Below are 144,179 nucleotides of genomic sequence, written 5' to 3' on the forward strand. Positions count from 1 at the left end.
ATGTTCTCATGCCCTTTGAGCCCAGTTGTAGAGGCTCAGCCTCCCTGTTGCCCCATAGCCCCCAGATGGGAAGAATGTTCCTCTCTCACTCCAGGTCAAAGGTGGGTCATCTGGTCCCTGATCCTCCCAAAGTCTATTGAAACCATGTCAGTAGCACAAGGCTATTTTGTTCATTACTCATCCAATTTTACAAATCAAATTTGTGAGATAATATCAACCTGTGGTCAATAATTCTGGGGTTATTCTCCCTCAGGTTGAATCCTGGCACCACCACTCATTGGCTATGTGGCTTTTGGTGTCATAACTAATCTCTTTATTTCTGTTTCCCTGCATTTAAAATGCAGACAATGCCTACAGGTTTATCCTGATGCACCAATAACTGTGTATGAAAGGGCTTGGTACAAGCCTGATTTTCAGTTAGCTATCAATAAGTGTGCTATTATTCTTTCTGTTAACACTGGCAATTGTGAATAAGACACAGATTTGTCCTCAAGATGCTTCTAGTCTACTTGGATTTATTTGGGTCAGTTGAGTTTATTTTAATTCAATTATTTGTTAATAGATGAATAACACAAAGTATTTTTTTCAAAAATATAAAACTCTACAAAGAAAGAGAGGCTGTTCGGTACAAAAATAATTGTAATAAGGACAATAAAAAAGAAGTGTGCACAAGGAAAAAGGTAGCAGACACAGGGAAAGTGGCCAGGAAATCTAAATTTTATATCAATAGTAATATAATCCAGGCTACCTTGGTTGACCTACACTTCCCAAACACATACCATGGGAAGCCAGGATGAGATCAGGTTTTAGGACCTTTCCACCCATTCAACTAGAGGCATTAAGTAATGGGGACAGATATGTGAGTTTTGAGTCAAATTTCAGAGTGCTAAAATCAAATCAGTGGAAAAAAGATGAGCTGACCAGGCTGAAGGGAGAGGCAGCACTAAACTAGGGAGGCACCACTATGCTCAGCGAGTCAACAACAAAAAGATGAGGGTCTCGACTGTGGCTTCAACTGGAGTTCGGATGTCCAGAATTTTCTTCCTAGGCAGTGGTCTTCATTTTTTTGCTTGTTGCCTCTTAAAACAATATTAAACAAACAAACAAATAAAACCTATTCAACCTCACATACATTTTTAGGTTGACATTTAAATTGCTTTATCATTAGTTTACAGATACAAAGGATATATTTTCCAGGATATTGCAGACAGGATTTTAAAATTTTTTGTAAAGTTCTTGGGGTCAATTTGGCTTTTTCACTTTACGGAAAATAAACACCCTTTGACTTATTTGCCAGAACTAATCCTCATTATCAAACAAGTCAGCCAAATCCAACTCACATTCTGAAAGAAAAATTCTTATTTTATTGTTTAATTCAAATAAACATGGTGTTAGGAGTCTCTGTGACTGGAGACTTGACAAGAGCCTGTTGCTTAAATGAAATGTCACTCTCTCAGGGATGAAGCTTTCTCAAACTGTCTCCTTGTTTGGCCCTTGGAAGTATTTAAAACCAGGGTCTGTGATCAGATTTGGAATGGGTGGAGAGGCTTTAGTGAAGTGGGTGAAGGATGACTATGGAAGGGGATGTGGGAAAGAAGAATATGCAAAGCAGTGACACTTTTTGGAACACGCTATCTGTAGTAAAGAGTACCTGCCTAAGGTGAGAATCTGGAAATTAGGTATTTAAAACTATCAATGGCCATATAACCCCTGGAAAGTCTTCCCATATCACAAGGGGTACACATATCCTAGTCTGAATAAACAATAATCTAAGTTCCCTCAAGTTCAGTGTGTGTCAGGATTGAATGAATTTAAAAGTACACTATCAAAAAAAAAAAAAAAGTACACTATCAAAGTAGTCAATAACAGTACTAAGAAAAATTACTCCAAACTTGGAAATAAAGCAAGGAGATGCCATATCAATACATCATGCTAGAAGACATTGTTGAAAAAGTCCATCTAAGGGTCATCTGACTCTTTAGGGAAAAGTTTGATTATTTATTTTTAACTATTTATTATTGACTAAGCCCAGATATTTTACAGCCCTGCAAAGTTAGAAGTTATCCCATAAGAAACTGATGAGACGATTTTCTTTTTAATGGTGGGAAAATAAGATAAGCCCAAATGTTACATTTAATTACCCTATAGGACATAAAGTAGGGCTGCATCTAATTTAGCAATCTTAATTCATTATTCCTTTTTGTTCTCATTCATTGTAACAATCAGTTTTTCAAATTCTCTTTGAACTCATTTTATGGGTTCCCTTAATAATGAGATAATGAAATATTGACATGAGAATTATGTTTTAACATTTAGAGAATTACATGTTGACAGAAAAAGTATACACAAAGTACCAACAAGTTGCAAGGAAAGTGTATGTGATACAGAAGAAGACATATGAGGAAGACCTGGTAGAGATGATACCTGAGTTGAGGGAGAAAAGGAGGCTCTTCTACACAGGAAGAGCCTCAGGTTTGGGAGCACAGTGGCATGGTTGTAGAATGTACTAGATGATCAGGCTGAGAGGTGGGAAAAAGCTATCCTGGGCCATGCATATCATGCTAATGGGTTGGAGTCTTGTCTTGCATAAAAACAGGAGACCTTGAAGAATTTTTAGCAACAAAGTGACATAATAAGATGGATTTGTATTATAAAGACCAATTTTGTTTGAGGAGAGCATGCATAGGTGGAAATAAACCCAAAGATAAAGACACTAAACTACTGAGAGATGAGAAGGTTATGAACTATGGCAGTGTCAGTAGGAACGAGCAGGTGCAGAATGATTTGCGATACAGAATAAATAGGACACGATCGTTGCTTCAATGTGGGGGTGGGGAAAGAGAGATAAGAGGTGAGAAAATGCATAGGTAACATTTGATAATTGATTATGAGGGGGTGGCAAGGAGCAGGAGGAGCTGACCCATATCAGCAATAATTACTGCTAGAGGCATAGAATTGTATCAGGTGGCAGGAACACAAATATCTAGCATGTGAAACACATAGAAGTAGGGCAAGGGGAAAAGGCTTTAAATTTCTAACTTTTTGCATAGTTCACATACATTGTAGAATAAACTCTTTGTCTGCCTGGATTACTCAAAATTCCATCCTTCCTTATGGAATGTTTGCTCACTCGATCTGATTCTGAATCATCCTAGTATGCATAACAGCATAACATTTTTGTTTCAGAAGGTAAATCACATTTGCCTTTTAGCCAAATTTCCCAAATAGAATGCTTTGTTGGATGGAATGTAAGGAATTGAAAAGATTAAGTAAGGATAGTTCTCCATGAGAAAAAAAGCCAACTAAAGTGAATCCTTTCAAACAGACAAATACAAAAATATAGATTTGTGTATACATGAAATGACCTAAAAGCATTGACACCTCAGTGACAATGAGCACACCCACCACCCAAATCTTGGTTTCTAAGAATCATTCTGTAATAAAAGAAACCAGAAATGGCTGATCCTAAGGCTGGGCTGAGAAAATACTAAATGAACCTGGAGCATCCTGTAGTGTCAGAAAGTAACAAAGTTCTAAAGAAAAAAAGAAATTTCTCAAAAGGACACAGGAGAAAAACTGAAAGAGCTCCCAATGGCCAAAGATGGAACAATTTGAACAACAAAATAAATAATGATAGAATTCTAGGGTGAGGTTGACTTTTTCTCTTCTTTCAGTACTCTAAAGATGTTGCTCCACTGTCTTCTACCTTGCATTGTTCCCAGTGAAAAATATGGTCTCATGCTTAACTTTGTTCCTCTGTACATAATTGTACATAATGTGTTTTTTTACTTGGGCTGATTTTAAGATTTTCTGTTTACAATTAGTTTTAAGCAATTTGATTATGATGTACTTTGATGTTGTTTTCCTCATGTTTCTTGTGCTTATGTATTATTGAGCTTCTTGGATCTCTGGGTTTATAGTGTTCATTAAATTTATACAATTTTGGTCATTATTTTTTCAAATACTTTCTATGCCCCTCCCTATTCTCCTTTGGGGACTCAAACTATAAATTAGACCAGTGTGTGTGAAATTGTCACACAGTGAGGCACTCTTTACTTTTTTCCAATCGTTTTTTCACTCGGTATTTCATTTTGCATAGCTTCTATTGCTGTTTTCAAGTTCACTAATCTTTTCTGCCAGGTCGAAACTGTCATTAATCCCATACAGTGTACTTTTTATCTTAGATATTGTATTATATTACTAACTCCATCTGACTTCAAACTATACTACAAAGCTACAGTAATCAAAGCTATGGTACTGGCACAAAAACAGAAATATAGATCGATGGAACAGGATAGAAACCCAGAGATAAACCCACGGATCTATGGTCAACTAATCTATGACAAAGGAGGCAAGGACATACAATGGAGAAAAGACAGTCTCTTGAATAAGTGGTGCTAGGAAAACTGAACAGCTACATGTAAAAGAATGAAATTAGAACACTCTCTAACATCATACACAAAAACAAACTCAAAATGGATCAAAGACCTAAATGTAAGACCGGACACTATAAAACTCTTAGAGGAAAACATACGAAAAACATTCTTTGACATAAATCACAGCAAGATCTTTTTGACCCACCTCCTAGAGAAATGGAAATAAAAACAAAAATAAACAAATGGGACCTAATGAAACTTCAAAGCTTTTGCACAGCCAAGGAAACCATAAACAAGACAAAAAGACAACCCTCAGAATGGGAGAAAATATTTGCAAATGAATCAACAGACAAAGGATTAATCTCCACAATATATAAGCAACTCATGCAGCTCAATATCACAAAAATCAACAACCTAATCCAAAAATGGGCAGAACACCACAATAGACATTTCTCCAAAGAAGACATACAGATGGCCAAGAGGCACATGAAAAGCTGCTCAACAACACTAATTATTAGAGAAATGCAAATCAAAACTACAATGAGGTATCATCTCACACCAGTTAGAATGGGCATCATCAGAAATTCTACAAACAACAAATTCTGGAGAGGGTGTGGAGAAAAGGGAACTCTCTTGCACTGTTGGTGAGAATGTAAATTGATACAGCCACTATGGAGAACAGTATAGAAGTTCCTTAAAAAACTAAGAATTACCATATGACCCAGCAATCCCACTACTGGGCATATACCCAGAAAAAACCATAATTCAAAAAGACACATGCACCCCAATGTTCATTTGCAGCACTATTTACAATAGGCAGGTCATGGACTCAACCTAAATGTCCATTGACAGACAAATGGATAAAGAAGATGTGGTACATATATACAGTGGAATATTACTCAGCCATAAAAGGGAAGGAAATTGGATCATTTGTAGAGACATGGATGGACTTAGAGACTGTCATACAGAGTGAAGTAAGTCAGAAGGAGAAAAACAAATATCATATATTAATGAATATATGTGGAATCTAGAAAAATGGTACAGATGAACCAGTTTGCAAGGCAGAAATAGAGACACAGATGTAGAGAACAAATGTATGGACACCAAGGAGGGGAAGCGGTAGGGGGGGTTGGTGGGATGAATTGGGAGATTGGGATTGACATACATACACTAATATGTATAAAATAGATAACTAAGAACCTGCAGTATAAAAAAATAAAATAAAATTCAAATAGAAAAAGAGCTATTAAGCCACAAAAAAATAAAATGTTACTGCTACTTGCAAACCAACCAATGTTTGAAGTTTGAGGAATGTTAATTCTGTATGAGAATAGATCTATATTTAATAATAATCCTTTGCACCTGTAAAAAAAAAAAAACCAAAGCAGGATTTCTTTGTGTAACTTGGATGGCTGATTCTATAATTCTTCTTAGAAGAGATGTGGTAGGTATGACAAATTTCTTTAGCACTGGTGTTTTACCAGGATCCTTGTCTTTGAATAGCTCTTCTAGGAGCTGCCTAGAAGGAATACTGCAGGTCTGTGTATGTGGTTGAAGAAGTTCTTTTGGACAGGTTTATATTTATGTGTTTGTTAAGGGGAAGGTAATGGGGAGTGGGAAGGAATGCTGGGATATCAAAGTAAGTAAGGCTTACAGTGGTGGTGGAATCCTAGTATGTTTCACTCCTGCACTTCCAAGTACAGTCCCTTTTACTTTTTGTTTTCTTAATGTCTGCCATGGCACTTCACTCACAGAACTTCAACAATTTCTCTTTCAAGCCCCATGAATCTACCAGAAGCCCAGTGTTTTTAGTAAACAGTTCACAGACTTTAGCCTCAGTGAAAATTTCACCATTCTAGGTGTTCCACTTCTACATAGAGAGCTCAGCAATCTGACTGTTTTAAGTGCACTTTATTAACTGCTCCCACATCCAGTCCATAAGCAAGACCTTTTGGTCCTGTTTCCAATCCGTCCTTTTCTCTCCATCCCCATTGCCATCACCCTATTCAAGTCACCACCATATCTTACCTGGACTATTGAAGTAGCCCTGTACCTGGTTCTCTTCCTTCTGTTCTTGCCTACAAAGCTACCAAAAGATTTTTTATCCATTTGTTTAATTATTGCCTTTGGGCAGATTCTACAAATTGTTAAACTTGTAGAATAGGTAGGTCAAAGGAATATTTATGTAAAAATTTGCTCATATTGTCTAATTCATTACCTCCAAAAAGTTGAACTAATTTACACTTCACCAGTATTTACACCTTCACCAACTTTGAATATTATTATTATTCTGTTTAATCTTTGCTCTTCTTAAAATGGAAAGTGATGTTTCATTATTCTAATTTACATTTCTTTGGTTACTAATCAGAGTGAATATATCTTTTTATGTTTTTTAACAGTTTGTATTTCTTATTTTGAAATTGCACTGTTCATGATTCTTTGCTCATTTGGGGGGAAGAGAAGATTATGTGTCTTTTTAAAATTGATATATAGAACTCTTAGTAAAATACAGATACTAACCTTTTCACTGCCCTCTATGTTACATATTTTCTCCCCAAAATATATTTTATTGCTGCCTTTATTTATTATTTTTTTAACTAAGGATCCAATAAAGGTTGCTTATATTTGGTTATTAGGTACCTTTAGTTTCTTTTTAATATAGAAGAGTCTCTCAAAAATTTTTGTATGCATATAGTCTCTTACTTTTCACTGTTGCATAGTGTTCTATACTATGCATCTGTCACATTAAATTTATCTATCCATGGAGGCCTAGATTGTCTCCAACACCCTCGTCCCACAAATAATGGTACAATAAAAATTCCTGCCACTATCCTTTTATGTGTTGATGTGAGAATTTCTCTGAGATACATAAGTATGGTTTGTTTGGTTGCTGAGCAATGCATATTAACATCAATAAGAATTACCTAAACTTCCCTAACATGGGAGAGGAAATAGCCACCCAAGTCCAGGAAGCACAGAGAGTCCCATACAGAATAAACCCAAGGAGAAACACGCCGAGACACATAGTAATCAAAGTGGCAAAAATTAAAGACAAAGAAAAATTATTGAAAGCAGCAAGGGAAAAACGACAAATAACATACAAGGGAACTCCCATAAGGTTAACAGCTGATTTCTCAGCAGAAACTCTGCAAGCCAGAAGGGAGTGGCATGATATACTTAAAGTGATGAAAGGGAAGAACCTACAACCAAGATTACTCTACCCAGCAAGGATCTCATTTAGATTTGATGGAGAAATCAAAAGCTTTACAGACAAGCAAAAGCTAAGAGAATTCAGCACCACCAAACCAGCTCTACAACAAATGCTAAAGGAACTTCTCTAAGGGGGAAACACAAGAGAAGAAAAGGACCTACAAAAACAAACCCAAAACAATTAAGAAAATGGTCATAGGAACATACATATCGATAATTACCTTAAACGTGAATGGATTAAATGCCCCAACCAAAAGACATAGACTGGCTGAATGGATACAAAAACAAGACCCATATATATGCTGTCTACAAGAGACCCACTTTAGACCTAGGGACACATACAGACTGAAAGTGAGGGGATGGAAAAAGATATTCCATGAAAATGGAAATCAAAAGAAAGCTGGAGTAGCTATACTCATATCAGATAAAATAGACTTTAAAATAAAGAATGTTACAAGAGACAAGGAAGGACACTACATAATGATCCAGGGATCAATCCAAGAAGAAGATATAACAATTATAAATATATATGCACCCAACATAGGAGCACCTCAATACATAAGGCAACTGCTAACAGCTATAAAAGAGGAAATCGACAGTAACACAATAATAGTGGGGGACTTTAACACCTCACTTACACCAATGGACAGATCATCCAAAATGAAAATAAATAAGGAAACAGAAGCTTTAAATGACACAATAGACCAGATAGATTTAATTGATATATATAGGACATTCCATCCAAAAACAGCAGATTACACGTTCTTCTCAAGTGCACACGGAACATTCTCCAGGATAGATCACATCTTGGGTCACAAATCAAGCCTCAGTAAATTTAAGAAAATTGAAATCATATCAAGCATCTTTTCTGACCACAACACTATGAGATTAGAAATGAATTACAGGGAAAAAAACGTAAAAAAGACAAACACATGGAGGCTAAACAATACGTTACTAAATAACCAAGAGATCACTGAAGAAATCAAAGAGGAAATAAAAAAATACCTAGAGACAAATGACAATGAAAACACGACGACCCAAAACCTATGGGATGCAGCAAAAGCGGTTCTAAGAGGGAAGTTTATAGCTATACAAGCCTACCTAAAGAAACAAGAAAATTCTCAAGTAAACAATCTAACCTTACACCTAAAGAAACTAGAGAAAGAAGAACAAACAAAACCCAAAGTTAGCAGAAGGAAAGAAATCATAAAGATCAGAGCAGAAATAAATGAAATAGAAACAAAGAAAACAACAGCAAAGATCAATAAAACTAAAAGCTGGTTCTTGGAGAAGATAAACAAAATTGATAAGCCATTAGCCAGACTCATCAAGAAAGAGAGGGAGAGGACTCAAATCAATAAAATCAGAAATGAAAAAGGAGAAGTTACAACAGACACCGCAGAAATACAAAGCATCCTAAGAGACTACTACAAGCAACTTTATGCCAATAAAATGGACAACCTGGAAGAAATGGACAAATTCTTAGAAAGGTATAACCTTCCAAGACTGAACCAGGAAGAAACAGAAAATATGAACAGACCAATCACAAGTAATGAAATTGAAACTGTGATTAAAAATCTTCCAACAAACAAAAGTCCAGGACCAGATGGCTTCACAGGTGAATTCTATCAAACATTTAGAGAAGAGCTAACACCCATCCTTCTCAAACTCTTCCAAAAAATTGCAGAGGAAGGAACACTCCCAAACTCATTCTATGAGGCCACCATCACCCTGATACCAAAACCAGACAAAGACACTACAAAAAAAGAAAATTACAGACCAATATCACTGATGAATATAGATGCAAAAATCCTCAACAAAATACTAGCAAACAGAATCCAACAACACATTAAAAGGATCATACACCACGATCAAGTGGGATTTATCCCAGGGATGCAAGGATTCTTCAATATACGCAAATCAATCAATGTGATACACCATATTAACAAATTGAAGAATAAAAACCATATGATCATCTCAACAGATGCAGAAAAAGCTTTTGACAAAATTCAACACCCATTTCTGATAAAAACTCTCCAGAAAGTGGGCATAGAGGGAACCTACCTCAACATAATAAAGGCCATATATGACAAACCCACAGCAAACATCATTCTCAATGGTGAAAAACTGAAAGCATTTCCTCTAAGATCAGGAACGAGACAAGGATGTCCTCTCTCACCACTATTATTCAACATAGTTCTGGAAGTCCTAGCCACGGCAATCAGAGAAGAAAAAGAAATAAAAGGAATACAAATTGGAAAAGAAGAAGTAAAACTGTCACTGTTTGCGGATGACATGATACTATACATAGAGAATCCTAAAACTGCCACCAGAAAACTGCTAGAGCTAATTAATGAATATGGTAAAGTTGCAGGATACAGAATTGGTGCGCAGAAATCTCTTGCATTCCTATACACTAATGATGAAAAATCTGAAAGAGAAATTATGGAAACACTCCCATTTACCATTGCAACAAAAAGAATAAAATACCTAGGAATAAACCTACCTAGGGAGACAAAAGACCTGTATGCAGAAAACTATAAGACACTGATGAAAGAAATTAAAGATGATACCAACAGATGGAGAGATATACCATGTTCTTGGATTGGAAGAATCAACATTGTGAAAATGAGTATACTACCCAAAGCAATCTACAGATTCAATGCAATCCCTATCAAATTACCAATGGCATTTTTTACGGAGCTAGAACAAATTATCTTAAAATTTGTATGGAGACACAAAAGACCCCGAATAGCCAAAGCAGTCTTGAGGCAAAAAAATGGAGCTGGAGGAATCAGACTCCCTGACTTCAGACTATACTACAAAGCTACAGTAATCAAGACAATATGGTACTGGCACAAAAACAGAAACATAGATCAATGGAACAAGATAGAAAGCCCAGAGATTAACCCACGCACCTATGGTCAACTAATCTATGACAAAGGAGGCAAAGATATACAATGGAGAAAAGACAGTCTCTTCAATAAGTGGTGCTGGGAAAACTGGACAGCTACATGTAAAAGAATGAAATTAGAACACTCCCTAACACCATACACAAAAATAAACTCAAAATGGATTAGAGACCTAAATATAAGACTGGACACTATAAAACTCTTAGAGGAAAACATAGGAAGAACACTCTTTGACATAAATCACAGCAAGATCTTTTTTGATCCATCTCCTAGAGTAATGGAAATAAAAACAAAAATAAACAAGTGGGACCTAATGAAACTTCAAAGCTTTTGCACAGCAAAGGAAACCATAAACAAGACGAAAAGACAACCCTCAGAATGGGAGAAAATATTTGCAAATGAATCAACGGACAAAGGATTAATCTCCAAAATATATAAACAGCTCATTCAGCTCTATATCAAAGAAACAAACACCCCAATCCAAAAATGGGCAGAAGACTTAAATAGACATTTCTCCAAAGAAGACATACAGACGGCCACGAAGCACATGAAAAGCTGCTCAACATCACTAATTATTAGAGAAATGCAAATCAAAACTACAATGAGGTATCACCTCACTCCTGTTAGAATGGGCATCATCAGAAAATCTACAAACAACAAATGCTGGAGAGGGTGTGGAGAAAAGGGAAACCTCTTGCACTGTTGGTGGTAATGTAAATTGATACAGCCACTATGGAGAACAATATGGAGGTTCCTTAAAAAACTAAAAATAGAATTACCATATGACCCAGCAATCCCACTGCTGGGCATATACCCAGAGAAAACCGTAATTCAAAAAGACACATGCACCCGAATGTTCATTGCAGCACTATTTACAATAGCCAGGTCATGGAAGCAACCTAAATGCCCATCAACAGACGAATGGATAAAGAAGTTGTGGTACATATATACAATGGAATATTACTCAGCCATAAAAAGGAACGAAATTGAGTCATTTGTTTAGCCGTGGATGGATCTAGAGGCTGTCATACAGAGTGAAGTAAGTCAGAAAGAGAAAAACAAATATCGTATATTAATGCATGTATGTGGAACCTAGAAAAATGGTACAGATGAGCCAGTTTGCAGGGCAGAAGTTGAGACACAGATGTAGAGAATGGACATATGGACACCAAGGGGGGAAAACTGCGGTGAGGTGGGGATGGTGGTGTGCTGAATTGGGCGATTGGGATTGACATGTATACACTGATGTGTATAAAATTGATGCCTAATAAGAACCTGCAGTATAAAAAAAACAAACAAAACAACTAATACTAAACTTTCATTGGGTTATTTGTATAGAAATATGTTAATATAAATGTTTCAGACATTACATGAAATTTCTAAAAATCTTATATTTGTATTTGTATGGAAATATGTATGGAAATATGTTAATATAAATGTTTCAGACATTACATGAAATTTCTAAAAATCTTATATTTGTATTTGTATGGAGATATGTTAATATAAATGTTTCAGACATTACATGAAATTTCTAAAAATCTTATATTTGTATTTGTATGGAAATATGTATGGAAATATGTTAATATAAATGTTTCAGACATTACATGAAATTTCTAAAAATCTTATATTTGTATTTGTATGGAAATATGTTAATATAAATGTTTCAGACATTACATGAAATTTCTAAAAATCTTATATGTTCTGGTATAATGTTATAAGTCATAATCCTAGTTATTACTTTAAAATGTGTATCTCAAAAATAACTAATTTTCTTGTCAACTGCATTATTATGAACTTTCATCAAATCTTTAACCGTGGTCATTTTTAAGTCTTTTGTCATTTACAGACAGTTCTGGGTGTACTCTGATGATTTTGCAAATATGTTCCTATAAAAGGGTTTCATCTTCAAGAAATTCATGGAAAAGACTCTGACAAGTACAGGTTTCTGGTAACTGACTGTACTGCTGAACTGAATGAATAAGCATTTTCAGAACTCTAATGAAAAACTGATGAACTCATAAAAGTGCTAACAAAAGATCAAGATGAAAAAAAAATTTTAATTACATGGGACTGAGTGAACTGATGAGGATGAGTATAATTTTTGTGACTTTCTGTCTGAATTTAAAAAAAAAAAATCCCACAAGGACTCAGAGGCAAAGAATATACAAATCAATTTTCACTGCAAAGTAAAGGAGCTGTTACAGTGGAGGATTACTGGACTGAATGTCAATATTATGACATAGTATGAGTGTGTTTCATGTTTGGTAATTGCAATCATTGTTGCTGTTGTTGTGGTCATCCATGTACAATGCTTGGTGTCAGTCTATTTATCTCTTGTAAAAATAAAATACAGTGTGTGTGTGTGAAAAAAAAAAAAAAAAAAGAAGAATTACCTGATTTCTTTCCAGAAAGGCCTTACCAGCCTAAATTCCCACCAGCAGTAGACTACCAAGACTTGTATCTTGTTTAACCATTTACTGGCAGCAAAGCAAAGGTAAATTTCTAAATATACCTCACTTGGTTTTCTCCATATGTAAATGAAGATTAAAATGCCTACCTTATAAAGTTAAGATGAAGATGAAAGGTAATATATAAATCACTTATCACCAATCACTCACTAAATGGTAGCCAGTGTTATTATCACGTCTCTCCTATTAGACTGTCCGCTCTTTGATAGCATGCATAAGTCTTCACCTACTTCTGCCTGTCTCTCTTCTCCCATTCCTAATTCTTTGAGTTACAAATTATGATGGGGGTATCCTTATTAACCTGACAATTTACTTCTAGAAGTCACAAATTGAGTAGCAAGAGTCTTGGTTCTAGCACACATTATAAAACATTTTGGTTTGGAAAAATCACATTTAAGTTGTTTATTTTATTAGATTCTGTGCAGTGAAGGACTAACTCAGCAGGCCTGGCTCACCCAAAGCCTACATATTCCAAACAAATGTTTGGCCTGGAGGAGCTTCAAGATGGCAGAAGAGTAAAACGTGGAGATAACCTTCTTCCCCAAAAATACATCAGAAATACATCTACATGTGGAACAACCCCTACAAAACACCTACTGAACTGGCAGAAGAACTCAGACCTCTCAAAAGGCAAGAAGCTCCCCACATACCTGGGTAGGGCAAAAGAAAAAAGAAAAAACAGGGACAAAAGAATAGGGATGGTACCTGCACCAGTGGGAGGGAGCCGTGAAGGAGGAAAGGTTTCCACACACTAGGAAGCACCTTCGGGCAGAGACTGTGGGTGGCGGAGGGGGGAAGTTTCGGAGCCATGGAGGAGAACGCAGCAACAGGGGTGCGGAGGGCAAAGCAGAGCGATTCCTGCACAGAGGATCAGTGCCGACCAGCACTCACCAGCCCGAGAGGCTTGTCTGCTCACCCACTGGGGCAGGTGGGGGCTGGGAGTTAGGCTCCGGTTTCAGAGGTCAGATCCCAGGGAGAGAACTGGGGTTGGGTGCATGAACATGGCCTGAAGGGGGCTAGTGTGCCACAGCTAGCCGGGAGGGAGTCCGGGGAAAGGTCTGGAGCTGCCGATGAGGCAAGAGACTTTTTCTTGCCTCTGTTTCCTGGTGCGCAAGGAGAGGGGATTCAGAGCACCGCCTAAATGAGCTCCAGAAACTGGCGCAAGCCACGGCTACCAGGGCGGACTTCAGAGACGGGTATGAAACGCTAAGTCTGTGGTTGCAGCCACCAAGGAGCCTGTGTGCAAGCACAGGTCACTATCCACACATCCCCTCCCAGGAGCCTGTGCAGCCCACCACTGCCAGGGTCCCGTGATCCAGGGACAACTTCCCCGGGAGAACACAAGGCATGCCTCGGGCTGGTGAAACGTCATGTCAGCCTCTGCCGCTGCAGGCTTGCCCTGAACTCTGTACCCCTCACTCCCCCCAGCCAGAGTGAGCCAGAGCCCCCGAATCAGCTGCTCCTTTAACCTCGTCCTGTCTGAGCAAAGAACAGATGCCCTCTGGCAACCTACATGCAGAGGCGGGGCCAAATCCAAAGCTGACCCCAGGAGCTGTGCAAACAAAGAAGAGAAAGGGAAATTTCTCCCAGCAGCCTCAGGAGCAGCAGATTAAATCTCCACAGACAACTTGATGTACCCTGCATCTGTGGAATACCTGAATAGACAACGAATCATCCCAAATTGAGGAGGTGGACTTTGGGAGCAATGATATATACATATCGTTTCCCTTTTTCTCTGTTTGTCGGTGTGTATGTGTATGCTTCTGTGTTATTTTGTCTGTATAGATTTGCTTTTACCATTTGTCCTAGGGTTCTGTCTATACATTTTATTTTTTATTTTTTTAGTATAATTTTTAGCACTTGTTATCATTGGTGGATTTGTTTTTTGGTTTGGTGGCTCTCTTCTTTCTTTTTTTCTTTTTTTTTTAATTACTTAAAAATTTTCTTTTAATAATTATTTTTTATTTTAATAACTTTGTTTCATTTTATTTTACTTTATTTTATTTTATCTTCTTTCTTTCTTTCTTTCTTTCCTTCCTTTTATTGTGATCATGTGGATGACACGCTCTTGGTACTCCAGCCAGGCATCAGGGCTGTGCCTCTGAGGTGGGAGAGCCAAGTTCAAGACACTGGTCCACAAGAGACCTCCCAGCTCCACATAATATCAAATGGCAAAAATCTTCCAGAGATCTCCATCTCAACGCCAAGACCCAGCTCCATTCAACGACCAGAAAGCTACAGTACTGGACACCCTATGACAAACAACTAGCAAGACAGGAACACAACCCGATCCATTAGCAGAGAGGCTGCCTGAAATCATAATAAGGCCACAGACACCCCAAAACCCACCACAAGACGTGGACTTGTCCACTGGAAAGACAAGATCCAGCCTCATCCACCAGAACACAGGCACTAGTCCACTCCACCAGGAAGCCTACATAACCCACTGAACCAACCTTAGCGACTGGGGACAGACACCAAAAACAATGGGAACTACGAACCTGCAGCCTGTGAAAAGGAGACCCCAAACACAGTAAGTTAAGCAAAATGAGATGACAGAGAAACACATAGCAGATGAAGGAGCAAGGCAAAAACCCACCAGACCTAACAAATGAAGAGGGAATAGGCAGTCCATCTGAAAAATAATTCAGAATAATGATAGTAAAGATGATCCAAAATCTTGGAAATAGAATGGAGAAAATACAAGAAACGTTTAACAAGGACCTAGGAGAATGAAAGAGCAAACAAACAGTGATGAACAACACAATAAATGAAATTTAAAATTCTCTAGAAGGGATCAATAGCAGAATAACTGAGGCAGAAGAACGGGTAAGTGATCTGGAAGATAAAATAGTGGAAATAACTACCTCAGAGCAGAATAAAGAAAAAAGAATGAAAAGAATTGAGGACAGTCTCAGAGACCTCTGGGACAACATTAAACACACCAACATTCGCATTATAGGGGTCCCAGAAGAAGAAGAGAAAAAGAAAGGGACTGAGAAAATATTTGAAGAGATTATAGTTGAAAACTTGCCTAATATGGGAAAGGAAATAGTTAATCAAGTCCAGGAAGCACAGAGAGTCCCATACAGGATAAATCCAAGGAGAAACATGCCAAGATACATATTAATCAAACTATCAAAAATTAAGTACAAAGAAAAATATTAAAAGCAGCAAGGGAAAAAAACCAAATAACACACCAGGGAATCCCCATAAGGTTAACAGCTGATCTTTCAGCAGAAACTCTGCAAGCCAGAAGGGAATGGCAGGACATATTTAAAGTGATGAAGGAGAAAAGCCTACAACGAAGATTCTTCTACCCAGCAAGGATCTCATTCAGATTTGACGAAGAAATTAAAACCTTTACAGACAAGCAAAAGCTAAGAGAATTCAGCACCACCAAACCAACTTAACAACAAATGCTAAAGAAACTGCTCTAGCCAGGAAACACAAAAGAAGGAAAAGACCTACAATAACAAACACAAAACAATTAAGAAAATGGCAATAGGAACATACATATTGATAATTACCTTAAATGTAAATGGATTAAATGCTCCAACCAAAAGACGTAGACTGGCTGAATGGGTACAAAAATAATACCTGTATATATGCTGTCCACAGGAGACCCACTTCAGACTTAGGGACACATACAGACTAAAAGTGAGGGGGTGTAAAAAGATATTCCATGCAAATGGGAATCAAAAGAAAGCTGGAGTAGCAATTCTCATATCAGACAAAATAGACTTTAAAACAAAGAGTATTATAAGAAACAAAGAAGGACACTACACAATGATTAAGGGATCAATCCAAGAAAAAGATATAACAATTGTAAATATTTATGCACCCAACAAAGGATCACCTCAATACATAAGGCAAATACTAACACCCATAAAAGGGGAAATCGACAGTAACACAATCATAGGAGGGGACTTTAACACCCCACTTTCACCAATGGACAGATCATCCAAAATGAAAATAAATAAGGAAACACAAGCTTTAAATGATACATTAAACAGGATGGACTTAATTGATATTTACAGGACATTGCATCCAAAAACAAGAGAGTACACATTCTTCTCAAGTGCTCATGCAACATTCTCCAGGACAGATCATATCTTGGGTCACAAATCAAGAATTGGTAAATTTAACGAAATTGAAATTGTATCAAGTATCTTTTCCAACCACAATGGTATGAGACTAGATATCAATTACAGGAAAAAATCTGTAAAAAATACAAACACATGAATGCTAAAGAATACATTATTAATAACCAAGAGATCACTGAAGAAATCAAAGAGGAAATCAAAAAATACCTAGAAACAAATGACAATGAAAACACGATGACCCAAAACCTATGGGATGCAGCAAAAGCAGTTCTAAGAGGGAAGTTTATAGCAATACAATCCTACCTTAAGAAACAAGAAACATCTCAAATGAACTACCTAACCTTACACCTAAAGCAATTAGAGAAAGCAGAACAAAAAAACCCCAAAGTTAGCAGAAGGAAAGAAATCATAAAGATCAGATCAGAAATAAATGAAAAAGATATTAAGGAAACGATAGCAAAGATCAATAAAACTAAAAGCTGGTTCTTTGAGAAGATAAACAAAATTGATAAAACATTAACCAGACTCATCAAGAAAAAAAGGGAGAAGACTCAAATCAATAGAATTAGAAATGAAAAAGGAGAAGTAACAACTGACACTGCAGAAATATAAAGGATCATGAGAGATTACTACAAGCAGCTCTATGCCAATAAAATTGACAATCTGGAAGAAATGGGCAAATTCTTAGAAAAGCACAACCTCCAGTGACCCAACCAAGAAGAAATAGAAAATATGAACAGACCAATCACAAGCACTGAAATTGAAACTGTGATTAAAAATCTTCCTACAAAGAAAAGCCCAGGACCAAATGGCTTCACAGGCGAATTCTATCAAACATTTAGAGAACAGCTAACACCTATCCTTTTCAAACTCTTCCAAAATATAGCAGAGGGAGGAACACTCCCAAACTTATTCTATGAGGCCACCATCACCCTGATACCAAATCCAGACAAAGATGTCACAAAAAAAGAAAACTATAGGCCCGTATCACTGATGAACATAGATGCAAATATCGTCAACAAAATACTAGCAATCAGAATCCAACAGCACATTAAAAGGATCATACACCATGATCACGTGAGGTGTATCCCAGGAATGCAAGGATTCTTCAATATATGCAAATCAATCAATGTGATACACCCTGTTAACAAATTGAAGGAGAAAAACCATATGATCATCTCAATAGATGTAGAAAAAGCTTTCGACAAAATTCAACATGCATTTATGTTAAAAACCCTCCAGACAGTAGGCATAGAGGGAACCTCGCTCAACATAATAAAGGCCGTATATGACAAACCCACAGTCAACATCGTCCTCAGTGGTGAAAAACTGAAACGATTTCCACTAAGATCAGGAACAAGACAAGGTTGCCCACTCTCACCACTATTATTCAACATTGTTTTGGAAGTTTTAGCCACAGCAATCAGAGATGAAAAAGAAATAAAAGGAATCCAAATTGGAAAAGAAGAAGTAAAACTGTCACTCTTTGCAGATGACAAGATTCTATACATACAGAATCCTAAAGATGCTACCAGAAAACTACTAGAGCTAATCAATGAATTTGGTAAAGTAGCAGGATACAAAATTAATGCACAGAAATCTCTAGCATTGCTATACAGTAATGATGAAAAATCTGAAAGTGAAATTAAGGAAAGACTCCCATTTACCTTTGCAACAAAAAGAATACAATACCTAGGAATAAACCTACGTAAGGAGACAAAAGACTTGTATGCAGAAAACTATAAGACAGTGATGAAAGAAATTAAAGATGATACAAATAGATGGAGAGATATACAATGTTCTTGGATTGGAAGAATCAACATTGTGAAAATGACTATACTACCCAATGCAATCTGCAGATTCAATGCAATACCTATCAAACTACCACTGGCGTATTTCACAGAATTAGAACAAAAAATTTCATAATTTTTATGGAAACATAAAAGACCCCGAATAGCCAAAGCAATCTTGAGAAGGAAAAACGGAGCTGGGGGAATCAGGCTCCCTGACTTCCGACTACACTACAAAGCTACAGTAATCAAGACAGTATGGTATTGACACAAAAACAGAAATACAGATCAATGGAACAGGAATGAAAGCCCAGAGATAAACCCAGGCACACATGGTCACCTTATCATTGATAAAGGAGGCAAGAATATACAGTGGACAAAAGACAGCCTCTTCAATACGTGGTGCTGGGAAAACTGGACAGCTACATGTAAAAGAATGAAATAAGAATACTCCCTAACACCATACACAAAAAGAACCTCAAAATGGATTAAAGACCTAAATGTAAGGCCAGACAGTATAAAATTCTTAGAGAAAAACAGAGGCAGAACACTCCATGACATAAATCACAGCAAGATCCTTTTTGCCCCACCTCCTAGAGAAATGGAAATAAAAACAAAAATAAACAAATGGGACCTAATGAAACTTAAAAGCTTTGCACAGCAAAGGAAACAATAAAGAAGACAAAAAGATAACCCTCAGAATGGGAGAAAATATTTGCAAATGAAGCAACTGACAAATGATTAATTTCCCAAATTTACAAGCAGCTCATGCAGCTCAATATCAAAAAAACAAACAACTCAATCCAAAAATGGGCAGAAGACCTAAACAGACATTTCTCCAAAGAAGATATACAGATTGCCAACAAACACATGAAAGAATGCTCAACATCAATAATCATTAGAGAAATGCAAATCAAAACTACAATGAGATATCATCTCACACCAGTCAGAATGGCCATCATCAAAAATGCTGGAGAGGGTGTGGAGAAAAGGGAACCCTCTTGCACTGTTGGTGGGAATGTACATTGATATAGCCACTGTGCAGGACAGTATGGAGGTTCCTTAAAAACCTAAAAATAGAACTACCATACGACCCACCAATCCCACTACTGGGCATATACCCTGAGAAAACCATAATTCAAAAAGAGTCATGTACCACAATGTTCATTGCAGCTCTATTTACAATAGCCAGGACATGGAAGCAACCTAAGTGTCCATCAACAGATGAACGGATAAAGAAGATGTGGCACATATATACAATGGAATATTACTCAGCCATAAAAAGAAACGAAATTGAGTTATTTGTAATGATGTGGATGGACCTAGAGTTTGTCATACAGAGTGAAGTAAGTCAGAAAGAGAAAAACAAATATTGTACACTAACAGATTTGTATGGAATCTAAAAAAAAAAAAGGTCATGAAAAACCTAGGGGCAGGATGGGAATAAAGACACAGACCTACTAGAGAATGGACTTGAGGATACGGGGAGAGAGAAGGTTAAGCTGAGACAAAGTGAGAGAGTGGCATGGACATAGATACACTACCAAATGTAAAACCAATAGCTAGTGGGAAGTAGCCTCATAGTACAGGGAGTTCAGCTCAGTGCTTTGTGACCACCTAGAGGGGTGGGAGGGTAGGGGGAGGGAGACGCAAGAGGGAAGAGATATGGGGATATATGTATATGCATAGCTGATTCACTTTGTTATAAGGCAGAAACTAACACACCCTTGTAAAGCAATTATACTCCAATAAAGATGAAAAAAAAACCCAAAAAACAAAGTTTTGGCCCGTGACTGTCTTCTGGGAGATAACCTCTAAGCCCTTGGAATATCCCTATAAGCCTGATAATAATGGCTTTGTTTACCTGGGGCCTTGGGGTATGCTAGGAAGCTTATGCTAACAATGTGACTTATGATGGGGTCTTTGGGCCACTTGGTATCAATATCATCTCTGGAGGGGCTGAGGACTGAGTACCTAAGGTCAGTCACTTGGTGATCCATGCTATGTGACTGACCCCCAATAAAAACCTTGGATACCAAGGCTTAGGTAAGCTTCCTGGGTTTCATGCGTATTGTCACACATCATTGCTGGGGTAATTAAACGATGTCCATAGCCTCCACTCAGAGAATACAACTGGAAACTTGTTGCATGGTTTCTCCTGGACTCTGGCCTATGTGCCCTTTACCTTTTCTGATTTCAATCTGCATCCTTTCACTGTAATAAACCATACCATGAGTTTAACAGCTTTTCCTTTTCTGAATTAAAATGTTTATTAAATTTTTTTATTAATTATTGCTCCAGCTTTATTGAGGTATAATGAATAAAAGTTGAAAAAATTTATGGTGTTCAATTGATGTTTTGATATTCATATAGATTATGAAATAGTCACTCCAACCAAGCTATTAACATATCTACCACTTCACAGTTGCCATTTTCTTTCGTTTTTCTTTTTGTAATGAGAACACTTAGGATCAACCCTCTTAGCAAATTTCAAGAATACAATACGGTACTGATAATGACAGTCACACTGCTGTACATTAGGTCTTCAGAACTTATTTTGCATAACTGAAATTATATACTCATTGACAAACATCTCCCATTTCTCTCTCCCTCAAACCCCTGGAAACCACCATTCTACTCCACTGCTTCTAGGAGTTTGGCTATTTTAGATTCCACATGTAAGTGACATCATGCAATACTTGTCTTTCTGTGTTTGGCTTATTTCACTTAGCATAATGTCCTCCAGGCTCATCCACGTTGTCACAATGGCCATATTTACATCGTTTAAAATGATGAATGATATAATATTGCATATACATATATATATATATCACATTTTCTTTAAACAATCATCTGAAGATAAATATTTATGTTGTTTCCATGTCTCACCAACTGTGAATAATGCTGCAATAAACCTGGGAGTGCAGTTATCTCTTTGTGATTCTGATTTTATTTCTTCCGGATATATACCCAGAAGTGGGACTGCTGGATCATATGGTAATTTTGTTTTTTTACTTTTGGGGGGAAACTCTATACTGTTTTCCACACTGTACCAATTTACATTCCCACCAGCAGTGTACACATGTTCACTTTTATCAAAATTCTTGCAACACTTGTTATTTTTTGTCTTTTTTATAACAGCCATTCTAACAGATTTGAGGTGGTATCTCATTGTGGTTTTGATTTGCATTTCCTTGATGATTAGTGAAGTTGAGCATCTTTTCATATACCTGTTGGTCATTTGAATGTCTTCTTTTGAGAAATGTCTATTTAGGTCTTTTGCCCATGTTTTAATCAGGCTATTTATTTATCTATTTGCTATTAAGTTGCATGAGTTCCATATATATTTTAGATATTAACCCCTTATTGGATATATAATTTGAAAATATTTTCTCCCATTCAGTAGGTTGCTTTTTCATTTTGTTGATTATTTCCTTTGCTGTACAAAAGCTTTATATGCAATCTCACTTGTCTGATTTTGCTTTGTGGCCTGTGCTTTTGGTGTCATATCAAAAAAATATTTGTCCAGTCAGATTATTTCCCTGTTTTCTTTCAGTAGTTTTAGAGTTTCAGGTCTTATGTTTGAGAATTTCATCCACTTTGAGTGATGTCTGGTGTAAGACAAGGGTCCAGTTTCATGGTCTGCATACAGATATCCTATTTTCTAAATACCATAACACACGTATCCTTCAGTGAGTGCCATTATTTTCCTAGAGCCTAGGATGTTGAATTAAATTATGTGGAATCCCAGGTCTTTGACATTGATTAGTGCAGAATTAATTAGAAGGTAAGAATAAGGGTCTATTTAATTCCTATGGTATAACTATCAACATAATGCAATAAATAATTCATCTCCTAAAATTTACTTTTATGATAATTTACTTTTATGCAAATCAAGGGACCAGACCTCACAGTGCCATCATTAAATATTACTTCCAGTGTTGCATTTTTGGCAATGCATTTTAATTGGGATTTTCACAAACTGGTATGTATTTAGAAGATAATCAAGAAAGATGACAAGTTCATCTTGGAATTTCAAACAAATGGAATTAGACATTTTTGTACAGATATAGAAGACAGAACCAGAATCAAAGTATGGCTGAAATAGGCAGGCAGTTTTTGGCTTAATAAAAGGACATAATTCCAAAATATGGCAGCTATCCATAAATGGATTGGGCCTATTTAACATATCCTCTTCTCTGGCTATATTTAAGAACAGGATAGGGGACAACTGGTCTGAGGTATTGTTGGGGGTATTTCCTACTCACAATTCAAGGCTGGTGGCTTCTAAAATCCTGTCAGTTTCCTAGTGCTGACTAAAAAGCCTTCAGTAGAGGACAAGTAGCAGTAAAGTCCCTGATAGAAGGGGCAGTCTAGGTAGATGACCTGAGCTCAATAAAAGAATTTCTATGTCCTTTCAGGAAAAACTGATTTTGGACATCAATATGCTTTGGGAAGCAATGTCTGATCAGTGAGTGTAAATGAAGCTATAACTCAGTACACCAAGTGCTATGGACTGAAGCCCTGGAAGGGACCTAAGCCAATGGATACACTATAACAAATCAAACAAAAATCTTTAGGATTGTACAAGACCCATTTGAAACAACAACAATAATACAAGATGCAAATCAATAGTGAAATGACTGGACTTACTCCATCCTTCAATTAAGTCCACCTGGGTCTCTTTAATAAGGAGGAAGACATAAGTTCTTCAGAGTTTCAGTGTTTGTCTTCTTTCAAAGAGGCATCGAATGCTCAAACACCTAATAAAAAATATTCTCACTATATTTGTTCCCCAAATTCGTGGAGCAGGTCCTATCTGTCACATTAACTCTTTAACTAGCCAAGCCACTTTACTTTTGGAGCTTGGGTTGGCATCTGCAAAGTAGGATGTAATATCTCACAAGGTCCTTTCCAGCCAGTAATCATAACATTTATAGAGCCACAATTAGTGTTAACTGATTTCTGCACTTTAGCACATCAGCACTTTACCCAAACATGATCTGAGGCTTTGAGTAATCAGTTCATATACACCGTGTTGGTACCATCAAGTAGTTCTGGATTGGAACAGGGACCTGTATGTTTCCTAAGACTGTCCTTCCCATGAATCCCACAGCCCAGGTAAGCTCTCTGTCAGCTTCTTTATAGATTTTGAAGAGGAACAGAATATCGTAGTTATAGCATACGGCACTTCCCCAGTTCGGGATTCCAGATCCCGGGGCTCTGTATCCGTGTCAGAACGTGCCCATCCATATACTTGTTGGGGGCACCAAACCAAGACCAGAAGTGCAGTCACTAACAAAACCCCCAGCACCTGACACCCTCAGTTCGCCAGATCCGGTTCTGTCTCAGGAAAAAGAAACTACTCCTGGGGTCCTTGGGAGATGACGCATTTCCAGCGTGCCGCGGAGTCCTGACGCCAAGGAGGCCCCGGAAACGTGGAGGCGGGGCCTGAGGTGGGCGGGCACTGCTGAGGCTTTGAGCGCAGGCGCAGAGCTTGTAGCGGGAGCTGAGATCCGGGGCGGGGCCTCCTGCCCCTAGCCGGCCTGTGGGGAAGCGGAGCGGGGCTACCTCGGCCGCTGGAGACGCTGTTGGCAGCTCTCTGAGTTTGGTTCTGTTAGTGGCTGTGGCTTGTGCCCGCTTTTAGCTGCTCTCCTCGCCTCGTTTCTTTTGCGGCTCCGGCCTCGGCAGCGCTTACAGCTCTCGGCGTTGCCACTGGCGCCGCCGCCTGACCCGCAGGCCGCTTTGGGCCGCGGAGCCCATGAGAGCGCGGGCCCCGCCGCCGCATTTGCGGCGTAGCTGTAGTCCCGTAACCCCCCCAGCCGGCGCGGGCATGGCAGCGGCATGAACGCGGAATCTCCACTGGAGAGGGAGGAGAAGGCGGCGTCGGAGCCCGAGGCGGGAGCCATGCTGGAGAAGCGCGCGGGCGCGCGGGCCGCGAGCGGCAGCTCGGTGAGCGCGGGCTCGGAGTTCGGAAGCTTTTCTCAGCCCGAAGCCCCAAGCCAGGGGAGGTTGGGCGGCGTCGCGGCCTGAGTCCGGGGACGCCTGATGCGGGGCTGGGGCCTGGGTCCCTTGGGGATGAGGATACACTGACCCTTCGCCTCGGCTCGAGGGGCTCTGGCTGTCTGAAAGCCTGTCCTTTTCCGTGTCAGCCAGCCAAATTCATCACTGCTAGGCTTTCCTAGCGCTGCTCATCGCTAGACAAAAATTTAGGCGACTTGGTTATTGTTTCAAAAGACGCCCGACGTGGGACCGTGAATATAAGTAATTTGGTTCTTTCACAGCTCTCCATACACGTGACAGTGGATACTGTTTTCATGGTGCACTTTCTGGCTTGAGCCTACTTAGAAGATGTGTGGAGAACCTTTAGAACCGGCACTGGGCCCTGGACCGGGAAGTTGGCGGTGGAGGCTGGGCAGCGCCTTCCTGTTTCTTCATGGTTCTCTAGGCGGTCACAGAAGCGGTTGGTGAGCAGGATTTCAGAGGAAGCTGCCTATCCCAGGGCCCAACTGAGGAGCGTATTCAGGCTAGTCTCTTAACAGTTTCACGTGAGAGTCAGATGGCTTCCGAAGCACTGGTTTAATTTGGCCTGGATTCGGCAGAGCAGGCTGTCAGTGGCGCTTAGGTGTCTGACGTTGGAACTCTAAGCATAGAGTGTCATTTCTCAAAGATATATTTTTTTCTTTTTTCTTTTTTGCTCTATTTAGGACAGGAAATATAGACACGGTACAATGAATAGAAACTAATGCCAAGGAGACTTTTTCCAAAGAAAATAGAAATTTTAGGAAAATTAAATTATATGCAATCGGCTTCAGATTTAATTTGCTTTTAAAGAATGCTAAATGCTGTTGAGGGCCCCTTCCTGCCCAAGTGACTTCTTATTTTTGAGAAAAAAAATTAGGAGTTCCTCATTTCAAAGATAAGATTTCTGGAAAGTGGGAAAGTGTTTTTGGTAGGAGGAGGGAAATTCTGTAGAATTGGTTTTTCTCGTTTTGTTTTTGATTACATAAAAGGTAGACTTATCTTCCTGCCGACTAAGGGAAACGAAACTGCCAGCTCCTCCTCCTGTCTTTGAATTGATAGACCATAATTACTGACCAGTGGCCAAGCTAGTAACCTGAGAGGTAGACTCCATCCTTTCCCATCCCTTCATCCAATATATTAATAAGTCTAGCTAAGTTTACCAGGTAAAGATTTTAGGTTTTTTATCCTTTCTGCGTTCCTGTGGTTCAGTTCCTTAGCATTTTTGACCTAGATTTTGACTATCTCTTGAGACCCTTGCTTACTTCATCATCAGGCTGCTCTCCACAGTATTGATTAGTGTAATCTAACATGTAAATATGATCATTACTGCTGTCCTTAAATATTTTCATTAGCTCTCTTTGGCTTATAGGATAAAAAAATAACCTGGCAGGTTGAAGCATTAAAGCATAGTGATTAGGTGAGCATGCTTGGAATCCCAGTTCCCACTTTTTATTACCTGTATAACTTTGGGCAAGTTATACAACCTCTCCAAATTAATGATAGTGTTTACCTCAGAGAATTGTGAGGGTTACTACAACCTGGCACCTAGTAAGTCCTCAATAAATATTAGCTGTTATTGTTATTATTTCTCTATTTTAAGCATGAATGATTGGTCACAATGTATAGGTGATCCTTGTCTGATAAAAAACATTCAGTTCTCTCCCATTTACTAATCTGTACAGGAACTAGACCCCAACCTAAAAATTAAAGTCGCTGATTTTATGTGCTTAGAACAGGAATTTTTGAGGAATGTGTATTCAAAGAAACTGAGACAGTTTATTCCCTGATTGTTTTCCCTGTGAGTCTTGATGCTAATTTAGGCACAAATAGATTCCTGTCCAGTCTTTCCTTACCTCTTAGGGTGTGTCTAGTCAGTACTGATAAATTGCAGTGAATTCTGACAGTGAGTTTTGGTGCTTGCTCTACTTAGATGACTAGCATGGGTAGGTAGCAGGGTTCAGCCACTGGTGCTTTTTGTAATGTGTGTTGCCTGGGAAAGCAGTGAATGTCTTTAATCATATATGTTCATGTCATATGCCAGTACCCCCAAATTATGCATCTTTCCTGTTTGCAGTTTCTTTCTAGTATTGCTTCCAGGTGCTACATTCTTTGTCCTCCAAAACTTGACTTCATTTTAATGTGTTGGAATTTCCTTATAGCTTGATTCTAGTGTATTCATGGTTTCAAGTTCTTAGATGTTACTAATAATCACAAGCAAGACTGCCCACATACAGGGAATCGGCTGAAAACTTTTTTCTACCTTGTTTGGCAAAGAGATGTATTGACCTGAATAATAGAAGGGAATCACATATTTATTCTAAGAGACCATTGCAATCTAGAAAAGGGAATTGTGTGTAGTAAATAAGTTCCTGTTTTATTGTCCTTTCTTTGCTCTATTCCTCCCTAATTGTGTGTGTTCATACACCTTGAAATGTTGTGTCAGAATTATTTGCATTATCATTGAATGCATATCCTTTTGGAATCATTTACCTTTGAGCATCTGAAGAGAATTAAGGACTTTCTGCAAAGAAAACACAACTGAGTTTAGCATACTGTGTATTTCAGAATGTTCATTGACTCCAAAAAGCCAGTACTTAGATACCAGTTAAGATCTCTGATGTAGGGCCTCTCAGGATCAATGCCATTCTGGTGACATTTGATGTGTTTTTAGTTGATTTTCCTCAGACCGTTTTAGAGGGGCTCCTGTAAAGACTAATTTTGATTTATAAGGACAAGAATATTATATATTATATAGGCACAATGGAAACAGTACTGAAGAGCAGCTTGTTACCCAAAAAAAAGGCTAAAAGGACTAGATATGTTTTGTTTGTAAAAAGGTGAAAGAGGGGACTTCCCTGGCGGTCCAGTGGTTAAGACTCCACGCTTCCACTGCAGCGGGGCACGGGTTCCATCCCTGGTCAGGGAACCAAGATCCCACATCCCACGGGTGGCACGGCCAAAAAAAAAAAAAAAAAAAAAATGTGAAAGAGGACCTAGGGACATTTTAGGGGAATTTTTTTTTTTAATTAGCTTTCAATTCTTAACACTGTTAGGAATCAGTATGATCATTTTAGTAATAAAATAGTACTGGGACATTAGCACAACCAAACTCTGTTAAGTAAATTATAAGCAGATAAAAGGAGAAATGGAAAGCATTTGTGAGCAGTTGATCTATCGCAATTTATAAAAGTAAATGCATTGTGCTTTCATAGCAGAAACATTTATATTTCATATTAAGAAGTATGCAGATCTCTAGTCAACTTTCAAGCCTTTATCAGAACACAGACTTGTTGCTGCTGTTGTATTGTTCTTAGGCCTAGTATAGGCAGGATTTTGTAAAACTTCCTTCTTATGATATCTGAGCATCCTTTCCCACTGGTTTTCTTACTAGATTAAGTCTTTGAAGACAGGGACTACACCTGTGTATCTTTTAATCTAAAATAGTCCTTTAATCTAAAATAGTCTAAAATAAATGTATGTTAGAGAAGTAAATTAGTCTAGTTTAAACCAGTAATTATGCTTATCAATGAAATTAGCTTGTTACTTTTATATAAGTTTTGGTTGGCCTTATAAAACAAATTGGAGAGTTCTGTTTTCTTTTATTCTCTGAAGAGTTTGTGTTAGATGGTAATACAGTTGTAGAACTTTATGGTTCTTCAGTTTTTTGGGCTAATGTAGTTCTAGAACAATGTAGATTTTCCGTTTGATTTTCTATTTTTTTCTGTCAATTTTAGTAAGTTGTATTTTGCTAGGAATTTGTCCATTTCATCTAAAATTTCAAATTAATTGGCATAAAGTTGTTCCTAACAGCCTCTTAGGCTCTTTTTAATTACTGTAGGATCTTTAGTCTATTTTTTTTTATTGCTGACATTGGTAATTTTTACCTTATCTTTAAAAAATATTCTTTAGGGTCTTCTGGATAAATATTCACAAATTTTTCAAGTGGCAGTAATTTCATGTCTTGTTTCTGTATTATATGAACTATATCCAGGAAAATGTTCAGTAGTAATTGTAAAAGTGCACAGCCTTCTCTGCGTAACAGGAATATATATATTTTTTCCACTGTCAAGGATGATGTTAGCTATGCAGATGCGATAAACATGCTTTATTACACTATGGAAGCGTCTTTTTATTCCTCATTCTCCTTCTTGCTGGTGTTTTCTCTCTCCTTTCCCCCTTCTTTCTCTTTCCTTCCTTCCCTCTCTCCCTCCTTCTAGTTTAGTGTCTCATAGAACCTTCACAAGTGGTTTATGAAATCTGAGATGTGCCCTGGGGAAAGAGGTTGTAGCATAGCAAGGGCATTGTTATATGAAAATTGGAAGAGAAATTTGTCCTTAATATCTGTAATCAATTATAACAAATAAGAGTTTCTAACCCTGCAAAAACATATCATATTTGTGAAGTTTGGTCAATTTCCTATCTAGATGCCTGACTTTTTTATATGTAGCTTTGTATTTGCTTCTCTTTTAAAAACAGCTTTATTGAAATATAATTATAAAAACTATATATGTTTAGAGTGTACAGATTTGTGTTTTGACACTTGTGAAATCATTACTGCAATCAAGATAGTGAACATATCCATCACCCCTAAAAGTTTCCTTGTGCCCATTTGTACATCCTCTATCCACCTCCACCTTCCCAGGCAAGCATTTATCTACTTTCTGTTGCTATATATTAGTTTTAATTTTCTAAAGTTTTATATAAATGGACTTATACAGAATATATTCTTTTTGGTCTGGCTTTTTTCAACTCAGATAAATTATTTTGAGATTTATTCATGTTGTTGTATAAATCAGTAGTGCATTCCTTTTTGTTACTGAGTAGTGTTCAGTTGTATGGATGTATCAGTTTGTTTATCCATTCATCCCTCGGTGAACGTTTGGTTTATCACCAGTTTTTGGCGGTTACAAATAAAGCGGCGATGAGCATTCATGAACCAGTCTTTGTATGGAGTATACTTTATTTTCTTTTAAGTAAATACTTAGAAGTGGAATGGTTGGATCATATGGTAGGTGTATTGTTTAACTTCTTAAGAAACTGCCCAAATGTTTTTTAAATTTAAAAATTTTAATTTTACATTGGCACTAGCACTATGAGAGTTCATCTACATCCTCATCAACACTTGGTCAGTCAATTTTAGCCCTTCTAGTAGGTCTGTAGTGGTATCTTACTGTGCTTTTATTTTGCATCTCCCTATGGCTAATTATGTTTAACATCGTTCCATAAGCTTACTTGCCATTTGTATATCCTCTTGGTGAAGTGTCTGTTCACATCTTTTGCCTATTTATTTGTTGTTGTTGGGTCGTTTATTATCTTATAATTGAGTTTTAAGAGTTCTTTATATATTGGGGTTGCAAGTCTTTTATCAGATATATGTTTGCAAATATTTTCTTCTGAGCAGAAGTTTTAATGAAATTTAATTTTATCAATATGCTCCTTTAGGGATTGTGTTTTTGGTTTCATATCCAAGAAATCCTAACTCAGTATCACAATAATTTCCTTTTTTATTTTTAGAATTTTTAAAAATTTTACAATTAGGTTTATGACCCATTTTGAATTAATTTTTTATATGGTGCACAGTATCAAAGGCAGTTCTTTTTTTGCATATGGTAACGAATTGTTGTCTCATCTGTTGAAAAGACTTATTCACTGAATTGCCTTTGCACCTTTGTCAAAATTCAGTTGTCCATATATGTGTCAGTCTATTCTGGATTCTTTATTTTGTTTCATTGATCTGTTTATCTTTACATCTGTACCATTCAGTCGCTATTACTGGAGATTCATAGTAAGATTTGAAACGAATAGAGTTTGTCCTACAACTTTGTTCTTCTCTTTTAAAACTGTTTTGGCTATTCTGGGTCCTTTGCATTTTAGAATTATAGAATGGGCTTGTCAGTTTCTACAAAAAAGCCTGCTGTTATTTTCGTTGGGATTTTGTTGATCCAGAAGATCAGTTTAGGAAGAATTGAAAACAGTATAGTCTTCTGATCCATAAATGAGGTATTTCTCCATTTATTTTAGATCTTTAATTTCTTTCAACTGTGCTTTATAATTTTCAACAGGTCTTTTGTGTCATTTGTCACATTTTCCCTATATCATACGTTTTAGGTGCTATTGAACATGTAATGTAAATGTAATATAAATGTAAATTATTAAGAAATTTTAAATTCACAACTGTTTGTTGCCAATATATAGAAATAAAGTTGATTTAAGAAAAAATTTTAATTGTGATATAATATACAAAATTGTAAATTGTAACAAAATTTACAATTTAATTATTTGTATGTGTATAGTTCAGTAGTGTTAAGTATATTCACATTGTTGTGCAACCAATCTCCAGAACTTTTTCATCTTCTAAAACTGAAACTCTATATCCATTAAACAACAACTTCCCATTTACTCCAGCTCCGGGTAACCATCATTCTGCCTTCAGTTTCTGAGTATTGACTACTCTAGATACCTCATATAAGTGGAGTCATATACACAATTTGTCATTTTCTGACTGGCTTATTTCACTTAGCATAATGTCCTCAAGACATGTTGTCTTCAAGATTGTTGAAGGCACGTGTGGCATGTGTCAGGATTTCCATTTTTTTTAAAAAAAAAAAATAATAATAATTTATTTATTTTTGGCTGCGTCGGGTCCTCGTTGCTCCGCGCTTTTGGCTGCGTTGGGTCCTCATTGCTGTGCAGGGGCTTTCTTTAGTTGCGGCAAGCGGGGGCTACTCTTCTTTGTGGCGCATGGCTTCTCATTACTGTGACTTCTCTTGTTGTGGAGCACGGGCTCTAGGCACGCGGTATTCAGTAGTTGTGACGCACAGGCTCTAGAGCGCAGACTCAGTAGTTGTGGCGCACGGGCTTAGTTGCTCCGCGACATGTGGGATCTTCTTGGACCAGGGCTTGAACCCATGTCCCCTGTGTTGTTGGCAGGTGGATTCTTAACCACTGCGCCACCAGGGAAGCCCTTTCCTTCCTTTAAGGCTGAATAATATTCCATTTTCTGTATATGCCACATTTTCTCTATTTATCTTTTGATGAGCACTTGGGTTGTTTCTGTCTTTTGGCTATTGTGAATAATGCCACTGAACATGAGTGTACAAATATTGGGTTGACCAAAATGTTAACATCTTATGGAAAAACCCGAACGAACTTTTTGGCTAACCCAATATTTCTTTGAGATCCAACTTTCAGTTCTTTTGCATATCTACCCAGAAGTGGAATTGCTAGATTATTGGATAATACTATTTTTAATTTTTTAAGGAACCATTATACTGTTTCCCATAGTGGCTGCACCATTTTACATTCCCACCAACAGTGCACAAGGGTTCTAGTTTCTCCACCTCCTCATCAACACTTGTCATTTTCTTTCTTTCTTTTTTTTTTTACAATACAGAATACAGTTAACTTATTTTTTTAATAAATTTATTTATCTAATTTATTTATTTTTGACTGCGTTGGGTCTTCATTGCTGCACATGGGCCTTCTCCAGTTGTGGCGAGCAGGGGCTACTCTTCACTTCAGTGTGCAGGCCTCTCACTGTGGTGGCCTCTCCTGTTGCGGAGCACGGGCTCTAGGCACGTGGGCTTCAGTAGTTGTGGCGCACGGGCTTAGTTGCTCCGCGGCATGTGGGATCTTCCTGGACCAGCACTCGAACCCATATCCCCTGCATTGGCAGGAGGATTCTTAACCACTGCGCCACCAGGGAAGCTCAACACTTGTCATTTTTTGTTTTGTGTTGTTTTTGTTTTTGTTGTGGATAGTAGCCATCCTGATGTGTGTGAAGTGATATCTCATTTTGATTTTGCATTTTCCTAATGATTAGCACGTTGAACATCTTCTCATATGCTTGTTTGGCCATTTGTATATTTTCATTAGAGAAATGTATATTCAAGTCCTTTGCCCATTTTGAATTGGGTTATTTGGTTAACTCTTTATCAGATACATGCTTTGCAGATATTTTCTCCATAGGTTGCCTTTTCACTCTGTTGATTCTGTCCGTTGATGCACAAGTTTTAAATTTTTATAAAGTCCAGTTTATCTATTTTTACTTTTGTTGCCTGTGTGTTTTGGTGTCATAGCCAAGAAATCATTGTCAAATCTAATGTTGTGAAGCTTTTCCCCTATGTTGTCATCTAAGAGTTTTAGAGTTTTAGGTCTTACATTTAGGTCTATTTTTTTTCCCTGCTAATCCCAAACTCCTAATTTATCCCTCCCCATAGGTCTTTGGTTCATTTTAAAAGTTTGTAATTTCGTTGAAGCCCGATATCTGTTGTTTCTTTTGTTGCTCGTTTTGGAGTCGTGTCTAAGAATCCATTACTAAATCTAAGATTTACCTCTGTGTTCTCTTCTAGGAGTTTTATGGCTTTTAGCTTAGTTCATTCATCTGTTTTGAGTTAATTTTTGTGTGTGGTGTGAGGTAGGGTTCCACCTTCATTCTTTATATGTGGAAATTGAGTTGTCTTAGCACCATTTGTTGGAGAGACAGTTCTTTGCTCATTGATTAAATGGGTTTGGCACTGTTGGCAAAAATCAATTGGACATAGATATGGATCCATAGATATATGGATTTCTTTGTGGGCTTTCAATTTTATTCAGTTGGTATATATGGTAGACTCTCTCTTGCTTCTGTGTTGACAAGTCGCTGGTGTCTACTGGGTACTGTGATCCTTGAGTTGGGGGTTATGTGGGGGACAAAGGGAGTAGCTTTCAACCTTATCTTTTTCCAGTTGGCAACAGATGACCTGATTGACAAAAGCCAGATGTCCTAGTTCATCTGAACTTTTCAGGTCATGTTGAGAAAGCAGGTGAAGGGGTTGGTGAAGATTGCCCTTTGCCCAGATACACACTATCCAGGCCAGACTTCTTAGTGTGGGTAAGGGATAGGTGGGTAAGTAAAGGTCTGTGCTTTACTTTGCCTGAGACTCCTATTACCACTTAACTCAGGTTGCTGCAGTCCACGCTACCTACCATATGTATGTGCTGATTCTATTTGTGGAGAAATTCGGGCTCTCTAAGAAAGGCATTGTAAGTAATACAAGTGGCTAGGCTAGTAGCACATACTCTGGAGGTATGTGACTCCCTGGATGTAATACCAGCTTTGCCACTTACTAATCATGTGAATCGGGCAAGTACTTAAGCTCTGTGCATCTGAGTTTTGTCATCTATAAAATGGGGATAATAATAGTTCCTATGTCAAAAGATTGTAGTGAGGATAAAATGATAGTAATGTGCTTTGATCAGGGCTTGGCATGGTGTCTATTGCTGCTGCTGTAAAAGGATAATTTTTGCCTATGTGTATCTCAGAATCCTTTGTAATAGACTGTCCCTGACCTGTGTCCTTGTCCTTCAGAGTGTTTATTTCCATTTTAAATTGTACATTTCATGAGGTGGGAGCCAGGATAGTTTCTTCTATTGCTGCCATTGTTCCCAGCATCTAGCTGACATATAGTAGAGCTCAACAAATATGTGTTGAATGAATTGATCACTTGGAGTTGAATTTTTTTTTTTTTTTTGGGCTGCGCCACATAGCTTGCGGGATCTTAGTTCCCAGATCAGGGATTGAACCCCGGCCACGGCAGTGAAAGCGCCAAGTCCTAACCACAGGACCACCAGGGAATGCCCTGGAGTTGAATATTTTTATTGTTAAAGAATGTTGATAGAAATAGGAATATTTACAAAAACAGTTCTTGGGATCTTAGTTTGCTTTAAGTTGGTTGGTAGTTGATAAATTAAGTTTGAAAACTTGAGTGAGGGAAAAGCAGTTCTTTTACAAATATTTAATGAATGCTTCGTCTATACAACATGATAGCCATGTCATTTATTCAACTATTTAATGTGAGGCTGACAAATTTTTTATAATTTTTGCAGAAAAGTTATTTCATCTGGAGAAATAAGCAGTAAAATTGTTTTTCTGACTTGCATTCCAATATTATTAGGTAGGAGGAAGAAAAGCAAAGCCTTTAGGTGTAGTCATTTGTTTGTTTTTTAAAACCATTTGTGTTCTCCTTGTGTTTATACTTAAAAGCTTTCTAATAAAAAATTTATTTTTGATGGAGCATTTTACTAACCAGGTATATATGATATAAGCAGAAAGTACCATAAGTATGAATTATTAAAATATTGAGGGCTAATAGTGAAACATACTTTTCATACATGTCTTTTATAGTAATGCAGAGATGACTGACTGAACCTTGTGGCAGTACGTTCCAACTATGGAGTACCAATCTTCAATTAGAATATATTTTAAAATATTTTTTTTTTCTGTCCAGAAGTATGATGGAGCCAACAGTTTACATAGTTATAGACTTGGTTCCTTAAAATATCAAACTCAAATATTACATTTTAACATTGTGCATGACATAATAATGTATTTGATAAAGAGGTTTATTATTGTACATAAGAAGTCCAGGAATAGTGTGCTTAGCTTAGCAGTTTAATATCACCAAGGACCTGGTGGGCTCATTACATTCATAAGCTTCACTCTTCCCAATGTGTTGGCTTTTGGTCTTTAGGGTTGATCCCTTGTGGTCTCTTAAGTTCAAGTGCATTTTAACAACCCTTCATTTTTAGTCCTGCCACCCCACATTTACTGCTTTTGACATTGTATTTTACATCTTTTTGTTTTGCGTATCCCTTAACTGCTTATTGCAGATATAGATGATTTTGCTACTTCTTTCTTTAAACTTTCCCTACTAGCTTTATACATGGCTGATTTATTACCTTTACTGTATATTTGCCTTTACCAATGAGATTTTTCCTTTTATAATTTCCATGTTTCTAGTTGTGGTCCTTTTTTTTTTTCCGCTTAGAGAAGTTCCTTTTAACATTTCTTGTAAAGTTGGTTTGATGGTGCTGAACTCTTAGCTTGCTTGTCTGTGAAACTTCTGATCTCTCCATCAAATCTGAATGAAATTCTTTGTTGTAGGTTTACCCCTTTCATCACTTTAAATATCGTGTCCCTCCCTTCTGGTCTGCTGAGTTTATGCTGAAAAGTCAGCTGATAGTCATGGGAGTTCCCTTGAATGTAACTTGTTGCTTTTAATATTCTCTCTTTACCTTTTATTTTTGCCATTTTAATTACTGTTTATCTTGGTGTGGTTCTCTTTGGGTTGATCCTGTTTGGGATGTCTGTGATTCCTGGACCTGGAGGTCTGTGTTTCCTTTCCCCAGTTAAGGAAATTTTCAGCTATTATGTCTTAAAATATGTTTTCTCTCTCTTCTCCTTCTGGGACCCCTATAATGCAAATGTAGTATGCTTGATGTTGTTCTAAAGGTCTCTTAAGCTGTCCTCCTTTCTTTTTACTTTTTTTCCTTTTGTCTGTTCTGCTACAGTGATTTCTACTCTGTCTTCCAGCTTGCTGATCCATTCCCTTGTATCATTCAGTCTGTTGTTGATTCCTTCTAGTGTATTTTTCATTTCACTTATTGTATTCTTCGTCTCTGTTTGGTTCGTCTTTATATTTGCTTGTTATACGTATTATATACACACAAAAGTTTAACTCTTTGTTAAACATGAGTTTTTAACTTTAATGGAGTCCAACATAACAACTTTTTCTTGCATGGATGGTGACAATAGTGTTGTGTATACAAACTCATGAAACTATGGGACCTAATTTTGGGGTCTATGATCTATTTTGAGTTATTTTTTTTTTTAGTGTAGCAATATATGCATAACATAAAATTTATCATCTTAGACATTTTTAAGTGCATAGTTCAGTGGCATTTAAGTACATTAAAATTGTTGTGCAACCATTACCATTGTCCGTCTCCAGAACTTTTCATTATCCCAAACTGAATTCAGTGCCCATTAAACTATAACTCCTCAATTCCCTCTCCTCCCAGCCCCTGGCAACCACCATCCACAGTCTATCTCTATGAATCTGACTACTCTAGATACCTCGTATAAATAGAATTATACAGCAACTGTCCTTTTATGACTGGCTTATTTCACTTAGCATATTGTCTTCAAGGTTTATCAGTGTTGTAACATGTCAGAATGTCCTGTCTTTTTTACTGCTGAAAACTATTCCATTGCATGCATATACCATATTTTGTTCATACGTTCATCCACCAATGGACACTTGGGTGGCTTCTACCTTTTGGCTGTTGTGAATAATGCTGCTGTGAACGTGAGTGTAGATACCTCTTGGAGACCCTGCATTCAATTCTTTTGGGTATATACCCAAAAGTAGAATTGCTGGATCTCTAGGTAGTTCTATTTTTAATTTTTTTAGGAACCCCATACTGTTTTTCACAGTGGTTGTAGCATATTACATTCCCATTAACGGTGCACCAGGGTTCCAGTTTCTCTAAATCTTTGTCAACACTTGTTTTTTCTGGTTTTAATTTTTGTTTTTAGTCATGGCCATCCTAATGAGCACAGGTAGTATCTCATTTTGCTTTTGATTTTCATTTCCCTAATGATTAGTGATGTTCAGCATCTTTTCATGTATTTATTTGTTCTTTGCCCAATTTTTTTTTTTTTGTCCTTGAGTTGTAGGACTTTTTTTTTTTAATATACTCTGGATGTTAATTTCTTATCCGATATGTGATTTGCAAGTGTTTTCTCCTATAGGTTGTCTTTTCACTCTGTTGGTAATGTCCTTTGATGCACAAAAGCTTTCTATTTTGATCAAGTCCAATTTATCTATTTTTTTCTTTTGTTGCTTTTTCTTTTGGTGTTATATCCAAGAAATCGTTGCCAAGTCCAGTGTCATGAAGCTTTTCCCCTATGTTGTCATCTAAGAGTTTTATAGTTTTAGCTCTTATGTTCAGGGCTTTAATCCATTGTGAGTTAAGTTTTTGTGCATGATGTAAGGTAGAAAAGGTCTACTTCATTCTTTTGCATATGAATATCCAACTTCCCCAGCCTGTTTGTTGAAGAGACTGTCCTTTCTCCATTAAATGGTCTTAGCACCCTTGTTGCAAATGATTTGACCATTATGCAAGTGTTTATTTCTGGATTCTATTATACTCCTTAGGTCTATATGTGTGTATTTGTGGCAGTACCACACTGTTTTGATTAGCTTTGTAGTATGTTTTGAAATCAGGAAGTGTGAGAACTACAGTTTTGTTCTTCTTTTTCAAGATTGTTTTGGCTATTCAGGATTCCTTGAGATTCCATGTAAGATCATGACATGCTCAAACAAATAATTTTACTCCTTCCTTTCCAGTTTGGATGTCTTTTATTTCTTTTTTTCCCTAATTACTCTGGTTAGAACTTCCACTACTGTGTTGAATAGAAACTGTGAAAGCGGGCATCTTTTTCTTCTTCCTGGTCTTAGAGGAAAAGTTTTTTCAGCCATTGACTATTTTGATGTTAGGTGTGGATTTTTCATATGTGGCCTTTATTATATTGAGATAAGATAATTTCCTTCAATGCTAGTTTTTTGGAATTTTTTTTTTATCATAAAAGGGTGTTAATTTTCTCAAATGCTTTTTCTGCATCAGTTGAGATGGAGCATGTGGGGTTTTTTCCCCCCTTCATTTTAATGTGTATTCCACTGGTTGATTTTATATGTGAACTATTCTTAACATTCCACGAATAAATCTCACTTGGTTATGGTGTATAACCCTTTTCATATGCTGCTGCATTTGGTTTGCTGGTGTATTGTTAAGAACTGTTGCATCAACAGCATAAGGAAAAATAGTCTCTAGTTGTCTTTTCTGGTAGGGTCTTTGTCTGGCTTTATACAGGTAATGCTGTTTTCATAGAGAATGTTGATAAAATGTGGTCAGTTGTGAGAAGAGTTTGAGAGGGATTGGTGTTCTTTAAATGTTTGGTTTAAAGTGAAGCCATCAGGTTCAGGGCTTTTCTTTGTCAGGAGGTTTTTGATCACTGATTCAGTCTCTTTATTAGTTCTAGGTTTATTCATATGTTCTGCTTCTTTATGATTCAGCCTTAGTAGATTTCTAGGAATTTGTCTCTTTCATCCAATTAATCCAATTTGTTGGCTTAACATGTCCAAGTACTGCCTTATAACCTATCTTTTATTTCTGATTTTAGCAATTTAAGTCTTCCTCAATTTTTCTTGGTTTTCCAAAGATTTGTCAATTTTTTTCATATTTTCATAAATATCAACTTGGTTTTGTTGATTTTCTGTGTTGCTTTTCTGTATTGCATTTATTTCTGCTTTAATCTATTTCTTTCCTTTTTCTTGCTTTGTGTTTAGTTTGCTCTTTTCTAGTTTCTTACAGGGAAAAGTTAGATTGTTCATATCAGATCTTCTGTTATAATCAGGCATTTACAGCTGTAGGTTTCCCTCTAAGCACTGCTTTAGCTGCATTTAACAAGCTTTGATATGCTGTGTTTTCCTTTTCCTTTATCTGAAAGTTTTGTAACTTTTCGTGTGATTTCTTTTTTGACACATGGCTATTTAGGAGTATGTTGAATAATGTTCATATTTATGAATTTTCCAAATTTTCTTATGTTACTGATTCCTAGCCGCATTGTGTTCAAGAACATAGTGTGATTTTTAATTCTTTTAAGTTTATTCAGACTTGTTTTTCGGTCTTTCCATGTGCACGTGAGAAGAATGTGTGTTCTGCTGTAGTTGGATGGAGTGCTCAATGTCTGTTACATCTAGTTAGTGTACAGTGTTACTGAAATCTTCTATTTCCTTGTTGATCTTGTCTATTGGAAAAGGGTATTGAAGTCTCCAACTATTGTTGAATTGTCTGTTTGTGCCTTTTATTTTTTTTAACATCTTTATTGGAGTATAATTGTTTTACAATACTGTGTTAGTTTCTGCTGTATAACAAATAAATCAGCTACATGTATACATATATCCCCATATCCCCTCCCTTTTGCGCCTCCCTCCCATCCTCCCTATCCCACCCCTCTAGGTGGTCACAAAGCACTGAGCTGATCTCCCTGTGCTATGCATAGCGCATAGTTTTTTAAGGAACCTCCATACTGTTCTCCATAGTGTCTGTATTAATTTACATTCCCATCAACAGCGCAAGAGGGATCCCTTTTCTCCACATCCTCTCCAGCATTTATTGTTTGTACATTTTATGATGATGGCCATTCTGACCAGTGTGAGATGATACCTCATTGTGGTTTTGATTTGCATTTCTCTAATGATTAGTGATGCTGAGCATCCGTTCATGTGTTTGTTGGCAATCTGTATATCTTCTTTGGAGAAATGTCTCTTTAGGTGTTCTGCCCATTTTTGGATTGGGTTGTTTGTTTTTTAGATATTGAGCTGCTTGTACATTTTGGAGATTAATCCTTTGTCAGTTGCTTCATTTGCAAATATTTTCTCCAATTCTGAGGGTTGTCTTTTTGTCCTGTTTATGGTTTCCTTTGCTGTGCAAAGGCTTTTAAGTTTTCTTAGGTCCCATTTGTTTGTTTTTATTTCCATTACTCTAGGAGGTGGGTCAAAAAGGATCTTCTGTGATTTATGTCCTAGAGTGTTCTGCCTATGTTTTCCTTTAAGAGTTTTATAGCGTCTGGCTTTATATTTAGGTCTTTGATCCATGTTGAGTTTATTTTTGTGTATGCTGTTAGGAAGTGTTCGAATTTCATTCTTTTCCATGTAGTTGTCCACTTTTCCCAGCACCACTTATTGAAGAGACTGTCTTTTCTCCATTGCATATTCTTGCCTCCTTTGTCAAAGCTAAGGTGACCATGTGTGCATGGGTTTATCTCTGGGCTTTCTATCCTGTTCCATTGATCTATATTTCTCTGTTTGTACCAGTACCATACTGTCTTGATTACTGTAGTTCTGTAGCATAGTTTGAAGTCAGGGAGCCTGATTCCTCCAGCTCTGTTTTTCTTAAGATTGCATTAGCTCTTTGGGGTCTTTTCTGTTTCCATACAAATTGTGAAATTTTTTGTTCTAGTTCTGTAAAAATGCCATTTTTAGTTTGATAGGGATTGCACTGAATCTGTAGATTGCGTTGGGTAGTATAGTCATTTTCACAGTGTTGATTCTTCCACTCTAAAAACATGGTGTATCTCTCCATCTGTTTGTATCATCATTAATTTCTTTCATCAGTGTCTTATAGTTCTCTGCATATAGGTCTTTTGTCTGCTTAGGTAGGTATATTCCTAGGTATTTTATTCTTTTTGTTGCAGTGATAATGGGAGTGTTTCCTTAATTTCTCTTTCAGGTTTTTTGTCGTTAGTGTATAGGAATGCAAGAGATTTCTGTGCATTAATATTGTATTCTGCTACTCTACCAAATTCACTGATTAGCTCTAGTAGTTTTCTGGTAGCATCTTTAGGATTCTCTATGTATAGTGTTATGTCATCTGCAAACAGTGACAGTTTTACTTCTTCTTTTCCGATTTGGATTCCTTTTATTTCTTTTTCTTCTCTGATTGCTGTGGCTAAAACTTCCAAAACAATGTTGAATAATAGTGGTGAGAGTGGGCAACCTTGTCTTGTTCCTGATCTTAGAGGAAATGGTTTCAGTTTTTCACCTTGGAGAATGATGTTGGCTGTGGGTTTGTCATATATGGCCTTTATTATGTTGAGGTAGGTTCTCCCTACTTTCTGGAGAGTTTTTATCATAAGTGGGTATTGAATTTTGTCAAAAGCTTTTTCTGCATCTATTGAGATGATCATATGGTTTTTCTCATTACATTGATTGATTTGCGTATGTTGAAAAATCCTTGCATTCCTGGGATAAACCCCGATTGATCATGGTGTACGATCCTTTTAATGTGCTGCTGGATTCTCTTTGCTAGTATTTTGTTGAGGATTTTTGTATCTATGTTCATCAGTGATATTGGTCTGTAGTTTTCTTTCTTTGTGACATCTTTGTCTGGTTTTGGTGTCAGGGTGATGATGGCCTCGTAGAATAAGTTTGGGAGTGCTCCTCCCTCTGCAGTATTTTGGAAGAGTTTGAGAAGGTTTGGTGTTAGCTATTCTCTAAATGTTTAATAGAATTTGCCTGTGAAGCCATCTGATCCTGGGCTTTTGTTTGTTGGAAGATTTTTAATCACAGTTTCAATTTCAGTGCTTGTGATTGGTCTGTTTATACTCTCTATTTCTTCCTGGCTCAGTCTTGGAAGGTTGTGCTTTTCTAAGAAGTTGTCGATTTTTGTCCATTTCATTGGCATATAGTTGCTTGTAGTAATCTCTCATGATCCTTTGTATTTCTGCAGTGTCAGTTGTCACTTCTCCTTTTTCATTTCTAATTCTGTTGATTTGATTCTTCTCCCTTTTTTTCTTGATGAGTCTGGCTAATGGTTTAACAATTTTGCTTATCTTCTCAAAGAACAAGCGTTTAGTTTTATTGATCTTTGGTATCGTTCCTTCATTTCTTTTTCATTTATTTCTGATCTGATATTTATGATTTCTTTCCTTCTGCTAACTTTGGGTTTTGTTTGTTCTTCTTACTCTAATTGCTTTAGGTGTAAGGTTAGGTTGTTTATTTGAGATGTTTTTTGTTTCTTGAGGTAGGATTGTATTGCTATAAACTTCCCTCTTAGAACTGCTTTTGCTGCATTCCATAGGTTTTGGGTCATTGTGTTTTCATTGTCATTTGTTTCTAGGTATCTTTTGATTTCTTCTTTGATTTTTTCCAGTGATCTCTTGGTTACTTAGTACGAATTGTTTAACCTCCATGTGTTTGTATTTTTTACAGTTTTTTTTTCCTGTAATTGATATCTAGTCTCATAATTTTGTGGTCAGAAAATATACTTGATACGATTTCAATTTTCTTAAGTTTACCAAGGCTTGATTTGTGACCCAAGATATGATCTATTCTGGAGAATGTTCCATGAGCACTTGAGAAGAAAGTGTATTTTGTTGCTTTGGGATGGAATACCCTATAAATATCAATTAAGTTCATCTTGTATAACATGTCATTTAAAGTTTGTGTTTCCTTATTAATTTTTTTTGGATGATCTGTCCATTGGTGAAAGTGGGGTATTAAAGTACCCTACTATTATTGTGTTGCTGTCAGTTTCCCCTTTAATGGCTGTTAGCATTTGCCTTATATATTGTGGTGCTCCTATGTTGGGTGCATAAATATTTACAATCGTTATATCTCCCTATTTCATTGACCCCTTGATTATTATGTAGTGTCCTTCTTTGTTTCTTGAAATAGTCTTTATTTTAAAGTCTATTTTGTCTGATATGAGAATTGCTACTCCAGCTTTCTTTTGATTTCCATTTGCATGGAATATCTTTTTCCATCCCCTCACTTTTAGTCTGTATGTGTCTGTAGGTCTGAAGTGGATCTCTTGTAGACAACATATATACGGGTCTTGTTTTTTTATCCATTGAGCTAGTCTGTGTCTTTCGGTTGGAGCATTTAATCCATTTACTTTTAAGGTAATTATCGATAATGTGTGTTCCTATTACCATTTTCTTAATTGTTTTGGGTTTGTTTTTGTAGTTCTTTTCCTTCGTGTTTCCTGCCTAGAGAAGTTCCTTTAACATTTGCTGTAAAGCTGGTTTGGTGGTGCTGAATTCTCTTAGCTTTTGCTTGTCTGTAAAGGTTTTAATTTCTGTGTCGAATCTGAATGAGACCCTTGCTGGGTAGAGTAATCTTGGTTGTAGGTCTTTCCCTTTCATCACTTTAAATATGTCCTGCCACTCCCTTCTGGCTTGCAGAGTTCCTGCTGAAAGATCAGCTGTTAACCTTATGGAGATTCCCTTGTATGTAATTTGTTGCCTTTCCCTTGCTGCTTTTAATATTTTTTGTTTGTATTTAATTTTTGATAGTTTGATTAATATGTGTCTTAGTGTGTTTCCCCTTGGATTTTTCCTGTATGGGATTCTCTGTGCTTCCTGGACTTGACTATTTCCTTTCCCATGTTAGGGAAATTTTCAAGTATTATCTCTTCAAATATTTTCTCAGACCATTTATTTTTCTTTTCTTTCTCTTCTGGTACCCCTATAATTCAAATGTTGGTGTCCCCAGAGGTATCTGAGGCTGTCCTCAATTCTTTTCCTTCTTTATTCTGCTCTGTGGCAGTTATTTCCACTATTGTATCTTCCAGATCACTTATCCATTTTTCTGCCTCAGTTATTCTGCTATTGATTCCTTCTAGAGAATTTTTAATTTCATTTATTGTGTTCATCATTGGTTGTTTGCTCTTTAGTTCTTCTAGGACCTTGTTAAATGTTTCTTGTATTTTCTCCATTGTATTTCCAAGATTTTGGATCATTTTTACTGTCATTACCCTGAATTCTTATTCAGGTAGACTGCCTATTTCCTCTTAATTTGTTTGGTCTGGTGGCTTTTTACCTTGCTTCTTCATCTGCTGCATATTTCTCTGTCTTCTCATTTTGTTTAACTTACTGTGTTTGGGGTTTCCTTTTTGCAGGCTGCAGGTTCGTAGTTCCCGTTGTTATTTGTGTCTGTCCCCAGTGGGTGAGGTTGGTTCAGTGGCTTGTGTAGGCTTCCTGGTGGAGGGGACTGGTGCCTGTTGTCTGGTGGGTGGGACTGGATATTGTCTTTCTGGTGGGCAGGGCTGTGTCTGGTGGTCTGTTTTGGGGTGTCTGTGAACTTCTTACGATTTTAGGCAGCCTTTCTGCTAATGGGTGGGGTTGTGTTCCTGTCTTGCTAGTTGTTTGGCATGGGCATCAAGCACTGGGGCTTGCTGGCCATTGGGTGAAGCTGGGTCTTAGTATTGAGACAGAGATTTCTAGGAGCGCTCTCACCAATTGATATTACATGAGGCCAGGAGGTCACTGGTGGTCCAATGTCCTGGACTCGGCCTCCCGCCTTGGAGGCTCAGGCCTGACACCTGGCCGGAGCACCAGGACCTGTCAACCACACGGTACTCTTGTTTCCAACAGACCCTGCAGGCAGAGATCCAGGAGACTGACTGATGTGGTAGGAATTCTCACCTTCTTCTGGCTTCTGTCCGGTGTCCCAGCATCTCTTACTGCAACAGCTTTGGAGCATGTAGTGTCCAGCCACTAAAGTTGCATCCCATTGTCATCCCAGCTGTTTGGTAGGAAGAAATTGCCCTCTACCCTTCTAGGTTCTTCTGGCTGGTCAAAATGGCTGAAACTCTCACCTTAAATACCATCTTCTACTAAAGATAAAAGAGGGTGTATCTTTTATTTTTAAAGGGTATGGGTGCCAGTGGATGAGAGAGAATGATTTAATGTTGCACAATATAAATATCTTTGATATTGATTGTAAACAGGTCCTATAAATAAATATGAAAGAAAACACTTTTTATGAAAAAAAATGTGCAAAGAATGAACAATTCATAGAAAAATAAATATAAATTCCTAATAATTATAGGAAAGAAGCTCAACTTCACTTGTAATCAGAGAAATACAAAATAAAATGATAATCATTTTAAAAATCTAACAAAAATTTAAAAATTATTTGTAGTTTAGAATATGGGGAAACAGGTATTTTCAAACACTGTTAATGAGACAGGTTCTTTTTAAAATTCTTGGTAACTTTTAAAAAGTTTTTTGGTTTTTTTTTTTTTTTTACTTATATTCAGTTATGAATACACTCATATATTCATCACCCTACTCCACCAGTTGAAACACAGTCTTATTTCATCTGCATTTTGTGTAAACTGGTCCTTAAGTATCAGCTGAGTTGAATCCAAGCTTTTGTTTCTTTTATTTTGGCAAGAAGAATTTATAAGTGGTGTTATTTCTTGTTAGCACATAATGCAAGAAATAATCTTTGACTCTCTTAGTGATGTTATGAATGATTAGGTTTCAGGTGTTAGTCTGATTATTCCTTCATGAAGTACCTTGTTCACTTTTACCTAATGACTTTAACGGCCATTAATGGTTATTGCCTAGATTTACTGTTTAAGTGAGCTTATTACAAAGTGTGAGGATTATATGTTAATCATTCCTTCTTCATTCATTATTGAAATTCTTAAAAAGGAGAACTTTAGCTAATCAGTATTTGGTTACCCTGAGATATGGAAGAGCAGAATAAGTGCTTCTCTCTCTCTCTCTTTTTTTTTACTCCACATTTATCAGTTTTCAGAATAATGGCTTAGTTTTCTAGCATCCACCAAAGATTGATGGACTTACAAACTTGAATATATATATGTTTCAATCTGTGGCAAATATTACTCTTTTTACTCAGTCTTTGCCCAGTGCGGTTTCCTTCAGGTTGGTCCTGAATCCTTTTGATTTGACTGTAGTCTGTGATAGCATCTTTGCTTTTGGAAAGATATGTTCCAGGATCATGTACATTTTTTGCCCAAACTTGGAATCAGCTCATTGTCGAAAAAGTTCAATTTTCTTTTAGTGGGAAATGATACTTCAAGACCACAATCTGGGCTCTAGGAGATGTTCGCTCCTGTTGGGTTGCTCATCTTTTTCTAGGTCTTTTCAGTGAATAGAATTAGGAAATCCTAACTATTTTCCTTTAAGGTAATGTGTATCATAATCTATATTGATATTTTAAAACCAGATTTAGGATTTCAAGTATTTACTTCTTTGATTTTATATTTGTATCTTTTTCTCTTACAATGAAAATCTTGGTTCCTACAGACAATAGCATAGTACCTTATTTACTGTATTCTACTAGTTACATTTGAAAGTTTCAGGAAGTAAAAACAATGTTATTAATACCAACATGATTATTTTAAAACAGTTCAAGATTTTTTTGACCCTTAGAATATACCCTCTAAGGATGTGCATTCAAATTCTGTGTTTTAATGCAACTAAACAACACATTGATACACAGGTTGATTTATTTCATTTGGATTTAGTTTTGTTTTAGAATTAGGTAAAGCATTTACATGGTTCTGAAGTCAAATATATAAAACAAGGTATGAAATCTTGCTACCATCTCTGTGGCCTCCATTTCTCTCCCTCCTTCCTTCTGTATGTAACTGCTTTTCTTTGGTTGCTTATTTTTCTTTCCACCTGTGTTTTGTTTTTTAATATAAGCAAATATATGTGTGTGCATAGGTATTCATATTACTTGATCATCTCTTAGATTAAAAAGTACTGTACATTGCACAGTATTGTGTGCCTTGCTTTTTTTTACTTAACAACATATTCTGATCATTGCTCCAAAGCAATATGTAGACATCTCCTTTTTATTACTGTATAATGCTCTAGTGTGTGGATTTACTATAGTCTATTCTGTCAGTACTTTACTGAATGAACCGAGTCCCTTGTGGAGGGGGAAGCACTATCAAAGTGTTCCCAAAGCCTTGTGCATATGACACCTCATATTTTTGCCGTTTTGTCTTTGGGACAAATCCCTAAAGTGAGATTGTTGCTTTGGAGGATAAATATGTAAGTAATTTTGCTAGATGTTGCCGCATTGTACCATTTTTCATCCCATTAGCAGTGCAAGAGAATATTGTGAAACTTTGGAAGTTTTGCCATTCTGATAGTGAGAAATTATCTGAGTAAAGCTCAATTTTGCATTTTTCTTATTATGAATGAAGTTGTTGAAGGGCTATTTGATACCTTATTCTGTGAACTGTTTGTGCTTACCTTTTGCCCATCTTACTATTGCATTGTTAGTCTTTTTTTCTTGATTTTTTTTAGAAGAATTTTATATGTTAGAGATATTAGTTGATTAGCTGACGTAAACTGAAGTGTATTTTTTTTACCCACAGTTTGTACAGCTTTTTGATTATAATTGGTTCTTATTATAATTTAAATTGTGTCTAACCTTTGGCGCTGCAATTCTACTTCTAGGAATTTATCCTAGAATGCTGTACATTTGTATATATGAAAGGATATTAATTGTCCCAACAATTCCATTCCTTGGTTATAGCCAAGGGAATTGGAAATCTATGTTTCTACAAAAATTTGTACATCAGTGTTTATAGCAGCACTATTCATAATAGCCAAAGGTAGAAAAAACTCAAGTGTCTATTAAACTGATGAATGAATAAACAAAATGCAGTATATCTATACAATGGAATATTATTTGGCCATAGAACTGAAAAATGAACATGGATGAACTTTGAAAATATTGTGCTGAATGGAAGCAGCAAGACACAATAAGCCACACGTTTTATGATTCCGTTTGTGAATTCTATTTATATATGATTCTAGAATAGGCAAATCCACAGAGACAGAAGGTAGATTAGCAGTTACCAGGGGATGGGGTGAGGAGAAAATGGGGAGTGACTGCTAAGGGATATGAGATTTCCTTTTAGGTGATGGTTTTAGAACTTTGTGAATATATGAAAAACCACTGAATTGTATATTTGAAAATGGTGAATTTTATGGGATATGAATTATATCTCAATAAAAAATTTTAATGAATATCTCCCACCTAATCATGAGAGAACATTAGACAAATTCAAACTGAAGGACAGTCTACAAAATAACTGGTGAAGTATATACCAGAACTCCTCAAAAGTGTCAAGATCATGAAAAATAAAAAATAAAAATCTTAGGAATCATCTCAGATTGGAAAAGCCTAAGGAAGCATGAGACCTAAATGCAGTGTGAAATCCTGGATTAGGTCCTAAACTAGGAAAAAGAAAAAATTAGTGGGGGAAAATAGTGAATTCAAATAAGATTTGTAGATTAGCTAAAGTAGTGTAGTAATGTTAGTTTCCAGGTTTGAATAATTGTACCATAGTTATTTCAGATGTTAACATTTGCGGAAGCTGGTAAGGGGTATACAAGGACTCTGCTGGTTTTACAACTTTCTATAGGTTTAAAATTATCTCAAAAAGTTTTAAAATGAAAATTATTAATTGCAACAACATTGAAAAAGTGGAAACTCCATTGATATCGATCAATATGGAATGGTTAAAATAATGCTATATTCATACAGTGGAATACCATGTAGCTATTCGTATACAGTGACATGGAAAGAGATAGAATAAGGTAAAAAAAAAAAAGGTAATATGTATATTCTGTTACCATTTATGTAAAAGGATGTTTTTACCTGTGAATGTACATGCATAAAAATATATGACAGATTTCTAGCATTGTGATTGCCTATGGAGAGTAGAACATGTATATTCCCTTACTTTAAGGTTTTATGACTTTCATTTGTACATGTAACAGTTGTAATGTTTTTAAGTGTATATATTCCATAAAAAGGAATGCAGAAAGATAATAAACTCATTAGTCTCTACTGTTGTATAAAACATTAGGTGGAAGAGAAGTGCTAAGTTCAAGTATGTAGTTCCCTTAATACTGCCTTTCATGTATTTGATATTTTGGTTCTTTGTATTTAAGCTCATCAGCTAACTTTTAGGAGTATATGTGCAATGATTCATTGGTTTGTTGCTGTGTCCTACTTTGAATGAAATCCAGGGAGTACTTGTTTTGCACTGTGGCTTGTTTTGATGACTAGTTACAAGCTTCTATACTATAGCCAGAGTGATGTTAAACCTCTAGTCATGTCTCCTTAGGAGAGAATCACAGTAGGCTTAATTAAGAGAGCTAAGACTAGAAGTTGTTTTCCTTTTTAAGCAATATAATGTTAATTCCTCATATTAAAAAAATAAAATCAGTGCCTACTGTTTCTTAGGACAGGTAGTATACAGTCTTTTAAACAGAATGCTATGGACCATGCCTTTTATTTACCTATAAGCTAACTTTCAACATGCTAGGAAAATCATCACTAAGTTAAAAACTCCCTGCATTTAGCACCCTGGAGCACCCTACATGTGAGAGGAAGCTCAAAGACAAGTCTAGACCTACAACTGCTCTTGGCTCTTTCTATTTGAAGTTTACGTTTGAAAGAAATAGGTCTTAATCCATATGGATGCCTCATCATCTTTAATCACACAGGCTTCCATTCCTTCCATTTACAAATGCTCTTTTGGGGTCCCTTACATGATTTTGAATATTCCACATGCATATATATGTAAATGTATGTATATATGCATTTTTCTTTAATTGTGGTAAAATACACATAATACAAAAATGGATAAGATGGTAAATTTTAAGTGTACAGTTCAGTAGTATTAAGTATATTTGCATTGTTAATCAACAGAACGTTTTCGTCTTGCAAAACAAACTTATACCCATTAAACAACAATTTCCTCTTTCCTTCTACCCTGGCCTGTGGCTTTGGCATCCACCATTCTACCTTTTGTTTGTGTTTTTGGGTTTTTTAAAATTTTTATTTATTTTTTGGCTGCGTTGGGTCTTCACTGCTGCACGCGGGCTTTCTCTAGTTGCAGCAAGCAGGGGCTACTCTTCGTTGCAGTGCGCGGGCTCGGGCTTCTCATTGCGGTGGCTTCTCTTATTGTGGAGCACGGGCTCTAGGCACGTGGGCTTCAGTAGTTGTGGCGCACGGGCTCTAGAGCTCAGGCTCAGTAGTGGTGGCGCACGGGCTTAGTTGCTCCGCGGCATGTGGGATCTTCCTGGACGAGGGCTTGAACCCGTGTCCCCTGCATTGACAGGTGGTTTCTTAACCACTGCGCCACCAGGGATGTCCTGTACTTTTTGTTTCTATGCGTTCTACTACTCTAGATACCTCATATTAGTGGAATCAAAAAGTATTTGTTTTTTTTTGTGACTGGTTTATTTCACTTAGCATAGTGTCCTCAAGGTTCATTCATGTTGTAGCATGTTTCACATGCTTATATTTTAAGTCATTTGTCACCCATGTTCCCCTGCTTCCGAACACCACTGATACTGTGAAGTGTTGTTTTTTGTTTTTTGTTTTTTTGTAGTCTAGCGTTCAAAAAATGATTTCTCAGACATTTGTGGTTGCTCTTTCTAATCACAAATGTCTGTAACACATATAGTGACTACACAATCTACTCTTTTAAATAAAATAGTAAAAAATGATGTTTGTGATGAAGGGTAATCTCACATTTTTCATTGAGTTATGTTTGGACTAAGGATGATATTGGAGAGCTACAAAAGAGAGTCAAAAATAGTCTTAAGAGTTTAAAATTAATCATGAGGGCAAGGGGGTGGGGAGTTGTATCAGTTTCTATTTGCTACATAAGGAACTACCCCGAAATTCAGTGGCTTAAAACAAGTATTCTTTGGGTTAGCAATTTGGGCTAGGCTCGGTGTGGGGTTCTTCGCTGGATTTTTTTGGAGTTACTCATACTTCTTTAGTCATCTGCAGGCTTGATTGGAGTTGGATGATCTCAACTCGCCTTGCCCCTGTATCAGGCAGTTGGCAATGGCTATTCACTGTTTGGTCTGGAGGGCCTCATATGCTCTCATTCTCTTATGCCTAGATGGTATTTCTTCATGCGGTCTAGAAGGCCTCTGAAGGCCTACGTCAGAAGTCTGTGTTGTTACTTTACCTGATATCTGTTGGTTAGATCAAGTTGTTAAGCCACCCCAGATCTAGGGAAGTGGAGAAATAGACTCTACCTTTTGATGGAACTGACAGCACAGTCATGTTGTAAAAAGGTTTTGTGTACAGGAATGGGAGGAATCTGTAGCTCATTTTTTGCAGTCTTCTACAGGAGTAATAGGATAAGATTTGTATTTTAGAATGATCACTCTGAGTGTAGTGTCAAGAAAGATTTGGAGGGGGCAGTGAAGAGGAGTCAAGGCAGAATCATCATCTGTGGGAGAGATGGTAATGTGAGTGTGTAAAAACATCATCACACACTTTTCATCGTCTGCTTCTAAACGTCTCAAGATGTTCCATACTGATTTATAAAGAGGCAAAATGGAGAGGGGAGACATTGAACGGATCCAGAGAGGCTGCACTAGATAATGTTCAACTGGAAATAATCAGTTAAGCTTTGGTAAATACTTTCTAATTAGCTCATAATTTAAAGGAGAAGCCTGTGTCACTTTTTTCATCAGCATACTAGCCACCAAGAGCTTAGGAAGAATTGGAAGGAAAGCAGATTTATTTTTGTCACCATCTCATATCCAGTTGCCCACACAAAGTTCCCACCATACCAGGGCCCGGCTGTCATGCCACATTGGTATTTGCTAGGGATGAATGATAATTCAATTAAAGTAGTTTATGTAGAGGTGAAAGAAAGTGTTTGCATTTTAGAAGAGATGTTTGTTAATTTAAACAATTTCTCACTGACAGATGTAAGCTTTTAATGTTTGAACAAAAGGTGGGTTGTCTATTTTTTGCAAGGTGTTAAAAATAGCGTAATTATATAATGATATATGCACACAGACTAAAGTGTGTACCTGTTTTTATATTTAATCAGCATTGCAGCCACATGGATCTCTTTTCCAGTGGTCTCCGTAAATAGAGCTTGCCTGGGAAAGAAGCACTAAATCACAGAAATTGCAAATGAGAAATAGGGTGGCCCTCCTATGCTTCCTACTGTGAGTGGTTTTTAGAGGGTTTTTTTGTTTTGTTTTGTTTTTAATTCTTGTGTGCATGATGCTTGATAAACAAAATGAATGATTTAAAAGGAATAGTTAGGCTGTTTGTTGACATATTCACTCGCAGTTTGAGAGCAGTTTCTTTGCAGTGTGGGGTGGGTAACTATCAGAATTTCCACCCAAATAATTTGGAAATTATTAGTAAATGCATATAACCCATTTACTTTTTTAAAATTTATTTTTGCCACCACTTCTGCTTTTGTTTTCATGCTGTAGATTTTAAAACAGATTACAGATATCTTCTTATTTCAAAATTTAATACATTAACATGTGACTCTAAGGTGTGAAGATTTTTTAAAAAGTCTTACTTCAGTACCATTATTACAATGAGTATAAGTCTTGAGTATCATTTAATACTCCATTTTCAAATTTCCATGACTGTGTTGATGAAAAATTAATCAGTCGATCTAAGAAAGAAATGGAAAATTTTGAGCCAAATTTGAGGATTATAACTGGAAAGAGCATCTCAGAAAACTCTGAGAACTGTTTGGCCCATCAGAAGTCAAGACACAGTTATATTAAGCTTTTTTGAGACAGAGGGTTGTCCGTCAAATGACATATTATTGACAGTTCACATAATCCAGATCTGAGTGCCATGTGACACCTATCAAGAAAAAAATGTTATCTTTAAGGAGTTGTCTTAGGAGAATGTTGTTCTTCACGGTTGAGGGGAAATTTCTGCTGATGGGGAAGGTTTGGTTGATGCATAATGCAGATACACAGTCCACAGTGGGGGGGGGGCAAATGGTAGAGAAAATTTTTTATGTTTAAATTTTTCTTGTCTTGGCATAAAATACGAATTTTATTTCACAGTTGACTTAATTTTTTTCCAGTTAGTTTGAGTCAAAACCCAAAGCGCACATATTGCTTTTGGTTAATATTTCTTAAATTTGTTTTAATCTATATACTAATGTAGTATATGGTTCCTCCCCGCCCCCCCCATACCGTTTCTTTGAGGAATATGGGTCATTTTTTTCTACATTCTGGGCTTTGCTGTTTAAAAGACCAGAGAAAAGACATTAGTCTCAGAAGAGCTCCTTCTTCTATATCATGTGTATTTTGTCGAGTGCTTGTTATATAGAGAGAAGGGCTATTTGGGATACATCTCTGAACAAAACAGACAAAAAATCCTTTTCCTTCATGGCATTTACATTCCCATTCCAGGGGAGGTAGACAATAAACAGAATGAAGTTTGTTGGACATCTTCTAGAAAACAATAGAGCATAACAAGGGAATAGGGGCGTGTAGGACCAGTTGGATGTGTTAGATGTGTGGCCAAGTGCAGTAGGAGCCAGGGAGGGTGGAGCAGAGGAGTAACATCTGATTTACATTTAAATGGTTGCTCTGGCTGCCCTGCAGAAGGTGAAGGAGCTAAGATGGAAAGCTATTCTGTAATTGGCACAATTACAATGGCAGAGTTTCTGACTCTAGTGGCTGGAACAACTGATGCAGAAGGTCTCCTCACAGGCAGAGGCTGTGAGGCTGACGAGTTGCTACCATTTCCATTCACTATTCTATTGATAAAGGACTGATGAAACTGAAACCTCACAGCTCAGATGGGATTTGAACCCACAGGCTGGGATTCGAACCCAGACTTGAACCCACTGTCTTTTAATTGAGATCACACACCTGGTCTCAGGATTTAATGATGCTCAGGTTCTTTATGTCTTGTCACAGAAAGAATTCAGTGAGAGACAAAGTGATAGGTAAGAAGTGGATTTATTTAGAGAGATACACATTCCATAGACAGAATGCAGTTGTCTCGGAAAGTCAGAGCAGCCTAGGGAGAAACACTCCACAGACAGAGTGTGGGCCATCTCAGAAGGCAAGAGGCCCTGAAATATGGGGTGGTTAGTTGTTACAGGCTGGGTAATTTCATAGGCTAATGAGTGGGAGGATTATTCCAGCTATTTCAGGAAAGTGACGGGGATTTCCAGGAATTGGGCCACGACCCACTTTTTGGCCTTTTGTGATTGGCCCTGGAACTGTCATGGCGCCTGTGGGTATGTCATTTAGCATGCTAATGTATTACAGTGAGTGTATACTGAGGTTCAAGGTCTAGTGGAAGTCGAATCTTCCGCCATCTTGGACCTAGTTGGTTCTAACCAGTTTATGCTGTATCCAAGGCTATGTCATTCTTTTAAAGGTTGTGCTCTACCCCCTTCCCTCCTGTTTTGAAACATGGTTTGAAGGTTGGGTTATATTAAAGATCTTTTTTTTTTAATTGTTTGATGCTTAATTGGTTCTTTTTCTTTTAAATTTTGTAAAATGCTTTCTGTTTTGCAAATGTCTTATTTAGTGGCATTTAAAACTACTTATTATTAGACATTGCAAAAATCTAGAAATTTACAAGTTTGAATTTTTAATAACAATTGTTCTTGGCCTGTTTTGAAAATTTTCAAAACCACAAAAAATTAAAAGAATAATAAAATGAATAGTCATTCCCTTCATCTAAATTCAACAATTTAACAAAATTAAATTTTGTGACATTTGCTTTAGAAAGTATATATGTACCTTTTTTTTTTTTTTTTTTTGCCAAATCATTTGACAAGTTGCAGTAACATTAATGCTGTTGCAGGAAAGCTAGTGGGGAGTGAGAGGATCGTCACCTCCCATCTCAGGCGAGTCCCTGGGACAGCCACCAAGTGTGGGTTCTTGGCTTTGCACAGGAAAGAATTCAAGAGCAAGCCATAGTAAAGTGAAAGAAAGTTTATTCAGGGAGAAACACACTCCATAGACAGAGTGTGGGCCATCTCAGAAGGTGAGAGAGGCACCAGGGTACGGGGTTGTCAGTTTTTATAGGGGTGGGTAATTTCATAGCCTAATGAGTGGGAGGAGTATTCCAGCTATTTTGGGGAAGGGGTGGGGATTTCCAGGAATTGGGCCATTGCCCACTTGTTGACCTTTTATGGTCAGCCTTGGAACTGTTATGGCACCTGTGGGTGTGTCATTTAGTGTGCTGATGTGTTACAGTGAGCAAATACTGAGGCTCAAGGTCTAGTGGAAGTCAACGTGTCCGCCATCTTGAACCTAGTTGGTTCTAACCAGTTTATCGTGTCCTCAGGCCATGTCATTCTTTTAAAGGTTGTGCCCTGCCCCCTTCCTGTCTCAATGCCAAATGATTATCTAATATGTAGTACATATTCAGATTTTTTCCTCTTGTCTCCTTTTTATCCGGGATCCAGTTCAGGATCCCCCATTTGTTTTTTATGACTCTTGTTTCCTTTAATTTGTACAAGTCTCCTACCTTTACTTTGGTCTTTTATGACATTGACATTTTTAACGAGACCAGGCCAGTTGTCTTGTAGAATGTTTCACAATCTGAATTTGATCATTTCCTCATGATTAGATTCTAATTAAACCATGCAGATGTGCTTTTACCTTTTGAAGTCTTAAAAATATAAGCTTAGGAATAATGGGGGTTTTACAAAGTCTTTTGTAAGTATCACCTCCAGTTATTACAAAATGCTAGTACAGCACTTGATTTTGTAATAACCATTGGCACAGAGTCAAAGAACATTAAATTGAGTGGACTTTTAGGTTTTATCTCCAGAAGTCATAAACTGCAGAAAACTAGCAGAATAGGCACAGTTTTCAAACAAAACAGAAACAGAAAGCTGGATTTTGACACCTTGAGGTATCAAAGTGTGTTTTCAGATTTGACCTAGTCCTTATTGTTCTTCCCCCACCTCCTATCATTTTAAGTCATCTATGCTGCCCCTGAAGCGCTTGAGCATATGACCCCCTGCCTACCTCTCTCATGTAGCAAGGGAAACTTCAGGCTTAGAGAGGCCAAATTGCTAAGGAACACGTAATTCGTGTGTTCAGACAGAATATTCAGGTCCTGGAACTCCAGTCTCTTGAAGACGCAGTTGATTTCCTACCAGAGTTCCAGTGATTTGCATTGATGGGACAAGTAGAAAGTCTCATCAATGGCACCTTCCATGATTAGGGAAGATGAAGAAATCAGGGATACCACAGAATTAAGTTTTATCTTAAATAATATAGGTAGGTCCTAAGATTATTTTATACAGTTTGTGTGTGTGTGTGTGTATGTTAGATACCATTTTAGGATAATGAGTTTCTTATAGCCGTTTAGTATTTTTCATAATAATTTCCTTCCTTTTTTAGCTACAAGGCTTTGGCCGACCAAGTGTACACCATGCTGCTATTGTCATCTTCCTTGAATTCTTTGCATGGGGCCTATTGACAACTCCAATGTTAACTGTAAGTATTGCTGAACTAGGTCCTTGTTTATGAGAGCAGAGACATTGTTAAGCATATGTCCCCAGAGCTATATGTCTAGGTATGTGTTTGAGAGTAGCTCTTGACAATAATTTAAGACTGTTTACCGTTGGGTTGTTTCCACTGTGTAGACTGTGAACCACCTGCAACAAAATACCTGTTTATTAAATATTCCTGGGTAGCAGGGCCACTCCCAGAATCTTGGGAGTGCTGTGAATGAACTACAGTCTGTATATTTAGGAAAATCTTTAAGAAGTCTTTAAGAAATTATTGCAAAGCTTTGTTGAAGTTTGTAACTTACTTTGTGTGGGTGTAATGACCTTTGACTTAAGAACATAGTAATAGGAGATTGGTAAGTACTGTGTAACAATGACAGTGATGAATGTATGAATGTCCTGATTTCTGTTTTTGATAGCTGACCTACAGCCATTTCTTTGTAGAAACCATTGAATTTCTTAGTAAGAACTTGGATGTTTGATATATAGTGTGGTTAGAGGGAAGGGAGATGCTGAAGAAAAGATTGGGGTGCAGATTTTAGGTGCCTAGTAACTACTTAACACTTAAGTTTTAATAAAGGTATTTTTTAATTGGCCATACAGTTCAGTTGTCTTAAATTGTTTTTTAAAAATCGTTGGCTAACCCTTCCCAATCACCATTTTGCCTTACCAGAGAATCCCTTTGGGTTCAGATAAACTTTGTTCCCAAATTAGGCAAATTAGAAAATAGAGAACTTTAGAGGATGACTATTAGCCTTACATATGACTTTGCTGTACCCTTTTTAAAGTTTTTAATTCTTTTGACACATTTAAAATTACATTTTGGATGGAACAAGTTAAAAAACTGCCTGTGTTTTTAATCCTCTATTTTATTCTTTTTCATTGCATTTCCTTTTTCTTCATAATGCATTACTGCAGGAGGTAACTGGTTATTAGTTAATGGGAGATAAGTGGTCTCCACTTTAAGTTTCATGAAATCCTGCATGCTGTGTGAATCACAGTCTCTAGTGCCTAGGGCTGCCTGGGACACAGTTTATGCTCAACGTGTATTTTCTTTGAACAAATGTTTGTGTTGCGGGCACACACATAATGTGTTGTCAAGTTATTGCTTCTCCAAGACATATTTTTAGTGTAAATATAGACACATCAGGCTGCTCATTTTAATAAACTGTTATAATAATAATTTTTAATTAATTTTTAATTTTTGGCCCTAGTTCTCTGATTTTTTTCCCCACAGTTTCTTTAGCTTACAAAGTTAAGAGTTTCAAAATAGTATTTTTCTGATGCAGCCCGTTGCCTGTAATTGCTCAATGTAGAAGTAATCCTGTAATCATTCTTCATTTGGGAAGAATTCAAATTGAAATGAAGAATGCTTTAGTGTTTTTTGTTTTTGTTTTTGTTTTAAATTTATTTATTTATTTATCTATGGCTGTGTTGGGTCTTAGTTTCTGTGCGAGGGCTTTCTCCAGTTGTGGCAAGCGGGGGCCACTCTTCATCGCGGTGCGCGGGCCTCTCACTATCGCGGCCTCTCTTGTTGCGGAGCACAGGCTCCAGACGCGCAGGCTCAGTAATTGTGGCTCACGGGCCCAGCTGCTCCGCGGCATGTGGGATCTTCCCAGACCAGGGCTCGAACCCGTGTCCCCCTGTACCGGCAGGCAGATTCTCAACCACTGCGCCACCAGGGAAGCCCCTGCTTTAGTGTTTTTGATACCATGTGAGAAATTCTAAAACCTCCTTCCAGACGGTTAAAATCCTTGGGCCTTTTTGACCCTAGACCAGATTATCAGATCCCTTTTAAATTTGATTAATAAGTTAATGGACTAATTAATGCACCTTCTTCCTTCTTACTGCCCAAAGCAGATAATTTTCTTAAGGTTACTGTGTCCCTGTTAGACCCTGCAGTGCAGTCTTAGAAGCCAGCTTAAATGCTGCTTTACTGCCTCTTCGCAGTTCCTGAGCAATTTTGCTTCTTGCAAAGATTTGGTTAAAAAGAAATTTATGTGAGGAGTACAGAGTTACTAGCGTCACTCTACAGTGTCATAGAAGAAGTGTTGTTGAGTTAGTAGATGTGCTTATTCTCATTCTCTAAGCCCTTGGTGTTGCTAAATTAAGCTAAATGTCCTTTACTTTCCTATCTCCCCCAGATTTTACACCACAGTTTGTTAATAACTCTGTTTCTTTTTTGACATGGGGGGACTGGTTCATTCCTTTTGAAAAGAAAGATCTCTTTTTTTTCCCCCCTTGCTGTAGCTAGTGGGCAGCATCTGTCCTGTTTCCAAGGCAAGAAAATACAGTCTTGAGATGAGGATTTGGAGATACAAAACAGTACATACATATTCATATATTGTCCAGTCTGACTATCTCTGCATCCTAGCATTCATTAGGACCCTCTGTTTGAAGTAGTGTAGAACAATTTACTTCTTCTTAGTCATTTTCTCTGAGATTTGTTGCCTGTCTCATGTGGCCATGTCGTAGAGTACAGCTTTAGTTTGCTAATTAAACACCATCAGAAAGGTCTCCACCCCTAATACACTGAAGCAAAACTGCAAAGTTGGCCTTACACAGTGACCTTAACCTTCTAGTAGTACTATTAGTTCTTCGTACATAAAAATGACCTTTCTCTTGTCTTACATCCCTGCCTGACATTCTACCCTCTAGTCAAAATGTGCGTCCTTTTAGAGGGCCTGATCTCATTTTAATATAAATGAAGTAATCTGATTAAGTTTAATTAAAAGTCTTTAGGTATATTTAAATAGAACACTTATTTCAATAAAGATATACCTTAATATTAGCTCTTGTGAGTGAAGAATTTTAGTTTTGCAATTTGCAGATTTTCTTTTGTAAGCTCACCTTCCTGGAATCCTGATAGAGATTCAAGGACTCAGTATTCCCTGGTACACCATCTTCTCTCTGTATGGTGGTCTAATAATCCAAAGAATTCTCTTTAAACACTTCCCTGCCGCATTCAGTTTTCCTATCCCTTCTTACTTACTCTCAAAATATGTTTTCATTTAACAAACATGTATTCTATCTCATCAGCCCCTTATTTGCTCCACAGTCCAGCGCTTCTGCTTCCTTTGCTTTAATCAGTGTTTCCTCTTGGGAGTTGAGGTGTATGGAATGGATAGGGCTGTTTGTCAGGCATTTGGGGCATAATACACAGGCACTTTGAGGCATGATTTGCTCTGCACATGAAAAGGAAGTAAGTTCTAACTATAGTCACATGGACACTGTTTGCTTTCTGGATTCATAAGATTTTCCAGGCTCATTTTTATGGTTTTGACAGGTTCCTAATGGTGTTTTGACCAAAGTACCCAGAACCTACCCTCTTGTGTGTCATATAATTATTAAACTAAGTAGCATTCACTAAAGGTATCTATAATATATGATGACAGTATGTTAAATCTTTGCCTTCTTTTGCCAAGCTGACCGTTATGATATCATGAGTATTAGCTAATTAGACGCAATGACCTTTGTTTGGCATTTATTTCTGTCCTATTTTTGTGTGTTGTATGTTGTATTCTGTAGCATGCTTTCATATCTATAAACTTGTGAATGCTTAAAAAAAAACAATGCTGATTTCCAACTTATCTAATTAATACAGTTATAAGAAGAGTTGACATGGAAATACAAGGAAACTGTTGGTGGGTCTCTTCGGCTTAAAATTTGGTATATAAAATATTTAGTGTGCATTTTGGTTTTTTCATAGATTTTTCAGCATTTTAATATATCATTATATTGTCTGGCATCCATTGTATCTGATAGGAAGTCAGCTGTTAATAAGTATTACTGTTCTGTTGATGTCAGGGGGTCTGCAAACTATGGCCCACAGGCCTAATCTGGCCTACTGCCTGTTTTTATGTGGTCTGTGTACTAAGAATGTTTTTTATATTTTTAAAAGGTTGGAAAATATCAAAAGAAGGTATTTGGTGACACATGAAAATTATATGAAATTCAAATGTAAAATTTTGTTGGACCATGACAATGCCCATTGAATGTGACAGCTTTTGTTCTACAATGGCAGAGTTGAGTAGTTGCAACACAGACAGTCTTACCTGAAATATTTACTATGTACTGTATGTTCCTTTATGGAATAAGTCTGTCAGTCCCTGCTGTAAGTGGTAATTCATTTCCTTTTTCTTGCTGCTTTAGAGATTTTCTCTTTGTCTTTCAACAGTTTGACTATGCTATAATGTGTCTAGGTGTGGATCTTTTTGTGTTACATTTTTTTTGGCCATGCCCCGCAGCTTGTGGGATCTTAGTTCCCTGACCAGGGATTGAACTTGCGCCCTCGGCAATGAATGCTCAGGGTCCTAACCACTGGACTGCCAGGGTATTCCCTTTTTGTGTTAGTTTTACTTGGGGTTTGTTTGGCTTCCAGGGTCTGTAGATTAATAATTTTTATCAAATTTGAGAAGTTTTTGGCCACTATTTTTTTAATATTTTTGCTCCCCTTTCCTTCTCTTTTGGGACTCTCATTATACTTCATAATGTTTCACAGGTCTTGGAGGCAAAGTTCATTTTTTTTTTTTCCCCCAAAAATTACTGTCAGACTTTTGACTTTTGATATGACAGGAGGTCAACAAATTCTGTCCTAATAAAGCTGGACAAAACAGTCAAAAACAACCATTTCAGTGCTCTGGAATTCAAAGGCACACAACAAACTGAGAAGCATTTATTTATTAAGCTACTGAACTTCAGGCAAGAATAGTGAGTTTGCAGTTCTGAGCTATATCCTTTTGCTATAATTGTAACTGTGAGTATAACAGTTTCTGAGTCCTGTGAATCCTTTTAGCAAATCTCTGAAATCCATTCTATTGTTGATGGACATTTGGGTTTACTGTGTTTGCCTATTACAAATACTGCTTTTGTGATATTTCTTGTATATGTCTTATCAGTTAAGGTGTATACATTTTTTCTTGTTTCTTGTAATACCTAGGAGTAAAATTGCAGGGTTTTGTTCAATTTAGGTATATACTGCCAAAAGTTTTCCAGAGTGGTTGAATCAATTTACCCTCCAACAAGCCAGGCTCTACATCTTCACCCACAGTTGGTATTTCATTTTAGTCATTCTGATGGGTACAGTGTGGCCTTAATTTGCATCTTCCTAATTATCAATGAAGTTAACCCCCTTTATGTATATTTATTTGCCCTGTGAATATCTGATAATATTTTTTTTCCCTCCTTGGATTGCCTTTTCACTCTCTTAATAGTGTCTTTTTATGAACAGTAGTTCATAATCTTTACATAGTTCAGTTAACTGATGTTTTTCTTATGTTTGGTTGCTTTCTTAAAATCATGATAAAGAAACTTTCTTCTTCCCCAGAGCTTTATTGGTTTATTTTACACACACAGATCTACCATACATCTAGAAAAATATCACTGTATTTTATAGTGGTCAAGATTCATTTTGGTTCATATTAATATATAGTTGAACCAGCATTATTTATTTAAAAAATCTTTCTTTCCCCACTGTATGTGTCAACTTTGTCATAAAGCAGGCAGTCATATTCATATGGATTTGTTTCTAGGTTTTGTATTCTATTTGTGTATGTATCCTGTGTCGATACTATGCTGTGTTGATTTCCATAGCAATATCTTGATATCTTATATAACTTTCATAGCTTGGTTCTTCTTCCTCAAGATTGCCTTGGCTATTGTAGGCCTTTTCTATATCCATATACATTTTGTAGTCAGCTCTTCAGTATTCACAAAATAACTTGCTGGGAATTTTGATTGTTATTGCATTACTACAGATTAATTGAGGGAGAACTGACATCTTTACACTATTGAGTCTTCTGATCTACATGGTATATTCTCCTTTTATCCAGTCTTTAAAACTTTCTCTGAATAATGTTTTACATTTCTCAGTGCATGAATTTTTCACGAGATTTATTCCTAGGTATTTGGGTTTTGATGCTATAGTAAATAATGTAGTTTTAAAGGTTAATTTTCTAATTGTTTGTTGCTGGTACATAAAACAATTTGTTTTTGTGTCCTGACCTTGTGTTTAGTAATTTTGCTAGATTCACTTATTAATCCTTATAGTTTATCTATAGGTTTTCTACATATTCATATCTTTTGTGAATAATGACAGTTTTTAACTCATTCCAATCCTTTTTATTTCTTTTTCTTTCTTTGTTGTATTGATTATGACATCCAGTGTAAGGTTGAATAGAAGCAGTCATAGCAGGTTTCCTTATCTCATAAATGACATGAAATTCTAAAATTCACCACTAAGTATGATGTTTGCTGTAGATTGTTTTTATAGACACTCGTTATCAGAGAAAGGAAGTTCCCTTCTGTTCCTGTTTTGCTTATTGTTAAAATGAATGGGTGTTAACTTTTATCAGATGAAGTTTCTGCATATAACCAGATAATTAGATTTTCCCCTTTATTCTGGTAATGTGGTCAGTTATATTGATTTTTGAATATTAAGCCACCCTTGTATTCTTGTAGTAAATTCCACTCAGTTATGAGAAATATATAATTTAAAAAAATATCACTGGATATGATTTACTAGTATTTTGTTCGTGTCTTTGCAACTATGGACACAATAGAGATTGGAGTGTAATTTTCTTTTCTTGTAATGTCCTCATCATGTTTTAGTATTAAGGTTTTGTTGGTCTTATAAAAATTAATTTGGAAAGGGTCTCCTCTCATTCTCTGGGAAAGTTTGAGTGAGATTGCTGATATTTCTTCTTTAAATGTTTGGAAGAATTTGGTAGAGGCTGAAGCTTTTTGTTCTTTTGTTTATTTTAGCAAAGATTTTTAATAACATTTAATTTTTTTAATGAGGTGTGACTATTCAGATTATGTATTTTTTCTAGTGTCTGTTTTGGTAAGTTGTGTTTTTCAAAGAATTTTTTCACTAAATGTGTAAGAGTCTAGTTTATTGGCAAAAAGTTCATAATATCTTCTTTCCTTTTTTTTAAATTGAGGTCTAATTGACGTATAACGTTAGTTTCAGGTTTACAACATAATGATTTGATGTTTGTATATATTGCAAAATGATCACCACAGTAAATCTAGTCAACTTCCATCACCATACATAGTTACAAATTTTGTGTGTGATGAGAACTTAATTTTAAGATATACCTGCTTAGCACTTTTCAAATATGCAATACAGTATTATTAACTAAAATCGGTATGCTGTACACTACATCTCTATGACTTATTTGTTTGGGGGTTTTTTGTCCTTTTTTATTATTTTTATCAGAGTATAGTTGCTTTACAATGTTGCATTAGTTTCTGCTGCACAACAAAGTGAATCAGCTCAATGTATACATATATCCCCTCTTTTTTGGATTTCCTTCCCATTTAGGTCACCACAGAGCACGGAGTAGAGTTCCCTGTGCTATACAGTAGGTTCTCATTAGTTATCCATTTTATACATAGTAATGTATATATGTCAATTCCAACCTCCCAATTCATCCCCCCTCCCCCCTTGGTATCCATACATTTGTTCTCTACATCTGTTTCTGCTTTTCAAGTAAGTCCATCTGTGCCATTTTTCTAGATTCCACATATAAGCAATATCATACGATATTTGTCTTTCTCTTTCCGACTTACTTTACTCTGTATGACGGTCTCTAGGTCCATGACTTATTTATTTTATAATTGGAAGTTTGTACCTTTTGACCCCCTTCATTAATTTGCCTACTCCCTACCCCCTTGCCTCTGGCAGCCACAAATCTATGAGCTTGGTTTTTTGTTTTTGTTTTTTTAGATTCTACATATAAGTGAAAGTATACAGTATTTGTCTTTCTCTGTCTGACTTATTTCACTTAGCATAATGCCCTCAAGTTCCTTCCATGTTGTCACCAATGGCAAGATTCCATTCTTTTTTTATAGCCGAGTAATTAATGTTCATATATATATATGTATATATACACACATACATACACAGCACATCTTCTTCATCCATTGATGAACATTTCAGTTGCTTCCATATCTTGCCTACTGTAAATAATGACGTGATGAACACAGAGGTGCATAAATCTTTTCAAATTAGTGTTTTTGTTTTCTTCAGATAAATACCCAGAAGTGGAATTGCTGGATCATATGGTAGTCCTATTTTTAATTTTTTGATGAACCTCCATACTGTCCTCCAGTAGTTGCTGCACCAATTTACATTCTCACCAACAGTGCACAAGGGTTCCCCTTTTCCCACATCCTCGCCAACACTTGTTATTTCTTGTCTTTTTGATAATAGCCATTCTAACAGGTGTTAGATGATATATCTCATTGTGGTTTTGATTTGCATTTCCCTGGTGATTAGTGATATTAAGCATCTTTCATGTACCTGTTGGCCATCAGTATGTCTTCTTTGGAAAAATGTCTGTTCAGATCTTCTGCTAGTGATATTAAGCATCTTTCATGTACCTGTTGGCCATCAGTATGTCTTCTTTGGAAAAATGTCTGTTCAGATCTTCTGCCCATTTTTTAATCAAACTGTTCTGTTTTTTGCTATTGAGTTGTATGAGTTATTTATATATTTTGGATATTAACCTATTATAGTTACATGATTTGCACATATTTTCTCCCAGTTACTAGGTTGCCTTTTCATTTTGTTGATGGTTTCCTTTGCTGTACGTAATCTTCATTCTTGTTATTAGTAATTTGTGTTTTTTTCCCTTGGTTAATCTTGTTAATAGTTTATCACTTTTACTAAGCTTTCAAAGAAGTTATTTTTGGCTTTGTTGATTTCCATTATTGAATGTTTGGATTTTATTTCATTGATTTCTCTTTTTTAAAACATTACATCATTTCCTTATTTCTTTGGATTGGATTTGCTGTTCTTTTCCTAGCTTCTTTGTAAAGAAGCTTAGAACATTGATTTCAGCCCTTGTTTGGTTTTCAGTTATATGTATTTAAAACTAAATTCCTTTCAAGCATTAATATTGATATACATATAATTCATGAGGTTTAATTTATTGTATCTTTATTATCATTTAGTTCATTCTTTTTTCTAATACTTCTTATAACTTTGAATCACGGATTATTGGAAGTGTATTGTCTAATTTCTAAACATTTGGGATTCTTCTAGCTTGCGTTATTAGAGAACATACTGTGATGAATTGTTTCGGTTCTTTGAAATTTGTTGAAGTTTGCTTTATATTCTAGTATATGGTTAATTCTGATAAATGTTCCATGTGATCTGAAGAGAGCAAATATTTTGTGCTTGGAACAGTGTTTTATATATGTTAACTATTTTGAGTTAATTATGTTTGATGCCTTTTATATAATCACTGAAGTTTTTTTTTTTTAAACATCTTTATTGGAGTATAATTGCTTTACAATGGTGTGTTAGTTTCTGCTTTATAACAAAGTGAATCAGTTATACGTATACATATGTTCCCATATCTCTTCCCTCTTGCATCTCCCTCCCTCCCACCCTCCCTATCCCACCCTTTTAGGTGGTCACAAAGCACTGAGCTGATCTCCCTGTGCTTTGCGGCTGCTTCCCACTAGCTATCTATTTTACATTTGGTAGTGTATATATGTCCATGACACTCTCTCACCCTGTCACATCTCACCCCTCCCCCTCCCCATATCCTCAAGTCCATTCTCTAGTAGGTCTGTGTCTTTATTCCCGTCTTGCCACTAGGTTCTTCATGACCTTTTTTATTTTCCTTAGATTCCATATATATGTGTTAGCATACGGTATTTGTTTTTCTCTTTCTGACTTACTTCACTCTGTATGACAGACTCTAACTCCATCCACCTCATTACAAATACCTCCATTTCATTTCCTTTTATGGCTGAGTAATATTCCATTGTATATATGTGCCACATCTTCTTTATCCATTCATCCAATGATGGACACTTAGGTTGCTTCCATGTCCTGGCTATTGTAAATAGAGCTGCAATGAACATTTTGGTACATGACTCTATTTGAATTATGGTTTTCTCAGGGTATATGCCCAGTAGTGGGATTGCTGGGTCATATGGTAGTTCTATTTGTAGTTTTTTAAGGAAACTCCATACTGTTCTCCATAGAGGCTGTATCAATTTACATTCCCACCAACAGTGCAAGAGGGTTCCCTTTTCTCCACACCCTCTCCAGCATTTATTGTTTCTAGATTTTTTGATGATGGCCATTCTGACCGGTGTGAGATGATACCTCATTGTAGTTTTGATTTGCATTTCTCTAATGATTAATGATGTTGAGCATTCTTTCATGTGTCTGTTGGCCATCTGTATATCTTCTTTGGAGAAATGTCTATTTAGGTCTTCTGCCCATTTTTGGATTGGGTTGTTTGTTTTTTTGTGATTGAGCTGCATGAGCTGCTTGTAAATCTTGGAGATGAATCCTTTGTCAGTTGCTTCATTTGCAAATACTTTCTCCCATTCTGAGGGTTGTCTTTTGGTCTTGTTTATGGTTTCCTTTGCTGTGCAAAAGCTTTTAAGTTTCATTAGGTCCCATTTGTTTATTTGTGTTTTTATTTCCATTTCTCTAGGGGCTGGGTCATAAAGGATCTTGCTGTGATGTATGTCATAGAGTGTTCTGCCTATGTTTTCCTCTAAGAGTTTGATAGTGTCTGGCCTTACACTTAGGTCTTTAATCCATTTTGAGTTTATTTTTGTGTATGGTGTCAGGGAGTGTTCTAATTTCATACTTTTACATGCACCTGTCCAATTTTCCCAGCACCACTTATTGAAGAGGCTGTCTTTTCTCCACTGTATATGCTTGCCTCCTTTATCAAAGATAAGGTGACCATATGTGCGTGGGTTTATCTCTGGGCTTTCTATCCTGTTCCATTGATCTATATTTCTGTTTTTGTGCCAGTACCAAACTGTCTTGATTACCGTAGATTTGTAATATAGTCTGAAGACAGGGAGCCTGATTCCTCCAGCTCCATTTTTCGTTCTCAAGATTGCTTTGGCTATTCGGGGTCTTTTGTGTCTCCATACAAATTGTGAAATTTTTTGTTCTAGTTCTGTGAAAAATGCCAGTGGTAGTTTGATAAGGATTGCATTGAATCTGTAGATTGCTTTGGGTAGTAGAGTCATTTTCACAATGTTGATTCTTCCAATCCAAGAACATGGTATATCTCTCCATCTGTTTGTATCATCTTTAATTTCTTTCATCAGTGTCCTGTAATTTTCTGCATACAGGTCTTTTGTCTACTTAGGTAGGTTTATTCCTAGATATTTTATTGTTTTTGTTGCAGTGGTAAACAGGAGTGTTTTCTTAATTTCACTTTCAGATTTTTCATCATTAGTATATAGGAATGCAAGAGATTTCTGTGCATTAATTTTGTATCCTGCTACTTTACCAAATTCATTGATTAGCTCTAGTAGTTTTCTGGTAGCATCTTTAGGATTCTCTATGTATAGTATCATGTCATCTGCAAACAGTGACAGCTTTACTTCTTCTTTTCCGATTTGGATTCCTTTTATTTCTTTTTTTTCTCTGATTGCTATGGCTAAAACTTCCAAAGCTATGTTGAATAATAGTGGTGAGAGTGGGCAACCTTGTCTTGTTCCTGATCTTAGTGGAAATGGTTTCACTTTTTCACCATTGAGGACAATGTTGGCTGTGGGTTTGTCATATATGGCCTTTATTATGTTAAGGAAAGTTCCCTCTATGCCTACTTTCTGCAGGGCTTTTATCATAAATGGGTGTTGAATTTTGTCGAAAGCTTTCTCTGCATCTATTGAGATGATCATATGGTTTTTCTCCTTCAATTTGTTAATATGATGTATCACGTTGATTGATTTGCGTATATTGAGGAATCCTTGCATTCCTGGAATAAACCCCACTTGATCATGGTGTATGATCCTTTTAATATGCTGTTGGATTCTGTTTGCTAGTATTTTGTTGAGGATTTTTGCATCTATGTTCATCAGTGATATTGGCCTGTAGTTTTCTTTCTTTGTGACATCTTTGTCTGGTTTTGGTATCAGGGTGATGGTGGCCTCGTAGAATGAGTTTGGGAGTGTTCCTCCCTCTGCAATATTTTGGAAGAGTTTGAGAAGGATAGGTGTTAGCTCTTCTCTAAATGTTTGATAGAATTCGCCTGTGAAGCCATCTGGTCCTGGGCTCTTGTTTGTTGGAAGATTTTTAATCACAGTTTCCATTTCAGTGCTTGTGATTGGTCTGTTCATATTTTCTATTTCTTCCTGGTTCAGTCTCGGCAAGTTGTGCATTTCTAAGAATCTGTCCATTTCTTCCAGGTTGTCCATTTTATTGGCATAGAGTTGCTTGTAGTAATCTCTCATGATCGTTTGTATTTCTGCAGTGTCAGTGGTTACTTCTCCTTTTTCATTTCTAATTCTATTGATTTGAGTCTTCTCCCTTTTTCTCTTGATGAGTCTGGCTAATGGTTTATCAATTTTGTTTATCTTCTCAAAGAACCAGCTTTTAGTTTCCTTGTTTTTTGCTATTGTTTCCTTCATTTCTTTTTCATTTATTTCTGATCTGATCTTTATGATTTCTTTCCTTCTGCTAGCTTTGGGGTTTTTTTTGCTCTTCTTTCTCTAATTGCTTTAGGTGCAAGGTTAGGTTGTTTATTCGAGATGTTTCCTGTTTCTTGATGTAGGATTGTATTTCTATAAACTTCCCTCTTAGAACTGCTTTTGCTGCATCCCATAGGTTTTGGGTTGTCGTGTCTCCATTGTCATTTGTTTCTAGGTATTTTTTGATTTCCCCTTTGATTTCTTCAGTGATCACTTCGTTATTAAGTATTGTATTGTGTAGCCTCCATGTGTTTGTATTTTTTACAGATCTTTTCCTGTAATTGATATCTAGTCTCATAGCGTTGTGGTCGGAAAAGATACTTGATACGATTTCAATTTTCTTAAATTTACCAAGGCTTGATTCGTGACCCAAGATATGATCTATCCTGGAGAATGTTCCATGGGCACTTGAGAAAAATGTGTATTCTGTTGTTTTTGGGTGGAATGTCCTATAAATATCAATTAAGTCCATCTTGTTTAATGTATCATTTAAAGCTTGTGTTTCCTTATTTATTTTCCTTTTGGATGATCTGTCCATTGGTGAAAGTGGGGTGTTAAAGTCCCCTACTATGATTGTGTTGCTGTCGATTTCCCCTTTTATGGCTGTTAGTATTTGCCTTATGTATTGAGGTGCTCCTATGTTGGGTGCATAAATATTTACAATTGTTATACCTTCCTCTTGGATCGATCCCTTGATCATTATGTAGTGTCCTTCTTTGTCTCTTGTAATAGTCTTTATTTTAAAGTCTATTTTGTCTGATATGAGAATTGCTACTCCAGCTTTCTTTTGATTTCCATTTGCATGGAATATCTTTTTCCATCCCCTCACTTTCAGTCTGTATGTGTCTCTAGGTCTGAAGTGGGTCTCTTGTAGACAGCATATATATGGGTCTTGTTTTTGTATCCATTCAGCCAGTCTGTGTCTTTTGGTGGGAGCATTTAATCCATTTACATTTAAGGTAATTATCGATATGTATGTTCCTATTCCCATTTTCTTAAATGTTTTGGGTTTGTTATTGTAGGTGTTTTCCTTCTCTTGTGTTTCTTGCCTAGAGAAGTTCCTTTAGCATTTGTTGTAAAGCTGGTTTGGTGGTGCTGAACTCTCTCAGCTTTTGCTTGTCTGTAAAGGTTTTAATTTCTCCATCATATCTGAATGAGATCCTTGCTGGGTAGAGTAACTTTGGTTGTAGGTTTTTCTCCTTCGTCACTTTAAGTATATCCTGCCACTCCCTTCTGGCTTGCAGAGTTTCTGCTGAAAGATCAGCTGTTAACCTTATGGGGATTCCATTGTGTGTTATTTGTTGTTTTTCCCTTGCTGCTTTTAATATGTTTTCTTTATATTTAATTTTTGACAGTTTGATTAATATGTGTCTTGGCGTGTTTCTCCTTGGATTTATCCTGTATGGGACTCTGTGCTTCCAGGACTTGATTAACTATTTCCTTTCCCATATTAGGGAAGTTTTCAACTATAATCTCTTCAAATATTTTCTCAGTCCCTTTCTTTTTCTCTTCTTCTTCTGAGACCCCTATAATTCAAATGTTGGTGCATTTAATGTTGTCCCAGAGGTCTCTGAGACTGTCCTCAGTTCTTTTCATTCTTTTTTCTTTATTCTGCTCTGCAGTAGTTATTTCCACTATTTTATCTTCCAGGTCACTTATCCGTTCTTCTGCCTCAGTTATTCTGCTATTGATCCCGTCTAGAGTATTTTTAATTTCATTTATTGTGTTTTTCATCATTGCTTGGTTCCTCTTTAGTTCTTCTACGTCCTTGTTAAATGTTTCTTGCATTTTGTCTATTCTATTTCCAAGATTTTGGATCATCTTTACTATCATTATTCTGAATTCTTTTTCAGGTAGCCTGCCTATTTCCTCTTCATTTGTTAGGTCTGGTGTGTTTTGACCCTGCTCCTTCACCTGCTGTGTGTTTTTTTGTCTTCTCATTTTGCTTATCTTACTGTGTTTGGGGTCTCCTCTTCACAGGCTGCAGGTTCGTAGTTTCCGTTGTTTTTGGTATCTGTCCCCAGTGGCTAAGGTTCGTTCAGTGGGTTGTGTAGGCTTCCTGGTGGAGGGGACTAGTGCCTGTGTTCTGGTGGATGAGGTTGGATCTTGTCTTTTTGGTGGGTACGTCCATGTCTGGTGGTGTGTTTTGGGGTGTCTGTGGCCTTATCATGATTTTAGGCAGCCTCTCTGCTAATGGATGGGGCTGTGTTCCTGTCTTGCTAGTTGTTTGGCATAGGGTGACCAGCACTGTAGCTTGCTGGTCGTTGAATGAAGCTGGGTCTTGATGTTGAGATGGAGATCTCTGAGAGATTTTCGTCGTTTGGCATTATGTGGAGCTGGGAGGTCTCTTGTGGACCAGTGTCCTGAAGTTGGCTCTCCCACCTCAGAGGCACAGCCCTGATGCCTTCACTGAAGTTTTTGTCTACCTGTTCTGCCATCTGTTGAGAGAGATGTGTTTCTCTTCTACCTCCATTAATGTTGTGCAACTAAATTATATATTTTTTAAAAAATATAATACATTGTTATATTTTATACAGTCAGTATTCAGTTAGATTTACCCTGATATATTTCCATTCTGGTGCTCTTCTTCCTCTTTCTATATTATCTTCTAATCAATTCTTGAAGACTTTCCTTACTTGTTTTGTTTTGCTTTGCTTTGTTTGGTGCTGGTCCTTGTGTAACACATTGTTTTTAATGCATGTGGCATCCTCTTGACTCTTTTGGAGGACGCTTATACTTATTTTAAAGCTTTGTTCTGTTTCCTACCATGATTTGGTTATTTGGCAGTGAGGTAGATTATCTTTTCCTTTCTATGTTCTTTTTTGTGCCTTCCAGTGGTTTTTCTTTTGTTGAATTTTATACATATTTATATTTACAAATGAGGGGGTAGGTCAGGGATTGTGAAAACAAATGTCTTCTGGGGCTATGCAAGTGTAGTAAATGTGAGAAGTGGGGGTAAGAATGGGTTGGTGTTATCGGTGGAATACATGCTCTTTCTACTGCAGCAGCCACTATCTACTTAGGCAGTCAGTGACATGGCAGTTCAGGCCCCATGTTTTGAAATCTTCTGACTTCCTATGAAATGCTAGAAAATCATATGGAGTTTGGTGAAATTTCCTGAAATCTACACATGACAGCCAGCTCACTTTGGAAAATATGAGTCAGAAAGCATGTCAGTTTACCAATTTGCCACCCATGGTCTAGACACCTCAGGTAGCTTAGAGTGTCATTCTCCAGCCCAGGTGGAAATCCCTGTTCTGTAGTACCGAATGCAAGCACTGCTTGTAGGAGCTCTGAAAGTCTGGGTGCTCTGGGATTTCCTCTATAGTACTGAAGTAGTTTCTCAAGTGATTGTAGGGCTTTATGGCACTCTTGGCAGCCATAAGTGACCTGGGAAACTATAAGTTTTGAATCCCACCCCCATTCAGTTCTGCAAGTATCCCACTTACAAGCCCCCCTTCAGAGAACTATGCTTGTGATTGTTATCTTGGGGACAAATATAGAGGTCAGCAGCTTTGAGAGCAAGGTACCAGGGGCTTATTTTGTAACCTTTTACTGACCTATTCAGTTATGGATGTTCTTCCTCCTCCTCCAGTTCTGTTTTTTTTTTTTTCCCTTGGATTCTGAAAATTTTTGAAGACCTTTTTCACCTTAACGTGACTATTTCTTCAACTCATTTAGGGTTCATTGTCAACGTTTTCCCATCTGCTCTGTATCATCCAGAAGTGTTTCACTATTCTTCCAAGTAAATAGTGAATGCTATAAATTAGTTTCATATTTTTTCTGTCATATCAGTGATACTTTAGGTAGAAGTGGAGAAGAACAGCTGTACGTGTGCGTATGTTTGAATGTAATATATATATACACACACAGATGTTTATTAGCTTCATTGTACTGGAAGTCAATTCAGTTCTCTGAAGTTTCTAAATTTTTTTTTAAGTGATAAGCAAATGCCATTGTATTTTATGTTTACTGTATTCCTTCTCAAGAAAAAAGGTAATATCTTTCTTGAAGTTTTTAGTATAGAAAGATATTTAAAATGAAAGCTTTGATCTTATCTGAGATATTTAATATACTTTTTATCATTAGGTTTACTTTATTATGGTAACAGTTATTGTCTTTTGTAGTAAAATTATTTATATACTTCATTTTAAATTTTTTTTAACTTATCATAGGTTTGGAATGTTGCTGTTTTCAGCTGCTTTATTTTATGAAGGTTTAGTCCTTAGCTTTGTAAAAAAAAATTTATTGACTTGTTTTGTTTTACTTACTTGTTTAATAAAACTTTACTATTTCTTTGTCTTTTTTTTAAATAGGAAAAAGTAGAAAAGTTTTAAAAAGCAGATTGAAAATTTTTAGAGGAACTTCCTGCATCATGGCTCTATTACCCAGAAACAGTCTCTCATACTGCCAGAAATTCCATTAGATCTTTTATTTTAATGTGCATTTCAGTAAATCCAAGTTCTGTCATTCATACATGGATATGGTTTTGCCAAATTAAAGAGGTTATCTCTTATTCCTAGATTGCATCACCTGCATAAGTGAATGCATGTTTGGGTCATGTTGAGTGTAGAATTGTTTTAGGGGAGGTCAGAGGTCTGGAAGGTGAGGACGAAGCTGGGGGCAGCAGAGAAGCATTGCTGCCCCTTTGACAGAATGAAGACAGCTCTGAGGTTATTGGTGCAGTGTTCACCAGCACTACCCCAACCCTATTGTTTCCCACTGGCAAAAACTGTGAGGAAATCCATGGGCAAGGGGAGGTTGAAAAATATCTGTAAGCTCTCAGCCTTGGTCTGACAGAGTATAATAGGGAAAAAGTGGGGCTAAAAGACAATGGATAAATAACTGGCACACCCAGGATCAGAGGAACATTTTTTAAAATATACTGACTCTGGTGTTTTGTTATTGTACCATATTTCGGTGGTGCATATGACAAATTATTAAACAGTTCTAATATTGATTTGTATTCCTTTTTCTTTAAAGAAAATTTCTGTATCTCTGTATTCTGTGAAATTTGTTATTTAGGGAAGATTTTTCTGAAAACTTTGATGATTTTCTGCTTGAGATATTGGGTGTCCTTCATTTACTTTTCTGTTTTTTCAGTATAGGAAGTAGAGTTCAAATGCCACTAGCTTAGATGACAAATTTTTTCTAAACCTTAAAAATTATGTGTTAGGGGATAGATTGGAAGTAATTTCTATGGATACATTTTAATTTCATTTTTTGAAGAACGTGTGGAGATAAACTGTCTAAAGTTAGAATACAGTTGCTCTATCCTGCCCCCCTTTTTTATAATTCATAGGACTTCACGTGCATAGAATTAGATTAATCATAACTCTTTGTTCATGATACATAGATTTCATTGTTTCACTCATGGAGTGAAACATTCATCCCCCCTTATTTTTTTTTTAGAAATTCACGTTCTTTTATTTATTTATTTATTTATTTATGACTCTGTTGAGTCTTTGTTTCTGTGCGAGGGCTCTCTCTAGTTGCGGCAAGCGGGGACCACTCTTCATCGCGGTGCGCGGGCCTCTCACCATCGCGGCCTCTCTTGTTGCGGAGCACAGGCTCCAGACGCGCAGGCTCAGTAATTGTGGCTCACGGGCCTAGTTGCTCCGTGGCATGTGGGATCTTCCCAGACCAGGGCTCGAACCCGTGTCCCCTGCATTGGCAGGCAGATTCTCAACCACTGCGCCACCAGGGAAGCCCCCCCTCTTATTTTATGTTTTATCCTTCTTAGTTTGTTTTTAAAATTTATTTCTATAACATATTTTTTAAGGATGTTTGGAACACCTGTGAACCCATGCATAACCCAACAACAATTTATTTCTGTGTCCTCTTTGCCTGTCTCTTTCCCTGCCTCCCCAACAAAGACAACCACAATTCTGAATTTATTTATTTCTCATTTACTTGATTATTTTCTAGTTCTAGCTCACATTATTATATATATAAACACACAAAGATATATCTATGTTATTTAATTCTGGCTATTTTTGAACTTCTAAAAAAGGGTATATAACATGTATAATGTTCATGTTGTCTTCTGGGGCTTCAAGCTTTTTTTTCTATTATGTACTTTTAACACAAGTTATTTTTCTGTTCTCCTGGTAGTGAACATTTGTTTCCAGTTGTTCCATTGTCTATACAGTGCTGCTATAAACATTCTTGTACATGTCCTGGTGTTCACGTGCTTGATTTTCTTTGGTGGTTAAACACTGCTGGATCATAGGTATTCAAAAGTTCAGTTTAACCAGATTTTGCTGAATTGTTTTGCAAAGTGATTATACTAATTTAGATTTCTACCAGCAATATATAAGAAATCCTGTGGTTCCAAATCCTGTGGTTCAGATTCTGTCTAAAATTTGGTTTTAGAGTAGTATACTTTTTGCCTTTTAACTGGTGTATTACGTCTACGTGAATTCAATTACCTCATTATTTTGTTCTGTGTACCACAGTTCTCAGTTGTCATTTTATTCCTTTTTGCCTTCTTTTGCATTGAATAGTTAGGCTAATTTTTCTCCTATTATATTAGAAGTATTCTACTCTATTCCTGTCATTTTTGGTTACCATGGCATTACATGCAAACTTATCAATGTCTAATATTAATATCTTTACTCTCATCTAGGATAATAATATTAGCATAAATGAGGTAAATAAATTTAACACTTTATAGTCATTTACCTCATTTATGCTAATGTTATTAAATATTTTAATTCTGTATAATTGAAAATAAAACCTATAAGACCCGTTATTTTTGTTTTGTAGCATCCCTGTTCATTTATATTTACCATTTTCTTTGCTCTTTATTCTGTTTTGCATCTTGAACCTTAATTACATCTGGATTATTTTCCTTCTCCTGGAAGTATATTTTTTATATTTTGGGGTCTTTAAGTTAGTAAACTCATTACTGTAAGTTAGTAACCTATTTTTTGCTAGGTCAAAAATGTTATATTTGCCTTTGTCCTCAAAGGACATTTTAACTGGGTATAGAATTTTAGGTTGGCATTTGTTTTGTTTTTCTCATTATATTGATGATAGAATAGCATGCTCCGTGTCTGGGTTCAGTTGTTACAATTATGAAACAATCTAACTGTTGTTCTTTTGAAAGCAATCTGCATTTCTCTGGCTGTTTATAGGAATTTTTCTTTGGTCTCTGTAATTTTAATTGTGAATGTGGATTTCTTTTTATACTGCTTAAAAGTTGTTAGACTGCTTTAATCTCTGCATTGATGTCTGTCATTGGTTCTAGTACATTCTCAGCCATTGGCTCCTGAAATATTGTCTCTGCCTCATTCTCTCATTACTGGACAAGTTTAACTGTCAGACTTTCTTATTGGACCCTCTGTGTCTCATACTTTCTCTCTTATATTCTTGTCTTTTTGTCTCTCTATGCTGCATTCTGGATGACTTCTTTTGACCTACTTTTCGGTTCAGTTACTCTCTTTAAGCTGTGTCTAACCTTGTTAAATATATCCATTGAGTTTCTAATTTAAAGTTAATGCATTTTTTTCTCTTCTAGAATTTCTTTTTGTTCTTTTAATCTACTACAAAGTTTCAAGCTTATTTTATATATCTTGCAACAAAGTAAACATGCTAATTTTAAAGTCTGTTGAGTAATCCCAAAATGTGAGGTCTTTGAGAGTCTGTTTCTGTTTTGTAGTTTTTTTTGCTTGTTGCTGTTCATGATGTCTTATTTACTTTTGTATCTGATTACCTTTGATTATGGGCTTGTCGTTATATTTGAAAAATACACATACGGTTGATTTGAAGCCTAGGTGATGACCTTTTCAGAAATGATTTTAGATTTTTTTCTTCTAGACATCTGGAGGTGCTACCAGTCTGGATCACTGTAATCCAAATTTAAGGCTTGAGGTTTCCTGGACTTCCTAGGTGACATGAAGCTGGGCTGCAGGTTCATACCTGAGTTTGTATAGCTGCTTGTAGTACATACTTAAAATTGTAGGTGGTTGAGGGGGTAGCCAATTTAACAATTTATTTTTGCTACAGATGCTTTTGTAGCAAAAGCAACTGAATGTTGGGCATAAGCTTTTTAGGTTATTGCTTTATTTAGATTTCTGCCTCACTATCTTGTTACCTTTTCATAAGTCATTGTTACTTAAAATTTTTTCATTCCAGGGTTTATTTTGTTTACCTAGCCTGCCATTAACAGAGGCAGAAATCTTTCCCTTTAATTTGCTTTTGAATTTGTCTTGATGTTTGTTTGCTTTTTGTAGGTTCTACATGAAACATTTCCTCAACACACATTCCTCATGAATGGTCTCATTCAAGGTGTAAAGGTAAGAACAATTTCTGTGTGGTTCACAGTGAACCAAAGCCAGGAACCCTTAGTAGTTTAACTCTGGAGGTTTAAACGGAACATAGGGAAATGGTTACCGTTAGTAAATTCTGTAAATCAAAATTTTAGCTGGATTATCAAAGTTAAAATAAAATATAACCCAAATCCATAAGGCACTGGTAAGAACAGTACTTTATTTTTATTAGCATGTACAGAGCAGTATACAAAGGGTATAATTATGTGAACTTTTAATTGCTGTATCAAGAGAATAAAATGGACAAGTATTAATATCTTCTTTTGAGATAGACTTTGAGATTGAAGAAGAGGAGCAATCAAGATTTAGTTGGTTGTATAGTCTTTTGGCAAGGCTGCTGTTCTAGCCATAACTTTCTGAGCTGTCAACTACTTGACTTAATTAGCCTTAATTCATTGTTTAAATTTAATGTGATATTTGTCAGAAAAGCTTATAAATAAGGGGTTAAAATATTATGTTATGTTCCAGTCCCAATTTGTAGTAATGTATATGGGTATAGCATCTAATCTGCCCTTTTCAACTTAGATAATATCAACCTACATAATTTTACTTTGTGCTGAACAGCACACTTAAAATAATACTCTAGTAATTTGCTGAATTCATAGCTTTGAGCAGCATTAATTGTAATAAATACTATTTATTCTTTCCCTATTTTCAAAAAGCATTTTGAGAATGCTTACAATAATAATATAAGTAAACCAGGGCAATTTAAACAAAGTAAACAAGAAGTTTTTAATACTCATTGGGCGGAGGAATATTATCAAGAATCTGGTGTGTGTTCATTTAAGCACCAGTTTGTGAGCAGTTTTTAACTACATGATAAAAGGAAAAACTAAATAAATGAGAGAGGGCATTGATTAAAAATACAACATAAGTTTATCCTTACAGTAGATTCTTGTGGAAGTTAACATGGATCTTTTTCTTTTGTCTTGTGGAGCTAATAAAATGTGTTTTAGTCTGGTTCTGCAAAATAAAACCAGTTAGGTCTGCACCCTAAAGCCAGGTGGCATGCTTATTACACTTTCACTTAGAGACATCCACAATATTATTCTAAAAAACCATAGAACAAAAAGTATTTGGATTGATTCAAGGGCGTGGACAAGAACTTACTTAACCTTCAATGACTATTGAACTTCAATTTATTGAACTTAAGTAAGGAGTTATATACTTTAATAATTGGCTGTTGTTTCTGGGGTGGGAATATAATAAGAGAACCCTACCGCAAAGCACAGCTCTATTAAGATATCTTAATATGGATATGCGCACAGTGGAATGAATATGGCTTTGGATTGCTTTAACTTTAAATCTCTGTCTACATCTTATTAACTGTTACCTTAGTCATATAATTTAATCTCCCCTTCATTATGAAGTAATGAGAAAGATAAAAGATCTCTAGTAGGGTGATTATGAGGATTAAATGAGCTAGTAGATGTAAAGCTGTTAGCATAGTACATTCATTCATGTGCTAAAAATACTCAGTAAATGTTGCAAAGAAGAGTACATAAAAAGCAGAAACTATTAGAAGGAAATCTTGGTGACCATTTTTCTTACCAGTTTGGGGAAAGATTTTCTTTTTTTAGAAAAAGAATTCATAAAGGAAAAAATTGAGTCATTTACATCAATATTTTAACTTTGGTAAGTCAAAGCCACCATCATCAAACTGAAAATACAAATGACAAAATGTTGTTGGTAATAGAAGGAGGAATACATAAAAGCACTCTCAAAGTAAAACCATAGGAAAATGACTGATATCCCAGAAGGGCAAAGAAGGGTGTAACCTGGCAGTTTACAAAAGATGTCAGTGTGAAAATAAGTTTATCACTAATAAGCAGTAAGTCTCAAATTAAATGAGATAATATTTTTACATACACATTGGTAAAAAATTTTAAACTGACAACAGCTAGTTCAGTTTGTGATAAATTGGGTCCCTGTGCACTGTTGATGACAGGATAAATACAGCTCTTCTGGAAGGCAGTATTTTAAGAGTTAAAAATATTCACATATTTTAACAAAGTAATTCCATTTCTAGAAAGTTGTTTTTATCAAATAGAGTTATTCAGAGGTTCGGGTAAAGGGCTACTTGTAATAATAAACATAGAAACTTTTAAAATGCCTTAAAATTAAAAGAATAAATATGTTGTGGTATAGCCATATAATGTAATACAGACATATAAAGAACATGTTTTTGAAGAACACCATGTAATGTGTGAAACAAAAAGGATATACAACTATACAGTATGGTTTCAGGTTTGTTTTGACCAAAATAAATGTAAAGAAGCAGGGGGAAAAATGATTTCAAACCTGAAGTTTGAAAGTATGTGGATTTATGGATGATTTTTAATTTTCTTCTTTATGTATTTTGTTTATCTTTGTAGATTTTCTGCCGTTAACTTTTACTTTGTAAGTTTACTATCATAATGCTTGGAAGAGAAGGTTTAAATTTATGGTGAGCATCAATAAAGGATGCAAGAGTAACCAGTTCTGTTTTGTGAATTCTCCAGTTTTAGTTTTGGAGTTTTTTGTTTGTTTGTTTTGGTTTTGGTTATTGCAGCAGCTTTATTGAGATACAATTCACCTACCATGCAAGTCACCCACTTAAAGTGTACATTCAGTGGTTTTTAATATATTCACAGAGTTGTGCAGCCATCAGCACACAGTCAATTTTAGAACATTTTCATTGCCCCTGAAAGAAATCCTGTACCGATTAGTAGTCATTTCTCATTTCCCCCTAACCTCTTCAGTGTTAAGCAAGCACAAATCTACCTTCTGTCTCTATAGATTTGTCTGTTCTGGACATTTCATGTAAATGGAGTCATACAATATGTTCTTTTGTGACTGGCTTCCCTCACTTATAATGTTTTCAAGGTTCACCTGTGTTGTAGCACATATTAGTACTTCATTCTTTTTATGGCCAAATAATATTTTACTGTATGGATATACCACAGTTTATCCATTTATCAGTTGATAGACATTTGGGGTTGTTTCTAGTTTTTGATTATTGTGAATAATGCTGCTGTGAACATTTGTGTACAGGTTTTCATGTGGACATATGTTTTCACTTCATCCTAGGTACATACTTAGGAGTAGAAATGCTGGGTCATATGTTAACTTGAGTTTTTTTTTAATTATGTTTTTAAATTAACTTCTTTCTTAACCCTGTTTCTGACAAGTAATATATGTTCCTCATCTCCTAGACTTCTGACAGATGGGTGGCTGAAGCCATGGACAACAATTTCTTTTATCTCTACACTTACTCCCTTGGTGGTATGGTCAGACTTATCACTTTCAACTCTCAAATAAATACCTTCCTAGACCTTGGGCCGGTACTTCAGACTTGTCTATCCAGTTGCCTAACTGACATCTCTATTTCCTTGCCTAATAAGTATCTCAAAGTTAACAGCTCCAAAACTAAGATCCTGGTCTTCCCCTCCAGCCTGACCAACCCACAAGTCTTCCTCATATCAGTTACTGGTCATGCCATTCTTGCTCACGCCAAAATTCCTGGAATCAGTCTTCTTTCTCTTCCATATCCCAAACCCAATCCATCAGCAAGTTCTGTGATTCTACCTCAAAATAGAACTATAATCAAAACAGTACCTGGTCCCCTTTCAGTAGAGATCGTGATAAAATATAAGCCAGTTTGTGGCACTCTTCTTAACCAACCCCACCCACACCCCGTTTTCTCCTTTGGTATCATCCCTGTTGTCTCCTCCACTTCCTGCTGACCTTGCTGCAGCCACAGCTTCCTCAGCCAGTGCTTGCCTGAGGGCTTTGCAGGTACTGTTTTTTCTGCTTGCTTTTCCCAGATTTTGGCAAGCTTCACTCCTGAACCCCTCAGCTCTTCACCCAGATGTCATTTTTCAGTGAAGCCTTCACTGACTACCATCTTGAATAATGTGTCCAGTTCTCATCACTCCCAATCCCCCTTCTCTGCTTTTTCTTCAAAGCATTATCTCACCTCTGACATGCTGTATATTTTGCTTTATCTTTATCTTGTTATTATGTGTTCTCATCACCCCTCCTCTTTTAGACTGGAAGTTTCTTAAAGACATGGATTTTTGTCCACTTTGCTCACTGCTGTCCCCAGCACCTAGAACAGTTCTTGGCACATGGTAGGCACTAAGTAAATACTGTTGAAATAACATTTCTTTCCAGTCTTTTTCTATGCATTTTTATATAGTCAAGATCCAGCTTACTCAGAGACTTTAACTGTGTATCTTTTTTTTCTTGTATCAGCGGTCACTAATTATATCATAGTAATTTCCCCATAACATTAAAACTACATAAAATACATCCAGCCCCCTCTTACATGTTCCAATATGCACAAATTTCAGTTACCACCATTCAGTTATATAACATGAGTCTCCCAATTCAGCACAATTCAGAATTCTGTTACCATGGTGTATTAACTGTGAGTAGCTGCATAAAATACAAACTGCTGCTAACTCCTCAGTCCACAAAACACTACATAAATAACAGATGCACATCATAACCAGTCACGACGTTTCAAAGTGTTGGTGACCGGTCACTGTGCATCTTAGTTCATGCATATACAGCAAAACATGCCATTGTGTTGCCTCCTTGATCCAGTGATAAACCCACATGACAGTTTACAAAAATGGATCATCGAAAGAAGGAATTGGCCAACAAGGATGAGAATGCAGTAAAGAAATAAATGGTGATAATGCTGGAAGTGGGATTCATACAGAACCTCAGAGTAATTATAGAAGAACCAGCTAGTTGGAGAGACTCTAGATGTGTAGCCAAAGGAACTTAGTGAAGATAAACTTATCAGCATAAATGAGGAAAATGGTTGTGATGAAAAGGATAAAGATGTCCCAGAGGAAGTGATGCCAGCAAAAAGCTTGGACATATATACACTACCAAACGTAAAATAGCTAGCTAGTGGGAAGCAGCCGCATAGCACAGGGAGATCAGCTCGGTGCTTTGTGACCACCTAGAGGGGTGGGATAGGGAGGGTGGGAGGGAGGGAGACTCACGAGGGAAGAGATATGGGGCCATATGTATATGTATGATTGATTCACTTTGTTATAAAGTAGAAACTAACACACTATTGTAAAGCAATTATACTCCAATAAAGATGTTTAAAAAAATAAAATAAAATAAAAGAGCTCTCAGAGATGATATTGCATGACACTGAAAGCATAAAGGATAAATGTTGGAAGCTGATCCAAACTTAAAAAGGCATATGACAATTTTCCAAAGCAAAGAAGATACTGTGCATCATACATTATATGACTTACAAAGAAGACAAGCACTGTTCAAATGACTCTTGATAAGTTTTTTACAAAGAAATAAAACACTTTAATTCTTAATGTTTTACATTACAGTGTACTAAGTAAATACTATTGATAGTTTTACTATTTTTTTCATTTCACTAAACATGTATAACTGATAGTAAAAGAGTTTTCAGTGTTCTGACAAAAATTTCTAAATGTCGTAGAATAAATCAGTTTTTCCCATTGATTAAAATCACTTTACATGGTTTCAGCTTGCACATTTTTTTTCAGTCCTGTACTACCATGCAAAGCAAAAACTGCCTGTATTTGAAGTGGTTGTACGTATACTATTCTATTGTATGAATATGCCATAATTTATTTATCCATTTCCCTGTATAAGTGGTTTCTGATTTCAAACTACTGAAGATAATTCTGTAACAAATTTTTTAAAATAAATCTTTACAGTTTTTATTGTTTCCTAAAAAAAATAGAGTTGTCAAGGTATAACTAGTGAGTAGAAAAGTTTGGGCATTTTAAAAGATCTTGATTATATAGTACCACATTATCTCCTACAGCAATTGTGCCATTTCACAAGTCCATCAACAGTGTGTGCATCTGTTTCACCATGCTCTAATACAAGTATTACTTTTCAGATCTTCACTAATCTGATAAGCTTGAAAATGATGTCTCAATGTAATTTTATTTGTATTTCTTTGATTTCAAGTGAGGTTGGGGATTTTTACATTATTTGCTGGCTACTTTTATGAAGTGCCTTCAAGTTCTTTGTGTATTGTTTATTTTTCTAATGAGGATTGTTCAGTTCTTTATTTTTAAATGATGTACTTTATTTTATGATAATCCCCTCATTTTAATGATTATTAGTTTAAGTACCTGTTCATCTTAACAATTATAAAGGGAAAAACTCACACTGATCCCTCTTCTCAGATTTTGAAAGTCCTACTCTCCAAACATTTTTCAATAACATTTTTTATTTTTATGGAATTGAAACATATGGTAGACATTGTTATGTGACTAGCAATAAGAAGTTGTGTTAGCGTTCTCCAGAGAAATAAGACCAATAGAATATATATAAAGAGGTTTATTTTAAGGAATTGGCTCACATGATTGTGGGGCTGGCAAGTCTGAAATATGTAGGGCAGGTTGACAGGCTGGAAACTCAAGCAGGAGTTAATGCTACAGTCCTGAGGCAGAATTCTTTCTTCTACTGGAAACCTCAGATTTTTCTCTTAAGGCCTTCAGCTGATTAAACGAGACTCCCATGTTATTGAGGGTAATACCCTTTACTTTAAAGCTAACTGATTGTAGATGTTAGACCACATCTACAAAATACCGTCACAGCAACACCCACACTAGTATTTGATTAAATAACTCAGTACTATAGCCTAGCCAAACTGACACATAAAATTAACCACTAAAGTATTATAGTTTTGGCTATACTTCATTGGAAGTATAACCAGACTGAGATGCTGTGGTTTGACTTAGTAGATGAAGTCTAGGTATTACTGCTGGTTAACATGAGCAGATAGAGTGACTGTAATCATTTCTTTTCATGAAGACCAGCTGGTCGAATTGCCCAATGTCTACCTTGAAACTTCTTGAAGCTTCCTTCTTTAGCATGTTTTATATTTAATACAAAACTAGATATCTTCATCAGTGTCCCAAACTAAAACTAAGTGGGCCAGATGCCCAGGGTTGATTTACACCTGGATCAATTGATATGAAGAAGATGCCTCTGTAGCATGCAGCTTTAATCTTGTCTATTCACAGCAAGGGGTGGGAAAGGCGAAAAAGTAGAAGACCCAGCAATCCATCCCAGGGCTTGGCCACAGAAGTTCACACGCAGTGCTTCTTAGTCTAGACTTGATGGTCCAGTCTGATCAAGGAGATGGCCATGTAGATCGTCTACCAGGACACTCATCCAGGGACATTTAATATGTCAAGAGTTTCTCTAATCCTAGGAATTGCTGCTGAGCTGTCTCATCCTGCTATTTAATGAATTAAATCATGAAGCAGCACATAGCATAAGCACACAGAGAAACTGTTGGCTGATGTTTCTAAGAATTAAAAAAATAAAAAATAAAAAACAAGATACCTTTAAAGTCCTCTTATAGCTACCCTTTAGGATTACTAAGTACCGAAGTGCTTTGCATACACACACATACACACACACAGTAATTCTTGCTTTCTTAATTTGGACAGGAACTTGGATAAAGACTATCCTTTTAATTATCTGTAAATAAAATTGTTAAAACAACCTACTTGAGAGAGATGACTTCATAAATTTTAAATAGTTTTTTATAACCGGCTGCTAATTTATCCATTTATTAAAACATGTTTAAGAGAATTCACAAGTAGATAAGTCTAGTACTTTATATGCTTCAGGATAGAGACACTAAAATGTCAGTAAAAAAGAAGTGTAATAATTGGTTTGAATTATGGGCTTATGGGTTAGTCTCAGGTCCTAGAGCCACCTCACACCTGAGCTGAATCCCGCTTCTACTGCTTATGAGACCTGAGCCTTAGGCTAGTTACTTACCCTAATAGTACCCATCTCACAAGGTAAGACATTTGTGTGAAAAGCATAGAACAGTTTGGCATATAGGAATGCTAGCTGTTATTCTTTCTTGTAATCAATTTGAAGTAATAGCCCTACTACTTCTAAGATTAAGGGAAAGCCTGTGACAGTCTGTTTCTTTATATTTTAATTAAATTTAATTGCACTTTCATATGCTTTTGTTTCTGCTTTCCGTGTATCTTCCCTACATCCATCCCCTTTTCTCCTCTGATCAAAAGAAAACACTCCAGCCCTCTTGCCCATATTGTTCTTTCCTTGAAGTCTCAGGATTACCAGCTGTTCTTAGACCTTCTTCATGCTTCACAAATTCCCTTTCCCGGACTTCAGTTGAACTAAAGTCACTTTGTGTATCATGTTTCTCATTTGCCCTGTTAAACTGATTGTTACGCACCCTGGGAAGGGAAGCTCTGTACTCTGTACAGGGTCTTACTGGGTCCTAGGTCTGAAAGGTGACCCCTGTTTTAGTACTGTTTTTTTATGTGAAAGGATTTGCATTTGTCAGTTATGTAAATAAAAACCACAGTTCCATTAGTGTGAAATTTTCTCTTTGATGTCCTTTTAAGAAGTGAAAGAGATAAAAGTCATTATTAGTAAAATACTGTATGAAAAATCAAAGTGAATGAATATGATTTTGGGGTAAACTATGTCTATATGTTGCAGGTTCCTTGCGGCTTATAAAGGATACTGAAAAGTTGTCATAAGATGCGAACTTTTTCATGGAAAAATGAAAATTTTCAGAAGTAGTTAAATAACTGTACTTTATTCTTCATTGGTACCATTGCTACCTCAAACTCAATTGCAAAGTTAATTAAAATATTTGAAGGAAAACAAAAAAAAAATTTTAGTTTTAAAACTTTTTAAGGGTATTGACCCAATTATTTTAGTCAAATGTTTGCCAGCTGCATATGTTAAGGAAAACTTACACTTAAAACCTTTATGATGGCTATATAAAGTATAAAATTCATGTACTTTTGCTTCAAATGAGTTGTATTTGCTATTCTTTGTATGCTTTAAAAAGTTTATTGGATAATTGTATTTAATTGAACAATAAAGCTTTAATTGCTGTTTTGTCAAATTAGAGCCTGTAAGGCCATGGCAGAATTACTGGCCAATTAATGATGCCAGTTGGACCGGGAAGCTAATTTACAAAAGTGACGTATTAACTGTTGGTTAATTTTGCCATCCACACCTAGGCTCCTACACATCATGTTTTATCCAGTATTCGTTGGGCCACGATAGCATGGCTTAGTACATTTGGTCCTCATTTTTCCAGGATTTCATATTTGCAGATCTGCCTACTCGCTAAATTTATTTGTAACCCCCAAATCAATACAGTGCTTTCATGCTCATTTATATATGGCATAAGGAGGGAATTTGAGTTGCCCAACTGCGAGTTTCCAGCTGAGGTTGAACAAGGGGACATTCTCTCTTCTTGTTTCAGGTCTCATACTATAAACATGTCCTTTTTGCAGTCCATGTAATGCCATATATTTTGCATTTTTGTTCCTTTTGTTGATAATTTCTCTGTTTAAAATGGCCCCAAGTGTAATGCCGAAGTGTTGTCAAGTATTTCTAAATGCAGGAGGGCCTTGATGTACCTTATGGAGAAAATACTGTGTTAGATAAGCCTCATTCAGACATGAGTCATAGTGCTGTCAGCTGAAACTTCATTGTTAATAAATCAACAATATACATATTAAATAAGGCATCTTTAAACAGAAACACACATTAATCAAGGTTATGTATTGATCAGTTAATGAAACTATGTGACCAGAGTCTTGCAGGAACCCAAGCTTGTGTTTCCTCTAGCAACAATGGTTCCGTGTTCTTTAATTCTGTGAATAATGAGAATCAACTGTATTTGCGTTAAAGGCTAGGGCCTTGATGTCAGTCTGGTTTTAATTTTTAAACATTTTGTTCTCATTTGCAAATTGTGCTCTGCATCTTTAGGACTGATGAAGTACTTGCCTAATCAAGGTACAAATACCCTTCTCAATCTACTGTTGTAATAATGTGGCCTGATAGGATCTAGGGCTAGATTGGGTAGTGAAGATGTAACTCTGGGACAGAAGAAAGTCTTTGATTTTTAAGAAATACAAGTTTTCCAAAGAGGCAAGTATTTATTAGATTGAATTTTAGCATCTTAATAAAAATATAGGTTCTCCCAGAGGGTATTTTCAACATCTATTGTCACTGAGAATTTGATTTAAATAATAATTATTTAATGAATAGATTAAATTACAACTTAAATCCAGAATCTAGATAACACTATCTTTTATCTGTAAAAACTACATTATTTTAAATAAAACTTCAGTGCTTGGCCTTCTCATATCCTTTGTTTTAATGGCATGCATTCCATATCTTAAAGCATTGTATGAAATCTAAAATCAGAACTGTCCAAAAAGTTTTCCAGGGTTCTTTGTGTTTAGAGTTTTTGTTACTGTTTTTGTGGTGGTTGTTACTTCTACTGCCTTGTCCTCTTAAATTTCTTTACATATTTTTCTTGACCAGTTCTATACTACCCAAGAACTCAGGCATTTGATATTTTTAGAGAATTTTAAAGCAACGTAAAAGATTTTCGTTTCTAAAATTTATGAAACTGATAGTTGCAGGTTGTGAATTTAAGCCCTGCTTCTGCAGTCATTTAGCTCTTAGTTAAAGGAGGTCATTTAACTGTCTTGATGCAAGAACAGACCGAATGCCCTGGAAATCCACTGTGGCTTATAAATTACAAGGTTTGATGCCTGGGTATGGATTAATATTTTATTTCAGAGGAGCCAAAATGCTTTTCTCCTCAACTTGCCTGCCCTCCATTGAGTCTTCTCTCACCTCCCCTTACATCAGTTTACCTGTCCCCTGGCCCATTGGCTCTGGGTTTACTAGTGGCTGATAAGGGATTAGAATCCTATTCTTTTTCTTCTCAGCCATGTGACCTTGGAAACTACTGTGAGTTGATTTGCTCTTAAAAGTTCTATTCAGTTTACCAAACCTCTTTGAAAGCCCTTATTACCAGACCCTGTGATAGGCATCAAGGGTACAGAGAAGGAAAGAAACCATTCCTCTGACCTTAATGTCAATTTCTAATCCAATAGAGAAGATAGACAAATAACAAGTAATTGTAATAGAGTGTTACAGTTATAATAGAAGCAATATGTACCAGGTTGGGCGGGGAGGGTTGTTTGTTTTGCACCCCTCAAAAACCAGTGTGATTAATTCTGTTTGAGTAGCTAAGAAAATAGATAGAGGAAGAGGTGCTCCTTGCTTGGAGTTGAGAAGAATGACTAGTAGTTTGCCAGGTCCAAGTGTGGGAAGCATACAGGCACAACAAGGGCCTTTGCAATGCCTGTTGGCAGAAAGGAACACGGTATTGTATATGTTCAGAAAACTAAGAAGTATTGTATATAGACAAAGCATAGAGGATGTGTGTTAGGTGCTAGATGTTGGAGGATTCTATCTGTATGCTATGCTGAGGAATTTTTTAAATGTATTATGAAAATTCAAATACACAAAAGGAGAGAATAATGTAATAAACGCCCATGTACTTATCACCTAGTTTCTGTTTGTAGTATTTAAAAGCAAAATTCAGACACTCATTATTTCACCTATTAAATACCTGCTAAAGAATTTCAACTCTGCACAGTGGAGAGTTTTAAACAAAGGATCAGAGAACGGAAGTCTGCAGCTCATCAAGGTTGCTCTTGGGGGTATGTGGAGGACAGATTGGAGGGAACTAGGACCAGGGGCAGGAGACAGTTAGAAAGCAGTTTTATTTAAATCCAGGCAAGAAATGCTGAAGAGTGTCACACAGCAGGGGATGGATAAAGAGAAATCATTACGAGAGAATGGTCTGAAAAATCGCCTTGGGGAGTGGAGGGATGATGGGAAAGCTTTGGACAGCTTCTTAGCAAAGATGAGAAGTGTGGGTGTTTGGTCAGGTTTATAGGGAGCAGTGTGCATGTTAAATGTCAAAGTAGGGAAGTCCATTTGGCTGTAGGCACAGAGCTCAGAAGAGAGATTGCAAAGCTGTTCATAATGTAGGTGGTGGTGGCCAAGTGTGCAGACAGAGCATGTAAAGGGAGGATGATAGCACCAACAGGGTCTGAGAGGCAAGCCTGTGGCCACCTCAAAGGACCCTGATTTCAAAAAGGAAATAGATATGGAAGTGACCAACCAGCAGAGTGACTGGCAAATTGTGAGGAAGTGGTAAATGTGAGTTTCTTTACTTTCTTTGCTTATGTGTGGTGTTCTTGCTTCCCCTTAGCCTCAACTCTTTTTTCAAATCTTATGCAACTTGCATTATCTCTGTCCTAAGTTCACCAGGCAAATACAGCTTTAAGTTTGATGACAAGAAAATCTGCTTTTCTTATGGACATTTAGTATATGCATACTTATCCTGCTATCCCTATTAGTTCATCCCTTTGAGAGCAGAAGGTGTGTATTCATTTGAGTGTCTTCATTTCACCAGTTAATTCAGAGCTTTGCACATGATAGATATGCTATACATATTTATTAAAATGAGTTAAGTGTCTGGCTTCTTTCCATACCCTTGGTGTGTGTTTACGTTATGGGCCAACTGTGGGTGTATATATTTTACATCACCTCTCTTTTCCAGTTTCTCCCAGAAAACAAACTCATATCCCTTTCTTCCCTCTCAAACAGCACGCTTAAAAATTTTGTTAGGATTTTTTTTTTTTAATGACAGGTTGTATTTAATGTTTCAAATTACTCTGTTTTGGAGCCAGTAAAATGAATTGGAGCATTTAGAAATGCATTTAGAAAATAAGAATTACAGGTAGTTGTGGGATCACATTACAAATCTGACCTTTGCTTCTGCTTTCTTCTCCAGGGCCTGCTCTCTTTTCTGAGTGCCCCACTCATAGGTGCGCTGTCTGATGTGTGGGGAAGGAAGCCCTTTCTCCTCGGCACCGTCTTCTTCACCTGCTTTCCAATTCCACTGATGAGGATCAGTCCATGGTGAGTGGCTAGGTCCTCCATCATGACTGTCTGTTTTGGATCACCTGTGGACAGTACACCTGCAGTGTGCTTTTTAACCTTTGCAAAGCAGTTGTACCTGTGTTCTCATTTGAACTCTTCGGTAATACTGAAAGCTAGTAGGCAGTTGCCATCATGCCCACCTAAGTTCTTCACTTAGGTGAAGAAATAGAAAGAAAAGATGTCTCTAAGGGCAGCTATTGTTGCCATGAGGTAAGTTACAAGATTGGGTCCTGGGAGGGGGCAGACAATCCCTGTACTCACTCAACTGTGACTCATTTGACTTTGAAAATGTGTTGTTTTTGTCAGCTCATTGCTCTGGGGCACTGACATGAACATAGTTTATATCAAAAGGCAGGAGTCACTTTTTTGTGTACTGTATTAAGACCAATAGCCTATTCTAAATCATAATGTGAATTTTAATTTGATCTCATTTTTTCATGATAAATAAGGAGAGAATAGTTAGCATGTAACCAAGGCTATTTAGTTAATAAAAATGGGTTGGAATTTGCACCTGAGCAGTAACTTAGTTTTTCTGGAGTACAGAGGATGGTATTTTGGCCAAAATTCCTGTTGCTGAGATGCTATTCCTATGTGAAGAACATACTTTAGAATGGAGGGTTTTTGTGTTTCACTTTCTCGGGGGTTTTTTAAAAATGCGATTAATAGTTTCGGAGGGGGTTGCTCATGTGAAAATACTCTCATTTGATTATCTGATAGGAATTTTATGTCAACATTTGTCATGTTCCAAATATGTTGGCTATGTATAAGGAATCATTTTATTTCCTACCAGATGAATTTTTATAAAATACTTTTTGGTATTGAGTCTTTCTGTCCAAGAACAAGTCATGCTTTTCTGATGAATTAGGGTTTTTTTTTAATGTCCTCTCAATACCTTAAAATTTTTTTCTTCAGATCTTTAAGTGATTTTACCTCTTCTCTTCCAGTTTTCATGCTGCTGCTTCTGCTACTTGTGTAGACTAATGAATAATGTTAAATAAAAGTAATGATTATGGACCTATCTACCTCATATATATGAAGGAAATATAATGTTTCATCATTGAGTATTAAGCTACCTTTTGGGTTGAAAAATACTTGTTCCTATTTTATTTAGAGATTTTCTTTTTTAAAATCAAGGTTGAATGTCAAATTTTATTTGATGCCTTTTGCATCAGTGGAGATCATTTGAATTTTCTCCTTAGATCTACCAGCATGATGAATCATATTAATAGATTTCTAATATTGAAACATCCTTACATCCTAGGATTAAACCCTACTTTTTGTTCTGTGAGATTCTGTTTGCTAATATTTTAACTAGATTTTTTAAGCATCTATGCATATGATAGAAATTTTTTGTCTTAATTAAATTAATTTTTAAAATGCTTCCTGCTTTTGTGTATATGTATTTTTCTTAGCTGAAGCTAGGAAGTTTAGAAAGTTTTAATTTCTGTTCTGGCTACCTTTAAAAGTATAACTTTACTGCATACCCTTACTCTTTCGTGTTTTTAAACTGCATTTACTAAAACCCCTTGAACAGTGGCAAAATTAGTATGTTTCTCCTTCCTCTCCATCTTGATTATAATTTTATTAGTTGTCCTCTATATCTTTAAATATACATGTATTTTTTTAAATTTATTTTTTGGCTTATAGTCTTTACATGATATCTTTGGCTTTGGTTATAAAAGTGTGTATACACTACCTCTCTCATGGGTGTTTAAAATAATCTTTTTATAGGTGGTATTTTGCAATGATTTCCATGTCTGGAGTCTTCTCAGTCACGTTCTCTGTGATATTTGCCTATGTAGCTGATGTTACTCAGGAGCATGAGCGAAGTACTGCTTATGGATGGGTAAGATAATAGATTGTTTTTTAATCAGAGAAATAATGAACATTCTACTAAAAATTCACTGGAAAGTGAGATTTTATTAAAATAGTGTTAAATATTGACTTATGTAAAAGAAAATCCAAAGCAATTGAAATAAAAAAGGAGACTTATGAGAAGTTAAAAATAGCAAGATAGAAATTGCTAGTAATTTTTTTTCTGGTTTTAGTGTTGGAAGATTGGCAGGATGTGTTGAGTTGTCAGTTGCAAAGTTTTTTTAAAGTTGGTTTGATTTGTTTCTTGTTAGCTAATCTCTTGAGGAACCATAAACAGTAAACAGGTGCTACGATCATAGGTCTCTGTGTACCTAATTAGAATTGGAGAGGTGATAAAACCTCAGCCATGTTAATCCATTGTTACTCTATTGCTAGTTGTGTGACTCAGGCACTTATTTGGGACATGGTACTACAGAAAAAGGACTACATTCATTCAGCAAATAATTGCTGAGTGTATAACAAAAGTTATAGGAGACCTTTTTTGGGTAATTGACAATCATTTCTAATATTCTTAGGCAAGATAATGGCACTGTGGTTATGTAGGAGAAGAAAGACCTAAAGAAGATGGCAGGCTGAAGCCATTTAGGTCAGAGTGTCACAACTTTGAAAATTACTTAAGTGGTTCAAGGGGAAAAGATGACAGGCAAGCATTTGTGGGTATGTGTTCAATGTGTGAACCTCTTGGGGTAATTGGGTGTGGACAGGAAAAATTTTCCCTTCTTCCCTTTTAGGTTCTTTGGCCAGCATAATAATTAAATTGACGTAAGACAGATTAACAGGAGAAAAACAAATTTAATTTCATATGTATGGGAGTCCCACAAAGATGCGAGATACTCAAGGGAAGTCAGGCAATTGAGGCTTATATACCATCCTGAGCTAAGGAGAAAGAGGGTAGGGGTCTGGGGCTTCAAAGGGAAGGAAGACAATTCACAGGAAGATGAGGAGAGCAAATATCTGGTAAACAAATGTTTGCCATTCCATGCAGATAAGTCTGATATAAAAAGTTATCTTTACTATTTGCTCTCTTCCTGGCATAGGCCTCCTGTCTAAATTCTTTTAGGCTGTTAAGAGAAAGGTAAAAAGCTTTTCCTGAGTTTCCTGGGTCTTAATTGCCTTCAGCTAAAAACAATCCACATGCCAAAGTGGCACATTTTGGGGTGGCTTATTCTGCTCCCCTTCAGCGTGCATTGTGCTCTTCTCTCAACTTTCCTGTGTTTGAAATGTTTATAGTAAGAAGATGGAAGAAGAAAGATGATCTGGCTGGGTTGTTGAATGTTTGGAGGGGGATTGAATGCCGGAAACTCAGGATACTTCTCTCCTGAGTCTTACTTTTTCTTTTAAATCCCACTTCCTGGAAGACAGTAAGTAGTCATTCAGTGTTGACTGAGTGAATAATTGTATGGATCAATGATGGACATATAAGTCAGTTACTGCTGTTCCACAAAACACAACAGCAATTTTTACTTTGTTGACTTTAGACATCAGTAGTTTAAAAACTTCTCCTTCGACCCCACTTACCCTGTAGCTATTACTTGCTCTCTCCTTTCCTTCTTCCCTCCTCCCCTGAATGTTTCTCATGTCATGTCCTAAAACAGGGGCATCTCCAGAGTGCTGCGGAGGAGGACAGAGGGAGAAGCAGATAGGAAGGCTTCAAAGAAGGCAGGGTGTTCAAGGTGGGCTCTCAGGGTCGGTCAGCAGATTTGAGGGGTGCCAGAAACCTCATTTATCACACTTGTGCAGCTTTTCTCAACATCACAGAAAACACTCATTTCCCTCCAATTTCATTCGATTTTTGTTCCCTGCTTCCACCAGAAAAACCCCTCATGAAGCTGTTGTGCTAAGCAGTGGTACTTAAGGAAAGATTTCAGAGAGAGAGAGTTCCGGAACCAAAGTGACCATGACTTAGTTCCCCTGTCTCTAGCTCAGTTCTTCATCTGTAAAATGGCAGTTATAATAATGCCTGTTCGTAGGTATGTTGAGAGAAGTTAGTGAGAGGAGCGCCCTACTGAAGTGTGCCCTCAACCAGCATGTAAGGCTTCCTGGACTTGGTCACAGGACTCAGGATTTGGTCAGTGGCTAACCTTTACATTTACCTTTACATGTCAGATGTTGAGATGACAAACCTGAAAAAATTAAAAGAAAAAAAGCTTGCAGGCTACCTTACAGATATAGGAGGATTTATTGCCAATTAATTACAGGATTGTCCATCAAGTCTAGCTGAAATTCTAAGAAGCATTTTGAGGTCTGTTAAAGAATATATATGTTTATCTTCCTTACTGAAACTCCTGCAGTAAACAAAGAAAAGTGGTAATTCTTTCAATGGCTGCAATAATGAATTTAAGTTAATGCTCATTGAGAGACTGCTGTGGTGAAGTCATCCTTTAGATTTATTCACCAGTGTCGTATTGAGTGTTAAATCAAAGAGGGATTTTAGATAAATACACAAACTAAGCAAGTAGGCTGCTTTAAGTTTTAAGAAAGATGCAACGTTTTACACAGAATTTCATGGGGCCATAGATTCTCAGAAACTCATTCAACAAGTATTTATTGAGCACCAACTGTGGCAGAGTAATGTAACTAATCAAATAAAACAATTAGGAAACCACTGCTGCTCCCTGTCCCCTTCTGATATTTGAAATTTGGTGACTAACCTTTTTACTTTCATTTCCATATTGCACATGATTAAATTGGCTCCCAGAGTATTCATTATTAAATATTTTAATAACAGATTTTTTCCCACTAAATTCCTATTGTTTCTCACTATTACTACATGTATATAATAATTATGTTTTACTTTTTGCATACTTGAAGAAATTAAACTGATCTTTAAGTATTATACCTGCTTCAGTGTACCACTAAGGGAATGGAGGGAGGAAGATTTGGGTATTATAGGTGGGCATTAGTAGACGGAGAGATGGGAGGAGGAAATCCTGAGCACTGTAGGACCTAACCAAATTGGGCTGTGTTAGGAGGAGGGGGTAGGCCTGCCCCTCTGTGTCTGAGAGCATTTGCCCTGCGGTACCATCTAAGTCAAGTTATGAAGCTTTCGGGTTTTCTGATACATAGACTTGTAAATAATAATGCTCGTGTCTTCTTCGTGTTTTGCAAGACTTAAAGATTCTCATTAAGATTTCTGCCTTTGGTAGTTTCTCCATGGCAATGTACAAATGTTTGAATTATGGAAATACCAGAAAATAGGGCACTTCTCCCTTAGAGCAGTGTTGCAGGATACATCACATGGATGGGAAAGATGAATTTAAAAGTTTACCATGGTTTGGAGTGCATCATTTATTGATAATGAGCATTAATCTCATAATCAATCATTCTTTATCCCCCCTGTTTATATCTGAAGTAGTTACTGTATCCCCTTCAAATTTGTGGGGGAGCTTAGTAGAAGGCAGTCATTTTCTGTTCAAAACTGATGTATCGTGTATTCTTACATATTAAATTATTGTTATATAGATAATAATTTAATTCCATTGTTCTTAATGACCAAATCTTGAGTTATTGAACAATCTTTATCTTAGAAAATGTCCAATTGGCTAGAATAGAATTATGATAGTAGAATTAGAAATGTCTGACAAATAATGAAATAAATGATTGAGTGTTTTCTTCTGTATACTCCATGATCTTTAGATTCTTTACACTTGGAATGCTGTGGAATTATAGAAGCAGTTTTAGCTGAAATTTAGGTCTAAGTCTGACTGTGCATTTTAGTGAGAAAGATTAACTTGAGAAATTGGAAGATGGCTTCCAGTTCTTGCTCATCTGTGTGAACTTAAGACATATATTGTTTCTTTATTTGTACATTGAGTTGTAGAATATCTTCTCAATTTACATACAGTAATTTGATAAGGATTAAGTAGTGGGAAACTGTTACGAATAAATGAATGAAAGACCCATTTTGTGCAGGTATGATGTTGTTAGTATTAGCACCTGAGGACCCTGCAGCAGTGCTTCCGTAGCATGTGAGGATGCTGCAGCAGTGCTCCCATAGCTGTTTGCATGTCATTGCAATTTATAATATAAAGTTACATGATTGCCTTGATCTTCTTAAATAAAATGAAAAAAACCTGAAGGGCAGGAGCTCTGTCTTCTTATTTATCTGGCACATAGTAGATGCTCAATAAATATTGAACCAGGGAATTCCTGTTCCCCAAATTAGAATTCCCTATACCCCCTTTTTTTCCCCAGAAATTTTTTTACTTTTGGCTTTTATAATATTTTTAGTATAATACTAATTTCCAATACGTTGTATTTTCACATTCAGTTAGGGGGTGATGGATGAAGAAAAAGTGTTATTGCCTACCCAGGAGTCATAATTTCAATCATAGATAATGATTTCTGTAGTTTCTATTAAAATCCATTAGAAGTTTAAATAACCAACTTATTATAAATGTGCTTTTGACACTCAGTCTGGTTATAATTTGGAGACTCCCCGTTTAAGCTTCTGAACATTCAGATTACATTTCACAATAAAGGGAGCCTTCTACGTGCTTATATGAAAGCAGTGTGAAGAAGCTTCACGTGGATTCAAGTTGCAAGGGTGATCAGTTGACTCAGTGGTCTCTGGTATTAGGTGGAGGTTGGGGGTGACAGCATGACAAAAGTCCCTAGCCTGGGGATTTCTCCATTTAAAAAGCTTTGGCGTCTCCCTCAACAAATCTTTTTGGATTTTTTGTTGTTGTTATAGCTTTTTCTAAGATTACCAGAGATTTTTCCCCTCTCAGTGCTAATGAAATGGTGAAACAGTACATGTTTTTGGAAGATGAAATCAAGCCTAGTCTCTGAATAATTTGTAGGTTTTATCATCAACCCTGCAGAAATTTTTTTCATACCTTTCTCTCTACATCCCCATTCCCCAAATAAAGAAGATTAAAACATGTATATTTTATTTATGGGGGAGGTTTTACAATTTTTATTTCTAACAAATCATTATTTTGCATTCTTGTAGCTTTCTAGAATAACTCCAATTAGTTAATAGCTTGTGAACAAGTCCTTAAAACAAAATTACTTTCATTCTTTTTCATTCTTAAAAGTTGTGTGCAACACAATCCTTTTGTCTTTTTTAAGCCAGGGAAGGATGGCTTTAGGTATGTACCTGTGGGAACCTGGATGAGAACAGGAATATAGGTGTGCACCTGCAGCAGATGGGACCCTGGGTGAGAGTGTGCTTTTTCCATAGGTCTCAGCCACATTTGCAGCCAGTCTGGTCAGCAGCCCAGCCATTGGAGCATACCTGTCCGCCAGTTATGGAGACAGCCTTGTTGTGCTGGTGGCCACAGTGGTGGCTCTTCTGGACATCTGCTTCATCTTATTGGCTGTTCCAGAATCTTTGCCAGAGAAAATGAGACCTCTTTCCTGGGGAGCTCAGATTTCTTGGAAACAAGCAGACCCTTTTGCGGTAAATAAAAACATGAAAACATTTACTTTCCTAAATATCTTTCTAAGCCATGCAAATAAAAGAACATTCCTGCAGTCTCAAGCATCCTAGCAGTTGTTGATCTATTTTTTTTCTCCAGTAAAAATAGAAAAAATGTATTTGCAAGTAAGGGACTGAGGTAGACTGTACACCAAGGAATATATAGAATTGCTACTTCTTAAGTCAAGCATGTGGTTATCCTATGGGAAGAGACAAGAAATGTCCAGTTTATCCCTGATGAAGACTTGGGAAGGAAGGGTTTTTTCTTTTTGCATAGTTGTTTTCATCTTTCTTTTAACAAAATAAATGAAGGTGGACATTTGAAGTGGTTGTTTCGATTCACTTAAATTCAAAAAGGTTAAATGCATTTGGACCGACTAAAGTAGTTATTATCTAAGTTGTTAATATACACCCACGTTGAACTTGTCTTTTGCGGATAGAATGGAGTCTTTGTTTTCTCTTTTGTCATGGGGGAATCCCATTAACAACTAGAAAAAGTACTGAGAAGAAGAATCTTCTCTCCCCACCTTCTCTGGTTTGAAATTGTTCTTGAAGAAAATATGTGTGGAAAAACATAACCAGAGATTTGATATTTGCTTTTTTCCCTTAAGTTTACCTTTTAGGAAAAATACATATAAGAAAACTAACTCATGAGAAGTTCTTTTCTAAAAAGCTCCCTCATTGTATGACCTGGGGACCCTGCTCATTCTGTTTGTGCTGTAATGTCAGATATCAAGAAATAGGTGTGGAGAGAAGGAAACCAGGAGTGGAGGCAGTCAGACCTCCCACCTTGTCATGTACTGGTCAAGCTACACAGAGAAATTCCTCTATGTAGTGGAACTATTGTGGCTTACTTTTCAGGGCTGTTATGAGGATTGCAGTGAATGTATATAAATTAACCAGTCTAGTGTCTGGTATATAGCAAGGTCCCAATAGACATTAGCTACTTTTGCTTTTAATTATATGAAGGTTACAGTTATGATGACCTAGAATGCACTGCAGAACTCTACACTCTGTAGACAACTTTTGGTGCACCTTTTGGTCTACTCAAACATCCTGTGTAGAGAGGGGTATAGGATTTTTGGACTAGGTTGTAACATTCAAAAAGTTGTTACTGGTCAGAGAATCTTGTCGTCACTGACCCCATGGCTGGAGCATATTTATTTGTCTACCAATTTTAAAGGCAAATTTAATACTAACATTTTAAAGAATAGAGTAAATTTATGTGTAATTAAAACACTGTGCTGTTTATGGCTTTAAAGGAGTTGTATTATGAATGAAACAGAGAGATGAGATTTTCTTAAAAGGTTCTGGAGCAATGTTTTTTCAGGGTCTGTTCATAGCATGTTCAGGGTCTGTTTCAGGATGTGAACCAGTATTGTTAACAAAGATGAGCAAATTTTTAAAAAAAAAAAAAAGAGAGAGAAAGCTATAATATTTGAAACATACCTCTGAAATTAGGACTTCTAACCTCCTTTAAGAGATGGTGATAGATTTAATGTTAAGGCTCAATTCCTTTTATATATAATCCATTCATCTTTTGTTATCCACCTTAATAGATCAAAACAGTGCAGCCAATATCCCAGAATATCAGTGACATCAGTATCTATTTGCTTTTTATATGTTTCTATTTCTGCTTATTCCTAGTCACTGAAGAAAGTTGGAAAAGATTCTACCGTCTTACTAATCTGCATCACCGTTTTTCTTTCATACCTTCCTGAGGCTGGACAGTATTCAAGTTTTTTCCTTTATCTCAGGCAGGTGAGTAGTGAGTGCCTAGTAGCTTTTGAAAATGAGGAAAATCAGAGATTGGGATCTGGCTAGAGGTATTTTGTGGGAAAACACTGTAGAGAAAAAAATTGTGTTAACTTGCTTCTAGTTATAAATGTAGGTGCTGACATATAATTAGTAGTCAGGAAACCTTTAGTGCAATAATTTTTAAAATACAATAAAATGTTTACTGTGGAAAAAATTTCTTTGAGAGTTATACAGAAAGAGAATTAGTAGAAACAGAATTTATTAAATCTTTAATAATACCCATTAAATTTCACAGAGAGGTAAAGTTTATTTCAGAAGTGCCCTGACCCCCTGGGTCTGATCACAGCCAGCTTGCTTAGCCATCTATAGTAGGCCATAGCTCAACACCACTGTAGACTGACTTCAAGGTGGCTCACAAACAATAACCAAAATAATCTTTTCTCCCCTCTGATTTTTCTCTTTAAAAATTTACACTTTACTTTGTCCTCCCCAAAAGGCAATTGACTTACGGCAATTAAAAAAAAAAGTTCCCTTTTCCAACTGTTGTTTTAGGTCTCTGGGATTGCTAAGACCTGAGTTGCCTTCCACTGCAGTCCTGTCTTGGTCTCTTACTGATTTCACTGGAAGCCCTCCTCCTAAATTCCTCTATTTTTAGAGATATTTTTAAATAAAATTTGTTAAATTCTCCATTCTCATAGTTTTCCTGAGAGTATGAGACTACAATATTTTATATGGTGGCACGTTTAAGTAAAACTTTTTTTCAAGCAGTTTTATTTTTGTTTTGCTCATTATGGTGGGTGGATGCTGGAGATTTAGAGGGAAGAGTGGTGAGATAGTGTAGTTAATGTAGAAAATTATATATGCATACATTAAATTACATTAAATTTGCATTTAATGTAGAAAATAATGTAGGAAAAATGGGAACGTCCAAGGAAGAAAGTGAAAAAACATGTCTCCTTCTCAAAGTGTTCAACATAGAGTTCCCAGCAAATCTATTTCTAGGTATATAGCCAAGAGAATTGAAAACACATACCTGTACAAAAACTGTTACACAAATTATTATTCATAGTAGCCAAAAAGTAGAAACTACCCATATGCCTATTAACTGATGAAATGGATCAACAAATGTGAAATATCTATACAACGGAATGTTATTATTTGGCAGTAAAAAGCAGTGAAGCACTGATACATGCTACAGCATGGGTGAACTTTGAAAACATTATTATAAGTGAAAGAAACCAGACCATATATAGTATGATTCCATTTGTATGAAATGCTCAGAATAAATAAATCCATAGAGATAGAAAGTAGATTATTGGCTGGGTGGTAGAGTAGGCTGGAGGAATGGGAATCCTAATGGGGTACCATGTTTCTTTGAGGAATGATGAGAGCTTTTAAAATTGATCATGGTGATAATTTCCCAACTCTGTGAATATAAAACTAAAACCATTGAGTTGTACACTTGTAATGGGTGAATTGTATGGTATTTTAATTCTGTCTCAATAAAGCTGTTTTAAAAATATATTTACAGGGGGTGTGGGGAGGGGTGGACTGGGAGTTTGGGGTTAGTAGATGCAAACTATTACATATAGAATGGATGGACAACAGGGTCCTACTGTATAGCACAAGGAACTATATATTCAGTGTCCTGGGATAAACCGTAATGGAAAAGAATATAAAAGAGAATGTGTATTATGTATAACTGAGTCACTTTGCTGTACAGCAGAAACTGACGCATTGTAAATCAGCAATACTTCAATTAAAAATATATATATATTTACAAATTAGACTGAGAAATAGATTCCAATTTTTTAAAATTGCATTTGATTAGAGAGTAATAGGATATTGTTAATGTCAGCAGCACTGGTTTGGGAACCAGAGGTTCTAGCTCTAACTCTTTTTATTAGCTAGTTGTGTAACTTGAAGCAAGACGGTCATTTATGAAATGTGAAGATTGTATACAATAACTTTTAAAGTTTTTTTCTGAATTTTATAAAGTTTCAATAGATAGGGCAAATAAAAACTTGATATTTAAAACTTTAAAGTTTTAGTAGGCATTTCAGAGCTGCTGTTAAGATTAAGAGGCTTAGAAATCATTACCAGCTAACTTTGGCTGCTCTTTAGAATTAGAATCACCGTGGAAGCTTTTTAAAACATACCTGTGTCTGGGCCCAGAGAGTCTGATTCAATTGGTCTCAAGTGGATTCCAGCATCTCATTTCTCCCCTCTCCCTTCTTCTCTTCTCCCCTTCTCGGTTGCCCACATGATTTTAATGTGCAGCCAAAGTTGAGAGCCACTGACTTTGCCAGTGAGCATACTCTGTGTTGGCAGCATCAAAAATCGAATCATTTTCTTCATGTTCTCTCTAACGCTTGATAATGTTATATTTGTCTCTTGGTGGGTTGCAGATGGGGATGGATATGAAAAAAATAGGTAGGCCTACAGTAGAAAATATTATCTTAATATTTAATATTAAATTAAGTTGTGCTGCTTATAATTATTTCTTATGACAGATTTAGATATAAATTATTGGTTAAATAGGTTCAACTTTGAGCACTGCCTAATTTGCCATTGTCAAGGTTTTATGAACTTTCCTCAACTATTTTATTCTATGGCTTTAATGGAACATAACATTCCTTATTTTTATAATATCTGTATTACAAAGTGTTTTCATTTCCACAGGTCATAGGTTTTGGATCTGTTAAAATTGCAGCATTCATAGCTATGGTAGGAATTCTGTCTATTGTGGCTCAGGTGAGTGTTATTTTACCCATCCCTTTTTTTTTTTTTTAATGTTTTTAATCTGAAGTAACTGTAGATTCATAGGAAGCTGCAAAGAAATATTCATGGAGATCTCCTGCACCGCTACCTCAGTTCCCCTCCACCTCTGCCATGGTAACATCTTGTGCCCTATGGTATAATATCAAACCCAGTAAACTGACATGGATACAGACCATAGAGTTATTCCATTTTTAATAGAATCTTAAGGTTATGATTTAGGAGGAATTTAACACAACTTTTCAATACTTTGTAGAGTACATGTTGTTACCTCTAATGGATCAATTCAGCAAATAAAAATTTGCTTTTACAACCACCAACCACAATCTAACTCCAGTATTGCAAAATTAACCAGAAAAATGTTTCAATATTATTTTAATATTGAAAAGTAATGAAGGTGAAAAGCAGAAATGAAATTTTGTAACTATTACAATCCTTGCTGTCCCCAGGACTGAAGAAATGTGGTAAGTCAGTACATTAGGATATATGTAATGAGTAAAGAGTATTTATTAAATGTTTCCTCATCTATTATAGGACCACAAAAGGCAGGGCATATGTGCTTTTAAATTAATTCATTGATATGCTTAGATGCGTTCACTATATCATATGGGACTGTTACGAGGCTATTTCCCTGGAACAGCTATATGCTGCTTTAAAGCATGGTAGGCCAGGTGGAGCACTCTTCTGTGATAACTCTCTCAAAGAGAAAAGAGAAGGCTGCAAAATTGCTTTGCCCAAATATTAGAATTGACAAGGCTCATAAGAATGCATCAAACCAAGGGCCTTTTATTTTTTTTTAACTGTATCAGCAAATGTAAATTTGCTTGTAAATTTGATTTTGGCTTGTTTTTTATATTAACTCTGGTTAGTCGATTAGCCCAGATTCATCTTTTATCCTATGCCTTTTCAGGCTGTCTCACCTAATTTTTTAGCAGAGTACATATTTGTTAAAATCACATTTGTATCAGTCCAACTTTGTGAAACTGTTAACCCCCACCAAAATCCCACATACTCTGTAAATGTTCATCAGGGGTTTGCTGTTCACTGGTGGTTAAATTATTGGCATTTCTCCAAAGAGGCGGAGGCATTTTCTTCTCAATCACAGTAACTGTTGAACAGCTGTGATGACCTTTTGGGAAGTGATAAGCACCAGATAAACAGGTTTCTGGGGAGGAGGCCGAAGGCCCTGAGCCCAGGTTAGTCTGGGAAGGCCCCGAAGTTTCACCCCTTTAGAGCTACATCAGTACTGCACGGCCTCCAAGGTCTTAGGTCAGGTGGTCTGCCATTTTGAGATTCTTGGTCACCATTAATGTGCTTCCCCACAGAACTTGCATCAAATCTTGTGCTTGTGTTCATATGATTACTCAGGATTATCCCCTTTGCTTTGCAGACGGTCTTTCTTACCATCTTGATGAGATCATTAGGGAATAAGAACACCGTTCTCCTTGGTTTGGGTTTTCAGATGTTCCAGTTAGCCTGGTACGGTTTTGGATCTCAGGCATGGTAAGCCTCTCCCATGGATTCTCATGAACTAATAGACAGATGTATCTTTTAGAGGAGCTCGAATTAGTTGAGTGTGATGTGAAGGAAGCAGGAGTTATTTTACTGGCATAGTGTATTCAACATTTCAAAAACTGTTTAGACTTAATTTGGGGAAGGGTAGAGCTGGTAATTTAGGATTATTTGGATAGATTGCCTTCACCTCAGCAGGCTTTCAGTGAGTTGTTACTTCCTCTGGCCCTCCGAAAAAAAGTTTTATGCCTAATTTTTAAACACATTTGTCAATTTTTGGAGACAACACATTATAGGCAAAAACAAAACAAGAAGATAAGGAAAAATGACTGATTATGGTGGGATTTACTACTATCATTAGCTGAGTGACTTTGGACAGTGACATAACCTTTATAATATAAAGCATATGAGTTAGATGAACACTGAGATCTCCTCCAGAATCTTGTGTATCCTGATCAGTTATTACTCCTAGTGTATTAGATTCCCATTAAGAGGAAGGAAGGTCAAATTAAGCCCTGTGGAATAAGAAGAAATAAAAAGAATTTTGAGTGCTATTTTGTTGTGTGGCAAGTTTCCCTATGTGCCTGGCTACCAAATACTACAGTTCATATCTCTGTTTTAGATATTTGAGTTGGTCCCCATTTTGCAGTCATAAATGGATGACACAATTTAGAAGAACTCGAAATGCTTTAGGTGGTCAGTGGTTGATTCTTCTTGTTCTTGGAAATCTTAATTTCAGTCCCATGAACTTTGGTTCAGTAGCTGATTCTGTCAAACTCATGGTACCTTAGAAAGATTCTGTTGACCTAAAGGGTTTTTCCTTTTAAGTAAGGACGTGCATGTCGTCCCCAAGAGAGTCTGGCCAAGCAGGTTTTAAGCCCAGTTGGGGCCTCACTTTGCTCACACTCAATGCCTAATACTGACACACATGTAGGTCCCTTTCATTGAGAAAAAAACAAAGGTCTAAAGGAAGCACACTTGGAAGTCTGCAGGATGTCATCCTGAACTTCAGGTCTCTGAAGTGTTGTGTGCCACCAACTTTTTCTGTCGGTGGCACACAACACTTTATTGAGGAGTAGAAAACTGAGCAGCTCAAAGACAGTATGGAGGTGAGCCTTTGAGAAGTACAAAGAAAAAAGTGGAAAATTGGTAGGGAAAATGTGGTACTTATAGAAACAAGAAATCCTTTTGCATTTCATTGAGCTTGCATCTAAATATGGTAATAGGGAAACCAGGAAGAACAGATTTGACAGAGGTAAAATAAAGAAATGAAACTTTCCCAGCCCGTGAAGTGATCAGTATTAACAGATGCATAACCTTCTAGGTTAAAAAAAAAAAAAAATCCATTTTTAAAGAGGAAAAAAATAAATGCAACTTAACAGAAGAAAACAGAAAGCATTTTGTGCTTTTGCCATTGTTTGTACTCTGAACAGCAAGCTCATTGGGGCTGGCCTGCTCCCTGACCGCAGCCTGTCCTGTCTTTGCAGGATGATGTGGGCAGCAGGGACCGTGGCCGCCATGTCCAGCATCACATTTCCAGCAGTCAGTGCCCTCGTCTCTCGGAATGCAGAGTCAGATCAGCAAGGTGAGGTCACTGTTTTCCTCCTTCAACGGAGACGTACCTGCCATAAGCATGAGCAACTCTGAGCCTGTCTTCACATCAACAGAGCAAGAGGTTACAGCCATGTGGTCCCTGCTCAACAATCATACCTATTTACTTTGGCAAATAGGAAAATTCTGTTTTCCTTCCTACTTTGATCTTTGATCATATTTTTGAAATCTGGACTCAGCAGGTCAGAATACTAAGACAACTATCCATTTTCTCTTTTCAGTTTTGACTCCTCTTTTATTTGTCACCGTTAGAATTTAGAATTTACTAGACTTTAATCATATTTTAACAGACTAGTTAGTAAAACAATGAGTTCTTTATTTAATCACTGAAATTTCTTTAATTTGGAATCACTCAGAGTCTATTACTCAGTTTAGGAAATGATTCTTTGAGTGGATAAAGAAAAATAAATCTGAGTAGTTCTTGATAATTGGATGCAGAGTGAGAGACAAAATTAAGATGACTATGTAGAGTAGCACTCTGTCTAGACTCTTACTTCATCCTTCTGTGCCTCTGGCTTCCCTATCAAGCAGTTCCTACTGCCACAATTAATCCTTTTCTTTCTCCATCACTTAATGACTTACCTGACTGTAGTCAGGAAGTAGTGAATTTTAGAAGAAAAAAATTTTAATGCCTTAGAGATATTTTTAAAGTTTCAGTAAAAAACTAGATTGGAAAAGATAGTTTATTCATTGCACCTATTTTTCCACATCAGAAATTTGCCATCTTATTCATATCTACTTTTATTTTTTTTTAATCTTTTTTTTTTTTTTTACAGTAGGTCCTTGTTGGTTATCTATTTTAAATATAGCAGTATCATTTGAAGACCACAAATTCTGTGTGTTACCCTGGTTATGTTAACTTAGCTGACTGCATCCTTAGGGAGGTGTTGTGCTTGAAGTAAAGGCATGAGCTATCTGTGAAGGATGGGCATTGCCTCAGCATCTAAGAGACACTATCCTATCTCTCAGGGCATGAATTTTCTTTGGCCTTTTTTATGCTTACATGTATTAATACAGATGTTTCTGAATGTCAGCATATAAACTTATTAGAACACACTGTATTAGGTTGAATTATATTTGACCATTTTTGATTTACAGAAACATTCATCTCATGGTTCAAGCTAATTTTTTACCTGCCACATTAGATACCAGAGATATCTAGAAATTAGCACTTGTGGGATTTTTCAGTAGAGGTGTACAGGGAGATGGACCTGGAGTATGGAGGTCGCTGTGAGGAACAGAATCTGTCTGAAGGTGCTGGGAGCACACAGCATCAGGACCTCTGTACTCACACATGGGCAGGGGGGATACAAGAGGCAAAGGGCAGATTTTTATTGTAAAAACACCATTAAATGAGTAGAAAAGGAAAATCTCAATCCACAGAAAAGTGTAAATTGCCTATAAATGGAGAATATTAAAACTTTTTATTATTCCCTGATTATAGGAAGCTCTGCTGTTAGGGAATTCAGCCTCAAAAGGATTTTAGAAACATCACTGTCATTTCATATCCTATAGATCTTAGGACAGGGAGTGAGGATAGCATTAAAAGGACATAGAAAACCAAGGAAACATTTGTGCAATGAATGAAAATATGATGGGTAAAGTCCCTAAAATCTACTTTCCAAAGCCCAGACTACTCAGTCCAGCAGAAGCAGTATTTCATATTAGTAAGAAAGTACTGTTAAGTCTCCAATCTTGAGATGCTTATCTGAGAATACTGGCTCCCTTCTCTTTTTTCTGATTTAGGAGTTGCCCAGGGTATCATAACTGGAATAAGAGGACTGTGTAATGGCCTGGGGCCAGCCCTGTATGGCTTCATATTCTACATGTTCCACGTGGAACTGACTGAGTTGGAACTGGAATTGAATTCTAACAATGCTGCCCTGCAGGTAATTTGGTAATAAGTCTAGGTTTACAATAGCAATTGTGTCTGATTATAGCAAAATCTTCTGACCTTAAATTTGGAAAGTTCTTATTTTTATAATACTATTGTATTTGACAGTAGTAAGTGCTATGTTCATTGCTTCCTGTGACTAGGGAGGGATCATTTCAATGATTTAATATCTTATGTAAAAGATTTGTCTTAACTTTGTTCAGATTCTGTTTTCACCTATATAATTACTCTGATCAGAATGCTGTCCTCTGGTGAAGCTCAGGCCAAATAAAAGATGAAATGACCTAAAATTCCAGCTAGAATTTGAGCTAGAGTGCTTTTTCTACTATTTATTTGCTATTACTTCCCTCCTTCCAAGCTATATTTAATATAGATTTCTATACAAAATTGGAATTACTGTTCATGTACATAGTGCATAATCTCAGGTCACAGGGCAGGATTAGAGGTAAACAACTGTTGTTTACATGTTTGGTTAAGCTGTTGGAAAGTGGTGCACAAAGCAGTGATTAGTTGCCCTCCATCATATTCCAGACACCAGGCTTTGTTAGAATTTGCTATGACACTTAATGAACATTTGCTTATGAGAAAGTAACTCACTTTTCAGTGGTGTGCTTTTTTGGGGTCGTCCAGGACTAATTTTGATTTGAAAGACTAACCAAATTCTTCATCTTCATTTGTTTCCCACACCCATCAGGGAGCTGTCATCCCAGGCCCACCGTTTTTATTTGGGGCATGTATAGTTCTTATGTCTTTTCTGGTTGCCTTATTCATCCCTGAATACAGTAAAGGCAGTGGAATTCAAAAACATAGCAACAGCATCAGCGGCAGCCTGACCAACACTCCAGAACGAGGCAGTGATGAAGACATTGAGCCACTACTGCAGGACAGCAGCATCTGGGAGCTCTCTTCCTTCGAGGAGCCTGGGAATCAGTGCACTGAGCTATAAACTCTGCAGAAACGAGAATTCTGTAGACTCCATCTCTGAGAGCCATGGGGGAGCCACACCACACTGGAGACTTCATGGTGCTGGAGGGGAGATACTAGTGGCATCCTTCAGGGCCGAGTTTGAGAAGTAACCACCTCCATCCCTCATCTCCCTCCCCTTCCTCCTCCTCTTCCTTTTCTACCATTCTTTTTCTTTCTGTTTATATGTTAGAACAAGTTAAGGTTTGAAATACTTTTCTGCAAATAATATGCAACTCTCAAAGTTATCTGGAATCCACACTTTGAAACTCAGAAAAAGTCATCTCTGGTAGAAAGGATGACTTTCCTTTAATAACTCCAGAGTAAGAGTGACCATGTCCTTTTCGGTAGAAGGTGCAGGATTATAGTACAACTGCCTTCTCTGGCAAAATTTGAGATAAAGAATCCCATATTTTCTTCCCTCCTGTTTCTCTGAACTGTGCCCGTTTAGCCCATAGGTGTTTATGAGTGGCCGCTCCAAGGGTCACTCAGTATCAGGGATCTATTGCCTTTGTTCAAAGGTCAAGCAAATAACTAGTCTTACTCTCCTTTCCTTCTCTGTACTTCCTATTCTTGGCTAGAATGAAATTCAGCATATACACCTCTGGGCAGTAATAATATTAGTGATAACCTTCACCAGATGAAGGAAAATTTTTTAATAAATTTAAATCATGAAGAACTAGCAATTCAGATTCCTGGACCTAATGTTTTGGTTAGATCCAAGGTGATTTTACAGAAGAAAAACATACATCAGCCATTCTGGTGGCAACATAGAAATTGGAGGGTGCTTGTAAGAAAGTTTTCAACAATGTAAACATTCCTAAGTGAGAATGAGAGTTAGTAACTGGATACCAGTGGAGTTTATATCCAAGTTTAGACTCACGTAATGCATTCTTACTATATTTGCTCCCACCCACATCTCCTGTGTCTTACTTTCCAGTGTTTCTCATTCATCACACACCTGCCTTAACTGCTCTATGTAAGCATTTGTTTTCAGTCAGTCTTTATTTTCACCTATCTGTCTGCCATTTGAATCTCATGGGAATATGCACAGCAAATTCCTTTCTAAAATATGATGGTTTAAGAAGCTCAGTTTCACAATAAGTGTCTTGCTAATTTTTTGAGATGTTTTATGGACAAAGAAAACTTTACAGATTATATGTATTTTCCTGCACCAGTAAGTGGACCATTAACTAGGGCCCATCTTTAACATAGCACTCCTTTGAAAGTTTTATAGGTATGAAATATATGTAGATATTCATAAGGAGTTTTAATTTTTTTTGATGGGGTGCTATATAAATCTTGTATTTATAAATGTAATGAAGGTATTGACAGAAAAAAATATATACAACTTTTATAAAGGATTGTGTACTGACTGAATACATTTAAAAGAAAATATATTTTGAAACCTGTTCTGCTGTGAACAAAGATAACATATCTTTTTACTATGCTGTTGGTTTTTAAGTTAAGCTTCCTAATGCATAATAAATTTGCAATGGATACTTTTATGTCTTTTGTGTTTCTTTAAAGCGAACAATACCATTGATCTTTGGGTTCTCCTTTGGGTGACTTTCAACTGAAATAAGTTTTTAGTCCTTAAGCTAATGCAGAAGATATGTGTATTTTCAAAATAAGTTTCATTTCAAAACCTCCCTTCAAAAAGTTGTGATCTTCAAAAAGAGATCACAACTATTTTTTATTTTTAAAAAAAGCAGGGATACAAAATACTTGTACACCCATGTTTATTAGCAGCATCATTCACAGTAACCAAAAGGTGGAAGCAACCCAAGTGTCCATTGTTGGATGAATGGATAAAGAAAATATGGTATATATTATACATAAATGGAATATTATTTGGCCTTTAAAAGGAACGAAATTCTGACACATGCTACAATGTGGATGAACCTTGAAGATATTGTGCTAAGTGAAATAAGGCAGTCACAAGATGACAAATACTGTATGGTTCAACTTATATGAAATATCTAGTCAAATTCATACAGAAAGTAGAATAGTGGTTGCAGGACTAGGGGGAAAGGGAAGTGGGAAGTTATTATTTAATGGGTAGAGTTTCAGTTTTGCAGGAAAAGTTCTGGAGATGGATGGTAAGGATGGTTGCACAACAATGTAATTGTACTTCATGCCACTGAACTACTTACAAATGGTTTAAATGATCCATTTTATGTTAGGTATATTTTGCCACAATTTTTAAAAGATGCTCTCATGGAGTCTTTGTTCTTTACCACTGCTTATCAAAATTGTAGTTTCTTTACCCAGTATAACAAATGTCATTTTTTAAAATTAGGTAGATTTTTTAAATTGAGATAAAATTAACAGGTGTATTTTGCGACAGTTTTTAAAAGATGCTCTCATGGAGTCTTTGTTCTTTACCACTGCTTATCAAAATTGTAGTTTCTTTACCCAGTATAACAAATGTCATTTTTTTTAATTAGGTAGATTTTTTTAATTGAGATAAAATTAACCATTTTAACCATTCCAAAGTGTACAATTCAGTGGTTTTTAGTTTATTCACAAGGTTGTACAGCTATTAGCACTATCTAATTCCAGAACATTTCCATCATCCCAAAAGAGAAACCCCATACCCATTAGCAATCACTACCAATTCCCCCTATCCCCATCCCCTGGAAACCAGTAATATACTTTGTGTCTATAGATTTGCCTATTTTGGACCTTTCATATAAATGGAATCACAGTATGTGACCTTTTGTGTCTGGCTTCTTTCACATAATGTTTTCAAGGTTCATCCATGTTGTAGCACATGTCAATTTTTATTCCTTTTTTAAGGCTGAATATTCCATTGTGTGGCATACGCCACATTTTCTTTATTCAGTTATCAATTGATAATGTATCAATCAAATGTCAGTTGGCATTTGGATTGTTTTCACTTTTAGGTTATTATGAATAATGCTGCCATAAACATTCTTGTCCAAGTTTTTGTGTGAACCTGTCCTCCTAGGTATATGTCAGGGAGTGGGGTTGCTAGGTCACGTAGTAACTATGATTAGCCGTCTGAGCAACCGGCACAGAGCTGCACATTTTACATTCCCATCAGTAATGTAAGAAGGCTTCAATTTCTCTGTATCCTTGCCAACATTTGTTATTTTCTGTTTTGCTGTTGTTGTTTATAGACATCCTAGTGAGTTTAGCGTGATATCTCATTGTGGTTTTGATTTGCATTTCCCTAATGATTGATGATGTTGAGCATCTTTTTGTGTGCTTATTTGCCATTTGTATCTTTTCTTTGGAGAAATGTCTATTCAAGTCCTTTGCCTATTTTTGAATCAAGATGTTTGTTCTCTTGTTGAGTTGTAAGAGTTCTTTATATATTCTGGACACTAGACTCTTATCAGATGTATGATTTGCAAATATTTTCTCCCATTCTGTGAGTTGGCTTTTCTGTTTCTTTATGGTGTCCTTTGATGCACAAAAGTTTGTGTTGATTAGGTCCAGTTTATCAGCTTTTTTTCTTTTTGGTGTTTTGTATGGTGTCATTATCTAAGAATCTGTTATCAAATCCAAGGTAATGAACTTATCCATATGTTTTCTTTTTTTTTTTTTCTTTTTTCACACATCTTAAAAGTTACCATTTTAACCATTTGAAAGGTACAATTCAGTGTTTTTTAGTATAGTCATAATATTGTTTAGCCATCCTTACTATCTCCAAAATCTTTTCATGTGCTTGCTGGCCATTTGAATATTCTCTTTGCAGAAATGTGTATTCAAATCCTTTGCCCATTTTTAAAATGGATTGTCTTTTGTTGTTGGGTTGTAAGTGATCTTTATATATTCTGGATGTAGACTTATATCAGATATACTGTTTATAAATATTTTCTCTCATTCTGTGGCTTTTCTTCTTACTTTCTAGATAGTGTCCTCTCATGCACAAATTTTGATAAAGTCCAGTTTATTTTTTTGTCAATTGTGCTTTTGGTGGCATATTTGAGAAACCATTGACTAATCCAAGGTCATGAAGGTTTACAACTATTTTTCCCTTCTAAGAGTTATATAGTTTTATCTCCTACATTTAGGTCTTTGATCCATTTTGGGTAAATTTTTTGTATATGGTGTGAGATAGAAGTCCTAATTTATCCTTTTTCATGTAGTTATCCAGTGCCCCGCACCATTTGTGGTTGTCTTTTTTTTTTTAAAAAAATCTTTATTGGAGTATAATTGTTTTACAATGGTGTGTTAGTTCCTGCTGTATAACAAAGTGAATCAGCTATATGCATATGTATATCCCCATATCCCCTCCCTCTTGCATCTCCCTCCCACCCTCCCTATCCCACCCCTGTAGGTGGACACAAAGCACCGAGCTGATCTCCCTGTGCTATGCAGCTGCTTCCCACTAGCTATTTTACATTTGGTAGTATATATAAGTCCATGCCACTCTCTCACTTCGTCCCAGCTTACCCTTCCCCCTCCCCATGTCCTCAAGTCCGTTCTCTACGTCTGCATCTTCATTCCTGTCCTGCCCCTAGGTTCTTCAGAATTTTTTTTTTTATTCCATATATATCTGTTAGCATACGGTATTTGTTTTTCTCTTTCTGACTTACTTCACTCTGTATGACAGACTAGGTCCATCCACCTCACTACAAATAACTCAATTTCGTTTCTTTTTATGGACAAGTAATATTCCATTGTATATATGTGCCACATCGTCTGTCGATGGAAACTTAGGTCACTTCCATGACCTGGCTATTGTAAATAGTGCTGCAATGAACATTGGGGTGCATATGTCTTTTTGAATTATGGTTTTCTCTGGGTTTATGCCCAGTTGTGGGATTGCTGGCTTATATGGTAATTCTGTTTTTTGTTTTTTAAGGAACCTCCGTACTGTTCTCCATCATGGCTGTATCAATTTACATTCCCACCAACAGTGCAAGAGGGTTCCCTTTTCTCCACACCCTCTCCAGCATTTATTGTTTGTAGATTTTCTGATGATGCCTATTCTAACTAGTGTGAGGAGATGATACCTCATTGTAGTTTTGATTTGCATTTCTCTAATGATTAGTGATGTTGAGCAGCTTTTCATGTGCTTCTTGGCCATCTGTATGTCTTCTCTGGAGAAATGTCTGTTTAGGTCTGCCCAGTTTTGGATTGGGTTGTTTGTTTTTTTGATATTGAGCTGCATGAGCTGCTTGAAAATTTTGGAGATTAACCCTTTGTCAGTTGATTCGTTAATAAATATTTTCTCCCAGTCTGATGGTTGTCTTTTCGTCTTGTTTGTAGTTTCCTTTGCTTTGCAAAAGACTTCAAGTTTCATTAGGTCCCATTTGTTTATTTTTTATTTTATTTCCATTACTCTAGATAGTGGATCAAACAAGATCTTGCTGTGATTTATGTCAAAGAGTGTTCTTCCTATGTTTTCCTCTAAGAGGTTTATAGTGTTTGGTCTTACATTTAGGTCTCTAATCCATTTTGAGTTTATTTTTGTGTATGGTGTTACGGAGTGTTCTAATTTCATTCTTTTACATATAGCTGGCCAGTTTTCCCAACACCACTTACTGAAGAGACTGTCTTTTCTCCACTGTATATCCTTGCTTCCTTTGTCGTAGATTAGTTGAACATAGGTGCATAGGTTTCTCTCTGGGCTTTCTATCGTGTTCCATTGATCTGTATTTCTGTTTTTGTGCCAGTACCACATTGTCTTGATTACTGTAGCTTTGTAGTATAGTCTGAAGTCAGGGAGTCTGATTCCTCCAGCTCCGTTTTTTTTCCTCAATACTGCTTTGACTATTTGGGGTCCTTTGTGTTTCCATACAAATTGTGAAATTTTTTGCTCTAGTTCTGTGAAAAATGCCATTGGTAGTTTGATAGGGATTGCATTCAATCTGTACATCGCTTAGGATAGTAGAGTCATTTTCACAATGTTGATTCTTCCAATCCAAGAAACATGGTACATCTCTCCATCTATTTGTATCATCTTTAATTTCTTTCATCAGTGTCTTACAGTTTTCTGCATACAGGTCTTTTGTATCCTTAGGTAGGTTTATTCCTAGGTATTTTATTCTTTTTGTTGCAATGGTAAATGGGACTGTTTCCTTAATTTCTCTTTCAGATTCTCCATCATTAGTGTATAGGAATGCAAGAGATTTCTGTGCATTAATTTTGTATCCTACTACTTTACCAAATTCATTGATTACCTCTGGTAGTTTTCTGGTAGCATCTTTAGGATTCTCTATGTATACTATCATGTCATCTGCAAACAACGACAGCTTTACTTCTTCTTTTCTAATTTGGATTCCTTTTATTTCTTTTTCTTCTCTGATTTCTGTGGCTAAAACTTCCAAAACTATGTTGAATAATAGTGGTGAGAGTGGAAAAACCTTGTCTTGTTCCTGATCTTAGTGGAAATGGTTTCAGTATTTCACCATTGAGAACGATGTTGGCTGTTGGTTTGTCATATATGGCCTTTATTATGTTGAGGAAAGTTCCCTCTATGCCTACTTTCTGGAGGGTTTTTATCATAAATGGGTGTTGAATTTTGTTGAAAGCTTTTTCTGCATCTGTTGAGATGATCATATGGTTTTTCTGTTTGAATTTGTTATAATGGTTTATCACATTGATTAATTTGCGTATATTGAAGAATCCTTGCATTCCTGGGATAAACCCCACTGAATCATGGTGTATAATCCTTTAAATGTGCTGCTAGATTCTGTTTGCTAGTATTTTGTTGAGGATTTTTGCATCTGTGTTCATCAGTGATATTGGCCTGTAGTTTTCTTTCTTTGTGACATCTTTGTCTGGTTTTGGTATCAGGGTGATGGTGGCCTCATTGAATGAGTTTAGGAGTGTTCCTCCCTCTGCAATATTTTGGAAGAGTTTGAGAAGGATAGGTGTTAGCTCTTCTCTAAATGTTTGATAGAATTCGCCTGTGAAGCCATCTGATCCTGGGCTTTTGTTTGTTGGAAGATTTTTAATCACAGTTCCAAATTCACTGCTTGTGATTCGTCTGTTGATATTTTCTATTTCTTCCTGGTTCAGTCTCAGAAAGTTGTGCTTTTCTAAGAATTTGTCCATTTCTTCCAGGTTGTCCTTTTTTTTTTTTTTAATTATTTCATTTATTTTATTTTTGGCTACGTTGGGTCTTCGTTGCTGTGCGTGGGCTTTCTCTAGTTGCGGCGAGCGGGGCAGTGCCTGGGCTTCTCATTGCAGTGGCTTCTCTTGTTGCGGAGCACGGGCTCCAGGAGCACGGGCTTCAGCAGTTGTGGCACGTGGGCTCAGTAGTTGTGGCTCACGGGCTCTAGAGTGCAGGCTCAGTAGTTATGGCACGCGGGCTCAGTAGCTGTGGCTTGTGGGCTCTAGGGCGCAGGCTCAGTAGTTGTGGCACACGGGCTTAGTTGTTCCGTGGCATGTGGGATCCTCCGGGACCAGGGCTCGAACCCATGTCCCCTGCATTGGCAGGCAGATTCTTAACCACTGTGCCACCAGGGAAGCCCCCAGGTTGTCCACTTTATTGACATATAGTTGCTTGTAGAAATCTCTCATGATCCTTTGTATTTTGGCAGTGCCAGTCGTTACTTCTTTTTCTTTCTAATTCTGTTGATTTGAGACTTCTCCCTTTTTTTCTTGATTAGTCTGGCTAATGGTTTATTAATTTTTGTTTATCTTCTCAAAGAACCAGCTTTTGAGTTTTATTGATCTTTGCTATTGCTTCCTTCATTTCTTTTTCATTTATTTCTGATCTGATCTTTATGATTTCCTTTAATCTGCTAACTTAGGGACATTTTTTTTGTTCTTTCTCCAATTGCTTTAGGTGTAAGGTTAGGTTGTTTATTTGAGATGTTTCTTGTTTCTTAAGGTAGGATTGTATTGCTATAATCTTCCCTCTTAGAACTGCTTTTGCTGCATCCCATAGGTTTTGGGTCGTCGTGTTTTCATTGTCATTTGTTTCTAGGTATTTTTTGATTTCCTCTTTGATTTCTTCAGTGATCTCTTGCTTATTAAGTGGTGTATTGTTTAACCTCCATCTGTTTGTATTTTTTACAGATTTTTTCCTGTAATTGATATCTAGTCTCATAGCGTTGTGGTCAGAAAAGATACTTGATATGATTTCAATTTTCTTAAATTTACCAAGGCTTGATTTGTGACCCAAGATATGATCTATCCTGGAGAATGTTCCATGAGCACTTGAGAAGAAAGTGTATTCTGTTGTTTTGGGATGGAATGTCCTATAAATATTAAGTCCATCTTGTTTAATGTATCATTTAAAGCTTGTGTTTCCTTATTTATTTTCATTTTGGATGATCTGTCCATTGGTGAAAGTGAGGTGTTGAAGTCCCCTGCTATGATTGTGTTACTGTCGATTTCCCCTTTTATGGCTGTTTGCATTTGCCTTATGTATTGAGGTTCTCCTATGTTGGTGCATAAATATTTACAATTGTTATATCTTCTTGGGTTGATCCCTTGATCATTATGTAATGTCCTTCTTTGTCTCTTGTAATAGTCTTTGTTTTAAAGTCTATTTTGTCTGATCTGAGAATTGCTACTCCAGCTTTTTTTTTTAATTTTTTTTAATAAGATTTTTATTTATGTATTTATGTATTTATTTATTTATTTTTCACTATGTTGGGTCTTTGTTTCTGTGTGAGGGCTTTCTCCAGTTGCGGCAAGTGGGGCCACTCTTCATCGCGGTGCACAGGCCTCTCACTATCGTCACCTCTCTTGTTGCGGAGCACAGGCTCCAGACGCGCAGGCTCCGTAGTTGTGGCTCACGGGCCCAGTTGCTCCGCGGCATGTGGGATCTTCCCAGACCAGGGCTCGAACCCGTGTCCCCTGCATTGGCAGGCAGATTCTCAACCACTGCGCCACCAGGGAAGCCCTCCAGCTTTATTTTGATTTCCATTTGCATGGAATATCTTTTTCCATCCCCTCACTTTTAGTCTGTATGTGTCCCTAGGTCTGAAGTGGGTCTCTTGTAAACAGCATATATACAGGTCTTGTTTTTGTATCCATTCAGCCAGTCTGTGTCTTCTGGTGGGAGCATTTAATCCATTTACATTTAAAGTAATTATCGTTGTGTATGTTCCTATTACCATTTTCTTAATTGTTTTGGGTTTGTTATTGTAGGTCTTCTCCTTCTCTTGTGTTTCCTGCCTAGAAAAGTTCCTTTACCATGTGTTGTAAAACTGGTTTGGTCATGCTGAATTCTCTTAGCTTTTGCTTGTCTGTAAAGGTTTTAATTTCTCTGTCAAATCTGAATGAGATCCTGGCCGGGTAGAGTAATCTTGGTTGTAGGTTTTTCCCTTCATCACTTTAAATATGCCCTGCCACTCCCTTCTGGTTTGCAGAGTTTCTGCTGAAAGATCAGCTGTTCACCTGATGGGGATTTCCTTGTATGTTATTTGTTGCTTTTCCCTTGTTGCCTTTAATATTTTTTGTTTGTATTTAATTTTTGATAGTTTGATTAATATGTGTCTTGGCCTGTTTCTCCTTGGATTTGTCCTGTATGGGACTCTCTGTGCTTCCTGGACTTGATTATTTCCTTTCCCATATTAGGGAAGTTTTCAACTATAATCTCTTCAAATATTTTCTCAGTCCCTTTCTTTTTCTCTTCTTCTTCCTGGACCCCTATAATTTGAATGTTGGTGCATTTAATGTTGTCCCAGAGGTCTCTGAGTCTGTCTTCAATTCTTTTCATTCTTTTTTCTTTATTCTGCTCTGCAGTAGTTATTTCCATAATTTTATCTTCCAGGTCACTTATCCGTTCTTCTTCTTCAGTTATTCTGCTATTGATTCCTTCTAGAGAACTTTTATTTTCGTTTATTGTTCATCATTGTTTATTTGCTCTTTAATTCTTCTAGTTTCTTGTTAAACGTTTTTTGTATCTTCTCCATTCTATTTCCAAGATTTTGGATCATGTTTACTATCATTACTCTGAATTCTTTTTCAGATAGACTGACTGTTTCCTCTTCATTTGTTTGGTCTGGTGGGTTTTTACCTTACTCCTTCATCTGTTGTGTGTTTCTTTGTCTTCTCCTTTTGCTCAACTTACTGTGTTTGGGGTCTCCTTTTCGCAGGCTTCAGGTTCGTAGTTTCCGTTGTTTTTGGTGTCTGTCCCCAGTGGCTAAGCTTGGTTCAGTGGGTTGTGTAGGCTTCCTGGTGGAGGGGACTAGTGCCTGTGTTCTGGTGGATGAGGCTGGATCTTGTCTTTCTGATAGGCAGGTCCACGTCTGGTGGTGTGTTTTGGGGTGTCTGAAATTATGATTTTAGGCAGCCTCTCTGCTAATGGGTGGTGTTGTGTTCATGTCTTGCTAGTTGTTTAGCGTAGGGTGTCCAGCACTGTAGCTTGCTGGTCGTTGAGTAGAGCTGGGTCTTATCATTGAGATGGAGATCTCTGGGAGAACTTTCGCCGTTTGATATTATGTGGAGCTGGGAGGTCTCTGGTGGACCAATGTCCTGAGCTCGGCTCTCCCAACTCAGAGGCACAGGCCTGACACCTGGCCGGAGCACCAAGACCATGTCAGCCACACGGCTCAGAAGAAAAGGAAGGGAGGGAGGGAGGGAGCAACCAAACCTAAAAACAAATCCACCAATGATAACAAGCCCTAAAAACTATACTAAAAAAAGGAGGAGGAAGAGAGCAACTAAATCAATAAACAAATCAACCAATGATAATAAACTCTAAATACTAAACTAAGACAAACATAAATCCAGAAAAAAATTAGATGCAGAAAGCAAACCCCAAGTCTACAGTTGCTCCCAAAGTTCACCGCCTCAATTTTGGATTGATTCATTGTCTATTCAGGTATTCCAGAGATGCAGGGTACATCAGGTTGTTTGTGGAGATTTAGTCCACTGCTCCTGAGGCTGCTGGGAGAAATTTCCCTTTCTCTTCTTTGTTTGCACAGCTCCTGGGGTTCAGCTTTGCATGTAGGTCTCCTGAGGGCGTCTGTTCCCTCCCAGACAGGATGGGGTTAAAGGAACAGCTGATTAAGGGTCTCTGGCTCAGGCCAGTGGGCGGGGGACGGAGGGGTGCGAATGCAGGGTAAGCCTGCAGCGACAGAGGCCAGCGTGATGTTACAACAGCCTGAGGTGTGCCATGTGTTCTCCCGGGGAAGTTGTCCCTGGATCACGGGACCCTGGCAGTGGCAGGGTACACAGGCTCTTGGGAGGGGAGGTGTGGATAGTGACCTGTGCTTGTACACAGGGTTCTTGGTGGCTGCAGCAGCAGCCTTAGCGTTTCATGCCCATCTCTGGTGTCCGCCCTGATAGCCGTGGCCTGCGCCCATCTCTGGAGCTCATTTAGGTGGTGCTCTGAATCCCCTCTCCTCATGTACCCTGAAACAATGGTCTCTTGCCTCTTAGGCAGTTCCAGACTTTTTCCCAGACTCCCTCCTATCTAGCTCTTGTGCACTAGCCCCCTTCAGGCTGTGTTCACACAGCCAACCCCAGTCCTCTCCCTGGGATCTGACCTCCGAAGCCAAAGCCTCAGCTCCCAACCCCCTCCTGTCCCAGCGGGTGAGCAGACAAGCCTCTTGGGCTGGTGAGTGCTGGTTGGCACCAATCCACTGTATGGGAATCTCTCCACTTTGCCCTCTGCACCCCTGTTGCTGCGCTCTCCTCCATGGCTCTGAAGCTTCCCCCCTGCGCACCTCCCGTCTCCGCCAGTGAAGGGTCTTCCTAGTATGTGGAAACTTCCTCCTTCACAGCTCCCTACCAGAGGTGAGGTCCCATCCCTATTCTTTTGTCTCTGTTTTTTCTTTTTTCTTTTGCCCTACCCAGGTACATGCGGATTTTCTTGCCTTTTGGTAAGTCTGAGGTCTTCTGCCAGTGTTCAGTAGGTGTTCTATAGGAGGTGTTCCACATGTAGATGCATTTCTGACGTATTTATGGGGAGGAAGGTGATCTCCACATCTTACTCCTCTGCCATCTTGAAGGTCCCTCCTACCCATATGTTTTCTTCTAAGAGTTTTATAGTTTGCCCTTTTACATTTAGTTCTTTCCCCTTCTTGAATTTACTTTTGTATGTGGTATGAGGTAAGATTTCAATGTCATTCTTTTTTGCACATGAGTATTTAGTGATCTTAGCATTACTTGTTGAAGATTCTTTCCCCATTGAATGGTCTTGGTAACCCTGTTGAATATTCAGTGAACAGTGAAGTGTGGGTCTATTTCTGAATTTTCAACTCAATTCTTTTGGTCTACATGTCTGTCCTTATGCCAATACCACACGGTTTTGATTACTGTTGCTTTATCATAGTAAATTTTTATATCAGAAAGTGTGAGTTCTCCAACTTTGTTCTTCTTAAAGATTATTTTGACTAGTCAGTGTCCCTTGCAATTCCACATGAATTTTAAAAGCAGCTTTTCCATTTTGGGCAGGGGTGGGGAAGGTAGTTGGTATTTGCTAGGGATTGCATTGAACTTGTGGATCACTTCTGATGTAGTATTATCATCTTAACAATATTAAGCCTTCCCACCAATGAACATGGATGTCTTTACATTTAATTTCATTTTTAAATTGTTAATTGCTAGTATATAGAAATGCATCTGATTTTTGCGTGTTGATTGTGTATCCTACAACTTTGTTGAATTTATTAGCTCCAGTAGTTTTTTGGGTGTGTGTGTTTGTGTGTGTGTGTTATTCGTTAGGATTTTCTATATATTAGATCATGTCATCTCCAAGTAGAGATAGTTTTCTTCCTTTCCAATATGGATGTCTTTTATTTATTTTTCTTGCCTAATTTTCTGGCTAGAACTTCCAGTATATCTTTGTTTTCTGTCTTCTTCCTTATCTTAGGAGGAAAGCTTTCAGCTTTTTGCCTTTGAGTGATTAGTTGTAGGTTTTTCATAGATGCCCTTTAACATGTTGTGGGAAGTTCCCCTCTATTCCTAGTTTGTTGAGTGTCTTTTTGTTGTTGTTGTTTGTTTGTTTTATTATAAAAGGATGTTGGATTCTGTCAAATGCTTTTTCTGCATTGAGTTGATTGTGGGTTTTGTTTTTTCTTTTTCTTCATTCTATTTTGTAGTGTATTGCATTGGTTGATTTTCACATGTTGATCCACCCTTGCATTACTGGGATAATTCCCACTTGGTCATGTTGTACAAACCCTTTAATATGTTGCTGGATTCAATGAAATTTTTTTTCTTTTTAAGGATTTTTGCATCTATATTCATAAGGAATATAGGTCTTTTCTTGTGACATCTCTGTCTGGCTTTGGTAATGGTGGCCTCATATAAATGAGTTGGGAAATGTTCCCTCTTCTTCTATTTTTTTGGAAGAGTTTAAGAAGGATTAGTGTTGATAACTACTTTAAACATTTGTTAGAATGCTACAGTATTAGTGTATCACACACCAGTTATTTAAACAGAGAATTTAATATAAGGAATAGTTAACTATACTGTTAACTAGGCAACCAAAAGAGTGAAGTGAGAACTCTAAGGCAGTGGGCAGTGATTCCCAGATTTCAGCATGCATCAGGGTCAACTGGAGTGCTAAACAGATTCCTGCTCACACCATCTGAGCCACTGACTCAGTAGGTTGGGTGGTGCATGAGAATCTGCATTTCTAACCAGTTCCCAGGAGATGCTGATGTTGCTGATCCTGGGACCACAGTTTGAGAACTGCTGTTTCAAGTATCATGGGGGTAACAACTGTAGTTTCCACAGGCTGAGGGAACAAAGAGTACAAGTTTGAATTATTAAAACATAGAATCTTAGGGAAGGGTCCCCGTGTGGGTGGGTCTCAGATTTCTGAAGAGGGATTGCCAAATGGTCAATGATGGTGTTTCTAGGCCTGGGGGTAAGGTCTTTGGAGGTAGTGTATGGAGCTGGCACAGTGTACCTGGGGTTCTGCTCGTGTTGGGAAAACTGCAAACTGGGTTCAGCTGCTGCTATGGGAAAGAACCGCCACTGTCAGGGTAAAGAAATTGTTGGAATGTAGCTGTGAGAAATGAGAACATAAGAAGGAGTAGTCAGTCACTCTTCCTCTTCAGTTTGCAGTTTCCTTCTAGCATCCTTTATTGGCAGAGCTAACAGCCAGCTGGCAAAAGCAGAATGGGTATGCCAGTTAAAGGACAAGTTGGAACTGAGAGACAATAATTGAACCACTGGCACCATCAATATACCTGCTACACCTTTGTGAGCTCTATGTGGCCACCAACCAACTCCATTTTTCTATTTAATGACATGTAACTATCTTATTTGCAATTGATGCACCCACCCTCTCCACAAAATTAGGAGACACGAAGTCTTAGCAGTCAGTTATCTGTCACTGGACTATGTAGATTACTCCCCCCCAAATCAATCATAGTACCATTTGAAAATTCTCTTACAAAAAGGTATAATTAACCTCCAATAAAACTTGTATAAAATAAGAAGGAGGAAAGAAAAGAAAATGCTTACTCTCTATATATAAACACATACCAGCAAAAGGAAGGAGATGATATATTTAGCTGCTCTGTCCTCTTTTCTGTGACTGGTCACATGGCCTTAGCTAGTATTTATAACTTCTGCTTCTACCCATTCCATATTTCCTTGGCCTTCACTAGAACTTCAGCTCGTTGGGGTTTCCTACCTGACAGGTGACCAAGATCTTCATCACGGAAGGATCTGCACTCCCAGCAGTCGTGCCATTTTTCTTGGTAGCTGTAATTTTCTACTAACCTTTCTACTCGGCATGGAGTACTATGAGACACCTCAGAGAATCCCTTGGGTTCCAGACATAGCTCTCCTTTCCCCCATTGGCAGTACAACCCATTTGTCTCCTGCCTCAGTGACATGAGGAAGCCAAGTGGCAGTCTCATCTTCCAGTGCAATGGAATCATAGTTGTGTCACCTTGTGGCAGCATTATCCACTTATCTCCCACTGGCAGCTCTCAGAGTTGCAAAGATGGGTTAATGTTGGTAGGTGTGATAGTAAGAGGAGCCACTCCACTTCCTCCCTTGAGTCCTAAATCCTTGTATTCTGGCTCTGAGAGACAATACCCTATATTGTTTCTCATAAAAAACTATGGAGGTTGGATTTTATTCTTTTTATGCTTTTTTTCTTTCTCAGTTCTTTAAGGCAGAGGGAGTGAGCCTCTTGACTAGGTCTCCCTGTCTCTTTCTAGCTTGCTTGTGTTTGAAAGCTTCTTTTTCCTCCTTTCTTTTTATTTTTAATTTTTATGTGTTTGCCTGATCTTCCTTGATGTTGGGCCCAGAAATCTATCTCACCATTCCTCCTATTACCAGTGCAGCTCCACTGGGGTGGCCTGAGCTATGACCTTCTCTGCAGTGACTCTCACATGGCCTCATGTGCCAGCTGGGAATCATTGCACATGTAGGTCTTTGGAATACTAAAATACATGGATATCTAATACTGATTGTTACCATTTTAATTCCAATAACTTGATTTTATATTTTGGTCATTTGGTGTAAGAAGAATAAAAAGGCGTACATTTTCTAAAATTTTAAAAAGGAACATAATTTGAAAAAAATGTTATGAAAAACCCCATGAGATTTGGGGGATGGGGGTGAGTGATGTGGAGGTTATTAGTCCCTTCATACTTAAGTATGAATTGTTTCTTTTCAACTCTGCCTGAGATTAACTTCATTAAATTGAGTCATTTAGAATGCTCAAGAATGTGAATGTGTAAAGATAAACGTATTACAAAATATTAACATGCATTAGATGTATTAAAGTACTTTGGTATATTAGCTATTTTGGTTTTGTTTATGGGTTATACATTTAAAGTTGCTTTAAGAGTCGAGAAGATGGCGGAAGAGTACGACGCGGAGATCACCTTCCTTCCCACAGATACATTAGAAATACATCTACACGTGGAACTGCTCCTACAGAACACCCACTGAATGCTGGCAGAAAACGTCAGACCTCCCAAAAGGCAAGAAACTCCCCACGTACTTTGGTAGGGCAAAAGAAAAAAGAAATAACAGAGACAAAAGAATAGGGACGGGACCTGCACCAGTGGGAGGGAGCTGTGAAGGAGGAAAGGTTTCCACACACTAGGAAGCCCCTTCGTGGGCGGAGACTGCGGGTGGCAGAGGGGGGAAGCTTCGGAGCCACGGAGGAGAGCACAGCCACAGGGGTGTGGAGGGCAAAGCGGAGAGACTCCTGCACAGAGGATCAGTGCCGACCAGCACTCACCAGCCCGAGAGGCTTGTCTGCTCACCTGCCGGGGCGGGCGGGGGCTGGGAGCTGAGGCTCGGGCTTCAGTCGGATCGCAGGGAGAGGACTGGGGCTGGCGGCGTGAACACAGCCTGAAGGGGTTAGCGCACCACAGCTGGCTCGGAGGGAGTCCGGGAAAAAGTTTGCAGCTGTTGAAGAGGCAAGAGACTTTTTCTTGCCTCTTTGTTTCACGGCGCGCAAGAAGAGGGGATTCAGAGCACCGCCTAAACGAACTCCAGAGATGGGCGCGAGCCGTGGCTATCAGCGCGGACCCCAGAGACGGGCATGAGATGCTGAGGCTGCTGCTGCTGTCACCAAAAAGCCTGTGTGCGAGCACAGGTCACTCTCCACACCGCCCCTCCTGGGAGCCGGTGCAGCCCACCACGGCCAGGCTCCCGTGATCCGGGGACAACTTCCCCAGGAGAATGCACGGTGCGCCTCAGGCTGCTGCAATGTCATGCCGGCCTCTGCCACCGCAGGCTCGCCCCGCATCTGTACCCCTCCCTCCCCCCGGCCTGAGTGAGCCAGAGCCCCCGAAGCAGCTGCTCCTTTAACCCCGTTCGCTCTGGGCGGGGAACAGACGCCCTCAGGCGACCTACATGCAGAGGCGGGTCCAAATCCAAAGATGAACCCCGGGAGCTGTGCGAACAAAGAAGAGAAAAGGAAATCTCTCCCAGCAGCCTCAGAAGCAGCGGATTAAAACTCCACAAACAACTTGATGTGCCTGCATCTGTTGAATACCTGAATAGACAATGAATCATCCCAAATTCAGGAGGTGGACTTTGGGAGCAGGATATATTAATTTTTCCCCTTTTCCTTTTTTTGTGAGTGTATATGTATATGCATCTGGGTGAGATTTTGTCTGTATAGCTTTGCTTTATAATAGCTTTATTTTACTTCACTATATTTTATCCTCTTTCTTTCTTTCTATTTTTTTCTCCCTTTTACTCTGAGCTGTGTGGATGAAAGGCTCTTGGTGCTCCAGCCAGGCATCAGGGCTGTGCCTCTGAGGTGGGAGAGCCAACTTCAGGACACTGGTCCACAAGAGACCTCCCAGCTCCACATAATACCAAACGGCGAAAATCTCTCAGAGATCTCCATCTCAACATCAAGACCCAGCTTCACTCAACGACCAGCAAGTTACAGTGCTGGATACCCTATGCCAAACAACTAGCAAGACAGGAACACAGCCCCATCCATTAGCAGAGAGGCTGCCTAAAATCATAATAAGGCCACAGACACCCCAAAATACACCACCAGACGTGGACGTGCCCACCAGAAAGACAAGATACAGCCTCATCCACCAGAACACAGGCACTAGTTCCCTCCACCAGGAAGTCTACACAACCCACTGAACCAACCTTAGCCACTGGGGACAGATACCAAAAACAACAGCAACTACGAACCTGCAGCCTGTGATAAGGAGACCCCAAACACAGTAAGATAAGCAAAATGAGACGACAGAAAAACACACAGCAGATGAAGGAGCAGGGTCAAAACACACCAGAACTAACAAATGAAGAGGAAATAGGTAGTCTACCTGAAAAAGAATTCAGAATAATGATAGCAAGGATGATCCAAAATCTTGGAAATAGAATAGACAAACTGCAAGAAACATTTAACAAGGATGTAGAAGAACTAAAGAGGAATGAGGCAACAATGAAAAACACAATAAATGAAATTAAAAATGCTCTAGATGGGATCAATAGCAGAATAACTGAGGCAGAAGAACGGATAAGTGACCTGGAAGATAAAATGGTGGAAATAACTACTGCAGAGCAGGATAAAGAAAAAAGAATGAAAAGAACTGAGGACAGTCTCAGAGACCTCTGGGACAACATTAAACGCACCAACATTCGAATTATAGGGGTCCCAGAAGAAGAAGAGAAAAAGAAAGGGACTGAGAAAATATTTGAAGAGATTATAGTTGAAAACTTCCCTAATATGGGAAAGGAAATAGTTAATCAAGTCCTGGAAGCACAGAGAGTCCCATACAGGAAAATCCAAGGAGAAACACGCCAAGACACATATTAATCAAACTGTCAAAAATTAAATATAAAGAAAATATATTAAAAGCAGCAAGGGAAAAACAACAAATAACACACAAGGGAATCCCCATAAGGTTAACAGCTGATCTTTCAGCAGAAACTCTGCAAGCCAGAAAGGAGTGGCAGGATATACTTAAAGTGATGAAGGAGAAAAACCTACAACCAAGGTTACTCTACCCAGCAAGGATCTCATTCAGATTTGATGGAGAAATTAAAACCTTTACAAACAAGCAAAAGCTGAGAGAGTTCAGCACCACCAAACCAGCTTTACAACAAATGCTAAAGGAACTTCTCTAGGCAAGAAACACAAGAGAAGGAAAACACCTACAATAACAAACCCAAAACATTTAAGAAAATGGGAATAGGAACATACATATTGATAATTACCTTAAATGTAAATGGATTAAATGCTCCCACCAAAAGACATAGACTGGCTGAATGGATACAAAAACAAGACCCATATATATGCTGTCTACAAGAGACCCACTTCAGACCTAGAGACACATACAGACTGAAAGTGAGGGGATGGAAAAAGATATTCCATGCAAATGGAAATCAAAAGAAAGCTGGAGTAGCAATTCTCATATCAGACAAAATAGACTTTAAAATAAAGACTATTACAAGAGACAAGGAAGGACACTATATAATGATCAAGGGATCGATCCAAGAGGAAGGTATAACAATTGTAAATATTTACGCACCCAACATAGGAGCACCTCAATACATAAGGCAAATACTAACAGCCATAAAAGGGGAAATTGACAGCAACACAATCATAGGAGGGGACTTTAACACCCCACTTTCACCAATGGACAGATCATCCAAAATGAAAATAAATAAGGAAACACAAGCTTTAAATGATACATTAAACAAGATGGACTTAATTGATATTTATAGGACATTCCACCCAAAAACAACAGAATACACATTTTTCTCAAGTGCCCATGGAACATTCTCCAGGATAGATCATATCTTGGGTCACGAATCAAGCCTTGGTAAATTTAAGAAAATTGAAATCGTATCAAGTATCTTTTCTGACCACAACACTATGAGACTAGATATCAATTACAGGAAAAGATCTGTAAAAAATACAAACACATGGAGGCTACACAATACACTACTTAATAACGAAGTGATCACTGAAGAAATCAAAGGGGAAATCAAAAAATACCTAGAAACAAATGACAATGGAGACACGACGGCCCAAAACCTATGGGACGCAGCAAAAGCAGTGCTCAGACGGAAGTTTATAGCAATACAAGCCTACCTCAAGAAACAGGAAACATCTCGAATAAACAACCTAACCTTGCACCTGAAGCAATTAGAGAAAGAAGAACAAAAAAACCCCAAAGCTAGCAGAAGGAAAGAAATCATAAAGATCAGATCAGAAATAAATGAAAAAGAAATGAAGGAAACAATAGCAAAAAACAATGAAACTAAAAGCTGGTTCTTTGAGAAGATAAACAAAATTGATAAACCATTAGCCAGACTCATCAAGAGAAAAAGGGAGAAGACTCAAATCAATAGAATTAGAAATGAAAAAGGAGAAGTAACCTCTGACACTGCAGAAATACAAATGATCATGAGAGACTACTACAAGCAACTCTATGCCAATAAAATGGACAACCTGGAAGAAATGGACAGATTTTTAGAAATGCACAACCTGCCGAGACTGAACCAGGAAGAAATAGAAAATATGAACAGACCAATCACAAGCACTGAAATGGAAACTGTGATTAAAAACCTTCCAACAAACAAAAGCCCAGGACCAGATGGCTTCACAGGTGAATTCTATTAAACATTTAGAGAAGAGCTAACATCTATCCTTATCAAACTCTTCCAAAATATTGCAGAGGGAGGAACACTCCCCAATTCATTCTACGAGGCCACCATCACCCTGATACCAAAACCAGACGAAGATGTCACAAAGAAAGAAAACTACAGGCCAATATCACTGATGAACATAGATGCAGAAATCCTCAACAAAATACTAGCAAACAGAATCCAACAGCACATTAAAAGGATCATACACCATGATCAAGTGGGGTTTATTCCAGGAATGCAAGGATTCTTCAATATACGGAAATCAATCAACGTGATACACCATATTAACAAATTGAAAGAGAAAAACCATATGATCATCTCAATAGATGCAGAGAAAGCTTTCGACAAAATTCAACACCCATTTATGATAAAAGCCCTGCAGAAAGTAGGCATAGAGGGAACTTTCCTCAACATAATAAGGGCCATATATGACAAACCCACAGCCAACATGGTCCTCGATGGTGAAAAACTGAAACCATTTCCACTAAGATCAGGAACAAGACAAGGTTGCCCACTCTCAGTAGTATTATTCAACATAGTTTTGGAAGTGTTAGCCACAGCAATCAGAGAGGAAAAAGAAATAAAAGGAATCCAAATTGGAAAAGAAGAAGTAAAGCTGTCACTGTTTGCAGATGACATGATACTATACAGAAAGAATCCTAAAGATGCTACCAGAAAACTACCAGAGGTAATCAATGAATTTGGTAAATTAGCAGGATACAAAATTAATGCACAGAAATCTCTTGCATTTCTATACACTGATGATGAAAAATCTGAAAGTAAAATTAAGAAAACACTCCCGTTTACCATTGCAACAAAAAGAATAAAATATCTAGGAATAAACCTACCTAAGGAGACAAAAGACCTGTATGCAGAAAATTATAAGACACTGATGAAAGAAATTAAAGGTGATACAAATAGATGGAGAGATATACCATGTTCTTGGATTGGAAGAATCAACATTGTGAAAATGACTCTACTACCCAAAGCAATCTACAGATTCAATGCAATCCCTACCAAACTACCACTGGCATTTTTCACAGAACTAGAACAACAAATTTCACAATTTGTATGGAAACACAAAAGACCCCAAATAGCCAAAGCAATCTTGAGAACGAAAAATGGAGCTGGAGGAATCAGGCTCCCTGACTTCACACTATATTACAAAGCTACAGTAATCAAGACATTTTGGTACTGGCACAAAAACAGAAATATAGATCATTGGAACAGGATAGAAAGCCCAGAGATAAACCCACGCACATATGGTCACCTTATCTTTGATAAAGGAGGCAAGCATATACAGTGGAGAAAAGACAGCCTCTTCAATAAGTGGTGCTGGGAAAATTGGACAGGTGCATGTAAAAGTATGAAATTAGAACACTCCCTGACACCATACCCAAAAATAAACTCAAAATGGATTAAAGACCTAAGTGTAAGGCCAGACACTATCAAACTCTTAGAGGAAAACATAGGCAGAACACTCTATGACATAAATCACAGCAAGATTCTTTTTGACCCAGCTCCTAGAGAAATGGAAATAAAAACACAAATAAACAAATGGGACCTAATGAAACTTAAAAGCTTTTGCACAGCAAAGGAAACCATAAACAAGACCAAAAGACAACCCTCAGAATGGAAGAAAATATTTGCAAGTGAAGCAACTGACAAAGGATTAATCTCCAAGATTTACAAGCAGCTCATGCAGCTCAATCACAAAAAAACGAACAACCTAATCCAAAAATGGGCAGAAGACCTAAATAGACATTTCTCCAAAGAAGATATACAGATGACCAACAGACACATGAAAGAATGCTCCACATCATTAATCATTAGAGAAATGCAAATCAAAACTACAATGAGATATCATCTCACACCGGTCAGAATGGCCATCATCAAAAAATCTAGAAACAGTAAATGCTGGAGAGGGTGTGGAGTAAAGAGAACCCTCTTGCACTGTTGGTGGGAATGTAAATTGATACAGCCACTATGGAGAACAGTATGGAGGTTCCTTAAAAAACTACAAATAGAACTACCATACGACACAGCAACCCCACTACTGGGCATATACCCTGAGAAAACCATACTTCAAAAAGAGTCACGTACCAAAATGTTCATTGCAGCTCTATTTACAATAGCCAGGACATGGAAGCAACCTAAGTGTCCATCATCAGATGAATGGATAAAGAAGATGTGGCACATATATACAATGGAATATTACTCAGCCATAAAAAGAAATGAAATGGAGGTATTTGTAATGAGATGGATGGAGTTAGAGTCTGTCATACAGAGTGAAGTAAGTCAGAAAGAGAAAAACAAATACAGTATCCTAACACATATATATGGAATCTAAGGGAAAAAAAAAAAAAGGCCATGAAGAACCTAGTGGCAAGACGGGAATAAAGACACAGACCTACTAGAGAATGGACTTGAGGATATGGGGAGGGGGAAGGGTGAGATGTGACAGGGTGAGAGAGTGTCATGGACATATATACACTGCCAAATGTAAAATAGATAGCTAGTGGGAAGCAGCCACATAGCACAGGGAGATCAACTCGGTGCTTTGTGACCACCTAGAGGGGTGGGATGGGGAGGGCGGGAGGGAGGGAGATGCAAGAGGGAAGAGATATGGGAACATATGTATATGTATAACTGATCACTTTGTTATAAAGCAGAAACTAACACACCATTGTAAAGCAATTATACTTCAATAAAGATGTTTAAAAAAAAAAAGTTGCTTTAACAGTCATGACTTTTTTTTTTTTTTTTTTGAAGCTATTACTTGTCTTGGAAAGAGAGTAATGATCATTAGAGTCATTGTGTTCTAAAGTACACTGACCAATAGATGACAGAAGTTAGAAAGTGATTTTCAAGGTTAGGCCCAATGCAGAGCATTGCTAGGTTCTGTTAGAACCTTTACTAAAATAAATAAATAAAAGGAATTTTGTGAAAATGGACATTTTTAAATATCTGCATACCAAAATTCTTGTGCAGTAATATCAAGACACTACAAAATTGTACTTCTAAATTTTCATTGTTCTTACCTGTGTTTGGCATCAGTCATGATTTCATATTAAATGTATATAGTACATAAAAAGAGTAGTAAAAGGGAAGAGTGGTAATAACATAAAAAGTATGCTCATCTATTTTCTTTTCTGACCATAGTGATTCTAGGAGAAAGCATTGTCCTCTTCTGTCATGTAAGAGTACTTGAATCTTCCATTTACTCATCTGGCTTTTCTACCAGTGTGGCAAGCTGCCAAAAGTCCACTTAAGGGAGTTCTAAGTCTGGCCAATTGCTGGTTTCAAAATTGTGAGTTTAGGATATCAGCAAAGATAATTACATACCAAAATTTCTTGTGGATTTTCTGTTGTATGGCTATTGCTTTGTAATTATATAAGAATAAAAGAACCTTTTGTCTAAATAGATTTAGAATCTACTTTCCTGCAGTTAAGAAAAGAAATATTCGTTCCCTCAGAGTTTTCAAGTGACCAAAATTCAGCTAATTTATTATAATTTTTTAAAAAATTAGTTTCAATTAGGTTCTCAGATGCCATTTCCTTGAATACTGAATGAATGAATATACTTCATCTTTCAGTTGGATGTGGGTCCAGTGTTCTCAATGAGTGTTATGACCCTTATTCTTGGTGTAGCACTGAGAAGCTGTCATAATTTTGTGGGGGAAAGTGAACAACAACAGCTATTCAAGGAAAAATTAGATTATTCCCATACTGAAGAAGGGGACTAGGGAGAAACTGACTTCAACCCATTGCATTGCCTAGGAAGTATGGGGACCCCAGAAAAAAGTAATCCTTGAACATCCTACCAGTTTACCTAAAGATGCAGAGCACAGGCTGGGCAAAAGATGGAGCTGTTTCTGATAATTTTCACATACAAAAAAAAAAAATTATATATATATATATATATATATATATATATATATATCTTTGGAGGAGAAAAAAGTCAATTCTCCAATCCCAGAAAGACAAACACTTTCATAATCATTCCACGGAGGCCAACAGGTTGCAAAACCAACTGAATAGCCTTGCAAACATAAATCTCCACCAGACTCCTTAACTCTTATCAAAGTAAGTGGGCTCCCAAGAAACTACCCAGAATGCTAGAGTGATTCAATCCTTCCCAGGGAACTCATTCAGTCGTTTACTCATTTGACACTGTCATTGAGGGTTCAGTATGTATTAGGCATTGCTCTAAGGAATAGGGACACAGGATGACTAGGACAGGGACCCTAATAGGAAACAACACAACAACAAAACCTCCTGATGCTCTGTCTCTGTACATCACTCCTGACTGCTCCAACATCTTCCGAAATACCTGTCATTGAACTGACCCAAGCTTAGTTTAATTTTGATGGGTATAGTGAGTGATGATGATGATTACAAAAGTTCCCATTTGGCATTTTGTACATTTAGTCATTATTTCACTTAATCTTCACAGAAGTTCTGTGAAAGTATTGGAGCAAACAAAGCTGAAATATATTTGTTCCAACACACTCCTGAACAGCCAGTGGATTAAAGAAGAAATCAAAAGAGAAATCAAAAATACATCTTGAGATAAATGAAGTGGAAACACAATACCAAAACTTATGGGATACAGCAAAAGCACTTCTGGAGGAAAGTTTATAGCTATAAACACATCGAGGGGAGAAAAAAGTCTCAAGAAAACAACCAAACATCTCAAAGAACTAGAAAAAAATAAGAAATTAAGCTCAAGGTTAGCAGAAGAGAGGAAATAATAAAGATTAGAGTAGAAGTAAATGAGAGAACAGAAAAACAATAGAAAATATTAACCATAGTTTTTTTCTTTGAAAAGATAAACAAAACTGACAAACGCCTAGCTAGACTAACCAAGGAAAAAAGAGAGAAGACCCAAATCAGATATAAATGAAAAAGGAGACATTACAACTGACACCACAGAAATACAAAAAATCATAAGAGGCTACTCTGAAAAACGATTTGTCAACAAACCGGACAGCCTAGAAAAAAATGGAAATATTCTTAGAAACATACAACTTACCAAGACTGAATCAGAAAGAAATAGAAAGTCTGAATAGGCCAATTACTAAAAGGATATTGAATCAGAAATCAAAACTCTACCAGTGGGGCTTCCCTGGTGGCGCAGTGGTTGAGAATCTGCCTGCCAATGCAGGGGACACGGGTTTGAGCCCTGGTCTGAGAAGATCCCACATGCCACGGAGCAACTAGGCCCGTGAGCCACAACTACTGAGCCTGCGCATCTGGAGCCTGTGCTCCGCAACAAGAGAGGCCTCTCGGCCACGACAGTGAGAGGCCTGTGCACCACGATGAAGAGTGGCCCCCACTCGCCGCGACTAGAGAAAGCCCTCGCACAGAAACGAAGACCCAACACAGCCAAAAATTAATTAATTAATTAAAAAAAAAAAAAAAAAAACTCTACCAATGAAGAAAAGCCCAGGACCAGATAACTGGTGAATTTTATCAAACATTTAAAGAATTAACACCAATGCTTCACAAGCTCTACCAAAATTTCAAAAGAGGAGAGAACACTTCCAACACTTCCTTATTTTACAAGGCCAACATCCTGATACCAAAGCCAAATAAGGATACTACTAGAAAAGAAAACTAGAGGTCAATATCCCTGATAAATATAGCTGCAAAAGTTTTCAACAAGATACCAGCAAACCAAATTCAGCAGCACATTAAAGGGATCATTCACCATGATCAAGTGGGATTTATCCCTGGGATGAAAGGATGTTTCAACATATACAAATCAATCAATGTGATACATAAATAGAATAAAAGATAAAGTCATATGATCATTTCAATAGGTGCAGAAAAAGAACTTCAGAAAATTCAACATCTTTTCATAAAAAAAAAAAGAAAAAAACTCAACAAATTAGGTATAGGAAGAATGAACCTCAACATAACAAAAGCCATATATGACACGCCCAAGCCCACAGCAAACGTTATTCAATGATAAAAGGTTGACAACTTTTCTTCTAAGGTCAGAAACCTCACAAGTGTGCCCACTCTCACCACTCCTATTGAACATTGTACTGAAGGTTCTAGCTAGAGCAATCAGAAAAGACAAAAAAAGAACAGACATCCATATTGGAAAGGAAGAAGTAAAACTGTCTTTGCAAATGACATGATCTTAATATAGAAAACCCCAAAGACTCCACCCAAAAAAAAAAAAAAGAACTAACAACAAATTCAGTAAAGTTGCAGGATATAAAATCAATGCAAAAATTTAGTTGCATTTCTATACAATAGCAACAAACTATCTGAAAAAGAAAGGAAAAAAAAGTCCCATTCACAATAGCATCAAAAACAATAAAGTACTTAGGAACAAATTTTACTAAGGAATTGACATCTGCACAATGAAAACTATAAGACTTAGATGAAAGAAACTGAAGAAAACACAAACAAACAGAAAGTTATCCCATACTCATGGATCAGAAGAATTAATATTGTTAATATCTCCATACTACTTAAAGCAATCTACAAATTCGATGCAATCTCCATCAAAATTCTAAGCCAGGGCTTCCTTGGTGGCGCAGTGGTTGAGAATCTGCCTGGCCAATACAGGGGACACGGGTTCAAGCCCTGATCTGGGAAGATCCCACATGCTGCGGAGCAACTGGGTCCGTGAGCCACAACTACTGAGCCTGCGCGTCTGGAGCCTGTGCTCTGCAACAAGAGAGGCCGCGATAGTGAGAGGCCCGCGCACCACGATGAAGAGTGGCCCCCTCTTGCCGCAACTAGAGAAAGCCCTCGCACAGAAACAAAGACCCAACACAGCCATAAATTAATTAATTAATTAATTACTTTTAAAAAATTCTAAGCCATTTTTCACAATGATAGGACAAACAATCCTAAAATTTGTATGAAACTACCAAAGACCCCAAATAGCCAAAGTAATCTTGAGAAAGAACAAAGCTGGAGGCACTATAATTACTGATTTCAAACTATACTACAAAGCTATAGTAATTTTTAAAAAGCAGTATGATATTAGCATAAAAGCTGACACATAGACCAATGGAACAGATTCAAGAGCCCAGAAATAAAGGAGCCAAAAATATACAATGGGTAAATGATAGTCTCTTCAATAAATGGTGTTGGGAAAATTGGATATTCACATGCAAAAGAATGAAACCAGACCCCTCCCTTACACCACTCATAAAAAATTACATTAAAGATTTAAATATAAAACATGAAACCATAAAACCCCTAGAAGGAAATGGGAAAGCTCCTTGTTATTAGTCTTGGAAATGAATTTTTTGGGTATGACAACAGAAGCAAAAATCAACAAGTGGGTCTACATCAAACTAAAAATACCTAAATCTGATTTAAAAATGGGCAGAGGATCTGAATAGACATTTTTTCCAAAGAAGACACACAGATGTCTTGGCCAGAAAGTACATGAAAATGTGGTTGACATCACTAATCATCAGGGAAATGCAAATCAAAACCACAATGAGGCTTTTCTCCATGTCTCTCACAGTGGGCAGCATATCTGAGAGGAGCTATCTATCTGCTGAAGGTTCTGGGCCAATTGCTTTTTTGGGACCCCACTGCCACCCACCCCACTCCTCCGTGGAGAGAAGATGGTGGGCCAGAACAGCACCATCTTGGGTGGAACCCTTTTCATCGGGTACTACATTTACTTTGACGTCGAGACAGAGTGACCCCAAATTCAAGAACAGGTTGTGAGAATGAAGAAAGAAACAAAAGCTTGCCAAGGAGAGAGCTAGACTTTCCAAGTGTCCTGACCTTAAAGATGCTGAAGCTATTCAGAATTTCTTCTTCCAATAACTACGGCTTGGTGAAGAGTTACTAGCCCAAGGTGAATATGAGAAGGGTATAGACCATCTGACAAATGCAGTTGCTGTGTGTGGACAGTCACAGTAGTTATTGCCAGTGTTAGGGCTAACAATTCAACCACCAGTGTTCCAGATGCTTTTGACTAAGCTTCCAACAATTAGAGAATTAATTATAAATGCTCAGAGCTTGACTGAAGGTGATGTGGAATGAGAAAAAATGTCAACATAATTATCTCAATTTAAAATATTTTAAAAATCTTAACTCAGAAGATGAGCAGCTCTGAGGGTTGGGGGGGGACGTAAGGGCAAATATGCCTGTTTTGGACTGTCCTACACTGAAATCTACCAAAGTTAATTTTTACTTTGTGTAGAGCCATTTGTCTGTTTTATTTATTTTTCCCAGTAAAAAGCATATTTTGAGAGAGAGATTTTCATTTTATAAATACACTGTGAGTTACTGAAATTTAGATTTTGTTTATTCCTAAAACATGCAATGAAAATGTATGTATCACATTGTTTACATTACGAATACTCAGTGCTCAGTTTTGAAAGATGGCCCAAAAAGTATAGAAGAAAGCTGAAGAATGCACATTTTTTTTAAGCAAGTACATTTTGCTATACCTCAGAAAACTGGATGGAAACTTGATTGTGTTTATCAAAGGTGAGCATTAAAATCTTTGATTCTTTCCATTTAATCTTTTATATATGTGAGATGTGCTGCTGTACTGTAGTAACAATTTCAGCCTCCACTATGTGTATTAATCTTGACATGTTTTGTTTAACTCAGTGGGCTTAATGTGTTCTGGATAGTTATCTCTTTAATAACTATCTAACTCATTTAGATATATGTAGTTGCAAATAGCACTGGAAATTAGATCTACGTGCATCCCTAATCTAGCTGAATAAGCTTCAGCAGTTAATGTCTGCCCACGTGCCTCATTTATAAAATGAGAGAATTGGTCTGCTCATTCAGAGAAGCCTCCCTTTCAGCTTCTAATTCCTTTGGTTCTGTTCAGCATCTTCAAATCCACCTTCTTCTGAGGGATATATCTGTTTGGACAACCACACTTGCATTTTTTAATACTCTGAATTTTACATGCTTGCCTGACTTGGTATTTCTGAACTGTTTTTTTAAGGTATAAATTGTGTTGACTTTCACTGAAATCATGGTTCTGCCACTACTTCTTTAAATTAATCTGAAACTTAACCTTCAAGGTAAAAACAAAACAAAACAAAAAAACCATGAGATATCACCCCACACCTGTTAGAATGTCTATAATCAAAAAGACAAGAGATTACAAATGTTGACAAGGATGTGGAGAAAAGAGAACTCTTGTGCACTGTTGGTGGGAATGTAAATTGGTACAGCCACTATGGAAAACCACATGAAGCTTCCTTTAAAAATTAAAAATAGTTACCATATGATCCAGCAATCCCCCTTCGAGGTATATATCTGAAAGAAATGAGATCACTATCTTGAAGAGATAGCTGCATCCTCATGTTCATTGCAGCATTAACCTAAGTGTCTGTCAACAGATGAATGGATAAAGAAGTTGTGGTATATATGTACAATAGAATTGTACAATTCAGCCATAAAAAAGAAGGAAATTCTACCATTTAAGACAACATGGGGCTTCCCTGGTGGCACAGTGGTTAAGAATCCACCTGCCAATACAGGGGACATGGGTTCAAGCCCTGGGCCAGGAAGATACCACATGCCATGGAGCAACTAAGCCCTTGCACCACAACTACTGAGCCTGTGCTCTAGAACCAGTAGGCAACAACTACTGAAGCCTCACACCTAGACCCCATGCTCCACAACAAGAGAAGCCACTGCAATGAAAAACCTGTGCACCACAACAAAGAGTAGCCCCTGCTAGCCGCAACTAGAGAAAGCCCACATGCAGCAACAAAGACCTAACACAGCCAAAAATTAATTAATTTTTTAAAAAAGACAATATGGATGGACCTTGAGGGCATTATGCTTAGTGAAGTAAGTCATACAGAAAGACAAGTACTGTATGACAGCATTTATATGTGGAATCTAAAATTAAAAAAAAAAATTCTAAAAAAACCCAAAAAAACAAAAAAACAAATTTGTGGTTACCAGGAGTGGAGGGGTTTGGGGAAGGGGTATGGAATATGTGAAGATAGTAAGAGGGTGCAAACTTTCCATTATAAGATGAATAAATTCTGGGTATCTAATGTATAGCATGGTGATTATACTTAACAATACTTTATTGTGTGATTGAAAGTTGCTAAGAGAGTAGATCTTAAAAGTTCTCACCACACACGTAAATTAACCATGTGAGGTGATGGATGTGTTAACTGACTTTAGCATGGTAATAATACCACAATATTTATGTATATCAAGTCATCATGCTATACACCTTAAACTTATACAATGTTATATGTCAATTATATGTCAATAAAGCTGGGAAAAATAAATGTCAAAAAAAAAGATATTTGTTCAGTAGAGCAAGGCTGAATAGAGTGAAACCCACTTGCTCCTTAATAGATTTTTCCAGAGGCCTCAGGCAAAGACACTTGATTTTCTCTAAGAAGTGTTTTTCTCTTATAGAAAGGACTATTTTTATGTTTTGATTGATCTTTCTGACCTAAGGTCTTAGTTTTGCTCATCCATTGGAATAGAATTTTTAAAGTATTTTATAACTCTATCTTCAGTATACTTTAATGTATTCTGCTTCAAATATTTGAAACTAATAATGTCATATGAGACTGTCAACCAGGGTGACTACCAATGTCCTCTCCAGCATAGTCAGCTTATATGGCTGCTCAAGACTTAAGAAAGAGTGTTCCCAGGAAAAAGGCCAATGGCCTTTTAAGACCTAGCCTTTAAAACAAAAGGCATTACTTCTGCCATATATGTTGTTTGAAGTAGTTACAAGCCTATCTAGATTCAAGGGAGGGGTCATGAGAGATGTATCAAAAAATTTGCAACTGGGTTTGAAAACCACCATGGGTGGTAATTAGAAGGTTTTAAGATGGAAACACTTTAACCAGATTTGCATTTTAATTAGATCCACCTGGCTGGAATGAGAATGGATGTGGTGAGACCAGTTGAGAGAAAGAAATGGTAGTAGTGGAGATGTGAATGGATACAGAGGTGTGAATGGATTCAGGAGATATTTAAGAGCTAAAATCTATGGGATATAAAGCAATAACTGTAACACTATCATTTGGCTTATAACATATATGAATGTAATATACTGACAATAGCACAAAGGAGGAGGACAGAAATGAAGTTAGGATGGAATAAAGTTTCTACATTTTATTGAAATTAAGTTATAATTAACATGAAGTGGATTGTGGTATAAATTAAGATGCATATTGTAATCCACAGAGCAACCAGCCACTAAGAAAATAACAAAAATTGTTTAAAGATCAACACTTGAATTAAAATGGTACACTATAGAATTTTATTTTAAAAAATAGTAAAGAAAGAAGAACAAAAGAGACATGAGGCATATAGAAAATAAATAGCAAAGTGGAAAACATAACTTCCACCATATCAGTTACATGAAGTGTGAATGGATTAAACACTCCAAATATAGAGATTACACAACAAACAAAAATCCAGGACAAGATGACTTCACTGGTGAATCCTACAAAACATTTAAAGAATACCAATCCTTCTCAAACTCTTCCAAAAAAATAGAAGAGGAGGGAACATTTCCAAACACATTTTACAAGACCAACATTACCCTGTTACCAAAACCAGAAAAGAATGCTATAAGAAAAAAAATTACAAGCCAATAACCCTGTTGATGAACATAGATGCAAAAATCCTCAACAAAGTATTAGCAAACTGAATTTAGCAATACATTAAAAGGATCATATACCATCATCAAGTGGGATTTATTCCAAGGATGCAGCATGGTTCAACATCTGCCAGTCAATCAGCGTGATTCATCACATTAACAAAATGAAGAATAAAAAATGATATGATCATCTCAATAGATGCAGAAAAAGCATTTGAAATTTTTCAACATCCATTTATGATAAAATCTCTCAACAAACTTGGTATAGAGGGAATGTACCTCAACATGATAAAGGCCATATATAACAAGCCTACAGCTTACATCATACTCAATGGTGAAAAGCTTAGAGCTTTTTCTCTAAGATCAGGAATAAGACAAGGATGCCCACTCTCACCAGTTTTATTCAAAATAACATTGAAAGTCCTAGCCAGAGCAATTGGGGGGGGGGGGGGGGGGGGGAAGGCATCCTAATCAGAAAGAAAGAAGTAAAACTGTCACTATTTGCAGATGACATGATATTACATATAGAAAACCCTAAAGATTCCACAAAAAACTGTTAGAACTAATAAACAAATTCAATAAAGTTCCAGAACACAAAATCATTAAACAGTTGACCCTCTGTCCATATCCTTGGGTTCTGCATCTGTGGATTCAACCAACTGCAGACTGAAAACGTTCAGAAAAAATTCCAGAAATTTTCAAAAAGCAAAATGCAAATTTGCTGCATGCCAGCAACTATTTACATAACATTTACATTGTATTAAGTATTATAAGTAATCTAGAAATTATTTAAAGTATACAGGAGAAAGTGTGTAGGTTATATGCAAATACTGTGCCATTTTATATAAGGGACTTCAGCATCCGTGGATTTTGGTATCCACAGGGGTCCTGGAACCGGATGCCTGGGGATACCAAGGGACAATTGTACAAAAATCAGTTGCATTTCTATACACCAATAACAAACTATCGGAAAGAGAAATTAAAGAAACAATCCCATTTACAACTGCATCAAAAAGAATAAAATACCTAGGAATAAATTTAACCAAAGAGGTGAAAGACCTGTACACTGAAAACTATAAGCCACTGATGAAAGAAATTGAAAAAGACACAAATATATGGAAAGATATTCCATGCTCATGGATTGGAAGAATTAATATTGCCAAAATGTCCATATTACACAAAGCAACCTATAGATTCAATGCAATCCTGATCAATATTCCAATGGCATTTTCCACAATAATAGAACAATCCTAAAATTTGTATGGAACCACACAAGACCCTGAGCAGCCAAAGCAATCTTGAGAAAGGACAAAGCTAAGGCATCACATTCCCTGATTTCAAACTATATACAAAGATATTATAATCAAAATAGTATGATATTGGCATTAAAACAGACACACAGACCAATAGAACAGAACAAAGAGCCCAGAAATAAACTCACACAATTAATTTACAGCAAAGGAGCCAAGAATATACAATTGGAAATGGACCATTCTTCAATAAGTGGGAAAACTGAACAGCCAGATACATGTGTGTGTATACATACACACACACACACACACAATAGAATGTTATTCATCCATTAAAAAAGGTGATCTTGCCATTTGTAACAACATGACTGAGGCACATTTATGCTAAGTGAATAAATCAGACAGAAAAACAAATACTGTATGATCTCATTTATATGTGGAATCTAAAAAGCTAAAAAAGAAAAATCAAACTCATTAATAAGAGAACAGAGAGAAAGATTGGTGGTTTTCAGAAGTGGGGGTGGCAAAAATGGGTGAGGGTGGTCAAAGGTACAAACACCAGTCATAAAATAAATAAGTCATGGGGATGTAATGTACAGCATGGTGACTATTGTTAATAATACTTTGTTGTCTATTCGAAAGTTGCTGAGAGTAAATCTTAAAAGTTCTCATCACAAGAAAAAAATTACTGTGTGGTGATGGATGTTAAGTAGCTGATCATTTCACAACAAACACACACACACACATTAAAGATTACAGTCACTCTGGAAAACAGTTTGGCACTTTCTTATAAAACTGAACATGCAATTACCATATGATGCAGCAATTACACTCTTGGACATTTATCCCAGAGAAATGAGAACTTATGTTCACACAAACCCCTGTACATGAATGTTCATAGCAGTTTTATTTGTAAGAGCCAAAACTGGAATCAATCTAAATGTTCTTCAATAAGTGAATTGTTAAACTCTATACCAGAAGCACTAGTCATAAGTAAAGGGAACAAACAAAAATTCCAGTTTCTAGTTCTGCATATAAGGAGCTCCATCCTAATAACAAGTAAAAAGCTGGAGACTGAAAACTCAAAAGCTATTCTTGGGTCCATAAGAGATGGGAGAACAAATTGCTGCCCTCAAGATTGGAGACACAGACAGATGAATATATGAAGTCACAGCTTATGGGAGCAGAGACTCATGAGCAGGAACTACCTTATTAACCAGTGCTGGGGTAGGAAACACTGAATCATAATTGATGAATTGCTGGAGGCTCAGTGTGAACAACTTTGAGAGTTAAAAGCTGCAGGAAGACCCAGTCTTAGGAGGGTCCCCACAATTTCATGAGATTTACCACCAGGAGCTTGACCAGGTTCTCATGGCAAATACTGGGGGGGAAATCTTGTGTTTCTGGCCCAGAGAGTGGGGGGAGGGGTGGAGGAGGAACCATTTCAAAATACACCAGAACATTCTGTTCTTAACAAGACCTGCCCTTAGAAGAAACTAGTTAACCATAGCCTAACCTTCTGGGGTATTAACAGCCTGCCTGATCCAGGGGGAAAGGAAATAACCCTATTCCAACTCACTCTATTTATCCTGTCCTAGCTAAGGAGGAGAAAAAGACCTGTGAACTTCACTTGTGAACTTCACTTGTGAACTTCACAGCAGAAGCATAGGCTCAGAAAAAGACTGAGACCTCATTATAAGACTATAGAACTCCCCCCTACACCTTACCACCACATTACTAAAGGCCTGTTTACAACAGTTCCTTTTACCCACTATTTCACATCCAGCTATCAAGAAAAAATATTAAAGGGTGTATTAAAAGGCAAAAATTAAAATTTGAAAAGAAAGAGCAAGCATTAAACCAGACATGGCAAGATGTTGGAATTATCAAACCAAGAATTTAAAATCACTATGATTAATATGGCAAGGACTGTAGTGCATAAAGTAGACAGCATGCAAGAACAGATGGGCAATGTAAGCAAAGAGATGGAAGAACTAGAAAGAAATGATAAAAGACCAAAAACACTGTAACAGGAACAAAGAATGCCTTTGATAGGCTTATTAGTAGACTGGACATGGCTGGAAAAGAATCTCTGAGCTTGAGAATATCTCAATCAGAAACATACAAAACAAAAATCAAAGAGAATAAAGACTGATGGGGGGAGAACAAAATATCCAAGGACAATGGGACAACAACAGAAGTTGCAACATACATGGGGTGGAAATACTAGAAGGAGAAGAAAAAGAAGAAAGAAAGAAAGAAAGGAAGAAAGAAAGAAAGAAAGAAAAAGAAAAGAAAGGAAGGAAGGAAGGAAGGAAGGAAAGAAAGGAGGGAGGGAGGGAGGAAGGAAGGAAGGAGAAGAAATATTTGAAAAAATAATGACTAAGTATTTCCCCAAATTAATGTCAGGCACAAAACTACAGATCTAGGAAGTTCAGAGAACACCAGGATAAATTCTAAAAACATTACACCCAGACATATCTTCAAACTAGAAAATCAAAGATAAAGAAAAAATCCTGAAGAAGCCAGAGGAAATAAAACACACCTCTATAGACGAGCAAAGATAAGAATTACATATCATGAAAGAAGGAGTGGAGTGAAATATTTACTGTGTTGAACCAACCCAGAATTCTGTACTCTGAAGTTATCCTTCAAAAGTGAAGGAGAAATAAAGACTTTCTCGGACAAACAAAAATTGAGAAAATTTGTTGCCAGTAGACCTACCTTGCAAGAAATATTAAAAGAAGTTCTCTAGAGAGAATGAAATTAAGGCAGAAGCTCAGATCTACACAAAGAAAGAAAGTGTTGAAGAAGAAATGTGAAGGTAAAATTAAAATGTTCATTTTTCTTATTCTTAATTGATTTGATAGATAAAAGTTTGTTCAAAATAATAATACCAACACAATGTATTTGATTATGTATGATTATATATCTTATGTAATGTATAAACATACATATTGCTCATGTATATATGCTTATATATAAATGAAATGAACAGCAGCAATGATACAAGGGACATGAGGAAAGAATTAGGATTATTGTTTTTATTACAAGGTACATGTGAAGTGGTGTAGTGTTATTTGAAAGTGGACCTGGATTAATTGTAAATGTATACTGCAAATTCCAGGGCAACCAGTAAAAAAACAAACAAAAAAGTAATTCTTTAAAAAGTGTAACTCACGTACTAAAGAGAGAAAATAGAATCATATGAAATAAACTGTGAATGGAAGAAGAATAGTGTAAGACAAAAACACAAAGAATGAGGGTGACAAAAAACCATAACAAATATGGTAGATATTAATCTGACTATATCAATAATCACTTTAAATGTCAATGGTCTAAATGCACCAATTAAAACACAGAGATTGTCAGAGTGGATCAAAAAATAAGACCTAACTATATGGTGTCTATTTAAAGAAACCTATTTTAAATGTAAAGACACATGTAGATTAAAAGTAAATAGATGGAGAAATGATAACAAAAGAAAGAGTAATCAAAAGAAAGCAGGAATAGCTATATGAATCTCAGAGCAAGGAAAGT

The 144,179-nt window shown here is 37.0% G+C and overlaps 1 protein-coding gene and 1 pseudogene across 6 annotated transcripts; both read left to right on the forward strand.

Moving 5' to 3' along the window:
* The first annotated feature begins 24,347 nt into the window (after nucleotides 1-24,347).
* On the forward strand, nucleotides 24,348-109,297 carry MFSD14B (major facilitator superfamily domain containing 14B). 6 transcript variants are annotated; one of them, XM_036855020.1, is made up of 12 exons: nucleotides 24,348-24,814; nucleotides 56,238-56,333; nucleotides 77,050-77,112; nucleotides 89,828-89,955; nucleotides 91,708-91,822; nucleotides 97,037-97,255; nucleotides 98,921-99,034; nucleotides 101,714-101,785; nucleotides 103,200-103,312; nucleotides 104,809-104,906; nucleotides 106,679-106,821; nucleotides 107,521-109,297. In XM_036855020.1, the coding sequence occupies exons 1-12, from the start codon at nucleotides 24,707-24,709 to the stop codon at nucleotides 107,770-107,772; spliced, it is 1,521 nt and encodes a 506-aa protein (XP_036710915.1). In that variant the 5' UTR covers nucleotides 24,348-24,706; the 3' UTR covers nucleotides 107,773-109,297. The 6 variants fall into 6 exon arrangements, 5 of the variants coding, with proteins under 5 accessions (XP_036710915.1, XP_036710920.1, XP_036710917.1 ...); XM_036855023.1 differs by lacking the exon at nucleotides 24,348-24,814 and adding an exon at nucleotides 51,974-52,046; XM_036855024.1 differs by lacking the exon at nucleotides 24,348-24,814 and adding an exon at nucleotides 76,634-76,727 and having other exon boundaries at nucleotides 56,264-56,333.
* Nucleotides 109,298-135,391: 26,094 nt separating this feature from the next.
* LOC118896477 lies at nucleotides 135,392-135,818 on the forward strand (annotated as a pseudogene).
* Nucleotides 135,819-144,179: the final 8,361 nt, after the last annotated feature.

The sequence above is a fragment of the Balaenoptera musculus genome, chromosome 6 (assembly GCF_009873245.2).
Source record: "Balaenoptera musculus isolate JJ_BM4_2016_0621 chromosome 6, mBalMus1.pri.v3, whole genome shotgun sequence".
Taxonomy (NCBI): Eukaryota; Metazoa; Chordata; class Mammalia; order Artiodactyla; family Balaenopteridae; genus Balaenoptera; species Balaenoptera musculus.

Excerpts from the sequence above, each read along its gene's own strand:
- MFSD14B (XM_036855020.1), top strand. The coding sequence starts at position 24,707 with ATGAACGCGGAATCTCCACTGGAGAGGGAGGAGAAGGCGGCGTCGGAG. Across the intron at positions 24,815-56,237 it reads GGGCCGCGAGCGGCAGCTCG|CTACAAGGCTTTGGCCGACC; the intron begins GTGAGCGCGGGC and ends TTCCTTTTTTAG. Across the intron at positions 103,313-104,808 it reads GGTTTTGGATCTCAGGCATG|GATGATGTGGGCAGCAGGGA; the intron begins GTAAGCCTCTCC and ends CTGTCTTTGCAG.